Source organism: Hermetia illucens, chromosome 2 (genome assembly GCF_905115235.1).
Source record: "Hermetia illucens chromosome 2, iHerIll2.2.curated.20191125, whole genome shotgun sequence".
Classification (NCBI taxonomy): Eukaryota; Metazoa; Arthropoda; class Insecta; order Diptera; family Stratiomyidae; genus Hermetia; species Hermetia illucens.
Window position 1 is genome coordinate 27278650 of NC_051850.1, and position 144179 is coordinate 27422828.

A 144179-nucleotide genomic window follows, 5' to 3' on the forward strand; every position below is an offset into this window, starting at 1 on the left:
CCTTTCTTTCCGCCAATCGGAGTAGTACGGAAAAGCGAGCATCAATCACCAATCTTAACTTCACGAAATTTAATAACATTTCTTGGCTAGATTAAAGTCTTGATCGTTTTCTTCCGAACGGTTTCATCAAATGTTATACTAAAATTTTATTTTTTTATTTAAACACGTATTATATATTTGTTTTCATCTTTCTGTTTTTTTTCACAATTTGCTTTCACATCGCCATACTTAAACTATACAATTAAATAAAGATACCTAGACTATAGTTAAAATTAGAAGAAATAAACAGACGAACCTATGATAACGTTTTATTACAAAAGGAAACTAACTTTCACGCTTTCTGTTAAAGCTCGCAATGAATGACCTACTTATAAATTGTGATTGAATTATTTTTGTTACTTTGCTTTCCTTGCTTCGCTCCTTCTACGTCTTAAACTCGCTTCCTCTTTCGTTTCTAATTTCATCATCTAAATAGATATTTATATAAATAAAAATTACAAAATTACACGATAATTACGTGCCAATTACACTTTCATGTCTAGATGTAACAAGATGAGTGTTTAAAACAAGCGTAGCTTAAAAGGTATTTACTTTAAAAATTTAATTAAAATGTAAAATAGAACTGAAGCTACCAGAAATCATATAACTACTTTATGTTTATATATAATATATATATAAGAGAATTCATTAAATTGTCGTTATGATAATTTTCTGAATGTTGCATATACAATTGTTTAGCGAATCTTTCTCTGGTCTCTGCCTTTAGCTTACTAGAATTAGTTGATAGTTTAGCCGGTCGATGACGATGGTGAAGGTATCAACACGACCACGCTATATTATTTATTTACATCAGTCGCTGATCGTCGTCGCTTTTGATTGGCAGCCGCTATTGTGGCCAAATTTTGCGTTAGAGCGGTCTGGATGTGTTGCTGCTGCTGTTGGTTCGGCAACTGCTGCTGTTGTTGCGGGTGATGTGACGACTGGGTTTGCTGCTGCTGGGCGTGTTGTTGTTGCTGCTGTTGTAGGATTGCAGCGTTCTGTTTTTGTAATTTTAAATGGAGTTTTTGTGTTGACATCACGAGGGGAGTGGCAGTTAGATTAGCTGTAGTCGTTATCTGAGTTGGACCTGCAAGAAGGATATTTATTTAACATAAAGGATATAATCAAGGAAACAAAGATTAGAGTTGGTGAGTGGATGGAACTGAAAATATTAGGCCTACAAACAAGTTCTGTCGGTTTTCACAATAGATGGCGTAGCTTGTTTTTTATTCAATTGATCCACATTTCCAAACATTCATCGGAAAGCTACTGTCCATAGGCACAAACGTCAGTATAAATTATTTAATTGAAGTGTAAACAACAATATTTTTTTCATCAACGAAAATAGCCCATTTTGTACCAAATAATGTGTTTTTGCGGGGAGTTCTACTTCATTATTTCAATATGAAGAAAAAAGCAACCGAAAGTCATCGCATTTTGGTGGAAGTTTATGGTGACCATGCTCTATCTGAGTGAACGTGTCAGAGGTGATTTGGACGGTTTAAAAGTGGTAATTTTAACTTGGAAGACGAAGAGCGCGCCGGACGGCCAACAATTTTTGAAGATGAAGAATTAGAGGCATTGCTCGACCAAGATCCATCGCAAACGCAAGAAGAACTTGGAAAAACACTTGGAGTCACTCAGCAAGCCATTTCCCACCGTTTAAAAGCAATGGGAATGATCGGAGAGGTCGGAAATTGGGTTCCGTATGAACTGAAGCCAAGAGACATCGAACGCCGTTTTTTCACGTGCGTATAACTGCTTCAACGACAACAAAGGAAGGGTTTTCTGCATCGAATAGTTACTGGCGATGAAAAGTGGATACCCCGACTATGCCTCATCATCGACGGCCAAAGCGAATATTCATGGTGAGAAGATCATGCTGTGTATATGGTGGGATCAGCTGGGTGTGGTATACTATGAGCTGTTAAAACCGAACGAAACGGCCACGGGCAAACTCTACCGACGTCAAATGATGCGTTTGAGCCGCGAATTCAAGAAAAAACGGCCGAAATACCAGCAAAGGCATGATAAAGTTATTTTGCAACATGACAATGCTCGTCCACATGTTGCATAGCCCGTTAAAACATATCTGGAAACGTTGAAATGGGAACTCCTACCCCACCCGCCGTACTCTCCAGACATTGCTCCTTCTGATTACTATTTGTTCCGGTCGATGCAGCATGGCCTGGCTCACTAGCACTTCTCCAATTACGATGAACTCAAAAAATGGCTCGATGAGTGGATAGCCCCCAAGCTCGCCAATTCTTGGCGCGATGGTATCTATGAATTGCCAGAAAAATGGAAGAAAGTTGTGGCTAGCGATGGGCAATAGTTTGAACAATGAATGTATAACCAATTTTTCACAATAAAGCTTCAAATTTAAACAAAAAACCGACAGAACTTATTTGTAGGCCTTATACATTTTCAATTTTTGTTTCCTATTTGTTTTTAAAATCAATGAATGCTGCGTAAGGACGTTAAAGGTGACAATATTCAAATATTCAATACAATGTTCTATGTGCTGATTCCAATTTCAGATAAATGGAGCGTTCGAGGCATCATACTGCTATCAGTATAATTTGTTATCGGAAAAAGTGATGTTTTTTAGCCTTTCTCCCGATAGGTAGCGATGTCGGACCGTCTCGACCGTATTTGCCACTTTTTCCGACCAGAGGCTTGATCCAAGGGCACTCGGGAGGATTTCTTCATCATTTGGCCGTTTCCCATCGCCTTTGATGTTCAGGTCAATCTTAGATCGTAAGTTCTGGTCAGTGCAAATTGCATGATCATACCACATCGCTATTGCAACTACTCCACGATTGGTGTATGTTTTCATTTAGGATGAGACCATAGCGTGTTACACCACTAGTTTCAGTTTTGTCTCAACTATCACGAGGTGCCCCATTTATTGTCTTTAATAGGCGTTCGGCACTCATAACCATAGAGTGCAACAGAGAGACCACCGCCTTAGATTTTAGATTTGACGTGTTCATTGTGATGCACCGATCACAAAGAACCTCAGTTGTGGAGCGCCAATTCAATTAAGTAGTACTGATGCCTCGAGCAATTCGATAGCGCAGTGTACCATTGGCTGATTGCGATGATCTAAGATATTTCAATCCTCCAGTTCTCGGCGGGTGTTTCACTGGGCTCGATTGTCTAAAACTCTGTTTTATTCAGATTCAGTCAGAGACCGTGTGCGTGGGCCAATTCTTTCAACTTTTAGACTAGTTGTTGCAACTGTGAGGCGCTAGGAAAGTATCATTTGCATAGAGCAGTGGATAGGGTACTGGAAGGCAGAGTGTTTGAGACAAGAACAAAGAGGATTGAAGAGAAAGCGCTTCCTTGATGAACACCAGCAGAGACATGAAGTAACTTTGATATACCTGCCACACTTCGAACTTTACTTTTCGGATTGCAGTAGAGCAATTTTGGCAACCGCATGAGTTCCCCTGGCACTAGGTTTTGCCTTAACACATTGTGTTTTGTACGATCAAAACGCTTTCTCTAGGTCCATGAATGCAATGTAGAGGTTACGATGTTTGTCCACGAATCACCCCGCTTGTTTCATAACAAAATGAACAATATCGTGAATGCGGTTGTCCAGACTGAGGTATGGTACAATAATTTCTTTCCTGTTTAATGTTTTGATTAAAACAAAACCTTATTTTATATTGCAACGGCGGTGCATTCGTTCCAATCAGATGGATTTCTACAACATTTCAATAACGCGATTGAAGAACTCACTGAGCCAAAATATTGATTCCCAACTCTTTGCTTTCCAGAGTTCAGCCTTGCATCTTAAATTTCCGTGAGACTGTGGCAGCGGTGAATGAAATTTTTTCGTTGAAATATGACGGAAGGAACGTAGTTATTGACATAACCACAACAGAAGTGCTAGATATCTTTTTTGCGATTATGTTACCTTTCTTAAATCATTACAGGTCTCTTTCACCGTCCAAAGTGCCCAGGTTATCGTAAAGATCGTTGTAATGGGCTGCCCTTGTGACGGCGATCCCTTTTTCTGCTTCCCGGTTGTCGACCAGCTTTTTGTGAACGAGAAAGAAAAAGTTATAAAAAAAGTGTAGGTAGACGTCCAGCATTGGTAGATTGTTTCCATCATTATAAATCTTTTCTGCGTTAAAGGGGATGTAAATCAAATTGACCTGGTGCTATAGATGGGGGATTCACACTGGCAAGGTTCCATAAAAGAGATCTGGTTGGATGTAAAGTGCGACATCTGGTGGACCTAAGAGCAAAACAATCACGCATATAATTCCTGACGCTGAGGAAAATGATAGGTTCGATGAGGAATGCCAGCAAGCACTTAACAAGAAAAATGAGGCCAACAGGCAATATCTAGGGTGAAACAAAAGAATGAAGGGGAAGAACTATTAAAATCTCCGATGAGCAGCTAACAATATATTAAAATAAAAGAAAACTAAATAAAAATACAAGAAACGTAAAACATTGGAAAATCGTGAACTTTCCTTCTGTTTAGTGAAAATTAGTGCCATTACATGAGGCGACAAAGAAAAACATGAGTGGCGGGCGTCTTACTTTCTAACAGCTCAACTACTCGCATACAACTCAGTCACCCGAGCTGCTAAAAACCCAAGCAAGCCAAGCACGACGAGAGGCAAGACTTGAGTTCAGGATGGATCGTCGCGGGCCATAATGGCGGCTTTCAGCGTCCGGTGCCAGCGTTCTAGCATCCCATTGGATTGCGCGTGGTATGCCGTAGTCCGCTGGCGTTTGAATCCCAGGAGTTTGCCTAACTCCGAGAAAAGGGTGGACTCAAATTCCATTCCCTGGTCAGTGATGATCACTGCAGGGACATCAAAGCGAGGGATCCGCTCTCGACAGAGGGCTTCGGCACAAGATTGCATCGTAATGTCTTTCAGGCCACCGCGTAAACCGGTCGATGATTGTGAGGCAATACTTGAAACCGCGCGAGCCTCGCAAAGGACCTACTATGTCGAGGTGTATGGTGTGGAACCGCTTGGTAGAGCGGGGGAATGAGCCCACCTCCTTCCTTACATGCCTGGTGACCTTACACTTCTGGCATGTGATGCTCTCTCTGGCCCAGGAGTTGATGTCCTTATTCATGAAGGGCCAGAAGTATTTTTCGGTGACTAAGCGATTTGTCGTCCTGATGCCTGGATGCGCTAAGTGTTCCATTATTATTTTTTTTACATTTGGTTTCAAAGCCTACTCTGCTGCGGAGAACACCGATGGTGGCATCTCTCAGTCGAATTAACAACTGAACTGAACTGGCTGTTCAATAATCGTTCTTGGATTTTCAGAAGCTCAAATGCGACAATTTTGTTGGTTGAAACCGTCAGTGGAAATAAGATTTCTCTTGACAATTTTTTTTTTTAAAAAACCGGCACCCTGGTCAGTGATACAATTAGCAAATCTACAATGTTGAAAATTATTTGCGAACTCTAATTCCTGATAATGACTTCAGAGCCAAATACGTTTGAATCCGAAGCACGATATGTCAAAAACGTATGCGCGGTGTGCCAGACAGAATTCGTGGGGGTGGCAAAAGAACCTCAAAACCACGATAACGAAACGAAGTAACATTGAAGTGAATAGCGTTACATAAAGCTGTCTACCATTTCGATACAAAAAAACCATTCTTATTTTCTAAGGCCTTTATTATAAATGCAGAATCACTGTGCGTTGGCGTCTACCTATTGGTAGACACAATTGGATGACTGGTATTTTTTCTAGTTCTAGAGAATCATTCTCCTCCATACAATTGAATCTGTATAGTGCGTTTGTTGATTCGTTCTACCCGAGAAGGTTTCTTGTTTAGCTTGCATTTTGCCATTAATCAGTCGTTCTTTTATAGAGTCACTTTCAGAACCGAACACGCTTTATTTATGACATTGAAAGAGGTTACGTGTCTTTTCTTATTTATATAAACATTAACTAAATTATACAGCATTTGATTTCATTTTTAGTAGCACTTAGAAACAAAAAAATTAATAAACTTATAAAAGCCCAGCGTGATCAATTTTGTGACTAATCATTTGGAAACTTATTCACCATTAATACTTTCTGTATTCACTTTTTACTACAATTTTTCCCCGCTTCCCGTCGCTTCAGTCATCGACCTCTTTAAGACTCCCCGTGGATGCTCTATGTGGCGGCCACTTAAGAATTGTAATATTACTTGAAGCGGGGAATTTGGCTCTCAAAACCAACGCATCATACAACTCAAGACTATTATAAAACCTCCGCCGAAATAAAAGATTGGCTTTACATGTCATGGCTGCAATTTCCTGCTGGGAGTTTTCCACGGGCACTAGCGACCCCCTGATTGCAAACGATTGATTTCGGACTCGGCGGGCCTTCCGCCCCTTCCCTAATCATCGACAGTCAATTGCGAAATCGAGACATTGTTTCATATACCTTGCTGATAACGAGGGTTTTTAACATTGGCTCTTCCTTGAAAGAAAGCACTTCGCAAAGTTGGGTGAATTATTTAAATTGATATAATCATATTAAACGCTGAATTGATGGAGGGTTTAATATGAACTACATTTTTAAATTTTAGGCTTCGCAGATCACGGATAATTTTCCTTTCATCAACTTTAATAAGAACTTTTGGCTGATTTTTATTTGTGAGTGGAAGATTTACTATATTTTTACGAATTTTCAATTCATGAATACACTTTTCGTAGATAAGATTCACCGATGGGAAAAACCATTTCCTTAAGTCTTTAATTTTTCTGCAGACTTTTTAATGTACAGTGCTGAGCCAAAAAAATCCGATCAGTTAAGTGTCCCCTACTTAATCTCGGGTAAGTCCGTTATTTTAATTTGAATTGACAAGCAGTTTTTTTTGTTGTATAAATACAAATGTGAAGAAAGTATTTGTACCGTTAGATTATAGGTTCTTGCAGTGTAAGTTTTTGAAGTGCGTTAATTGAAAAAAATGGCAAAAACAGGTAAAATGAGTGATATCGACCAAGGAGAAATAATTACTTTATTTCATAAAAAATATAGCACACGACAAATACCTGTCGTTGTGGGCTTTATTCAGTCCTCTGTAGCTGACTTTTTAAAAAAAATTCCGGGCCGCTGGGTACACTGTCCGGAAACAGGGAAAAAGAGCTCAAGGATGCCATTGGGAAAAAAATTGTTGTATCAACGGTCCGTCGGAGGCTCTGATAGGGCGGATTTCATGACCGACGTCCGGCAAAGAACACTTTTTTAAATGGAAGAATGCGGAAGTAACGCTATTTATGGGCAAAGGACAACGAAAATTGGACCCTGAAATAATGGCAAACTGTAATATTCTCCGATGAATTCCAATTTAATATTTTTGGGTCGGATGGGATCCACCACGTATGATGGTGAGCAGGATGATTTGATTTTCTCTCCGAAATCTCAGTAAAGCAGCTGACTTGGCCCGGGAACAGCACGGATTTAAACCCCGTAGAAAACTTGTGGGCACTAATGGAGAAAAAGGTAGCTGCACAGAAGTCGAAAAGCGAACATGAGCTTGATTTAATCCTCTTCAGGACGTGGAATGACAAAGCTGACCTGCATATTCTGCAGAATCTTATTTCATCAATACCAGCAAGGATTAGAGCCGGAATTAAGGAAAAAGGAGATACAACGAAATACTAATTAAACATTTATGAGTTTATTGTTTAGTTATTAAGTAAACAAAAAAAAACAATATTGTGGTACGACGAGTTTTGTGATTGATATGAAACATAAACCAAATTTACCTATTTTTCGTAAAGTAGACTAATTTTGAAAAAAAGTCCCTCCTGAAAAATTTTACATAGTTTTTTTTCTCCAACAACTATTTTTAGTGCAAAATATCAATACGCAAAAACTTTCTTATTTATTTTTTTTATCAGCTCGATATTTTTTCTCAAAAATCAGATTTTCTTACTGATCGGGTTTTTTTGCCCAGTACTGTATTTGCTACTTGCTCGCTTCCATTTCGCCCCTAGGGACACATCATTTAACTTATTATTTCCACTACTTTCCTTTTTAGTTTTTATACAAAAAAAAACCGTTTTCAACTTAGCAGAAATTAATATTAGCTAAACTTTTTCCAAGCAGTTTGTTCTTTTCCTCATTTTCCCTTGCATCTCACAAAAGCGACCACGCTTGCTATCAACCCAAATTAGTGAAACAAAAATAGACTTATTTAAAGAATCTCATGATGGACTATTAGTGTTAATTCGATCGTTTTTAGCCAAATACTAATCGAATTTTACACTCAGCAAAAGAATGATTGATTTTAAGAGTAATTTCATCTAAGTTAGGACCAAGAGTGTGTTGCCTGACTTCAATGGGCTGTCATTCATGATAGAATGTTGATAGTAGCGATACCTATAAAATCACCTCTAAGAAGATGTTCAGGACGCATTTGAATTTCTCCCTGTACATTATCTTTGATTAGGCAAAGACCATAAGTAAGCATCTCCCGGTACGATATGCCATATGTGAAAGCATAAAATTTCGGAAACCTATCACCGGCAATGAAATCATACTTCATTAAGTTAAAATGTAGTCAATGCTAGATTATTTGGATGACGAAAGACTGTTGAGTTCAAAGTCTAGCCAGATCTGCTTCTTGGCCGCTCTCATGGCTTTTCGTGCAGCTCTCCAAATTCATCTTCTTAACAAATGTTGATGACTTCTCTAGCCTGGAAACTCTAGAAGAAATTCTACAACCTACACACATAACGTTCATATTTTTACCACGTTGGATAGGGAGAAGGAAAGCTTGACTAGATAATATTTCGTATTATAATACACTGTTGTCATGGGCTAGGTTGGAAAATTTAGTTTGATGTAGATATAGTGATTCTGTTTCATTTTTATTTATGAAGAAAATTATGCGAAACGTCGCAGTTAATTGTGTGGGAAGCGAAAATGACGAAGTGGCTAGCTGGCTCAATCGCCAGATGCAAATTTCTCTGGAATTGTTTAGGCCATTTATGAAAGTAAAGTTGGCTTCGAATTCCGATAACCATTGATAACAAAGAAATATTGATTCTATAAAATGTCAAATATGGTAACCTTAATATCATGAAAAATAATGTTCCACTTACAATCGCAAATGACTTTTCCTTGAACGAAAATGTCTGGGACCCGCACTAAGATTTCGAAACTGACAATGGAAAATCTATTTCTTACCTGCAGGTGCAGTTGTTAGCTTCAACGTTGTATTTGGAAGATTTCGTTGCGTTAATTGTCCACGATTTGCTATTGGCTTAGCCCCGACAACTTGTATACTTCGCGGCCTTTGTTGGAGTGTTCCTAACAGTTGAATTGAATTGCCAATGTTCACAGCGCCAGGTAACGATTGTCCACCAGCATTATTCATACTACCGTTGCCATTCGAGGTCTGAATTATATTCGCATTTATTACGTTATTCGACGTACCACCCGATACCGTTGCTGTCCGAAGCGTTTGTGAATTCAATCCTTTAACACCCGATGCAACTAGTTGAGCTGTAGGTGATATTTACCGTATTAAGACCATATGATAGTGTGAATGGAAATTATTACCAATTGGCAGTGATAACATAGAACCAGTCTGTGAGTTTCCGGCGTTTCCGGCATTTGTTAATACTACTGTTTGTGTTGCTGCTCCAGTTGCTGGCACGGCTGAGACAACGGTACCGCATCCACCAGGAACTGTTTGCATAGTGTTTACCTGCGTTGTACTTGTCACAGGCACAGAGACAAGAAGACTCGTCGCTTGTTGGCCAGCTCCTTGCGGATTTCCACTTACGTTCCCTGAAGCTGAAGCTAATTGCGTATTAGACAGTGGCAAGGAAATTGTCTGCGGAAGGCCGGGTATTTGCACTTGTACATTCTGTAGGCCGGGGAATGTTGCCATTGCACCTTGGAGCGACTGTAAGTTAATGCCTTGCAAAGTTAACGTCGTTGTTTGGCCAGCTTGCTGCACTTGCACCTGTTGCGGGGAAGGTTGTGGTGGTGGACTAGACATAGGTGATATCGAAGCTGCAGGCGATTGTACGTTAGATACGTGTTGAACTAGATTTTTGGTAACATTTGCAGGTTGCTGTGGCGACAGCCCAGAACTTGTATTTGTACCACTACCGCTATTCAGTCTTTCATAGAGGGCTTGATTGGTTAGTGTTGTCACGTTCCCCACATTTCCACTGGCGCCGTGTGACGTTACCTGCGACTGATCGCTGCCGGACGACGGCGAAGTAGCAAGCAGGGGATTCAAGCCGGGCATTGCAAATCCTAAGTTTGACGTTCCCGAAGTGTTTGAGGCATTGGAATCACTGCCGGGCGACGGGGCTGCCGTGGCTAGTGAATCCCGCCGCAATGCACTGGCACTAATTATTCGTTGACCGGCGTTATTGAGTATTTTTATATTATTATTACTTATAGTCACGTTGTTGTTGTTATTCGTTGACGCGTTGGTGAATCCGAAATTTGAATTCGTCATCAGTGCAGGTGGTGATGCCAACTGTGAAGCTAGCGCCGACATTGTGACTCTCACACTTTGATTTCCACTGCCATCGGATGGCAAACCAACGGCTATTAAATTCGTCGCACGATTTTGACCCGCAACAGCTTGGTTATTGTTGCCAGCCATATTGATCTTACGAATATTATTGCTAAGAAGGTTTTGTATCACCTCATTCGTTTTCCGTGGCGGTTGCTGCAAGAGTTGTTCGGCGGAAATTGATTGGTGCGGTTGCTGCTGTTGTTGCACAATTGTTTGCCCTTGCTGTACAGTTGTCGCATTGAATGTACTACTAATAGGCGTGCTGGTCATTGCCGCGGGAGCACTGTTCAGCAAACTTAAGATAGCGGCATTGTTTGCAGACTTATTTTGCGACGTGTGTTGTTGAACTGTTAAAAAGGCAGTGAAAACATTTTAAATAAAGAGCAAGAGTATTATTCCCTCTGAACACTCACCCTGAACTTGCTGCGTTTGTTGTTGCTGGGTTTGCTGTTGCTGTTGTTGCTGGAAGGCGTTTGAAACATTCATGAAACCCGTAACATATGTATTGGCATTTGGATTATTTGTCTGATTCAGATTTGCCACTTTCTGTTGAATAATTTGCTGCTGATGTTGGCCTGCTACAATCGGCCCTGCTTTCAACTGAGCTTGCTGTAAATTGGTCCCATTATTGTTTGTCAGGTATAGTAGGGGAAAAGAATCTTACCAAGATGGGAACGTTCGCTGCCAGTTGAGCCCTAATTGAATTGGCAGCAGTTATTTGTCCACCATTACTAACTATTTGAGCCTTTTGTTGATTGTTTGACGATGTTTGTATCGCTAAAGTGGCAGGCACACCGGAACTAGAGGGCTGTTGCTTCACCAACACCAAGGAACCATTATTTAAGCTTATCTGCTGACCAGGCTGTGTTTGTACATTCACTGAATTTCCGGACGTATCGAAGATTTGTTGTGTCGTTTGGCGTAATTGTTGAACGTTGCCGGCCGTTGTAATGCCAACTATATTTCCACTCTGAAGATTGATGTTGAGCTGTTGATTGCCAGGCAATTGATTGGGACTGGTGGCATTTAAGGTTGGCGTTATAATTTGGTTTGTTTGGAAGGTTTGTTGTATTTGCTGAGGCTGAGGTTGTGTCGATTGCTGAGATATTGACGCCACTGCTTGCACCTGTTGGTGATGTGATTGGTGCGGAATTTGAGTTTGCTGCTGTTGTTGATTTTGCGCCGCAGCATTCAGGTCGATTTGCTGTTGGGTTTGTTGAAGCTTCTGTTGGTCCTGGTAGTTTGCAGGACGATAGCCACTAGTCCAGGACACCTTAGCCGGCTGCCCAGGAACCCTGTGAATAATGCGAACAGATTTTCTTCCTTCCTCGGTGAAAATCTCCGTAAATTGTTGAATATAACGATTTGCGTAAGCGCGAGTACCTAGTGAAAATCTACATGATTCTCCCTTATGCTCACCACCCTGTTTATATATCCTGAAAACAAGTAAAACTTATTATTCCGCAACAAGTACAACTCGCATGCGAATATACCTATCAACGTACAATTCCCCTAAGTATTCCGCAGTCGCTGGCCTTTGATATATCGACAGTTTAATAAGATAAACATGTCCGTTTTCACGATCAGATTCTAACGTATACTCTTCGATTAGTACCGGCAAAAAATCCTCTTTGGCTTCGCGATTCTTATGCGGGTAGGCTTTTGCTAAGCTCAAAACATCGACGGTTCCCGGATCGGAAAGTGGTGGATAGTCGAGGTTTGGTGCGCGGATCGGACGCAATATCTCACTCGGTTTTTTCTGAAGTTTTGAAATCGATGCAAGCATATGTGTTGTGGTATTGCTATTTGTCGCGTTCCGACTAGCGCCTGCCACTCCAATCGGTACTGTGGGCAATGGTCGCGGCCGTTGCCTCAATCGTTGCAAATAATCACATAACTCTAGACCGTAATGATGAGTGAACTGATCTATTTTCCGTTTTCGGTTGATTGATATTTGGGAATATTTCTTCATTTGACGGCGCAACGGTGATGTGTTCCACATTTGCTTCCTGTGCTGGCTGTTTATAGCATGCCGACCGATTTTCGGATCGGGGTCCAAGCACAAGGGCTCCGAAGTCGCTAATATCAATTGACTCTCCAATATTAACTTATCGTCGCTACTAATATCAGAATCAATTGATAGTTGATTAATATCAGAATACAACACTTCATTGGTGGGTTTCAGCAAAACATGATAAATATCACAGCTATTTGATGAAATGGGAAAAGTTTGTCGATAATCACGCACTTGACAAATAACACAACCCGAATAGAAAACGTTTGGTATTCGAGTTTCTAGGAGATCGGAAATAAATATTGGCAATTCTTCTTTATCAATACTATTCAGCAGGTCATCCACTTCGTATGGCCAACTCATTACTTCCACTAAATTATCATCGTCGTCTTTATCAGGATTATTATCTACGGATGCGGCCGCTGTGCTGCTGCTCTGCACAAACATATTGTCCTCTGCGTTCAGAGTAGTAGCGTTCATATTATAATTATCGAAAATATTTGTAGATTTCAAATTGTCGCCGCCTCCTCCTAATATGATATCCAGGTCAACGATATCAGCTTTAGAGGATAACAAATTATTGCTATTTTTATTATTTAAACTATTATTACTAATTTGTGTTTGTTTCAATCGACTAGAGCTTGCGCCATTTGTTCCATGCTTCACACCACTATTGCCCGTTAGTGCCGTCGAGGATCCTACATTGCTTGCTAGTCCGCCGCTACCTTCGAATAATGCACCGCCACCACCACCTCCACCGCCGGGCCCGCCTCCTCCGTCTCCCAAAATTGTACTACTGCTTATGCAATCATTCGAAGCACTTGCACTATTCACGGCCGAATCGTTTAAAGCTTCAATTTGATTATCATCTTGATAAAATGCTAAGGAGTATCCCTTGTTGCCTGGGTACAAATTTAATACAATCGTGTTGAGTTTTTCTCTTTCCACAAGTCGCTCAAGAACAAATGAACGGCTGCGATGTCTTTTCTGTAATATAAGAATAAATTGAAGTGTTACGTTTTGTTCAAACGAATTATTTTTCAAAGAGTCATTTTTCGATTCCAAAAAATTGCAGACTGCTCTGACTGCTTCAGGAAGATTGTGAAAAACAATTTCTTCATTGCACTAACAAGAAAATGCAGATATTATATTTAGAAACGAAATTTATATTCAGATTCCTAGTCACGTGGGATTCACGCACGCTTTAAGTCGGGTTGGCCAATCATCAAAAGCCGCACGTTCCTCGTCCATTTGAAAATTGGCCACAGCACGAATCAAAGCTGTTTGAAGAGAATCAATGCTTAGGGTTCCTTTTATGGAAAACCATGTCCTCTAAAACTGTCCACAATTTGTAATCCACCGGATTCAAATCAGGACTGCCAGAGAGCCATTCTTCAGAGTAAATGAATGCTGGTAAATTGCTTTGGAGCCGGGTTTGGGTCGTTTCAATTTTATGAGTCTCCGCAGTCCACAACTGGTTTTGGAACATAGACTGGTTAAATGGTTTTACAAAAGTGTCTAAAACGGCTTTTTGGTAAGCTTTACCCGATGTTTTGGCCCCTTATTCGCAAAAATGGATACATTCAACTTTTCCATTGAAATGGGTGTTTAATTTTAAAACAGTATTTAGTAAGGACTAAGTAGTATAAAACCAGAAGGAAAGTATTTTGAACATGCATTGAATGGAGCAATAAAATTCAAACGTTAATAGTATAGAAGCAGGTTGGCTATTTTTGGCCAGATCAAGGGTGATGCTAATGGACAAAACTTGTCATATCTAAGAGAGATAATCCTCGACAGCAATGAGAAGAATCCCAACGCTAAACACCTCAATGTCTGAAACAAACTCGTGGGAAGCTTCGAAGAAAAATCATAGTTGCTACTGTTCCTATGTTATTCATGCTGTAATTGCAATACGTCATCAGGAAAATACTGGTCGACACCGGACCTACGCTGCTATCCAAGTCAAAAATCCTAACCCAAATCTGAGCTAATAGACCATTTAGGAAAAATTTGACTCCAGAACTTACAAAATGTCGATCACTTCATTTATTTAAGAAAGAAATTTTGAAAAGATAACAACATGTTGATTTCGACAAGTCATTTGTGGATAAGCAAGGAAACTACACAGTTTGCAGGACGCTATAATACGTCTATGTAAGAAACCATCGGTAGAGCTGTCAGATATGACGATGGATTCACAACAAAGGTATTCAGATTTTACCACCGTGGGTTGTGGCCGTTCAGGAGATGAGGAGAACAAAAAAGTCACTTTACTTTGTTTTACACCTTAAAAATGACATTACGTAATAATGTAAAATCTATGTTCTGCACCACAACTGAGTGTATTTAAACAACAAATACCAAGTCGTGCGTCTGTAATAAAACTCCGAATGAGCTTCCTAATTGGCCATTTATTAGATTTTTATGGACAAACACGTTTCAGGCATCTGGACAAAATTGCCTCGTAGAAATTTTGTTTATTTCTTTTTGCATGGAACCCGTGATACTATCGGCGTTATTTACTGGCATATTTATGTATGGATGTGGAGATCAAAGCTAGCTTAGACCTCGAGGCAAAATCAGTGCCCGATTACAGGTGAAGCAATGTCAACTCCGAGCCAAATTTTTGAATGCCCGGCTGATGTCCCAACTGAAGGGAATGCCGATGAAAATAAAGAGAAATTCTACGATAGTCTAGAAAGAATTAGATTTACTGCCACCAAAATTGACGAATTTAACGCAAAAGTTGAGAATGGGGAGAGTTACAGAGGAACAATCGGTCGCTGTTGCATCGAATGATAATGGTCAATGACTCATTGACTTCGCATTTAGCAGAAATCTAATCATAAAATCGACATACAAACACATTCATGAAAGGATTCTAGTATCCCCATATGGCACTAAATTCAACCTAATAGATCATACTCTCATCCAGAAGAAATGTTCCTCTAGTAACCTTGATGTTATATCATATCGAAAACATACGGAGTAAAAGACAGCCAACCCCCCAAATTCCAAATACAAAGAAGACAGTAGGCGAGATGTATATTGAGTGGATGATAGAAAGACACATACCAATACTACATCTCGAGTCAGTCCATAGACCACCCTTGGAGAGAACAGCTTCCAATAGGTTGTTTATCGGTGAAAACAAAAAAACACAGGCACAATAGGCGTCATATTTTAAAGAGTCCAAACACTTGAAGCTAAAAGACTAGTTAACAAACAGCACATTGATTCTCCAATGCCGGAAGATACAATCCAATATATAGTAAAATCAGCCATCAAGAGCCAAATCGATATTTCAGATTTTTCGATTACGAAGTTTCTAAGAATGGGTCCGTTAAAGAAATGATCACTTTCAACCCCAGGCACTCCCCAACTTTCCAACAAATGTCAAAACTAATACCGGCTTTGAAAAGTAATTTGATACCCCACATGACTATATTTGATGAAAAAAAAAATTTACACATCATTTTGCATGTATGGAGACCCCCCCTTAAATTCGACGTAAAAGGATGTAACTCACTATATGCGTGAGCGTTCACACGTACTAAATTTAGTGTCAATCACTACAACCGTCTCCGATAAAAATACGTGTGACGGACGGAGACTATCGAGTATATCTGCATCGATTTAGGCATGATGATTCGCCATATTGCCCAAAGCGCCCAAATATTGCAGAGGACGCAGATTGCCCCAAATTAGAAGCTACAACCGGGGAGCATTTTACACTCGAAAATATAATGGAACTTATGGTGAAAGCAAAGGGGATATGGACCGAAGTCCAAAAGGTGATTGCAGCCATCGGAAAGAAGTTTAGGCAGGAAGAAGTCATCTGAAAGAATGAACGCGAGAGAAACACGAACATTAACATGAGCGCAGAATAAATTCTGATCCAGCTCCGCGACGTAATACCAAGTGGAAGTCGCGCGGGGAGAGTGGAAGGAGAAGGAGGTCGTTTTAGTGGGTAAGAGTATAAAAAATAATGACGTAAGCCAGAAAAATGTCGAGCATTAGAGAACACATCATAATCGACGAATATAATGTAACAAACGCAGACAGCTTCATTTAGCGAGTCTGACGAGATTAGGAGCCAAATTCAGTTTAAAGATAGAGTGGTCTTTTCCGGTCTGTGCATTTTGAAAGTCAGTTGCATACACAGGATTAGAATCCTTCGCATCTACAAATCGATTGTAAAACCTACACAGGTGGGCATAATTATTTCAACATATGATATTTTCCACAAATATTAAATTCGCATTTGAAGAGGAAGAATGAAGAATGCTAGAAACGATTTTTGTTTAACACAGGAAAAAGTAAGTTCCTTGGTTGCGCGTTCAAAAGTTCAAAAAGTCTTTGAGCTAGCACAGGGATATGGATATTAACGAGATACCATCACCAACACTATCAGAGAAGAAAAAGATAAAATATCTGGGACGGTGGAAAATAGAGTCAGATTCTGAATACATTTGAAAGGAGGGTGCTGAGGAGGATTGTCTAGGCAAAGCGTGATGGACATCGATGATGAATCAGTTATCACCATGAGCTGTACGAAATATTTGGCGAACCACATATTTCCACAACAATCAAAGTCAAAAGTTACGATGGGTTGGTCGTCTCCAACGCATAGACAACATTCGAATACCTAGAAAGATATTTGAAGGAAAACCCGTAGTTCAAAGACCAGTTCAAAAACCCATGAAATGGTGCCATGATTCAATAGACTAAGATGGTGCCTTACTGCAAGTATTCATTTTTTTAGAATTTACTTTATTACTTTGTGTTAACGCAAAGCATTGATTTTCTTAAATTAAAATGGTTGAGGAACGGTGAAAGATGAACGAGAGGTATGTGAGGAATATAAGGGGTTTATCAGACAGAAAAATCTGCTACTGAAGATAAAGTGCCAAATCATTCGATAATGACCATTAAAATCTTCATATTTATTGGAAAATATGTTATTGATCAGAAAATCCCTAAACTTACAGAAACATTGGATATACACAAACCCTGGATTTGGGTAACAAACCATTGGAGACGAATACACCACGAAGTGAATCCGTATCTGAGTGTTCAATCGAATATAACAAAATTCACAATGCTTATAACCTTTTGATTTGGGCAAGGGTTAGAGAAATTTTTAAAAGCAGTCGTCATTATAACTTCAGACGATGGTAGGGATGAAAATGCACACTTCTGCAAAGTTTTAAACCACTATACATCATCTCGTTAAGTGAAATCTGTGATTGCACACATAGGCACGGCGTTTAACCAGAGTGGAGCGAGGAATGGCTAGTCATGAACTTACTGGAGGTATTATGCCGAGCGATTTGAATCGTGCGTGCAAGTGGCTAACTAACTGCTCACCATAGATATGCTGTTCAACGCTAAGATCTGGCATCATTGCATTACTCCCTAATGAAAATGGGTTTCTACTTGCTCCGTTTAGAGTAAACTCGTTGCCGACGTGACTATAGCCTTTCTGTATAAGACTGCCAATGCTTCTACTCCTTATGATTCGCTTAATATTCAGAAAAATCCGTGCATTTTCAGGTTTTGAATAAAAGAAAACCTTATTAAAATCGATTCACTGTCTGTCTGCCGCACTTCTCCAACACGGCTACACCGATTCAAACTAAATTTGGTAGACACATGACAACTATGAAAAATCTGAAAAATGCAGAGCCATGCGCTTATATGAAATCTAGGCTTCAAAATATGGCCCATTCCGATATCTACTCAAATAATATTAATACGTATATTACCAACTTTTTGAATTTGACCGGAAAACCCACTTTGAGTTTGTCCTAGGCAAGCAGCAGCAGGGAGGACAGTATCGCGCATAATACTGGCTATTAGTATCAAAGTTATAGCAGTTCAAAGTTATCAATTTTGCGCGAACTTACTGCATCTTAACCCATTCAAATAAGATGCTCACGTTAAAGTCCCATATATGAAAAAGTTACTTCGTCCCAGCCCTTTCGCCGCTATTAGGCGAACCCTTTTAAGGTTTTGTGTGAAACAAAACGCAAAAATATGTTTTAATCTTCCTAATCTAATCTCTAATTTTCAACGGTAGATTTGAAGGCACTATGCTAATCGTGTAGTAATTCCAAATTTTTTAAGATGAAAGCGTTAGCAGCGATTTAAAAAGGCGATAAGTTACCAAAAAAACTAGAACAGAGCAACAATTTCCGGTAAACATGTATCGTCATCATATTGATTTGATGATGTGATGACCAGTTGAATAGAGAATCAGCCGCGGAATCGAATTATTCTTTCGTATCTGTTATTAGTTGATGGTAAACAAAATTGTTGTACACAAAACCTTAAAAATGGATGCATCAAGTGGTGTATTTGATTTTAAGACCGATTTTTTTTTGCCAGTAAAAATGTATTTCGGAAAAAAAAATTGTCTTGAATCCATTAATTTACACAAGGATATAAAACCATTAGATACATTTATCATCATTCAAATCTAGTTTATTATCAGAAATCATGATGCCATACACGCGTGGTATAGTGAAATGGACTCATTACAATAAAATACTACACGGTCATTCAACTGTTAAGAAAAAACACCCATTTTGGATCAAGAATAATATCGGAACGACTGGTCCGAAAAAATTTAATCGTAGTACGACAAAAACCCTGTATAACATCTATGTAAATATAGCATTTGACGGTAAAGGTGTTCAAAGGTGAATCACTTCAAGAAGCACCTCCAGCTAAATAAATCTACATTGGGTTTTTTTTGCAATATATTATCATGGATCAGTTGTAAGTGGAGTGCATTGGATTTTTTGCCATAAGTCTTTGGAGAAAGAAAGAGAACAACCGGTTATATAAGACAATTTTTATCGTAACTATATGATAAGGTTGCAATGCTCTAAATAAACTGAAATCTAACCGATCAAAATGTTGGATTGTTGGGTGATTCATCGTACAGATTCAATGAGTTTTTTTTTAAATTTCGCGAGTAAAAAATAAACAATGCATCATCGTTCTCCAAATAGCACTTGTAAGGTTCAAATTCCATGTTTGGAAAATACTTAAATCAAAATAGAATCGATTATGTATGCAAAAATGTATTGATCAATCATCGCGGGAAAAGTCTCAAAAACAACAAAGTTGTTTTCAATGGTATATAATTGTTTAATTTTTTTATTGTCTTTCCATAAGTAACAACCACCATAAAAATTGAATTGGTCAAATTTGCAATCTATATAAAACGTGGCCAAAGAATTATACAGATATATGTAGATATTATTCATTCTGAAAAACGTTGCATTTGAAATAGCTGAAATAATAGATGCGTTTGCAACTAGATTAGCTGATGTCAGCTGATTTTTTTGAGCCAAATTGGTGTTGCTAATTTAGTGCCCTTTGAAATTGATACTACCTTGCTTAAATTTTTTCTGCTAATATTTTGTATAAACATACTGCCGAAGGCATGGCATTGACCAATTTAAGAGTCAATATTCTGTTGTAATGTAACAGAACCTGGAAATGCCCACAAGCTAGAGCCAAATTCACAGTCAGAAGAACTCTCATACTTTTTAAACCTGACTATTAATGTGTTTTATTGATTTTTACAATAGTTTCTTCAGACGTGTTAAATCGAGCAAACCACAATGAGTCCCGTGAGCATATCGATTCACTAATTGACGTTAGTTAGTTAGTGGTATACACTGAAAGTAACCACGTCGATCATTGATACCTCCCTGAATAATGATACTTGTGAAGGTGTGTTCCTATACCTAAAAACAGGTGTGGCACGAGTACACTCAGCTAAGGGTTTCTCTCTTGAAATTATATAAATTGTCTTTATTTTCCACCGAATATGTAGATACAAATCGATATATCCCCAAAACTTTTGTGGTGCAGCCAGATACAACCCTTGCCCATTACATAAACTAATTTTTGAAAAATTATTCTATTTCATTTTTCCGTTTATACCGGATAAAAATGAATTTGGAATACTTCGCTACATTTTGAAATAGTATTCTTGATTTGCCATCATCATGACCCCAAGTTAAATATTGCAGTGCATGCACAACAACCGGTATCAGGTCTAGGCCTGCTCCAGTAAGGAACTTCACGCGTCCGCGTTTTGCGCCGAGGTACACCAGAAGTTTGCAGCTTCGCAATATAGGCCCAAAAATTGTATAATATGTTAAATATAAAAAATGAACGCAGCCATTAAAAGTGAATTTATTCAATAAGTAAAGTTTACATCTAATGACGAAACGTCCTTTCGTCTGGGTGGCAACATTAACATGCGAAAGTGGTGAATCTGACAGACTTATCTTATGTTTATTAGAGATGTCGACATATGATCCTAATTTTTGTGACTTCCATATGTATAAGACGACATCCGGTGGCAGGATAGTAACACTACATATAACACAGTGGGTGGTGCAGGCAATTGTTATAGAGGAGGAGGCAATATCAATTGGTTCCCAGTCTAAATGATAAGCTGCGCTTGGTTTTTTTACGACAGTATTGAAGCAGTAATACTCGGCGAACAAAGTGGTGGTAGTGATATCTAACTCAAATAATCTTAAGTTGGAATACGGCTAATAGGGTTCTGTCTCAAGAAGATTGATTTCTTGTTTTTTCATAGAAGATTGAATTCTTGTTTTTTTATAAATTCGAAAAACGTTGAAGAAAAAAATATGCACATTTGCACGAAATGGATTCAATAATGTTGGCCCGGCGGTGGATTAATAAGAATGGGCCATATCTTTAGTTTTGGAAACTGACATGAAAGTTAAAATCTTGTTCCAGACTGCAACCACTTTCATCAATAATATTTTAAGCATTTCCTGCTTCTTCATAATTAGTACTAGTTGCTTTTTTATTCAATTTTGAATTATGCATCCCTTATCCTGCTTTAAACTTATCGAACAATTCTTGGCTTAAAAATAAAATTAATAAATTGCTACAAAAACGGCTTGACTCGAAGCATGTTCTTCAATTTTCCGCGAGTTGTAAGTATGCACTCATTTCTTTAGTTGCGCCATTCATTTGCTTCAGTCTCTGAACAATCCCCCCTTAATTGGAAAATAAGTTCAATGATATCATTAACAATGATAGGCCTCTATTTTGGCTTCAATTAAAGAATAAGGATAAAAGTTATCTAAGATTAGGTCGAAACTAATTGCAATAAATGACATCCTAAATTCGAAATATTTTGGAAATTCTGTTAATTATCAAAGTATTCTTTCGAATGAAAGTCTTATCGTTAATGATGGTAGTGTTCCGCGATGGTTCACTCTTTCTTGTCGTGTGTTTTATAGAGGCCAATTGTCAGTTGGATCCTTAGCAAGAAAATTTGCGAGTTCTTACCCGCGTTTGAGAGAAGAATCCTCCGAAGAATTTTTGGCGCCCTACATGAAGATAAACAGTTCCATAGCCTACATAACTACAATATTTATGAGCGAATCCACGACAGTCTAGTTGCGGACAAAATTTGGCTCAAGAAGTTGTGGTGGGGGAATCACTTAATCCGTATGGGTAAGGATAATTCAGCCCGGAAAGTCTATAAGGGCAATATCAATAACGTAAACCAGGGCGCCAGATAGCCTTTAGGGATACCGAATTGGTGGACTTCGAACCGGCCTGGATACCCGTTAATGCGCCGTTGTTGATGATCATGAATTGTCAGTTATATATTGATCCATTTAGAAGGATAGTTAACATCTTTTGTTTATTTGAGGAGTCGGCATCGACTTGATGGCGGACCGGACCACTGGGCAAGCAGCTCACTTCCACTCTTGTAGTCCATTTACCGCTCTTTTTGGGTTAAACACTCAATTTATTAAAAAAAACTGAAACAAAAAATTCATTTCGACCCAGTTTAGGTCTGAACAGGCAACGGATTTCACTTGAATATAATTCGCACTCATGTCGCCTCTTTCGGTCACGCCGCTTCCTGGACAGAGACGGTTGATTTCTTCTAATATCGCGTTTACCTGATCGAAAATGCGAGCATTATCTTTGGCTGTACGATTAGTTCTTCTAAACCTGCCATGAATATTTCACTGGTGAGTAGGCAAACAGGATTATCCATTGCTGAAGTAATTTTCGCTCATCCATAGCGCCGCTAATTTCGTTTACTGATCATTTTCCAACCTTTTCTTGGTCGTGGTTTCGGCGTTTTGTTGAACTATATTTCTAGATTATGCAAGGCATACTTTACCCCTAAGAAAATTGCCTTTATATCGAACGATATAAGGATTTCCTTAAGCCTGATCAAGAAGAATACATACAGGAAATTCTTCGCACGGAACATTGCTTGGATTTGTATAGTGGAAGGAGGTTCACGCGTGAAAAATTTCGCGTATATTTTTTGGATGTTCTGGATGTGTGTGATGCATGGGATTCAGGAACATACGCAAGAAAACCATCTAGATACCATCATCACATGCACCAGTTAGCTACCTCTTACCTAACCTGGCGTATATGCAATGATAGCATCCATTTCCTCCTAGTGAGCGGACCTCTTTTTTTCCAGTAAATATTTTTTTCAGAAATCAGTTAGTGGTTGCTGTCTAGGTTCACACGAGTTAAGGTTTAATTGAGGATGTTTCATTCAATACACGAAGATCAATCAAACATAAACGGAAGTTTTTTTTAATGATTTTTCTTAGTATGAAATAATTTCAAACACAATGTTCACAACGTTTTTGAAATTATCCTGATTCCGTCGTCATAAAAAGTTGAAAAATGAGTCGTGAATCAATTGCGCACACAGTGAAAGAATTTGTCTGCAACCAATCCGATTTCACTTTTATTGGTGCGGTCTCATGTGTTAACTCAGTTGTGTAGTGGTGAGAAAACTTTCTTCAGAATAGCAGGCTAATATCGTCTGGCAAATTTCCAAACCGGCGTTTTTTTTTAACAAGCCGAGAACTCATCAGGCTGAGATCTTTGAGAGTCCAGGTTCCTCCCTGGTTATGGAATGTACACTCCTGTGATGGGTACTGAAAAAACAATTTCGCCGACGATGAGATGCTGGTCTTCCTTTAAAAGCTCCCTAACTGAACAGATATTTTCATCTGTGATGAAGTTCGAGGATGCCGATTTTGACTCTGATTTCCCACCAGAGAGAGAGTTTCCGCCCTGAATTGCACCCGTAAACGTGGTAAAATTTGTAAAGGTTCCACTTCTTCTCGTGTCAAAAACTTTATAATAATCCGTTGCGCAACAGAAGTAGAAACCACTTGCTCACTCATTGCTCTAACATAGTCTGAATAAGAGTAATATTGGTAGTGGGTGCAGAGGTAAAGTAAAGAGTTCCAGACTGAATTCATGGATAAAATTCAGAGCCTTCCGATTCTCCAGCAACGCTTGATAACCAATGACCTGTTTATATTTGACTGACCCTCGTAATTCATACCCATGTTGGATTTTTGAATTAAGATATTCGGAGCCAGCAGCCACTTTTTAAATGGCAGTATCTGAAGAGTTACGATAAAACCGTTAGTAATTTTTGACCATCAATTTGTTTCCTTTGCCTGCTGCTTGTTTGCTGTTGGATTAAGCTCTTAACCATGTATCTAACATTACCTCGCTCATCCTTTTTCAGGTGTCTTATGGCTTTTTCAACGTCTGTTATCACATTCTCTATATTTGTCTTCCCTTCTGTTCCTTCCTTTATTCAGTAACGCCATTTTTTCATCCTTGAACACTTTCGATGATTTAGTTACCATAAATTTGAATTTCTTTCCCACTGACTCATTTTTGGTTACATCGTAATTATCACTATGAGGGACATTAGCTCAGCTAAAAGCATGCTGTTAGCATTCCTATGAATGATTATCATTAGGGAATTTGGGTTCCATCTGGGTATTTTGTAATGGAATCCCGTCCGCCAATTTTAAGTGGATGTGGTATGTCTAACGTGTGATTTTTTCATACGTTTGCCAAATTACTCAATCAATAACCATTGTTGCCACTTATTGCCACGGTCAAGAAGCAACCAACATCCAATTGCTACTTGCGTCCATATTGCAACCAGCGCAGAAGTGATGCACCGTCTGATGTTTCTACTTTGGACAAACCTGTCATGTTTGAAAAAATGCTGTATTTTATACTAAACACGAGAAACACTTTCCCCTTGGTGCGATCCGTCTTCAAGACACGCTCAATCAACAAAAGCAAATTATTCAAAATGTTAACCAACTTTTGTCACAGAGAAGAACCAACTAGATGGACAGGCCTTTCCTTAGTATAGTCAAGGGTGAACAAAACGTTCCATTTCCCGTTGCGCAACACATTATAATAAAGTTCTCAATTAAGAAAGGCATAGAATCTTTAAAAACTTCGACTCAGTCGGGGACGGTAATCTATCTTGCACCGGGCCATTCGATCCGGTTGAAAAAGTGAAAGCCACTTAAAAAACAAAATAAGTAATACCCTCAACAAACGCTAAGCGATTTTCCGAAGGAGACCCAACAGTAACGAGACTCCCACTCGTACGCGTTGTGGCTGCAGCTAAGGAGCATCGCTCGCTCTTCTATTACTACCACAGAGCTGGGAACAAGATAGGCTTCTATGGGTAATAGGTTTTCGTCTCCGTCCCTGTTCGAAGACTACATGCGTGCTATCCAGAAAAAATATTGAAGAATTAGAATGACTGATGCTATTTACCACCAAGATAAGGATACCTGAATTCCATCTACCACGGCTGAATGAACAAAGATTGATTCTTTCCTCCAATGTAAAGTATCAGCGTGTAATCCTGAATTCAAAGTTAAATTGGAGATTGAACATAGAACTGAGGGTTAAGAAGGCCTGCATAGCCTTCTATGCCTGCAAGAGAACCTTTGCACAGAAATGGGGCCTTCGGTTGAGGATGGTTCTCTGGATGTACACGGCTGTAGTGCGTCCGATTATAACGTACGGCTCAATTGTATGGTGGCAGGCTTTGAAGAAAAAATATAATAAGATGAAGCTTAATAGGATTCAAAGAACCAGGTGTGCAGATGCCACTGGGGCTCTGCAGTCCTGCCCGGCAGGACCTCCTCCTAGACCTCCACATTAAATATGTTCCAGCGTGCAGTGCCGTCAGACTACGTGAGTTCGGATGCTGGACAGCGAAGCCCTACGGCCACAGCAACATCCTAGATGAAATACCTCGGGAAATCTTGGCAACCCCCACGGAAAATGCCACACGCAAGCTGAATTTCACGCGAAACTTTGCTGTGGGCCTTCCAACCAGGGCAAAGTGCAAAACGGGCGGCGTGTTGCAAGATGATGACACAATATTCTTTACGGACGGGAGTTTTCCCGAATACACACAGTGTATCTAAGTCATATGGTCTCCCAGGTTTCGCCAGTGTATTCAAGGCGGAAGTACTGGCGATATTGGAAGTCTGTCGATGGCTTGAGCGAAGCCCCAAGCGTAACATAGCCATTCTGATCGACAGCCAAGCGGCCATCAAGGTCTTGTACTCAGCGGCGACATCTTCTAGGCTGGTGGGGCAATGCAGAGATGCGCTGAACCGTCTGGGCGGCACACTCAAGGTCACTCTCCTTTGAGTTCCCGGGCATACCCTACAATTCACATTGCCGAAGCTGCGGAGAAGGAAGGGAAACCCTCATGCAATTTCTCTCCGATTGCCCAGCTAGAGTCAGGCTGCGGACATTGGGTAAACCATTCTTTGGGGACCTAAGAGAGATTTCTAGCTGCAGGGTGGGAGAGCTGCTTTCTTTCGTGGATGCTACGGGCTGGCTCTGAAGATCCGAGCCGGCTGGAACCTGCCTCCCTGTTCCCATAACAACAGTCACGATCTTAGGAGTTTGTGGCATCAAAACGGCGCACCAAAGCACTAATTGGGCTCCTCGGAGCAGCCACTGATACCTACCTACCCTAGATGACTTTATTATGGTCATACATTACTAAAAAATCTCCTCGGAAACTAATCCAAATTGTGCTACAAAATAACATGGCCCCAAATACCCAGTTAAATTGAATCCGAACAATTCTGCAAGCTGCAATTGGCAAATGCACTAGCTAAATAATCCCAACCACCTACATGGCTGATGAACAACTATCCTAACGCTTTTCAGATTGGAAGAAATTGTTTAAAGGCAAGCCATCAGGAAACCAATTATTAAATAAATACAATGAATTGTAAATTGTACTAATCATCAGGCTAGATACGTTTCTCTGATGCGCAATATACAAGCATGAAACGGAAGAAAAATTCTCACTTACCCTGTTTTCTTTCAATGCTTTTTCATCGTGAATGAGTAGATACAAATACAACTCCCTAATTTTGTCATGAATATCAAAAAATGCTGTTGAACTCGAACTCGAAGATGCTGCTGTAGCTCCGCCGGTCGAAGCACTAGAAGATGCTAATGGATTCGCTGTGTGAGATTGCTGTGATGGGGATGGCGAGGACGAGGCCGCTCCTTGTGGACTCGATGACACAATATTTGCTTGATGAGCACCGATACCGCTGTTGCTACCGCCAGCAATCGGATGATTGAGTAAATTACTGTTGACCGAAGTCGAATACACAACTTTTGAGGACCTAAACTGATCGACGTTGCCTTTATTGTCGCCAATGGAACTCTGTGGCTGCTGCTGGCTTGACGGTGCCGATGTTGATAGAAATTTCGCATTGTTACTATTATTAGCTAATGAACTGGAAGAACTAAGCAACGGCTGCAGAATCGATGATGACGCCGACGTAGACGACGCCGTCCCCTCACCATATATCGAAAAATTGGTTAATTTTGGTTTTTTACTAGGTGATGATGAGTTGCTTAATTGATTGCTACTACTAAAATTATCAGAAGACGCTAACGACGTAAGAAGCGGACGTTTTTCAGGTTTCAGACTGTTTAGTGTCGGCGATGGTGGCGAAACGTTCAACAGACATTCCGGTACTACCGGCGATGGTGATATAATTGAAGCAATGTTCGAAAGTAACGATGGCGGGGACATCGATTGAATTTGTTGGTGCTGCTCGGCCACCGAATTAACTGACGACAACAGTTCATGGTCGCCGAGTTGCGAGATCGTGGGAAATTCTGTGGGTAAGTCGGGGGTATCGAACAGATACTGTGGCGGATGATATGACAACGTGTTGAGGCCTCCGATAGATCCAGTTTGGTGGATGTAGTTGTGATGAGGCTGCTGGGCCTCATGTGTTTGGTATTGGTGATTCTGCTGCGACTGCAGGAGATGCGGCTGCCGAAATGTATTCGAGGCGTTGGATTGAAGCGATGATCCTTTAAGTTTCAACAAAGCGTCATTTATTATAGTCTGAAACGAGAACGAGAGGAAGGTCAGGCCGGTTTACATTCTATCCACAGATAATACTTTTGGCGGGCCCGAAAAACAATTGGAATCCAATTTGCTCGATGGGTAATTGTTCATTTGGATCATTAAATACTAACAAAGTACAATCGAAAAAGGAAATTTAATTTTCACTTGTTTTTCGTAATCGGAAACTTAAAGGGAGGTCCTGGTATGTTCTCATACTAAATTCATTCACTAAATTATCATCGAACTTCACTTGTTTCAGTTATTGCATAAACAAAACTCACAGCATGCAAAAAGACTAGTTACTCCCGAATTCCATGCAAACCTGGCGAACGATAATAACTTTATAAAACTTACATCAGCTTCTTGACATGATGAATCCAAACTTTGCATTGTGCCTGAATGGTCGACATTCAACGATCGCCTATAGTTCTCCGGGTCGGCATTAAATGCAACAATACACAAGTGATTTTCCGATTACGAATGTCCTGCAACAGCTGATACTGCTAGGCTGGTCTGGCGTATAACAAATTACGATCCTGCAATCGCAAAAACACACAAAAATACAATATTAGTGGTCATAACCAGAAGCAGCAACTTAAGTACTAAACAAACTATCAAAATTTCATCCATTTCCCACAGTAGACATTGAAAAGGAGAAAAACTTTTTCTTTTCTTTACTTTTCTCAACTTCTGGACGACGACGACGATAGTGATTCGGTGCGTTCTCGGTCGCTATTCATGCTTTCACCGCGACAGTATTATGTCGTCGTCGTTTTTATGTTACTCCATTCAGTTATTTCGCACTGAAATGTTATCAGAACTTGATTGGGACTATCGGTACAATGGAAAACAAAGCACTTGTTTCGCTATTTCACACTGAAATTCGCGAATTTTGTGTGAAAGATGATAGTAGCCAGAGGAAGAAATTTCTCAAAATGACATGTTTTGACAGTTCAACTGTTCGACGCTCTACACTACTTAAGGTGAGCTGAATTGGGAAAGATACGTACACATTGAAATCACTTGTCAAATGTTCGGCGCTCAGCTGTTATACATGTTGTGCTCCAACAGTGTTAATAGAAAATATATGGATAACATTGCACCAGAGGATTTAGAATACTATTTGTGTACAAACAGTTGAAAGAAATTACGACAGACGTTTTGAATATGGGAATCTTTCGGGGTGATTACATTATCCATTTGTATTTTTATTTATAAAAATACTTCTCGATTTTTTTCTGATGGGTATACAATACGAGGAGCAGCATTCTAATCGTCTGGAAAAGACACGGGAATATGTCGAAGGGAGGCTGTGAGTTAACCCAATTAGCCCGTCTGAACCCTACTCAAATTGTGCTACCTATTTTTAAGATATCATAAGCAAAATATTGGAGAGGATAAAATAGACTACTCCTTTTTATTGAGGAACCGGGACGCCAATATAGCTGCTCCTCATTATGATATTATTCGTAGACCTGGTTACATATGCAATGGCTTAGTGATCCAGAAGTCGTCATGAAATGGATTGAATTTCGGCATCAGACACAAGAGAAGTTTCTTAGGGCTAACAGAGAGTTAAATTAGAGTCTTACGATTCATCCTATTTGCGGGAGGCCTATCCCTGTAACCAATTCCGTTAACTAAAAGAGAGTTGGTTTGACTCCGAACACCCCTAAAATATCATCCTCCAAATGATATAATATTAGGAGAGATCTAGAATAAATCCTGCCGATGTAACTGCGGTTTTCCAGGAATTCTATCATAAACCGTACCGGGCCAACTTGGAAAGGAAGGGTCACTATAGTTTGAATCGCTGTGTAAGCTTGTGTAAGGCTTAGGAAGCAGATGACATAAATTGCATTTGGTCTAATAGTATTTAAACCCACCTGTGGGCAAGGGATTTTGTCGTACAAGGCGAAAGATAGCGATTGTTCCTGGAGCCCACGCAATTTCTGCAAAATTGTTAATTCGACTCATCCGTAATTTTTAGGAATCTGAGATCTTTTCCAAGGAGTGAAAAGAGTGGTTGAACGTCAAGATTCTGAAAAAGGGCATCTATTTTGAAAGCGACGATTTGAAGAAAATTCGCACACTTCCTGCGTTCCTAAAGATAATATCTAAAATTACAAATTAACGCAAAAAAAAACACTTTGAAAGCTTGATTGTTTCTGTTCTGAGTCCTCAAGCCACAATAACCTTCGAAGAAAATGGAGGGGTTTAATGGACGATGACATCTTTCGCTACGGCTTTGGATTTAGATAACGAAACATGCGGAATCGGACTGAAGATAAATACAAACAAACAAAACCAAGGTCCTCAGTCTGGGTCATCGCCCTCTTCCCATTTGCCGATCAATTTGTATATTGTATTGATAGCATTGTTTCATCTGACAATGATACCTAACTCAATGTTACTCAATGCATCGAAAATGTTAAAACTGCCTTCACCAGTACGTTAATGTGTGGGCAAGGCACCGGTGTTGAATAAAAGGCAAAAATGCTGTCGATAGGTCACACTTCAAGAAAGAGCGATAACTCGTACCTTGCAATGGAATCCATTATCTCGGACTGATAAGTGGGTCGTTCTAGAACGGTTTAGGACTGCAGCTTCTCAGGTAGACCTGGAAGGGGTTGAGGTATATCTCCGCGCACTGGTAGCGATGATGCACGGATGTAATTGAAGCGCTATATCCACTTATGACATAAAGATAACCATGTACTAGTATGGATTTATATAGAATATGATAACAACGGTGAGATAGCTCTGAATGTGTATTAAAAAATTAGCTGCGTAAAGGTATTAGGAAATAAATTGCTACCAGTTGCATTTTCCAACAGGACAGTTAGTGCGATTTTGCGTCGCTTCTCGATGTCCTGAATGTGATGTTAGACTTAGAGGTTAGTTAGTTAGTTAGAGGTTCTAACGGTCGATAGAAGACCTTATAATCTGAACGAATAGGTCGTAGGTGTAAACAAAATCGAAATTACAATAAATGCCTCCAAAAGTGGGAAAATATTAACTGGATCGCGCTTAAAAGTGGTGCCATCTCACATAGCACAATTATTCCAATTTGGTATGATCGTTGTACACGACAAGTTGGCTCATAATCGATCGACCCATCACTAAACATCATAATCGAAGTAATAAACAAAAGAATGGGCTGAACCAGTGGGAGTGTATCAAAACTAAAACACTCAAATCATCGACTCTAACGGTTATCGACTCCGTTTCTTGGAATTCGCATCACATATTTTTAATCAACTGTCTGGAAAAGCAAAAACAATAACAGGGGAATATTATTTCCGTGTTTCAGCCAATGATGAACCCCGCCCTGGAATTACTTTGATACCATCTCTGGTGGGCAAATCATTCCAATGGAAATGATTTTAATACTGAAACTAAAGGCAAGGACAGAGGAACCTAGATTAAAAGCAAAGTACTACACTATATTGTAAGAGGAATTTGTTCAGAATAAAAAAACTATGAGCCTCCCAAAACAATGAACAATAACAGAATCATAGAATTCACAATATAATCCTTAGGAAAACCAGATATTAATAGACATCAAGTTAACATGCAACGATTTGGGCTAGACGGTATCGAACCAAGTAATGTTTCATGCATGGGGTCCATACCCCAAATTTTAGTGGATAATAAAGTAGAAATATAAATGCTGAAATTGTTTTATTTGCATATACTTTATATGTGGAGATCTGTTCCTTCAGAGCTAATACTGATTTTTCTTTGGAAACAAACCTCTCGTTTTTTATTCTATAAATTGAAATAAACAACACTAACTTCCTCATATGCATATATGAGTTGTAAAACTATTTCGTCGTGTTGCGCATTATGTTCGTACTCTTATTGCGAAGAGGGAGATGGGGGACCTAATGGCAAGGGGTTCCCAAAACTAACTGAACTATGAATTTTGCGATTAATTGAATGTATTACTAGACTGCAACTTCTAAAGTTGAAACTTATAGGGAAATTTTAGTGCTTGTGGCTTGAAAATGAGCTTGAGGCTGCAATTCGTCATGGAATTTACTGCCTCGATATTGTCCGAGTTTATAAGTAATCGGGTCGTCGGGTGAATTTGAACCAGAATTTTTTTAATCTAATTTATTTTTGGCGGCCATTTTTTGTATATTTCGTTTTTTTTATCTTAATTCAATAAATTGATATCATGTTCATTTCGGTGCCATAAGCCACTATGCTAACATCTTCGCGACAACAGAAAACTCGAAAACACTCCTCCAGTTGTCGCAATCGAAATGGGTTCCCTTCTTCGGAATCTTAACAATCATTTCCCTCTTCCAGTCAGTGGAAAACATCTCATATTCTTCTATTTACAAGAGAAGAAGTAACAACTTAGTAGAGACCGGAGGGACCGGAGGCGCAGTATTCGCTTGGTATGCCATATTATCTGCAAGAGGTAGAACTTTACTAGATGTTATTCGATTCCCTTATGAAGCGAGTGGTAGAATTTCTTTTGTCATAGGATACACTGCGTTACACTTCTTCGCCCTAGTGATGCTCCAGCTCATGGAGCTCACCATCGAGCGCAGCCATCAACAGAGCTTTCAGCTGTCTAAATTCCTCAATCCGCCTCCTCCGCAGTCAGCTAGGTATAGTAACGTTCTTTTGGGTCATTGCCAATAACTCACCCAACTTAGATGATGGCATTTGTGAATCCAGCCGAGTGCTAATCAATATTTTCGAAAGTATAAAAATTTGCAATACGATCCGTACCTTGCACATTTTCTTTCCAAACGATCCTTTAAATAATTCACTTTTGGAGTACCTGCATATGCACATATATTTTTCCTAAATTTAGATGAGTTCTATTGTTCTTCTGCCAGTAGACACACTAGCGATACATTCGCGAAGATAAGCGACCATCAGATGACAGTCATTAATATATTTATGATCCCGATAGAGTCGTTCTGATTAGACGTTCTTGCCAGCCGCTTTTGTAACGGTCACTATGCCTCCCATTACATGTCTGAGCACTGTTGTCAGCGTCACTTAATTCCATCTTTGGAAACCCTCCACATCTCCCCTCCCTTTCCTTCTCCGCTATACCGGAAATCCCCGTTGGTACGCAATACTGGAATTGTGATGTTTCTTTACCTGGACCAGAATCTTGCAGTCATGGCCCTATCAGAAACTGGCTTCCATGCGATGAGAGTACGCCTTATGGTGGCCGTTAGCAACAGTCTACCGCCGGATTGGAATCTAATAACACTAAACTGGGTTCCCATACATGCAAAAGGGGGGTGTAACATTTTCATCAAATATAGTCATGTGGGATATCAAATGAAAGGCCTCGATTAGTACTTTACGAAGCTGCTAGTTTTTACATTTGCTAGAAAAGTGGGGAGTGCGGAGGGTCGAAAGTAATCATTTCTTCAACGGACCCATTCTCAGAAACTACCCAACCGACAAATCTGAAAAAACAACCACGAGGCTGTGACTATATGGTGCCTAGGCTCCGAAATACCTTCCATACCGATAATTTCCCGCAATGTAGGCTATAGTATAGAGCATAACCGTGCCAATTTTGATGGAACTCGCACTATTACTAACAAAGTTATAACAGGTCAAAGTTGCTGTTTCTTTGCAAATTTAAGACTTTCAATGTCAATATCACGCGAAAGTGGATATTCTTACATAATACATATATGAATATATTATGTACTAGGTTCTAATGGGACAAATGCACACTCAAATGGCTTTATAAAAGAGATACACAAAACCTTTCATATCTGAGGAGTCTAGCTTCAGTCTATCTTTGCTTTGGAGTCTATCTAATAGTACGCGTAAGTAAAAATATTGGCTTTATTTGACGGGAAATGGACTAGAAAGGAGATCCTTTTTGAAAGAGGGAAGGTCAAGCTATGCAGCGAATGCCATAAATGTTGGTACTCCTAAATCATCAGTGGCTGAATTTGCATAGGAAAAAATCTTATTGGTCGTCATGAAGCAGAGGTTTTTCAGAGGTGTCAAAAAAAAACTGCAAAGGAAAATGGAAGACTATTAAAGGAGGAGCAAGAAATTTGGACAACTTTCTTCCATAAATGTTCTGCAGACGAAGTCCTCAACACTAACGCTTGTCCAGCAGGCGAGGAGAGTTGGTACAAATGGCACAAAGCTGAAGATGTAATCATTTTCAACGAAGGATTCAATGGTATTCGGAAAATCCCAGTGACAATGGGATGTCAAGTTGGTCACATATGTCAGGTTTATGTAGATCGCCGTAATGAAGCGCGAATTTGGCGGTCCGAACTATGCCCGACTGACCTCGCTAAAAGAGCCAGAATTGAAATCAGAGAGCAACAATCGGCATTATAGGACTTTTTTGAAGAAACGAAGGGTCCTGTTTATGGACCAGGTATAGCAGATTAATGGTGAGTTAAAATGTTGCTGTTAATAATCACATTTTAATTTTCAAATGCCTTTTTCCCGAAACTGAATCTTGAAAATCGGCTGCCACTATAGCTAAAAATGTATCCAACGAAAATTTTGTTCAAGGATCAGGGTCAGTTGGAAAGTAACATATTTTCTCGATTGTAGTCCACGGAACTCTCATCTTTGGGCAAGCAACCAAGTTGTAACATATATGACTTGTGGTTTTGTCCATCAGCAACTGCCTCACCTCTGCCCTGAGAGCAGCATGACCAAGGTGGTTACAAGTTAGCATTTGCTTCCTTATATTATTTCAAAAACAAGACATATGTATGAATTATAATGAAGACGAAACCGCGTTGTAAAATTTAGGCCTAAGCCAGCCGAGGCTAAACTAAAATTTTGATCGGTTCGTAAGCAATATACTTTCTCGATTGTGGTTCACGGGACCCTCATCCCTGGATAAGCACCCAAGTTGCTAAATATGACTTGCGGTTTCGTCCTGGGCAGAGGGGAGTGAGAGGGAATGGAGCAAATGCCAACTTGTAACCACCTCGGTCATGCCGCTCCTAGGAGAGAGGTGAAGCAGCATCTAATGCGTTGCCTTCGCCCCTGGACGAAACCGCAAGCCGTCTATTCAACGAAATTCATAACATATTTCTACGGTTCGGTTTTGGAGATGGGTGCATAAGTTGCCATGTACTCTGAAAACAAGCTACGATATCGAACTGAAAAAAAATTGTCACATATACGTAAGGTGTCAATAAATATATGGTGAAAAAATCACGTTTGCATCTTTATCCAGTGCGGCCTTCACACGGCCCTTAAACCTGAGACCGAATATTTTCTTAACGTTCAGCTTCATTCAATGGGCACATATTGGATATAAGTCCACGAGTTGCAATCTGAACATTGACAAGGACAAGGTGTCTGGAAATAAATAACTCTTAAGAAAATATATGATTCGGTGATCATATATTTTACAAATCCATAACGAACATTGATCAGTAAAGATTATACTAATCGGAGTAAAATTTGGCTAGATAAGCCAATCATCAAGAGGGTTCACAATAAATGCAGTGTAGCTTCTTTCAGATCAACAAATTATCGTCCGACTTACGGTCAAATACCCTCTTAAGCAAGGGTGCCTGACGCACATTTTTGTTATCATTATCAGTGAGGCGACAAACAAATGCAATTCCAACTTGTAAACAAAATCCCTGACAGTGTTTTTCTCGCCCCACTGTATACGAGTAGTAGCACTCAGCCCCTGTGCGTGTGTTGCGTGGTGTGTGCTACACGTGCAATTCATGCACGGCCGACCGACTGACCGCTGCGCAAGTGTGCGTGTATGAATGGGACTTTTTGACGGTCAAACGGCAATAAAACTGACCTATCACCAGATGGCCAACCCACGTTCGCTCTGATTTTTTCACGATCCGCCGGCGGCCTGCTGAAAAGAAGCGCTCGGCGACGCCGTAGACTCAACATAAAATTCTAACCTGTCAAAATCTTCACATATTCCGTAACTGTCATACACAAGTTTCGCTGGTATGCACCGACCACACATCCAACCGAATCGCATGTACGGCGTAATCCAAACACGATGCTGTACTTCCGTCTCGATCCGACAAACGGGAGTCTTACACGAAGTGCGGCTCTGTCTGTCTCTGTTACACCAGCCAACCACCAGCTTCGCGACGATACACTGGATCCTTCACTCACGCCGATTCAGCGTATGCCAGCGAGAAAAACAACTTGAATGTCATTTCACTCCGATCAGTCCGACTGTGCACATACACACACACCGCCGCCCTCAACATCAATGTATGACTTTAAGAAAATTGCACGCAACTCCTTATTTTGTTATTTGCTGCACTCTTCAACAGAAAATCCACTTTGCACGGCGCCTGGGCTACTGACCGACCCTCGGCAAACGCGACTTGGCTCTTTGCACGGCTGCAAGGGTGCACGCGAACGGGATTACGGCGAAAAGTCCGGGGAAAATGTGACACTCGACGTCGAAAATGACTTTTCTCGACAGCGACTGTGGATACGACAGCGGAACGGCTACGAAACCACTGCTGCGCTAGTAGTGGTGGATTTGTTGTGTTTTGATACGGTCGGTAATGGGGCTTTGGCGTGGTGTGCGGGTTTGTTTATGAACGCACACTAGCACAATCGATGACATTTCTTATGACATATGGCATTCGGGCTGGAAAGCATCTGGCGGTCGATAGTGTAGGTATTTTGGAGAAATTTTGCAGATGCATTTTAGGAAAAACCGTTTTTGTATGTGGGACTGCCTTCTCCACAAAGACCCATTTATGAACCTTCAAGGGAACATTGATATTGCCGTCGGTAAAATCCCCCGATTCCATTTTAGTATCCAGATTAAAATCAAAAGGCCCGGAATTGTGGAAATGTAAGTCTTCATTGTTTTCCTCTTTTACGGAAGGACACCAAATTGAAAGCCCTTTGTAGGTGGAAACTGAAAACTAATCGTAAATAACAAAACAACATCATATTCTAGACAATCACCAATGTTCAACTGTTCCTCGCTCCTTACACTGCAAAGCCAGGTTTGATGCCTCACTACCCACAATCCACAGGCTTTTGTAGTAACTGGCCAAATGTCAAACATCTGACAGATGTACTTTTACAATCTGACCAGAGCCAGAGTTGGTCTTCAAACAAGGAAATCAGTGGGTTAATTGTGTTTTTATTCTGAATCGGTCTACTAAGCAGAAGCAATAGCCCCCGACTCCCTATTTATGGCAGAATAACTATCGTAAAGTGTAAGTCTCCAGAATTTCCCTCACAGAAAACCGAGCCGAGAAGCTAAATTTCATCTTTTTTGTTATTGTGCTGATCCGCTCCATGGTTGCTTGATTCCAATTTAATATTGAATCAGACATCGATAGTCCGACACGACAAGCAGATTGCGGAGAACGAGGCGGAAGTGCTGCGAAACGAAAATGTCAATTACTGTGGGCCAAATCATATTGGATGCTCAACGCGTCGCGAACGGAGCCAAGGACCTGGAAGCGCGGACCAATGCCCTACTTGTCGAGGCCGAAGGGAATAACCGACAAATCGAGACCATGAAACAGGTATGAAAATTGCGCTAAACATACCGAAAGTATTGCTTGAAATCTTTCCATCCCAGCGGCCCGCATTTGCTCTCGTTCCATTTGATTTGATATTTCGAAAAAAAGAAGTTGCCACACATCTCCAATGGCTACGTAATTAGTTGGCTCGATTCAAGTACAGTTAGGTTGAAGTGCGTGGCGTAGTTTCTCACAAGAACGGCAGAGCGGGCATGTACGGCTTGTGGACGGGTGTTATGCACTCGTTGAACCATAATTGGTTCGATTAATTATGCAAATGTGAGGGCAATAAATATTCGATTGGAAAATGGAAGTTATGCTTTTTGGATTGGGAAGTAATTACGTGTTGACCACCGCAGGCGGGTCTATTGCGTCTTACTTTCATTCTCCGAACAGCTCGCAACGGTTATCATTCGCCCCGGCTCGGGGCGGGTGATGGCGGGCTAGAAATTAACCGAAATCGATATGTTTCACGTTCAGTCCGAATGAATAATTCATGCGGAGCAGATTTCTCCGGAAGTCTAGCTCACTGGACGGTGGACTATTTCATTGATTTCTAGCAGCTCATGTGGTCGTGAGAGTCTCCAGGAGAAGCTTGAGAAAGGGTTTGTTTGGAGTTCTGTTTTATTAGCAACCCTGGCAAGATCAACGCATTTCTAGGAAACAAATCGTAACATTCCCTACCCTACTATTGGTATTCTGTCGCCACCAAAAAGATATTTACCTTCCTAGACATATCGTTTTAAGTTTTCTTTTCATAGAAGGACCGAATAAACACATTTCTGTGTCTATCTGCATTTCCTTGGGTTCTCCAATTTTCAGACAAATCACGCTATCTTTGAAACTGGATGAAAAAATTAGTATTTGAGAAACTTTGTCGCTTCCGTATGCAAAATTTAGTCTGAGCTACCGCATTTGTAATTATTTTTTGACATAAATCAACTGAATTGGAAGGAAAGTTAGCTCAACGTAAAGGACTGCAAGCAATGTTCTTTGTAGCGTCACGGTCCGTTTGGGTCCTTGCCTTCTCGCCTGCAATTCCTCCAGTCTTTGCGGTTCAATGACAACCACTGTCATGAAAGATTGCCTTGGAAGATATTTTTGCGTCTTATTGGCTAAAAGAATCTAATTTAAACAAATACGTATTTCGGGGACCAACTGTCCCCATTTGGGTTTTTACAGCTGTTGTTGTGATTATAATATCTCAATTAGACTGAGCTGATTCCAGCTAACCCGTTGGGGAGTGCCGTCCCCACGTACTCAAGAGGGCGATCAGATCGGAGTCTGCAAGGGACTCATCTGAAGTGGCTCTTGCCACGAAGCCTCACCGGAGGTTATCTGAACCGGGGAACCGGGATGGCCTTCTGAGAGCATATGCTCCAGGAGAATCCCTGGAGGATGTGTTCTCAGCCCGGTTATTTGTGGTTGGTCCCCTAGTGGGAGTTTCATGGTGGTTGTGGTTATGCCTACATCGCGGGCAGAGCTCCTTGGAGCTCAAGCGTGGATTTGTGCTGTGCAACTCGGGTGCCGCATCCCTTGGTTGCGGCAGAGGTGCTAGATAGGCCTTGCATCCACTGGTATGAATGCTGAGCCTGCACTCAGTATAAGCCAGTACCACTGTGCCAGTCATGGCGGGGCTCTAATTGTGGTCCCAAAACCAATCCGTGTCCGAAGAGGACCGTGGGATTATGCCTACACGACAGATACTCACGTTAAACCCCCAGGACTTTCATCTCAATTAAGCTTCTATTCTACTTAAAATTGTTGGTCATGTCCGTGTTTAACCTTTTTTCGGGGGGAATTTTCGAGATGTGGAGACTCTGGTAGGAATCTAGTCTCCTAACGTCGTTCACCTCCTTCAAGATATTGGCGTTGTTCAACGACATATGATTCCCTGCCCTATTATATGTCCGGCAACCGCGGATCTTATGTGTGGGTTATTCTTATTTTTAGCGGATTCGGCCTTATTTAAGTGTTCTAACACCATAGTGTGGACTAGTCGTTTTGTTTGCCCTACGTAAATCTTGTCGAAGTCTGGGCAGGAGATCTTATAAAAGCCGCTTTTTTCCGTATACTCTTTTTTGTCCTTGACTGATTGTAACCGGGTCCTAAGTAGGTATCGTCTGCCGGTCGAGGCGACCTTTTGATATTCTGCGTCCGACCCGAGTAAGTTAGTGTTATCCATTGCTTAGGTTCTGTGGTCACCTCTTGGAAGAGTGTTAAGTTGCTGCCTTGAAGCCCGGCGTAGTTTCTTTTTGATTCGATTTTCGATGAGGTTCCTGTTGTATCCGTTTTTCTTGGGTGTCGCCAGGATGTTATTCATCTCTTTATTTCTTCTCTCCTCATTGAGCGATGTGACCATCCTGTGAATCATAAAGTTGTATCATCATCAACGGCGCAACAACCGGTATCCGGTCTAGGCCTGCCTTAATAAGGAACTCCAGATATCCCGGCTTAACGCCGAGGTCCACCAATTCGATATCCTTAAAAGCTGTCTGCCGTCCTGACCTACGCCATCGCTCCATCTTAGGCAGGGTCTGCCTCCTCTTCTCTTTCTACCATAGATATTGTCCTTATAGACTTTCCGGGTGGGATCATCCTCATCCATACGGATTAATTGACCCGCCCACCGTAACTTATTGAGCCGGATTTATCCACAACCGGACGATCATGGTATCGCTCATAGATTTCGTCATTGGGTGGGCTACGGAATCGTCCATCCTCATGTAGGGGGCCAAAATTTCTTCGGGGGATTCTTCTCTCGAACGCCGCCAAGAGTTCACAATTCTTCTTGCTAAGAACCCAAGTCTCCGAGGAATACATGAGGACTGGCAAGATCATTGTCTTGTACAGTAAGAGCTTTGACCCTATGGTGAGACGTTTCGAGCGGAACAGTTTTTGTAAGCTGAAATAGGCTTTGTTGGCTGACAACAACCGTGCGCGGATTTCATCATCGTAGCTGTTATCGGTTGTGATTTTCGACCCTTAATAGGAGAAATTGTCAACGGTCTCAAAGTTGTATTCTCCTATCTTTATTCTTCCCGTTAGACCAGTGCGGTTTGATGTTGTTGGTTGGTTGGATTTCGGTGCTGACGTTGCCACCATATATTTTGTCTTGCCTTCATTGATGTGCAGCCCAAGATCTCGCGCCGCCTGCTCGATCTGGATGAAGGCAGTTTGTACGTTTCGGGTCGTTCTTCTCATGATGTAGATATCGTGAGCATAGGCCAGTAGTTGGGTGGACTTACGATCGTACCTCTTGCATTTACATCAGCATCACGGATCACTTTCTCGAGGGCCAGGTTAAAGAGGATGCATGATAGAGCATCCCCTTGTCGTAGACCGTTGTTAATGTCGAATGGTTTTGAGAGTGATCCTGCTGCTTTTATCTGGCCTCGTACATTGGTCAGGGTCAGCCTAGTCAGTCTTATTAGTTTCGTCGGGATACTGAATTCTCTCATGGCCGTGTACAGTTTTACTCTGGCTATGCTATCATAGGCGGCTTTAAAGTCGATGAATAGATGTTGTCCATATTCCAACACTTTTTCCATCACGCCGCAGACAGAGATGCTTTTGCTTATTCCATATTTGCTGGATGAGTAGGTAGATCACCTTTATCATGCAAAATTATTGTTGCTTTTCAATAGCTTCGGGGATATATCATCGATTCCGGGCATTTTGATTGCTTTTAGGCAAGAATTTGTCGGTATTCGAATCTCACAGTCTTTGGCTTGCGGTTTTTTTTCAATAATTAATGGTGCTCCAAATTTTCTTTTCCCCTTTGCCTTTCGACTGCTAGGATATTTACTTTGTACAGTGCGACCTGTTGAAGGAGAGTGTTTAGTGCTCAAAGTGGGATCTTACATTCTCGGACCCAATAGAGTAGTTTGAAACTTGTTTGTGTGGTTATTCCCATTTGCGTTTCCTGACAAATGACTTACTGCTAGGAAGAGTTGGAAACCCTAGGCAATTAGGTGAGGATATATCACATATTAAGCCAATTGTACTGTTGCCTGAAACGCCAATTCGAACTGTCTCCCACCTGCAAGATTTGCAGATTTTTGCAAATTATGTCTCTCAGAGGAATAGAGTCGTTCCGAGGTGTCTTCATCCAGTGTGTGAAATCCTAGTGGCTGGTTATGAAATGAAGGGCCGTCTCCTCTGCCGAGTCCGCCACATCAAGTGAGGAGTGGGAATTGATCCCCTCTGAAAAATTTTTCGAGCGATCTCATGCATCCTCAGGAGGCAATAAGAATATTGCATTAGTTGGCTCATAAAGATTCTCATTTGCTGTGAATCCTTGCCATTTCACTCTTGCCGACTTAACAGTGGAAGACTTGACGGTTCTGCTCTCAATATGAAGAAAGTCTATTGGTCTTCTCATTGACAGCAACGTTTCGGGCCTAATACAATCGTCTGTTGGCCAAGTTTAAGTAGCAACAATGATTTGATGTGGCAGGACTACTCAGTGCTGATCACGTTGCTTAACTGCTGGACCAGACCCGAATGGTTAGACCTCGTAATGTTTTTCGAAGATATTCTCCGTCATTTTTCGGAGAACTTAGAATAGAACGTCTAAAAAGATTATTATGCTCGCTGTCCCAAAGGGCCGATGGTTATCCTTCTCTTTTGGTGAGTGTGTATTTTCAAAGAAAAATATGAAAACCATAAAACCGCATGCATCAAAGTCTCATGATTCTTGCCCAGGGACGCATGACTGTACAATTGGTTGTCTTTCTCCGCGCCAATTGTATCAAGCCTATATCCTGATTTCCGCTTCACTTCTAAGTGAATAAGTGGTAAATTTAGAACAGCTTCGAGTGCCGCAGGCGGCGTAATTTTAACTGTTAACAAAGTTAGCCTCGACATTGTGTGTGGGTGTGTCTGTTTAAGGTGGGGAGAGGCAAAGCCTCTGAGCACTCAGACGTTAGTGGTCCATCGTACTCGATTCTCCCGCCTAACGAAATATCCCGGATTCGTTTATGTATGGACATGTATCATCTTGGATAATTCCTATTCTGAACACATGCCCAGCTAGTGAATTATAACCAGTCAGAATGCCCACAATACTTCAACAAGTCTTCCTGCTTTTCGACAGGAATCTAGAAACAGATTTCAATCGGTTTCTACATTCCTGAACTGTTTTTGAAGTCATCAAAGTACTGCTCAACGCCCTCAGCGCAGCTTGACTATCGTTACAGATTGCGATGCGCCTGCCCTTCAACCGTTCATCAATCATCCAGATTTCTGCCCTTAGGATCACATACACTTCAGCATGAAAGACTATTGTGTATTTTCCCAAAAGAAAAGCCCACTTTTCGTTTTTATTCAGGAGGTCGACTCCAGCTCCAAAGCCATTTTCTGTTTTTGAGCCATCGATGTAGAAGACGTCAGTATATCCTGACATACATCGGCCTATTGATAGCAACATATAAGTCCCTATGTCGAGGCAAAGGTCCGCCTGCGCAGCCCATAAGCTGTGAGAGCTCGTTTCATCTTTACATGTTTGTTATCTAGAATAACTCTCAGATATTTCACTTTTTCGGAGAGATGAATGGTTGTACCACTCATCTCTGGAAGCAAAGACCATTCAGTTTCCTCCTTTTTCTGAATAATACCATTATGGTTTTATTTGGATTTACTGAAAGTTCATGCCTGAGACACCAACTGTCAATCAAATCAACGGTGCGTTGTATATTTCTACACTCCATTCAGAGATCTCGACCAACAGCCAGTACAGCCACGTCATCCGCATAATCCTGAACGTCTATTGGCAGATTTTGCTGTTCGCATAGTAATGAGTTGATCAGCATATTCCACAGAAGTGGCGATAGCACACCTCCTTGAGGGCAGACTTTTGTCGCTTCCGTTTTTAAGTAGCGATCAACACCCACTTCAACACACAGCAATCTCTGCGTTAGCATAGCGTTTAGGCGACACCATGCTCTCTGGCGGCATCACAGAGCTTTTGGAAGGGCGCACAGTCAAAAGCCCCTTCAATGTCCACGAACAACCCCATCGCGTACTCACCCTTCAGAGTTGCATCCTCTAACTTTGAAACCAAACGAATGACGGACATTACCGACATTAGTATAGATATACATAGTCAGTGAACCTGTATCGTGTCCATGACACCACATTTGAAGTCGAAATGAATTTTTAGATACTTAACCTTATTAAACTTATTATTATTATTATTAGTTACTCCCTTCCTCAGTGCTTACAATATGATTGTCCCTAAGCAAAAAATAATATTTTCATTTCATTGAAACAAAGGACAACCAAAAATTTTCCTGCTCCTGCTCCTATTTCGTTACCTTTCGCTCATATATCTATATATATCTCATATATCATACAGATATCCTGCCTTGCTGCCATGAAGATATTTGAGAGAATATCCGTCTCCGGCCAAGAATTGTATTAGATAATAGTTCACCTCATCGAAATCTTTTTAGACCTATAATCTTACATCGAAAGCGAGCTTTGTAGATTATGTGCCTTCACTATTCTTCTACTACATCTCCCGCCACATCAGGAAGGTCCCATTTTATGTTTCACTTATCCCAGTTCTGTGTTTCTTTTATTTTACATTTCAGACCTTCTGACACAGCTGATAACTAGAGTTGTCGGTTCGGATACTGTCCAATATGTTTTCGACTAGAATGCATTGTTGGTTCTCTGCCATTTGTCATCAGGTTACTCATCGCGTTTCATGTTTTGATAGCTGCATAATTTACTTGTCTCAGAGTCTCAGTCTGCGGTCAATTATTAAGCCTAGATATTTAAGTTCCCTTTTTGTTAAGAATGTGCTATCGTATATCTGCATTTCAACTTCCAACGATATGCGTTGTTTCGCGGGCCTCCAAAGTAGTATTACTAATTCAGTATTCGCTTATCGTCTGCCGACGTAGAATTTTGTTGCACATAATATTCCAAATTCCTAAAATGAATCCCAAGCACCAGACGTTGTTTGTTTTCTTTGGAAGTCATCACTTGCCTCTAGTATAAATTCACAATCTTGCAGATAACTCTGCAGCATCATTAGCAATCTCCGGGGACTTCGAAAATGCACTTTAGCGCCTCTTTGACATCAGTACATTTTGAAGGCTTTGCGTTGAAGATGTACAGCGCTGGCCACTATGTTTTCAATTGCTCCCAGAGTTGATTTACTGAATCTGAAACTATGTTGATATTCAGAGAATCCGCGTCCACCAATTTTTTGATGCAGTTTGTCAGCTACGCCTAACAAATAGAGGAATTTATATGCAGATGGTTAGATAGACTCCCCTTTGTCTTTGCTAAGCAGCACTATCTGTTGCTTTTTGTTGGTTTTTCGGAAAATTCTTTTGAATAAATAAGCATTAAGATATCCAGCAGCATTCGCGCGACAGGTTTGAATACAGTAGTGATTTCATTGTTGACATCTGTTTTTCTTCTGCGAGGAAGAAGGAGGGCATCAATTGTATTTTCTGGTTTTTCTCTGCATCTAGTTTGTGCATTACAATTTTCCAGCTTTATTCCCAGAGGATGCTGTTTAGATCAATGCAAAGTTTTTCGATTTTCATCTATATTTCAGAATAGCCAACCGAAAGTTGTTTATGACTTGCTTTAGCTTTTTCACTTTTGTAATCGTCTCGCCAAGGTCAGTCCTGTTCTTTTTTGCAAATAGCTTTTAAGGTTTTATGTAAAACAAAACTCTATTAAAATCGATTCACTGTCTCTCTGTCTGTCGCATACAGCGAGTGGCATAAATTTAGGTGGAGTTTAAAGGAGGGCTACCCATATATGCAAAGGGGGGATTCAACATTTTTTTTCACTGGATATAGTCGTGTAGGGTATCAAATCAAAGGTCTCGATTACTACTTTCCGTAACTGATATTAGTTTAGCTGTGGATTGCAAAGTGCGCAAGTGAGGAGTCAACATATGCGCACTTAAAGTTAGACGGGACTCATTTTCGGGAACTACCCAATCTAAAAATCCGACCAACGTTTATGAATTGACTAATCAACGTTTAGGAATTGACTAAAAACCGCCTTAAATTCATCTTAGCACTTCCAAATTTTGCACCCTAGAATGCAATATTTCGTATACATGTACCAAATTTCATGGAAATCTGGCCTGGGGGGGAATGATTGACATTCGCGTGAAATATTAAAGTCGCATGAAGAATCTACTTCTCTGCAGCCCTTTTTAAGGCTTTGTTTACAATACTTATGATCGGTTTCGCTATTTTATTTCATCAAATGCCTGATCAGGATATAATCGCGAAACCTTTAAATTCCCATCCATCATATCAATCCACCGTTGTTTCGGACGGCTTTTTCGATGTTCAGATCAATATTGGTAAGTGAATTCTCGTTAGCGTGAATTAAGTGACCACACCATCGAAAATGCTTCACTCGCAGTTTTCCTACGATCGTGATCAAAACGTGTCACGCCACCAGTGCAATGCAATCTTCGTCTCCATTACCGCAAGACGCCGTTTGCCATTGGCTGATAGCATTGACCAGAGATATTTAAATCGCTCAGATCTGGGCAGGTTACTGCCATTGGCAAAATTGAGCGATTTAAATATCTCGAGTCAACGCTCACAGTCAATGGAGAACTGCGTTATGCTCCTCACATAGGGAAACACAAAACCTTTTATACCTGAAGCGTCAAGCTTCCGGTTTCCCGACTTGTTTCTTATTTATTCGATTTCCTCTGTATCACCAATACCTGGCTGATTTTTTTCTTATTTGCTCCAATCTTGGACTTCAACGCATTGCAACCTATAATGATTCTCTGCATGTGCGTGCTGGCTAGCATCTTAGCATTAGCACTTCGAGTGAACTCTGGGTTCTCTCTATTTCTGCTAATATAAATTCTCATTCTAGCATTGAAAGATTTTATTTTCCTATGCCTCACTTCTTACCTCTTGGTTACGAAGTTTGTCTGGAAAGATACGCTAGATGATATATTCTGAAAAAAAATTTGCAAAACATTTCACATCTGAAGTGCATAAGCTTCAATTTGCTTCTACATACGATTAAAAGCTAAAACTTTTTACAGCACATAATATAATCGAGGCTACGAAATTCTTTATTTATAAATGGTCTTGTGAAATATATGTTCTTCTTTTTAACACCAAATATAATTCTAATAAACGTTTTCCTTATTTATAGTTTCGGGATGATCTCGATTCTCTGAACAAGCTTTGTCGTGACAAATCAAATGCCGACATGGTGAACCGAATCAATCAACAAAACCCCAGTATTCGTGAAATACGCCAAGAAAATCGTGAATTGAAAGCATCATTAGAAGATCATCAACGTGCCCTCGAGCTCATCATGCATAAATATCGTGAACATATGCACCACAAGATTTTGAATAGCAAAGTCAACCTTAAAGATACTTATAACGCTAAGCTGTCGGAGGTAGTGCGGCAACAAGAGGAGAAAATCAGTGAAATGGCGGCTGTCATGCAAAAAGCAGCTTCGATGGATGACGAGGCACTAAATCGGGAACTAGAAATGATGCAACGTCTACGAATTGAAAATCAAGGACTACGTGAAATGCTACAAATATCCCAACAATTCGGCTCGGCGTCATGTCGTTTCAACGTAGATGAAAAAGCAATACAAACGGAAGCCGATGTATCTAGTGTACAACAAACGCAGCATCAACTCGACAACCGAAAAGGTCTTCTTAATGATAGTAATGCTATTGAGAGTAAGAAAAAGCAACTCCACCGAGATGGGGAAGGAGACGGAATTTTAGTGAATGGACAAGATGATACGCTAATTGAGAAAAAAATGTCTTGATAAACTGACACGCTATTGTGTGTGAAATGAACAATAGATGGCAATTCATTGTAAGCGTTAACCTTATTAAAATTTTTTCTACACTATATTTAAAATTCAAAAGAATTCGAGGCATTTCTTATACCTCTTTCTACAAAAAAAGGAAGTCTAGTGAAAAAAATTGGTGTTTCTCTCTTGCTTTCGTCATGACTAGCAAAGAAAGGGGACTTGTGTTTATTTTCTGAAGTGTACCTCCCAATCAAACGTCTCAAGTCGAAAAAAAAATTACGGGAAAAGAGTGAAAACCGCAAATAACTCTCAAAATAGTATTAAAGTTTATTAGTTTTAATTGTATGATATTTAGTTCAATGTCTTTCTGAGAATTTTTCTAAAACGGTATCATCATTTCGTTTGCTCTTATTCACTTTAATAAGATACAAATGTTATTTAGATTTTTAGATACATTTACTTTTTTGTTATAATACAAGAAAAATATCAAAAGAATTAAATTTGTTTCATTTAATAGTTTCCAATGGCCCAATTGCATCAAGTATTAAAAAATTGCAATATCCAAGCGATTAGTTGTGTAATCCACTGAATACGCTGGCTAAAAACTCTGGTTAGTAAAAGAAGTGTGGAAGTGCTGCAGTGATCTCAAATATATGCGATTGATAATTCAAGAATGTTTCAGATCATGGTGCCTCTATATGCGCCAGTCCCGGTTCTTACTAATCCGACCGGCAATAGTAACCTTCCTGATGCTGGTATTACTTTCAAGCAGTTTACCTTATGGATTCAGGTTCATATTATTTCGTATCTCTAAATATTAGCACTTGTTGATTTTACAAAAGGGCAGCGCACAGTTTTTTATTGCTTTAGAAGAGGATTATTTACTGAATGAATGTCGAAAGAACACTTCAGGTAAGGGTATCACCTAGGAAGCGGCTTCTCTGAGCATTCGACTTAGTTTGAAATGGAAGACGTGTGGATGCCTGATGTGGTCCTGCGGCTAGTGCGCAGAGTTGTTGTCAGTAAACTTGTTGACACAGTGCTGATGATGTATAGATTTTCTAGGTGCTCCAGAAGGGAAATGGACGAAGTTGACAAGTCCTCCGAAACAAAAAATTTTTCTGGTATGTACTCTTATAGAAGCTCGCAGTAAGATTTCTGGCGGAGATGCCTTGGTGTCCCTTATTCTCAAAAGCATATTTCAAAGAATGTCCAGGGCGAGTATTGTTTTTAATGTGTAGTATCTGCGATGGGACATGTTATTTTTTTGTGGTTGGTATGACGTATCAAAGAGCGTGTCTAAAGCCGTCACCTGGTAAACCTGTTGATTTTTGTTGGCAAATACCTGTACTGATTTACCAACGGCATCCTGACGAGGTCTAAGTCGACGTGGTTGTAATATGCCTTCGAAATTTTGATGTTGTTGGCATGATTTTGACTATTCGGCACTGAATTTTTTCCGACGCCTGGTAAGATAAATTTTGCTTAAGTGTGATGGCCCACGGACGGACGTGAAATTTGTCCTTCATAGCAATAGTAGGATATAAGGGCGTAGACTCTGTAGTATGGTAAGGCCAAACTTGCTGGCTGAGGCGACCAGGCATCAGCGAGGTTTCGTTCGAATAGTTATCCCCGAATGCAAACTATCTAATGGGCACGATTCGCATAACATCCTGGATTTGGGAAAGTGTTTTCGACTCCTCTGTCTAGATGCGTAGCGTTTTGTTAATAGTTGGGTAATCTCGTACAGAGTGCGACTACCGGCACCTTCTACCGGTCTTTGCAGATGAGAGGCTTGGCTCTCTTGGTGCATTAGCCCTAGAGTGAGGTAGGTTGGTTCCCAGAAGGCTGTATCAGTTTATCCTGCATTCCACTGCTTGACCCCAACGTTGATGTTGTTGGGGTGATTTCGATTATACCTGTAGATCTTGGTTTTTTGGCATTGAATCTTTTCCGATGCCTGGCAAGATAAATTTTGCTCTGGTGCGATGTCCCATGGACGAACGTCAAGTTTCCTCCGTAGCAATGGTGGCAAATAAAGGCATGTTATGCTTGAAAAACAAACTCTGCAATGAGTAAGTTTGCATTGGGCTTAGCGACATGGTGATTGCACAAACGCATCTAGCATGGAGAAGCTGTTACTTTTTTAATGTTTTAGCCAGGTGCTTCTGATCTGGATGAACAAGCTCCTCCCCCTTCCGAAAATATGTGAATATCGCCCAAATTCCCGGCATACGCATTGCGTATCTGCTCTGTGGGCGACAATTTTTTAAAGAGAAAACTAAGAGGGTGGCATTTCCATCGATTCATTTACTTCAACGAATGAGTTTGGTTTCTGGGTGAAGGAAACTCGACGTTGTGGGGTCGGTGAGAGCTTTTCTCGTTGTTTTGAAAGCTTATATGACCTGTCGAATCACTCAGTTCCTTGACGCCCATTGTTGTAAACAAAACCTTATTCAAATTGGTTCACTGTCACCTATTGACACGAAATTCGGTAGAAAGGTCCGAATTGTGAACCCCCATGCATTCGGTGAATTACATTGTTGCCTACTGAACTCAACCTAAAGCTATATAGATAAAATATATAGACATGTGGAGTATCAAACGGAAGGTCTCGATTAGTACTTTTCGGCGAAGATATTAGTTTTAATATTGGTGACAAAAGGTAGGAATATTCGTTACGATATCTGCTCAAAAAAAGTTATTTTGAAAATTTACTGCGAAGTTGGCTCTGTCTTTGCAAGCCTAGTTACGAAGTAGTTGTTTATATACCTCTGGAAGGTCCAAATTGCATTTTTCAAACCTACAGACATCCCTGCGGATTCACCAGGTCTAAACTAGGAGTCTGAAAACATGTTTTTTTTTTTCAAGTTTACTGTAAAAAAGAATGCTTTACCATTCAGTTGGAGAAGATAGTCGCACCTGTTGCAGCATATTGAAGTCTGAAAAAAAGAAAATGAAAACGACTATACGGACATGTGGTGAATACTTACACTTTGTGTGTGGCCATGCTTATGAAGTTAAACGTTCCCTTTTCTATGATCTAGCTGGATCTGCTGATTCGCTTTGGCGCCGACTGTTGTAGATGATGTGGTAGAACCTGGAATGTGTTAAAATACTAAGTTTTTTATAACTATGTATATTTACGATGTTTCTAGCGACTAAATAAATAAATAAAGCAAAAAGGCGTGTTTTTACCTTTCGTCAGTGTCTTAATAACCTTGAGGATGCCCACATTAAGGACCCCTTATCTTCTTTTACTATTGTGGTTACGGTTACCAAGACCATACCTCTTCATAACCTACCAACATTCCAGAAAACAATTATAAACCGTTTTCGATAACCAAAGGTTATGTTACCCGTTAGGTCAGCTCCTATCCGATGCGTTGTTAAAGTTTCTGTGGCAGTAAAATTTCGAAATTTGCGGATTGCTAGGCTATAAATTTGAATTCGTTTTAGCCTCCTTTTACGAGGAGCAGGGAATACTTTATGTGAGCAAACATGAGCAGTTGCCAGTTTCCAAAATGAATCTGGTGTTTACAGCTTGCCTGATAACCCATAGGCTCTCATATGCCTAGTGAATTGATGTTTCGCATTTGCTTCAGCATCTGCAAGATTTTAGTGTGCATTCATGCCTCTACCTGCTTGGCCACTACGGATTTAATAGCCTCTCTACTATTTTTCCTCGGATTTTTGGACACTCAAAGCAAGAACCTTATAAACCACGAACATTTCTACTACATCTTTTGAATCTTTCTTGATTGATACGTTGATTTTCAGCTGTGTGAAACACATTTAAGTAGGTTTTCTTGCTCCAGAGGCTACTAATTCATAGGCGACTGAAGCACAAAGCCGGTTCTACGAGCAGCTAATGATTCTAGATAGTGGTTGAGGAAACTGCCTGGATCAGTTTCTATGTTGTTGGGCGTCGTGTCTACGGCTGCCTTCGTAAGGAACTCTAGACATCCCAATTTTGCAACGAGGTCCACCAATTCGATATTAATAAAAGCTGCTCTGACCTACACTATCGTTCCATTTCAGACAGGGTCTGCCTCGTCTTCTTTTCCTACTATATTGCTCTTATAGACTTTCCGAGCTGGATCATCCTCATCCATACAGATACAAATTGATACGCCCATTGCAACCTATTGCGAAGGATTTTTTTCCATAAACAGTATCTCTCACAGATTTTGTCATTATACCGTCTTGTACCAGACCAAAAGTTTTTCGGAGGATTCTTCTCTGGAATTCGGCTTGTTTTCGCTAAGAACCTAAGTCTCCGAGAAATATATGGGGATTGACGAGATTATTGTCTTGTTCAGTTAGAAGTATGCTGAAATAGGCTCTGTTGCCAATCAAAAACCGTGCGCGGATTTCATTGCCATAGCTGTTATTGGCTTTCGAAAGTGGTAGTCTTCTATCTTTATTGTTCTCCTTTGACCAGTGCCATTTGTTGCTGTTGGTTCTTTAGTTTTTGCTGCTGACGTTGTCACCATGTACTTCGTCTTGGCTTCATTAATGTACAGCCCAAGATCTCCCGCAGCCTACTCGATCTAGATGAAGGTAAACTGTACATCTCGGGTTGCTCTTCGGATAATGTCAATATCGTCAGTTCAGGGCAGTAGTTGGGTGGACTTGAAGAGGATGATGCATCTTGCATTAATATCAGCATCGTGGATCACTTTTCCTGGGGCCAGGTTAAAGAGGACGCATGGTAGGGCATCCTCTTGTCTTAGACCGTTATTGATGGTGAATGGTCTCGAGAGTAATCTTTTTTTCTTCAGCCTTTGTTCCGTTCACAAGTGAGGCCGGCTCCTCGTGAGCGGTTTCGCCATTTGGCTCTATCTCCCGAGAGTAATCCTGCTGCTTTTATCTGGCCTTGCACATTGGTTAGGGTCAGGCCAATCAGTCATATCAATTTCGTCGGGATACCAAATTCTCTCATGACCGTGTACAGTTTTACCCTGGCTATGAATATCTTATAGATGGTACTCAGTAACGTAATACCTCTATAATTGCTATACTGGGTGATATCTCCCTTTTTATGTATGGGATAGATAGTGCTTCGCTGCCAGCCTTCCACCTTGAGTGTTAGTTAATAAACCACTTGATGTATTTGGTCGCCTCCATATCTAACCAGTTCGTTTGTAATTCCACCTGCTCCTGGCGATTTCTGATTTTTAAGCAGATAAATTGCAGGGACTGTTTCTTCCATGCGTGGTGGTGGCAACATTTGTATGTCGTCTTTAGTTGGCGGAACCTCCACCTCACCGATGTTCTGATTGTTCAGCAGTTCATGAAAATACTCAATCCATCGTTCCGATATGTCCGTTCCGCCACAAATCAGTTTTCCCTCTTTGTCTCGGTAAGATGAGCATCGAGGTGTATAAGGAATCATCCTGCTGACTTGTTGGTAAAATTTCTGCGCCTGGTGCGGTTGCTCCCTATACTTCTCGAGGTCACAGACCTGCTGGTACCCGCAGGCTCCCTTTTTATGACTAAGAAGTCGCTTCTCCATTCGATGGAGTTCATAATAGATCTCTGCGATATGCAACATTTTTCAGTTTGGTTGTGAGCTTACATTCATCGTCGAACCAATCGTAGTATGTTTGTGGTCGTATCAATGATAACGTTTTTCAGGACGCTGTGAAGATCATTTGTCGATGCTTCATTTCCAGGACTTCTGTTAGCTGCATTTATTGCGGCATCTATTTCCCCCTTATAGGTGTTTCAGAGAGCCATGTTGTGGATGGCTTCGGTATTCACACTCATCTGATTGTCAGGGGGTGTTTTAATTCCAGCCCGGAGCACAATGCCAACGAGATAGTGACTGGAATCTATATTGGCCCTCCTATATGTGCTGATATTTATCAATGTTGAGAGGTGGTGGCGTTCAATTAACACATGGTCACTTGGTCGTCTGGAAAGGCCTACGTATGTTTGTGGAACGCTTTTCGCGCAAATCAGGTACTTCCAATAACCATTGCCTGAGACACTGCTAACTGAATCATCCGTAGTCCGTTATCATTGGCGGTTTTATATAAGCTATAGGAGCTGACTTATCGACTGAATACGGGATCCATCCCTACTTGACTGTTGAAATCTTCAAGTATGATTTTGATGTCATAATTGTATGCCTCGTAGACGGTATCCTTCTCTGACTCTGCAGTCTCCTCTGTTGGGGCTAATCAGGCTTATATTTCGGAATTTGCCCTACGTTTCCCTAGGACCTATACTAGCCTTTGACCGCCAAAACAAAACAACGATCTATAATGGACTCGAAAAGCTGAGGTCTGCCACGACTTTCAAGCGCGAATTAGAATTAGAAGTGCACATCCATACCATTATAGTTGCCTTACTACCCAATTCTCGATTTAATTATTTTCACCTACACTATTGTCGAGTCCTTTTTCAGCTCTTCTATCTTCTAAATTCTTATTCATATCAGTCTTTACAAATCCATTTCAATATCGTTGAACTGCTTTCAAAAAAATTCAGCGGAGGCAACTGCTTTATTCGTAGCTCTACAGTCCTAAGATAAGATACTTGTAGCTTACTTTACTTCCGCTTCCCGTAACCGTCACTCATTCATAACTAGACACAACATTGTCCATGCGTCTAAGTCCGACACGGCTGGCAACATCATCCGAATCGTCTCGTTGACATGCCCGTTGAATTGTCACTTGTGGCAGTTTGTGTTATTTTACCTGTGGGGCTGCGTAAACCCGCCGAACTTACGTGTTGATCGCCACCTTCCAAGTCCCGGTACCGGGGACAAAACGCACAAATAGTCTAACCGGCAATCAGCTCCATTTCAGCCATTTCTTTCTTCCAACTCAAGGGCAAGAGTTCGTCCAGGTGGTTAATAAACGCGAAGCGAAGAACTCTGGTGAATATTAGCGGAACATTTTCAGATAAAAGCTACACAGAGCAGGAAGACGATAAGAAAGTGTAGATAGAGTCGAGGGAAAATAACATGGGACGTTCAGATTAGTTAGGTTCCAATTCTTTGCAGGAACCAATTGAGCGGAATGTTTGGTTGTACGCGATACTTGAGCGAATTTTGAATGCATTGTGTGTAAGACGTTACTCGGTGCTGATTCCGAGGTTTTTACTTCCTGTTCCAACAGCTTCGAGTGAGTAGCGTCGCTGGTATTATTTACTCAATTGTGAAGCATTCGAATGCTTGCTATGTACATTTGCCGATGAGGCTTTTCTTCAGTGCCAAATCATCTTTCCAAGATTCGCATTGTGTGTTGGAGGGCGGATTCCAATTCATCTTTCACGTTGAGTCCTCTCATAGCCAGTGTCCTGTCACTTGTTGCGCACAAGGTGAGTATATTACACAATAGATTTCCAGACCCTTGATAAAGAACACGGTCTTCCTACTCCCTAGCGCTTTCACGTCTAGTTGGGTGCATTCCTATCTAATCGCGTTCGAATTTTTAAATTTTATGCCGAGATAGTAGCGAATCGATAAGAACGGAGAATTTTGATTTCTCAAATCACTTCCTCCAATAAAATGCTCAATAGCAAATAGAAATTAAGAACTAGCACCTCAACAGCGTTAAAACGTTCGCGCGGAATTTTACGAAAACTGACCTTATTTGCATAGCAAGTATTCTTAACTGTTTTGGTAAAACCTTTGACGAAGAATTTGAACCTTTTTTACTAAGTTTACTAAGTGGAACGCACTTTTGAAATTGTTTTGCAGATAGAGTGTAGCGTCGTAGGGAGAAAATTCGAGACCTTAGTGAAAATTGTGCGTGTTACCATCGAAATTCCACAATCAATCTAAATTTCTTGAAGTGCTACTTCGAGGTCCACGAGTAAACTTCAGGCTCGGGGATACTCTCCTTCTTCCTCTCTTTCAATGGACCTAAGTTCGATGCAATGCGTCCAAATTTCACGCATAGATCGACGACTTGCCACAGTTGGTTTTCGTGGAGGCGCTAACCTGTGTCTTTCAGATCGTTGCGAGGTCACTTTAATGTTTCGCTTAATTGAAGTGAGACCGTTTACAAATATATCTGATATCAAGCTTAATTGACAGAGAGAATTTTGACTGAACTCCTGGACATGGTACGTGATTTTCACGTCGCTTATAATTGTCGAGCTGGTAAAGGGGAGAGCAGAAAGAAACTTCAGCCGCAAAGGTGAGGGGGCTACAAGTTGAGCCCTGCCTGTCAGAATCTTTTCTTCCGCCTCTAGCAGTAAAAGCGGAAGAAAGGAAAGCTGGTGACGTGGACGGAACTGGCCTTATACCGGTATCTGGAAACAGATCTTTGCAGCCCGGACACCGTGAACTTGGGCAGGATCCTAGTTATGACCATAGAAGGCACTGTAAAACAAGGCAGAGTTTCTTGGGAATGAGGACATGGGCGTTCCTACACCACCAACCGTTGCGATATCCAGGGAAATCAAACGCAAGAAAGTGGAAGGTGAGAACAAAGTGGTAATCCCGATAAGATCCTTATTGGACGCAGCATACTCTTCAGTTAGCTGCGGTTTTCATATTAGACTACATTTATATCTACAAATATAGTGGTTAGCCCAATTAACCTACAGCATGCCAAAACCTCTTTTTATCTGCTGGCAGCAAGCCAGGATTGGACAAAGGGGACTAGGATCTTCTTCAATGAGAAATCCTCGGGACCGTTGAATGGCGAGAGAAAAAACGTCATAGTTACCTTCGCTTACTTACCCTACGATTCTTTTTGTTCTCCAACGACGGAAGAACTAAGGGATCTGGTAGTGTAGGCAGAATCAAGTGGCGTTGAACTCTTAATCGGCTGTGCTGCGAACGCTCAGCATATTTGCTGGGGCAGTAGTAAATGCAATCCTAGAAGAGAGAAGCTGTTTCATTTTATCACCAGCTGGTCTGATGATTCCGAATGTAAGATCACCGTTACTTAGCATTTGATCAGACTATTCCAGGCGAACAGTCTATAATGTAAAACAGTCTATAATGTAAAACGGATCGGACAAATTGCAATGAACTTCTGGGTAACAACGTGGAGCTCCCTAGGTGGCTAGGGACACCTTCGGCGATAGAAGATCAATTAGAAACTCTGAATTGAGCACTATTAGAGTGCTTTGAAGAGGCTTGTCCTATTTCTTAAGGCCAAAGCGGTAAAACGGTTCCATGGTGGAATCGGGAACTACAAAATCTTAGGGAATCAATCAGACGACTACGATTGCAATAAGAATGAAGACTGGTTAAACTTCCAGAACTCACAGCTTGAATATGAGACGTTTGTAAACATTCTCCTTCAGAGCATACTCTGAGGAACTGGAAGGAGAAAGGAAGAATTCCGGGCTGTACAGAGTCCTTAAAAAGGATGAGTCGGCAAGGTTGGACTTTCTTAGAATACCGAATATGTGTTTCACGCATTTGTTACGTCGATATAATTTTTCTGGCCGCTTTCAAGGTTTGGATATTCCACTTTGAAATTTCAAATTTGAATCTGCTGGCTTCAGACATGGAAGGGAAATTTGTCGTCGTGGCTGCCTTCCTCTGCTTTGCCGCTCTACATGGCTAGCGAACTTGGTTTCTGAAAAAGCAGAAGAGCGGTCGCGTCAATGGAACAACCATGTCCAGAGTGAATTTGCAAAACATGTGAAAGTTATCGTAAAAGCGTAAGAGAATGGCAGATAAGAAACAAAGTCTGCTTGAGATCCTGGGCTTCAATGGCAGTTGATGTGGGCAGTTCCTGCAGGTCGTGAAATATTTGATTGCATGCAGCGGAAAATACAAACGCAAACTAGAGACCGGAATTGCACAAAGGTCGGTCACCCGGTATTTCCTTTTGGATATTGAAGTTAAATATATGCAAATGTGTATATATATGCTACAGGCTGTGTAGATATATGCTCAATACAAAGTGAATATAAATTACGTTCATTTTTTTAGTTATTTTTCACAAACCAAGAAACTAGATCATGTTGAACTGCTAGCGATAGAAAACCCCTTAAAAGGCTCAATATTGACATTTTTAGTTGAAATCGGGATTCGTGATCAATGTTATTAATGGTGAGTCCTAAAGCTTGCTTTTGAACAAAAGAAATATAAGAGCAAATACATTATATACCGAAAAAATATTAAAGTATAAATATAAAAATTAAACTTAAATGAAAATAAAATAAAATTTCCTATTTACAGCACCAAAACTATTAAAAAGGAAAAAGTTGTTAATGAAACATTTAATTATGGACCGCATTTAATTTATAACAAGAAGATTAGAAATTTCGAGGAGAATTCTGAATAACTATTTAAAATTAGCGAGAAGAAAATTAGATGCAAGCTTGACGAGTTTATTTTATTAATTGTGTGGAGAAAACATAAACAGATACAAATATCTTAAGAAAATGGATATATGATTAAAATGAAATATTTCAAAATGATAACAGTTAAGAAAAATATCAGTGAAATCGAACAAAGCATATAATGTGGAGGTTTAGTTGAGTTATTTGTTTAGTGTTCGTTTATTTTCAATTTAATTTTATATTATTTCGGTTATTGTTACAAAACAAATCACTTTGAAATGAATGAAATGAAATGAATTAATTAAGTTGTTTGTGCTCTAACTTCCCCAGGAGGGCGTCAGTTCCCCCCATTATGTTTAAAGCGGCAGGGGGCGAACTATTAGGTTAGAATGGGCCGCCACAGGGCTACCATATCATCTCTCTTCGAATCGGCTCAGAGCTGATCCTTCCCCGTACATTCCTTGCGCGTTAGGTTTTTGTGAGTTCGTCCTATCCTCTCCTTTGCGATTGAAATCATCGGTGGTATCACTCCGCCTCGAGGCTCCACGTCTCTATTAGAGTAGTTTACCCCGGGTGGGTTTTATTTTGTTGACTCCTGAGTCAAAGGACGTGATTAAATGTCTTGGAACTGTGATGAATCTGGAGCTGGTGTTCGACACCTTTGCTCCCCTTTTCGCTGTGGACATTGTTGTCCATCTTTACTCTGGTTGGTTATTGTTCCTCTTTTTTTTTTTTTTTTTTTTTTTTTTTTTTTTTTTTTTTTCAACAACGTTATAAAACTTATATCTTATACTAGTTATAAATTACTTACAATACTAATAATAATAATTTTTTCCTTAACTAACTTTTACTTAACTAATTTTATCTTAACTAAAAATATTAACAATATTACTTTGTAATACTAATTACCTTAAAATACTCTACATTCTTATAATACTAATGCCCTTAAGCTAGGATAAGTTTCTTTTTTCTTTTTGTCTGTTTTTAAGATATTTAAAGTTTTATTCTTATGTGAATCAATTTTTTGGAACAATTTCAGGGCTTTATCTTTAATGTACTTATCTATGGTTTCTAATCTTAGATCGCTATGTATATCTAGGTTTCTTATATAATGCGGGACATTGAAAATTTTTCTTATAGCTATATTCTGACATATTTGCAGTTGCTTTTTATATGTCTTACATGTTTGGTAGAAAATACTGCTCCCGTATAGCAGAGATGGGCGAATTAATTGTTTATAAATTAAAAGACGATTCTTAATGTTTAGTTTCTTAGATCTAATTAAAGGGTAAAGGGATTTCAGGGTACCTGTGCATGCATCTCTTTTCAACTTTATGTGTTTTCTCCAATTTAGTCTGCTGTCGAAAGTCAGTCCTAAATATTTCGCGGTTGGTTTCCAATCGATGGGCTGATTTTCGATTTGGATTTTTCCCGGTTTCTGTTCTCTCTTTCTTGTGATGAAGATTGCCTGGGTCTTCTCCGGGTTTATTTTTATCTTCCACTTTTTGAAGTATTCCAACATTGTGTTGGTTGCCTTCTGAAGATTGCTAGTGATGAGGCGTGCCTGTTTCGATGTGTGGAAGAGGCATGTGTCGTCCGCGAATAAGGAGATCCCTGTGAAGCGGTTAAATTTTCTTGGAATGTCCGCCGTGTATACTGTGTATAACAGCGGGGAAAGCGGCGATCCTTGGGGTACTCCTGCCTCAATTCTTTTTTCCGTTGAATGGTGCCCCTCCAGTGCCACCCTAAAACTTCGATCTGCAATAAAGGATTGGATCAGTCTTATCATAGAATCAGAAATTTTAAATTTCTTTAGTTTGGCTACGAGCCCTGCGTGCCAGACTTTATCGAAAGCTTTCGATATATCGAACATTAATAGTCCGGTCGATTTCCGCTTATTCAAACCACTGCGAATGTGCTGGACTACTCTGGCCAGTTGAAGTTCGCATGAATGATCTCGTTGGAATCCGTATTGTTCCTCTGGGATGATGTTGAGCTCGTTGAGTTGATCCTGCAGTCTGCTCCGTATTACCCTTTCTGCAATTTTTCCAATTGTTGGAAGTAGGCTGATGGGTCTCCAGTTCTGTGGGAAGGTTGGGTTCTTTCCCGGTTTCGGCAGAAGGATGATGATGGATTTTTTCCATGCTTTTGGATATGTTCTAAGACGGAGTACTGCATTTATTACTGCAGTGATTGATTCGGCGATGTTATTCGGTGCATTCTTGATGCATTCGTTTGTAAGCATATCCCATCCTGGGGCTTTTTTGCTGCTTAGTCCATGAATGATGGTTTGGACTTCCACCTGATCTGTTTGCAGTTCCCAGTCTTCTCTTTGTGTTGAGTCATCTTGTGTCTCTGTTTCTGACTCGTACTCTTCTTCAGATTCGTCGTCCGATGCGGTGTTCTCCCTGAACTGGAGTTCGAGTGAGTCCGCGAACGCTTCGGCCTTTCCCTCTTTATAAAATTCAAGGCCATTGGGACCATGAATTGTAGGCATTTGCCTTCTCGAGCCTCTTTTAAAATATTTGCTGAGCCGCCAGAAGTTGTTGCTTCCCGGCTCAAGATTTTGGATAAAGTATTCCCACTGTTCGTTTCTGAATCGGTCAATGTCATCTCTGATAACATTAGTGAGCCGATTCGCTTCTCTTTTCAGGTTGGGATCTCCTGTCATTCTTCCTCTTTTTCTGATGCGATTTCTCTCCCTTATTCTATCTTTAATATTTCTTGGGAGCCGGAAGTATTGTTGGTCGTTTACTTCTCTCTCCGTTGAGCTCTCCTGCTTGGCTGAAGTTAGTTGGGCGGTTAGGTTTTTAATCTCTATCTCTATCTGCTCCGAAGTTTCTAGTTTTGAGGTTGTGGTGTATTGTCTTAGAATATGGCGGTAGGTGTCCCAGTTGGTGGTTTTTATCATTTTCGGTGGATTTTCAATATACATGTTGTATATTGAAAATAACACCGGTTTGTGGTCCGACGAGAGGTCGTCCAACACGTTGATTGTGATGTGGTTGCTGTAATTCTTTGTAATAGCCACATCGATTATGGTGCCGGTTGTGCTGCGTCCATAATGTGTTGGTTCCTCTGGTGCGTGAATAGTTGCTTCGTTTCCGTTTAGGAAAGCGAGCAGATCTCTCCCCGCTTTGTTGTTTCGGGTTGCTCCCCAGTCTCGATGACGCGCATTCAGATCCCCGGCGAGAAAAGTCGGTCTGTCCCCGTTGAGTAGCAGTTGAAGGTCCTCTGAAAAATTATCTGCTGATGGAGGACGGTAGGCTGATATGATTTTTATATCAGCTGGTCCTGTCCTTGCCTCTATGACTGTCGCTTCCATTCCAGTGATGAGTGGTGTTTCCAGGCGGTGATGCTGGATGCTTCTCTTAATGAGGACTGCGGTTCCTCCTCCACGGCCAGTAAGTCGGTCGTTTCTATATATGTTGTAGTTGGGTACTTTAAGTGGGTCTGTTGGTTTGAGGAACGTTTCCTGGATGAGTAGTATATCTACTTCTGCCTCGTAAAGGAATTCTTTCAATTCTCCCATTTTTCCTTTTACGGAATTTGCGTTCCATGTGATAATGTTAAGCTTAATGCTTACCATGGTGGATCTTAGTTGGGTTGCCTAGAGGGAACTGAGAGCTAAACAGGTTTTGGATCATTTTAGTCATCATTGACTCCATCATGTTTTGTATCTGTGCTTGCATGCTGCTCAGCACTTGATCCATTTGCACAGGCTTCGGGTTCGCTGAGGAAGAGGGAGTTTTTGGTGCTGTTGGAGTTTTTCCTGTCGGCTTATTGATTGGTTGTGATACCTGTGGAGAAGAATTCGATTTCGCCATCTGGGCGAAGGTTTTTTTAATGTTTTTAGGGTTTTTGGGACATCCGCCGTAGCTGGCTGGATGATCTCCTTTGCAGTTGGTGCAGGTTGCCTTCTGCTCCTGCTTCCTCTCGCATTTGGAAAAGTGGTGCGATCCCTCGCATTTAACGCAACGTGCGTCTGCGAAACAGTTATTTGCAGAGTGTCCAAACTGCTGACAGTTATGGCACTGCGATTGGGAAGTCCTCGGCTTTTGGGACTCGATTTTCACGATCAGGTGGCAGATCGATTTTACATTGTATATGCCGGTTTCGTTTTTCGGCATTAACACCTTCAGTAGTCTGGAGGGCCCGTTCTTCATTTTTATGAAGAAGCACTCTATGGGATGGAAGCCCTGATCCTCAAGGTCTTCCTTTACATCTTCGGGCGCTATACCCTCGAGCCCCCGGATTATAATATTTATGTTCTTCTCTTCTGGGAGAAGATATGTGTGGAATTGAATTCCACTTTCTCTAAAGAATTTAGTGATCTTCCGATGGTCGCTCGGCTGCTCTGGGGTTATTCTCACTCCCAGGTGAATCCTCCTCGCGTGAAGGATATTAATTTTCTTTTTCCGCAATTCCTTCTCAATGGCTGGCCATTTTGATGGCTGCCTTAAGATCACGGGTACCGTGCCCTTTTCGGCTTCTTTAGCCTTAGGACTTTCTTGTCCTGAAGGCTTTGCCTTTTCCGGCGACTTCACTACAGTTTTTTTAAAAAAAATGGGCGGAAGAGTTGGCACTGGTTTCGGTGGCGGCAGAGGTGGAAAGTCTACATATTCCTCCTCCTCGGTGGCGGTGTTGTCCGTGTTGTCGGTGGACATTTCCTCTTCCGATGACGAGTTGCTTTCCGAGTCCGACACTTGTGGACTCTCGATTCTCAAACGCTTGCCGTTTTCTTTTTTTTCCCTGTTCTGCAGGTCTATTGACTCCTGCAAACTTTTAATGAGGGCTGTCAGACCCTCGTTCTGCTTCCGCTGTTCCTCTATCTCCATTTTCGCAGCGGCTAGCTGTTTATTGATTTCATCCAGACTGCGTTGCAGACTGGCGATTAGTTTCTCCTGGGATTGGTCCGATATTAATCGGACCTCTGGGGCTTTCTGGGCCCTCGTCTCCATAGCGATTTCTGCTGAAAATTTTTCAAAAAACAAAAACTACTTTCTACCCACAAAAACTTATCACTATCCACGCTTATCACTAAAGGGTACATAAAAGATAATCACTGCTGAAAAAAGAAAAAATCTTGTAATTTATAAATTCTCAAAAAACTTTTACCTCTGCTGCTGTCCAAGGACGTCTGCTGCGTTCGGCTGAACTCTCAAGAATGATTAAATGTCTGTGTGCTGACAGGGAGATAATATGTGAAAACCAAGAGACCACATCTTGCCGAACTGGTAGCATTCGGGTTAGCTTAAGCTCGTGCCGGCGGGTTCCACATATTATCTCGCGCAGTCGATATTCACGACTGGCAAACCTGGCAGGCGAGTTTGGTTGGTTGACACCCTTGGCGACCGTGTTGGTTCCAAGGTAATGCAACGCTAGACTCTCATCGTAACAAATTTCAAAGTTGAGTCTGTACAGACTCTCTTGGAAGTATATCACCCGGAAGAATAGGTGACAAAAATTGGAAGGTAGAGAATTGGAGGTTTCTGCAAAAATTTCAACACGAAATTGTTGCAAAGGGAATTGGAGCACAGCGAGAGCGGTTGTTACCAATAAAAAGGCGAGAGCTGCTATACAGTCCTTTGATCACTTCAAAGCACCTGGTATGGATGTCATCTAAACAGCAATGTTTAAGGAGGTTCTAGAGTCCTTAGAGAAACTTCTAAGAAATAATTTTCGAAAATACCTTTCTCTGGACTACGTGCTCATCCCTTGCCAGAAGGTTAAGGTAATCGTCATACCCAAGCCTGGAAAAGGTAACTATCTAAATCCAAAGAGCTTCAGACAAATCAGCTTGAGATCATTTTCGCTTAAATGTCTGGAGAGATTGGTTGAGCGTTATATTCGCGAGAAAGCGCTAACGTCGCACCCATAAATGGAAACCAACACGTTTACCAACTCGGAAAATCCTCTTCACTTTTTAGTTTCTAAAGTAAACGAAGCAACTCTGAAAGGCTAGTACGCGAACATTGAAGTGGTGTTTGACTGTGCACCTCTCCAAAAGCTCTGTGATGCCGCTAGAAAGCATGGTGTTCATGAAACTTTAATTAAGTGAATCTATGGTATGCTAACGCAGACATTGCTGTGGGCTGAAGTGGGTGTTGATCGCTACTAACAACGGAAGCGACGAAAGGCAGCCCTCACGGAGGTTTGTTATCGCCACCTCTGTAGAGCATGTTAATCGACTCACTACTATGCGAACTGCAAAATCTGCCAATACACTCTCGAGTTTATGCGGATAACGAGACTGTTCTAGTTGGTTGAGATCTCGAAACGGTGTGTAGAAATACACAATGCGCCGTTGATTTGATTGATAGTTGGTGCCTTAGGCACGGACTTTCAGTAAATCCAAATAAAACCGCAATGGTATTGTTTACAAAAAGGTGTTCAGTCATTCAACTCCCCGAAGGAGTAAAATATATGGGAGTTATTCTAAATAGATGAAACAAGCTCTCACAGCCCATGGGCTAGCCACACTGCAAAGAAGTGTGGGTCTGGATATTACCGATGCTTTGAGCATGACATCCCGCCTATTTCTAAATGCATTACTCAATTTGCAGATCTTAGGTTTTTGTTTGTTCAGAGCACTGCAATGAGAGCGGGTCATAGAGTAATTCGATTAGATTTAGGGAGAAACAATGGAGGTGTGAGGCATAGAGCATTGGAAGAGGTAATGAACAATTCTCACAATACCTTTTGATTCTCGGGTCCCCATTCAATTGTTTGGTAGAAGATACGAAGTTATTTGAAAATGTAGAGAAATTTATGACGAAGAATAGGTGGCAAGATATACTGGTTCTCTACACCAATGGCTCAAAAACTGAACAGAGTTCTGGTGCAAGCGTTTACCTCTCGAAAAAAAAAGAAGTGGCCTTTTTCCTTTGGACAATATGCAATGATCTATCAGGCTGAGGGCAGCAACTGGGGTGACAGTAGCATTGGCTAATGCTGCTATCAAATACTGAGAAGAAACGTGCGATAATGGCAGATGGCAGAGCTTCAATGCTGCTAAACACAACAAACTTTTCTTGGACTGTGGACGCATTAGACATCAGATTTTTGGTGCAACTGCAGCGGTTCGTATCACATTCACTAACAGGAATCCTGCGATACATAAACGAATCCGGAATATTCCGGTAGGCGGGGAAATCTCTGATGAGAGTAACTTTTCTCTGTGCAAGTAGTACAATTGTTTGAAAGAAACTTTTACTGTCGAACGAACGCGATGATGCTTTCAAAACAAAGCTCGAACTTTTAAAGGGTCTATTTAATCCATGATATAATTGAAGGCAAGCAGCGTCATCTCTATACCAACATATATCCGATTCAAAGGATTGTGAGCATCAAGTCCAGTTTAAAATCTCATCATTGGAAAGGAACTTTTGTTTTCTGTTATAAACGGGTTTGATGTCTTTTGGAGGCTGAAAAGTAACTTTAAAACAATGCTCTAAATTAAGGATAGTAGTATTTTGAGTGAGTTATTGAGCAAGATCGATGTAGATCTCTTCCTCCGCTCAGCAATTGGCCTCTGGGGAAGAAAGTGTATTAAAAGCTAGAATTTTATTGATTTTATTATAAAAGCGCGGAATTTCTGGTTTTTGCTGAGATGTATTTGAAGTGATGCATGTTAAAATCCTCAGGGTGAAAATGTTTGTTTTAGACGTGATCTTTCGTTGATGAGAGCTTCTGTCGTAGCAATTCTTGGGGATCATGTTTATTGTATTAAATTTAATTTTAGAAGCCCGTTCCTCGTCGACGTCGATTATTCTAAACTTTACAACATGTGGGTTGAAAGTGTTGTCTGCTTTTGAATGTAATTCTAATAAAACTTCTACTAAAGAAAGATGGTATAAAATAAGCAACTAAATGCACATTTTCCATATGTTTTTATAAAAGATAAAAAAGAAATGAAATTCACTTCGACAAGTAGAGCATTACCTCCGCCAGAGCTTGTTCTGTTCTAATTGTTAGAGATAAGGTTACGCTTATCTGTCTTATGTAAGTTGTTCTAAGAAAGCATGTAACGATCGTACCTATATTGTCAGAGTTCCTAATAATATTACTTCAGAAATGAATTTACAAATATGTCACTACTAAAATAGTATATATAGTTCGAACCATTCAGAGTTTCCGCTTTGCACTTTTAAACTGTAGACAACCCATGCCTTTTAAAGGTTTAGATCTCGAGCAAGTAATATCAGCTCCGTGTAAAATTTCTGTTGATTTGAAATGGAGAGTTTTTTTCGAGTAGTTCTGTCCTTGCAGTGAATCTGTAAACCTTTGAGGGGTTTTGCTAAATTGAGGTTTTCTGTTAAAGATGTTTCGTAGCTCTTCACACACATTAGGTTTCCGACAACTTTAATTTAACTGGGTTTAATGAAGTGAAGCCCTAACCACTTCCAACTGAACACAATAAATTATACTGAAAATTTTGCACTTGTTCGGAACTAGAATGATGCGTTGTGAAAAACCAGAACAATACTAGACTAAAAAAATAATATATGCATGTATGCATGTGTATTGTCTATAAATGAATTTATTACCGCACTTAATTTTTTAGATTTTACGACTACAGCTTCGTATCAAATTAGCTTGCATTAAAGTTACATGTTATTGACATTGCTGCCAATTTTCACTTAATGATAAATTATCTTTAATATCAAATAAACATTCGATTAATGATCATTAAGTACTAATTAGAACTAAAAATGGATGTAATTATCTATCATGTCGTTTCCAATCGTTCTGATCATATCTAAGTGCTTATCATTTGCCCAGGAAGTACTTTATTTTCTTTAGTTTAAAACTTCTTTCTTGTCGAATGGATACTGTTTGCGTTATCTAGAGTGTTGTTGCTTTTGTCATTCTGATTTGCATAACAGGTCGGGCACAGTCTGACCTTGATCAGCGTAGTTGTCCTCCCATATCCCTTCATTTATAGTTTCTTTAGTAGCTGATGATGTTCTTCTTCGATAATATAGTGCACTTTGCACCCTGTCTTTAGTTTGGGTTATAAGAATCATCTTCCTGCCATGCCATATTTGATTTAATTAGTACTACCGCATCCAGCTTTAAAGTTCAACGTTCCTTGCCATGTTACTTAAGAGTACTTGTCAGAGTACGGCGCTTTGGCACCAACACGGTGATCGAGGCTGTCAGCCAACCAAACTCCCCTAACAGGCTTGCCAGTCGTGAACACCGATTGGGCGAGATAATATATGGAACCGGACGGCGCGTGCTGGATTAAATCCGCATGCTAGCAGTTTGGCGAGGTGATAGCCGGGGTTCTCGATTTGCAAATATCGTCTCCCTGTCAGGACGCAGAGATTTTATTCATGCGCCTAGACTCAATACAAAAAAAAACTAAACCCACCCGGGGTAGACTACTCTTATGTGTAGTCTCGAGGCGGATTGATACCATCGAAAATTTCTTCACAAAAGGAAATAAGTTACCAAACGGCCTAATAAGGGAGAGGACAAACTCATAAAGAAAACTAACACACGTGGGATAGACGGGGAAGGGGGGCTAAATAATCGGGTAGACTGACGTCTTCCTGGGAAGGGTTAGGACAAAACAATGTAACTTCTATTCATGATACTACTTTATATGTAATATGTATTCATATGTAAATCTGGTAAGGCTTTTAATTCCAAGTTTTCTTTTAGTTTTTAGATATTCAATAAGATGCCATGATTACATATTTTTTCTGTTCTTTCTTAAGGGGGTCATCTCGTGTGTCGGATTCGTGGAATCGGATTTTTTTTTTGGGCATCAATTGTATCTAGATATAGTGTAGAATATATGGGAAAAGTGATTTTTTGATATTTGGTGTTGTTCGGAAATTATAGTGTTAAACAGGTGATAAGTCACATGCCAGATTTATGTCGATCGTCGCAATAAGGCGCGTATTTATCGGCCTGAATGACGTTTGAATGCTCTACATGTGTTTCTTGAAGAAACCTAAGGTTTATGGATTAGGTATAGCAGATTAATGGTCAGTTAAGGTTTTATGGCTAAAAATCGCATTCTATTTTTTAAATGCATTTTTATCGAAACTGGATGTTGAAAATCTGCTGCCACCATAGCCCAAAATCTATTCAACGAAATGCTTTGAAATTTTCACTACTTATTCAGAACATATTTCTACGGTCCGCAAATTAGGACAATTGCGATTCATTCGATACTTTTTTTATTCATTAAAGAAGCCATGAAAAAACACCAAACTTTACAAGAAGAAGTTTAACAACGCACTAAAACTTTAATTTTTAATATTATTTAATAATTATAGTTTGCGAACTGTTGAGTCCGCACGTTAAAATGCCGTTTATGTTTTTTCTTTAAGATTATCAAAGCGCCCTCTAGCGTGGCGGCAGAAAACCTTTTTTTGGAGATGGGTGTATAAGTTGCTCTGTATTTTAATAATGAACTAAACTATTGGGCATGCTCAAGATTTTAATAAAAATATAGTGAAAAATTCGTATTTGTATCTTCATCCAGTTCTTCACAAAAAAAACGGCCTTCACGTGGGATGACCCCTTAATTTAATTTTCATAAATCGTTGCTAGCTAATCTTTTTTTGTGGAAAAAAATGCAGGGGCTGGTACATTTAGTTGCCTTACCACGAACTTTCGGTGATATCAGCATGAACTGGTACTTGACGAGGGTACTGAAGGCCTGTGTGTGTGTGTGGTGGGGGAGAAGCTACAGCTTTCGAGGATTTAAATGTTAAATTTTCGTTTAGTACTTACAAAATAATGAAAAGGAACCTGATTTGTGATCTTGAGATCTGAGGGTATCAGCGCCTGAGAGCAAGTTTATAGCCTGTGATTTGATGATGACGAAAAGGGGGGACAAGTATAATCTTGAGTAATTCCTATTCTGAACATATGCCCAGCTAGTGATTTATGGCCTGTCAGAATGCCCACAATACACCTGCAGGTCCTTCTGCTTTTCGACAGGATAAATTCTGTGGTACGCATGTTCGGTTCTGGCAGGAAAAGTTTGGTGCGTCGAGCAACATTTAGGCTCTGCCACCTGTCATTGTGGAAGCTTGTTCCCAGTTTTTTGAAAACAGACTTAGTCAATGCTACTGACACTCCAATTGGTGGTTCCGGTCCCGGCATAGGGGAGATTGACCCCTCTTTCACTAAAGCATCCGAGATTTCATTTCCCTCTACGCTACAGTGACCAGGTGCCCAGAATAGTTCCGCTGTATTGAATCTAGAGGGGACTACTCAACGCCTTCAATGCAGCTTGGCTATCACTGCAGATTGCAATGCGCCTGCCCTTCAACCGCTCGTCAATCACCCAGTTTGCATATTGTCCTAAAGGAAAACCCGACTCGTTTTTATTCGAGAGGTAGACTCCGGCTCCAGAACTCTCTTCTGTTTTTAAGCCATCGGTGTCGGAAGACTTCCATATATCTCGCCACGCATTCCTTTGGGACTTCCCAGTTCTCTCTACGCTTCAGGGTGACTTCATATCTTCTACCAAATAGATGTATGGGTACACCAGAATCGGAAGGCATTGTAAGAACTGGATTCAGTCCTCACCGTGACTCTTCCAATGCTCTGTGCCCCCGCATCCGTTGTTTCCCCATAGATCTAATGAAATTAGTCTATGAGCTGCTCTCATTGCAGTGCTTTGAATAAATATATCCAGGGGCTGCAAATTGAGCAGTGCATTCAGAGTTGGGCCGGATGTCGTGCTCATGGCACCAGTGATACCCAGACACACAGTTTTTTGCAGTGTGGCTAGTTTACGGTGAAAACCTTTTTGTCCCGCCTTAACCAATCACCCTACGGAACATCGACATTACCACATAAGGCCTGAGTCCCCATGTCGAGGCAAAGGTCCATCTGCACAGCCCATACGCTGTGAAAGCTCGTTTCATCTTTACCTTTGCATGTTTATTCCAAAGAAGAATGACTCCCAGATATTTCACTTCTTCGGAGAGCTGAAGGGTAATACCCCTCATCTCAGGGAGGCAAAGTCCATCCAGTTTTCTCCTTTTTGTGAGTAATACCATTGCGGTTTTATTTGGATTAACTGAAAGACCATGACTGAGGCACCAATTGTCTATCAAATCAACGGCACGTTGTATATTCCTACACACCGTGCCAAGATCAGCATGAGCTTGAGCGTGTATTGACAAATTTTGCAGTTCGCATAGTAGTGAGTCGATCAGCATACACCACAGAAGTGCCGAAAGTATACCACCTTGGGGGGATCACTTCGTTGCTGCAGTCAGATAGCGGTCGACACCCGCCTCAGCGCACAGTAATCTCTGCGTTAGCATAGCATGGATTCACTTAATTATAGCATCATGAACACTATGCTCTCTGGCGGCATCACAAAGTTTTTGAAAAGAGTCACAGTCAAAAGTCCCTTCAATGTCCACGAACACACCCATCGCGTACTCAGCATTCAAAGTTGCATCCTCTATCTTTGTGACCAAAGAATGAAGAGCAGACCCACAGGACTTTCCACGCTGGTAAGCATGTTGGTTTTCATTAAGTGGGTGCGACCTAAGTACGTTTCCACGAATGTGACACTCCACCAGTCTCTCCAAACCTTTCAGCAAAAATGAAGTCAAGCTGATCTGTCTCAAGTTTTCTAGATTAGAACATTCATCTTTCTCAGGTTTCGGTATGAGGAATATCTTAACCTTTTGCCAAGAGGAAGGCATGTAGCCCAGACCAAAACATCCTCGAAAAATATTTTTTAGAAGTCGCTCTAAGTGCTCCATACCCTCCTTTAGCATTGTCGGATAGATGCCATCCATGCCAGGTGCTTTGAAATGTTCAAAGGACAATATGGAAGCTCTCACCTTTTCATGGATAACAACAGCTTTCGCAGTGTTCCAGTTCCCCTTGCAGTACTTGCGTGTTGAAGGGGTTGCAAGAACCGTCAACTCCCCCCTGCCACTCCTCTTACCCGTTCTCCCGGGTGGTGTACTTCCAGGAGGGTCTGTACTGAATCCAGTCTGGAGCTCGTGAAGGCCTACTACCAGATCGTACTTTTCGCGAGGCGGATATAAACTGTGATCTACCTCCCGAAGGCAAAGTACCAACCACCCATGTTACCTTCTACTGTAGCTGGTCTGATTTGTCACTTGGCACCTCGTCAACCACGGGTAGTGCGTGGACCTTTTGCATCTTATCGCGGTGGCAGTCGATTTGTCTACAGACCCCGAGTCCGTATACGCCCGCATGGCCTGTTATCTCTCCGGGTGACTCTGCAGCCACCCTTTTTTTGGTTCGCGAGATAACGTCTGAAGGGTTTCTACCTTGATTCGTCATCACTTGAACATTTTTTGTTCTGACTTTGATACGCCATTTTAACAGTTTCGTGTTCAATATCTTTAATTTAAGATTAGTATACGTGAACGGTAATTTTGGAAAATTGAACCTAGAAATAATATAGAAAAATGGACTTAGTAAAGACGTGAAGGCGCTACGAAAACGGTCCAGATTGTAGGTCTGGTTCTTTGTATGACATTTCCTTCTTTTCCGAAGATAGAACTCTCGCTCATTAAGTCTTTATAATTTCAGATATTGATAAATATTCCTGAAAATGCGGAGAAGAAGTCGTCTTTGTTGTGTGAAATCAGCCATAGCAGTATTTGCCTTATTAACGATCATTCTCTTCACATCAAAATGGATAGCTGGGCCAGATTTCACAAATCCAGACTTTTATCGAAGTCAAAACTTAGTTAATCTGCCTCAATTTGCTGCTCAAGTGTTCAACAGACATCCTAAAAAGTTTGAATTTGATCCGAACGATCTTAAAGACTGGCATGACGAAGAAGCATATCAAAAGGCATTGGCTCGGAAGGGCCTTGGTGAACAAGGCCAACCCGCCGAACTCGTGAATCCAGACAAGGAAAAAGAACGCACCATGTTCAGAGCAAATGGGTACAATGCAATGCTGAGTGATCAGATTTCGCTGAATAGATCTGTCCCCGACATCCGGAATCCAGGGTAACTTTGAAATGAATTCATATAAGGGTCCCGGACTACAGAGAATTTTACTTTCAGATGTATACATAAGAAATATTTGAGTAAATTGCCTCAGGTTAGTATTGTCATTCCTTTCTATGATGAACATTGGAGTCCTTTGCTGCGCTCATGCTTCGCAATATTAAACCGCACACCACCTGAATTGCTCAAAGAAATCATTCTCGTTGATGACGCCAGCACAAAGGAATTTCTAGGCGAGAAACTGGAGAAATACGTTTCGCAATATGTTCCGAAAACACGAATAGTACGATTACCCGAGAGATCAGGCCTTATCGTGGCACGATTGGCCGGCGCTAAAGTGGCGACTGCTGATATTTTAATTTTCTTCGATTCGCACGTTGAACCTAACTACAATTGGCTCCCGCCTCTCATCGATCCCATCGCAAGAAATCCGAGAGCATGCGTTTGTCCTTTCATCGATGTTATTGCTTACAATACATTCGAATATAGATCACAAGATGAGGGAGCTCGTGGGGCGTTCGACTGGCGCTTCTATTATAAACGTCTCCCGTTACTGAAGGAAGATCTAGAGGATAAGACAAAACCCTTCAGAAGCCCAATAATGGCAGGTGGATTGTTTGCAATTGGACGGGACTTCTTCTGGGAACTCGGGGGCTACGACGAAGGGCTGGATATCTGGGGAGGCGAACAGTACGAATTGAGCTTTAAAATTTGGATGTGTGGAGGTGAAATGTTAGATGCTCCTTGCTCAAGAGTTGGCCATATATATCGAGGTCCAGGTGGACATTTGAGTAATCCAAGAACAAACGACTTTTTGCATAAGGTAACATTGAATATGCCACAAAATAGTTTCTTTTTTCTCAAAACCCTTCTCGTTCTTTAGAACTACAAACGAGTGGCTGAAGTTTGGATGGATGAGTATAAGGAGTACTTATATATGCGGGAGCCCAACCGATATGCGAAACTAGATGCCGGCGACTTAACGAAACAGAAAGCTTTGCGAGAAAAATTGCAATGTAAATCGTTCAAATGGTTTATGGAGGAAATTGCGTTCGACCTGCCCAAGAAATACCCACCAATCGAGCCGCCAGACTATGCTTCTGGTGCTATACGTAGCGATACTTCCAACAACTTATGTATTGATACCTTAAACGTCGGTCATCGTCAAGAGGTGGGACTTTATCCTTGCGCGAGTGATTTAGTGTATCCGCAGAGCAATCAATATTGGGCCTTGAGTTGGCATAAAGATCTGCGCTTAAAAATGAAAGCAGATTGTCTGGATGTGTCTGAATCCTACCGAAATGCTCCTGTTGTTCTTTATGAGTGTCATTTGCAAGGCGGCAATCAACTTTGGCAATACGATGTGGAAAATAAGTGGTTAGTGCACGGTTCGGGTAAAAGTTGTTTAGAGGCGGATCTTAAAAACCATAAAGTTTACGTGAATCGCTGTGATCCGGCAAACTTGAAAATGAAATGGTCGTTTGGACATGTTAACAGGACTGCTCTGGCTGAGCTGAAAATTAATAAACATCAAGTGTCCGAGGAGGAGGGTCTGTAGTGGTGGGGGATCTTAGCATTTACCGTAAACATTTTTGTACTTAATATTTTTTATGATAAAAGTTTCAAGTGAAAATAGACTTTCTATTTAAGTGATTAAAGTGATTTTTCACAGAACTCCGTTCACTGCATTCCATCGTATAATTATCCAATGCCAGAAATGTGTGCCTTCAATTGATTATTTGACGTGTAGTTGTAGAGAGAACTTTATTTACTATTTTTCTTTATATTTTATTGTGCAATTATTTGATTTACCTACGTACCATATCTTTATATGTGATAATATTAAACTAGAAAGTTAATGTGAGAGGTTTGCGTTTTTATTTTAACCTTGCATACGGTAAACCCAATGCTGACCACATTGCCTCCTACAGTGTGTTACTAGAGTGTATCGTTACGGTCTTGAATGAACTGCTCTAACACACTTCAAGGCCCTGATTCAATATGGATTGTTGCGCCAACGATTATAATTTCCGAGTTATCACAATCTCGGCAAATGCCGAATTTTAGCGCAGGAGCAATAGTATCTGACTAGCCGGAGAACTTCACATTCCACGAGTGAATGATTGATTGATCGGTTTACAGTGTACTTCGGAAACGAACTGGTTGGCAATTTTGCAGAAGACTTGATATAAATGGGTTTACCTTTGCGATAAAAAGCGACTCAGCAAAGGGAGAAAAGTGGAGAGGAGCTGGTAGGTGGAAATTCTTATTAACGAACAGTTGTCGAAAATGGACAAAAGCAGCGGCCGCATTTTGCATTTTCACCCCGGGTGATTTCAAATTTAAATTTTGGTAGCCTTTAAGAGCAACCCTACCATAAACCTCGAAAAACGCATGAAGCACCGCATGTTGGACAAATGCCTGCCCATTTCATCGGATGTCTCACACAGGTTTTATGCAGACCATGTCTTCAAGAAAAAGCATACGGCTCAACAGCAACGTGTGCGGGCTCTTGACAACTCAGGCATATTTCCCCTTCTGGCATCTAAATGTGACTGAAAGAAAGGCTGTTTCAACCCCAAAATTTGTTGGCAAGCTGTGTGCAGGAATAAGAAACCTCTGATGAGTGAGGGCGTAGAGAGAAAATTCGGGACGAGGTGAAAATTATGCGAAACCCCCTCTTATCTCCATTTTTTATTGAAATTTCTATTTTGTGCTCCCAAAAAACATACAGACCCTCTTTTCCACTCCTTTCTAGTTCGGCCTAGTTGTTTTCTGTCATAGAGTATAAAATAAACAGATGCAGAAAAAAAGTATCATGAAATTCCAATGTTCCTCGTTTGCGAACAAAGTGAGGATGAAACATTATCGTAAAGTACGTAAATTAAGAAACTTCTAGAAGGCAATCATCTACGAGGCGACAAGTTCTAGGATGAACATAAGAAGGCTTTGGGGATACTATCAAGAGGAAAGGATAAAAAACTCTAATCTGCAAGATGCGATGGAGAATGAAACTTACGAACACTTGCTTCAGAGGAAAAGGGGTGTAACCCAAAGTTAAAGGAATGAAGACAAGTGCACGTGGAACTTACTCGGAAACAAAGTTGGCTAAAACTTAATGAATGCAGGACCCCACATTGGCCGCCGTTTTTAACTGATATTGGGAGTCACCAGAATGACCACTCGGATTGTCTATATCCGATCCCGAAGGCAAAGCTATCTTGAAAACCTGATGCAAAATGACGAAGTTCACTGTGTCGGTAATCACTACCTAAGTACAGCTTAACTGAAGTGTCTTGCCCTTGCCAGCTTCTGTGTTAAACAAGCTCGGGAATAGGGGAGGGGGGTGTTCGGTTGTGAACAACTACGTTCACGTCGTTTACAAGGGTTTCTATATCTTCTTAATTCGGTGTGTTCAGACCGCACGACTACCTGAATAGTAAAAGAGTAATATCATGAGAAGTTAAAGAAACGCACGCGAAGCTAAAAATTGAAGCAGAAGATTCAACAGGTGATTCTGGCCATCCGTAAAATACATCACGGAGACCTGGCTGGAGAGTGTGAGTGAATGGTGGGGGAGTTTCCGAAAAAGAAGAGACTTTGGAGGAAATTCAAACACGGGTAGATTGAGGGGAGAAAAGAGCTTGAAAAATGGTATATCAGTCGAGAGGGTTGAATAGGTATAGAAGCTGCCGAATATGCAGGTAAAAATTTTACGCACCATGCACCCAACGCCTCACCAAATCACACTTTTGGTTCGAACGTGCTAAAGTTTAGTCTGGAGCTGTAGGTGGTTTATCACTGCTGACATCCATTCCTCACGGTTTGCTGATTGATGCCAAAGGAAAAAAAATGGTTGGCTAGCTACCGGCATCGTTTAAAAGCGCAATTTACTCCGGCAATTGTTCACTGCACCTCCATCGTTTCATAGGCCGATACACCGCTAGGCAAACTAAACGTCCGATACTCAATTTTGATGAACGAATTCAACGACATATTCCGCCACCCAGCACTGCTATTTCATTGCTTGATCTTTCCGTTCAGCAAGATATCGAACCGCTGATGTTCGAGTGTCCGACCAACCAAACCAAAGAAAGCTCGTTTCACGTGGACAATGGAAGCAGAGACCACATTTCAGCGCTTTCCGTACCCGCCACGACCGGTACTGTTGGTACTAGTTGCACCGTTATCTTTGAGGACTGAATCTTCAAACACGGCCATCTGTGTGACACTTAAGCATGCATTTCGTTCAGGCACTTGAAGGCTATGATGTTTCTTTTCGAAAAAATTGACAGATACTAAAAGGCAATATAGCACATACGATCGTGAGCTCCTTGCCATATATTCTGTGATTAAACAGTGTTTCCGTTTCATCGGAGGACATCCTTTCACGGCCTACACGGGTCATCATCATCATCAACGGCGCAACAACCGGTATCCGGTCTACGCCTGCCTCAATAAGGAACTGCAGACACCCCCCGTTTTGCGACGAGGTCCACCAATTCGATATCCCTAAAAAGCTGTCTGGCGTCCTGACTTACGCCATCGCTCCATCTCAGGCAGGGTTTGCTTCTACTTATTTTTCTACCATAGATATTGCCCTTATAAACTTTCCGGGCTGAATCATCCTCATCCATACGGAATAAGTGACCCGCCCACCACAATCTGTTGAACCGGATTTTATCCACAACCAGACGGTCGTGGTATCGCTCATAGATTTCGTCGTTATGAAGGCTACGAAATCCATCCATCCATCCTCATGTAGGGGCAAAAAATTCTTCGGAGGATTCTTCTCTCGAACGCGGCCAAGGGTTCGCAGTTGGGCATGATAGGGCATCCCCTTGTCTTAGACCGTTGTTGATGTTGAATAGTCTCGAAAGTGATCCTGCTGCTTTTATCTGGCCTCGCACATTGGCCAGGGTCAGCCTAGTCAGTCTTATCAACTTCGCCGGGATACCGTGTACAGTCGATGAAAAGATGATGCAACTGATGGCCCTATTCCAACAGTTTTTCCATCAATTGCCACAGAAAGAAAATCTGGCCTGTTGCTGATTTGCCTGGAGTGAAGCCTCTTTGGTATGGGCCAATGATTCTCTGGGCATATGAGGCTATCCGGCCTAGCAAGATAGAGGAGAATATCTCATAGATAGTACTCAGCAACGTGATCCCTCTATAATTGATGCACTGCATGATATCCCCCTTTTTATGTATGAGACAGATAATGCCTCAATGGCAGTCATCAGGTATTGATTCACTGTCCCATACTTTGGGCATCAGTTTATGAACCGCTTGGTGTAATTGGTCGCCTCCATAGTTAACAAATTCGGCTGTAATTCCACCGGCTTCTGGCGACTTAGGGTTTCTAAGCCGATGAATTGCACGGATTCTTTTTTCTATGCTTGGTGGTGGCAGTATTTGTCCGTCGTCTTCAGTTGGCGGGACGTGCAACCATTCATTTACGCAGCATAACAACGAACGGATTAGGCTTCGAAAGGCCAAGTTCGCCAGTTGGATTTCATCTTACGGTAGCAAGTCTTTCGAGCACGTGCGTCGTTGTAACTCCTTCAATAATTAGCCCCCACGCAGTCGCTAAGGGACAGGCGGATTATGGAGAGATGGCTTCTCTTTTCGGCCATTCCATTTTGTGTGAAACATCAGCAGATACTGTCAGACTATACCACCCCGCCCCCTGCCACACTCCCCTAAAGGAGCGTTCAATGTACTGTATGTTGAAGCTATGATTTGCCTTATGACGCCGAGATTCCCCTGGATGCGTATTAAGAAGGATATCACACGATGGTCAAAACAATGTTAGCCCTGTCAGCGCACCAAGGTACACCGGCATAATCGCCAGACGCACATTTTGACCATTTACACATAGACTTTATAAAGTTTACCCTAAGTGCAGGGATATCAATATTGTCTCATAGACAGATTCTCCAGATGGCCGGCAGCCATTGAAATACCCAACCAACAAGCTTCAACAGTTTTTGAGGCTATATACAAACAATGGACCTGCGTTTTTGTCTCACCAATTACTTTTATCTTGGACCAGGGCGCGCTGTTTGAATCACAGTGTTTACTGGTTCGCCAAACTCCAGGGTGCTAGTCAGGCACGGACGACCCTATACCACCCACAATCAAATGGCATGGTCGAGAGATTCCATTCCATTCCATTGAAAGCGGTTCACATGTGCAATCCAGACGTGCCATAGTCAGCACTTTTCCTTGGCCTCCAAATGGCGTTCACGAATGATTTACAGGATTTCCCAACCGAAATGCTCTTCGGTATTATACCAAGAGTACCGGAGGATTTCTCTGCAACGCATAGTCGTCCGCTCGACAACTCAAAACCGGTCGTCAAGAGATGTCTCAATATCTCACTCGGGCCATCAAACCGGTCCCGGTTTTCAGACAATTTACTTCATAGAACCTTTTTATATTTAAAGACATGCAGAATTCCCATGTGTTTAAACGGGTTGATGCTGTAAAAAAATTGACTTGTTAAAGTCAGCATACTTAAGGCCGCCAACCACGCTCAGTTCGGCCTGTCAGCTACGCGGGAAAAGCCTGCAGTGCACTCGGCCGTCAGTTGAACTGAAAGTATCATCTACGTACCGACAAGCCAAGCGGCAGTCGGGAAGAGTCCCAAAAATGGGGAAGGTTTTTAAACCGCTTGAAAGGATCTACAGGAAACGGAGGAATGGGGATATGAGTTTTGGGGCTCAAAAATATGTTCAGCCATCGAGGTATTCCTGGTGTACACTGAGATTCACTTTTCTGTTGACTTAGAACAGCTACCAATTAGTACAATTAGCATGCTTTACGGGTCTGTAATTAATTCTATGTTAACTTCCTCATATGATAGGAGGTAGGAATTGACTCAGCAGTCTTTTGATTAAAAATGAGGGACAGTCGTTTGCACCCTTTGGAATCCGTCGGAACGGTCTTGTTCTAAGTTTGCCTAGCATTTACATCAGTTGTTATCCCTTCTAAACTCTCTTGAAAAGAAGATCAATGCGATGTCCCAGCTTATTTGAAATCTAAAAATTCAGTGTTATGATCTTTGATACTGTGACCGATTTATGTGATCAAGTACTAAGAGGTCATAAGGTTCATGGCTCTGCCATAAAATAGGAATTAACAATGCGACGTAGCGGTCTATGTTGTGCTAAGATAACTACAATCGCAATCGTTCCGATCGTGCTTACTTTGATTATGTGGAAGTTTTCCCAGGATCCAGTTAGACACAAACATTCACATTTTAAGAAACTCTTTCGCGACATTCGAGCATTAAATCAAGGCGGTCTATTTCCCCACGATGAAACCGTATCTTGGGAGGATGAGGTTGTGTACAAGGCTGATATGTTACGCAAAGGACCCGGTGAGCAGGGTAAGCCATTGAAGCTGAATTTGAGCGATACTGAAAAGGAAAAGGCATATGGCATCTATCGGTATAACACTCTGACAAGTATGCAAATATCTTTAAATAGATCTTTGCCGGATATTCGGGATCCAAGGTTAGTGGAAGGTCTCCCAAGACGCATCTACTAATAAATTCAATTTCAGATGCAGAAAAATAAAGTACTTGCGGCGGCTGACCCCTGTTAGCATCATTATTCCGTTCCACAATGAGCATTGGAGTATATTATTCCGAACCTGCTATGCGATCCTGAACCGCAGTCCCCCGGAGTTGATTCACGAGATACTCTTAGTGGACGATGCTAGTACGGATGAGTTGCTGAGAGACAAACTAGACGAGTTCATTTCTAAACATATTCCCAAAACTAGGGTTCTGCGCTTAAAAGAACGCTCAGGACTCATAATCGCTCGACTGGCGGGGGCCAGGGTCGCAACTAGTGAAATTTTCATTTTTCTTGATGCTCATGTAGAAACCTCCTACAATTGGCTCCCACCTCTCATAGAACCGATAGAACTAAATCCCAAGACGTGTGTTTGTCCACAAGTCGATATTGTTAATTACGAAACATTTGAGTATTATGCCTGGGATAATGGAGCTCGAGGCATCTTCAATTGGCAGATGGGTTACGCGCGTTTGCCACTGTTAGAAGAAGATCGAAAATCCTACCCGAAACCCTTTAAGAGCCCCATCATGATTGGGGGGCTATTTGCAATAAGAAAGGATTTCTTCTGGGAACTTGGTGGATATGATGAAGGTCTCGACATATGGGGCGGAGAGCAATATGAGCTCAGTTTCAAGATTTGGATGTGTGGTGGTCAAATGGTTGATGCCCCTTGCTCTCGGGTAGGACATGTTTTCCCAGCACCTGGAAAGGGGATGGCTAATCCACGGGATCGAGACTATCTTCATAGGGTAATTTACATATGTATTCCGCATTTTAGCTTTCCTTAAAGTCTCACAATTTTTTTCATTGACAGAACTTTAAACGTGTAGCTGAGGTTTGGATGGACGAATACAAGGAATTTGTCTATCTTCGGGACCCAAGACTGTTCGCCGCAATAGATGCTGGTAATTTAACAAAACAAAAAGAGTTAAGAGAGAAATTACAATGCAAGTCATTCAAATGGTACATGGAAACCATTGCTTTTGACCTTCCCAAGTATTTTCCTTTTCGTGGACCACCTGACTTTGCATCAGGGATAATTCGAAGCGACGACTCCCACAACTTATGCTTGGATGCCTTCGGTTTCTCACCCAAGCAACCCATAGGGTTATTCGAATGTGCAGTAGATCCTGAATGGCCTCAATATCCTCAAAGGTGGTCACTAACTATTGCTAATGAACTTCGAATGAAATACTTCGATGATTGCGCTGATGTACTTCGAAAGGGTCGAAACGCTCGAGTGTTTTTGCGCCATTGCCATGGTCAAGGTGGCAATCAAAAGTGGCGTTACGATCTGAAGAGAAAATGGCTTAGGCATGATATTGGAAGGAAATGTCTGGAGGCAGATCTTTTAAACAGAACAGTTTATGTGAATATTTGCAATTCGAGAAATAGGCGTATGCGATGGACTTTTGGTGTTGTGAATGAGACAGCATTCCGAGCAATGGAGGAAAGAAAAGTTCCAGCAACTATTGTTCCGCAGCTTAAGCCTCCCCGCTGACACCGGAATATATCAAATTGAGTCCCCAGAAAAGAACTAAGTAAATTCTATATTTTCTAAAATACAAATCGTTTTATTTTTTTTATATTTTCAATACGCTGGCTTCATTTTGAGCTTACGCCAAATAGTAATACGGCAATAAGGGTCGAACTTAAGATAGCTCAAGCGACGACGGCTTTACGGTTTCTTACCAGGGCAGAGGCAAATCGTCAGACGCTGCCTCACCTCTGCCCTGGGAGCAGCGTGACCGTAGCGGCTCGCAGATGTTGAATGCTCCTTTATATAATTCGTAGAACACGACATGCCTACGAATTATATTGAGCGAATTATATAAAGGAGCATTCAACATCTGCGAGCCGCTACGGTCACGCTGCTCCCAGGGCAGAGGTGAGGCAGCGTCTGACGATTTGCCTCTGCCCTGGTAAGAAACCGTAAAGCCGTCGTCGCTTGACTTTTTTTAGAAGTTTGGGTGCAAGCCCTAAGCGAGGGGTCCGTGGACCAGAAAAGAGGGAATAAGTTGCTCCCCAGTTGGTCCGGTCCTGCATTAAGTTGATGCGGACTTAGGACCCCCTTCATTCTCAAAACGAATAATTAAGACAGCTATTATGCAGCAGGCTTATGTGCAAGAACCTGCTAAAGGTGGGGTGTTGCACGTATTTTCTACATAAACAGAATTTTGACTACTGAATTTGGTTTTAATTAACTTATCGAAATGGTCATACATGGGACCCCCATGGGGATTGAACTCTCAAACGTCTTCTCCCCCGCCTTGCGCACGAGACTGCTCTTCAATTTAGAAACGGCCTCCCGTAGCAGACGCAACAATCTGACCTATCCAAATCCGTCTCTCTTGTCGAGGACTAGATCGCCGCGAAGTCGTCAGTTCTCCCCATAAACCAGATTAGCAGGGTGGTACCAAGTTCCGCGTCTATCGCAACTTACGACTACAGCCAAGAAAACGCGAGTCTTGGCTTGCGTCGGACCTTTATGTGCTACTTCATTTTGGTTGTGACTTGACGTCGGATACCAGTCGACTCAGCTGTGAATGAGTACCTGAGTGAAATCAGGGTAATAATCTCGGGCGAGCGCAATGCTGACCACATTGCCTCCTACAGTGTACTGTAATGCACCGTTACGGTCTTAAATGAAGTGCTATAACACACTTCAAGGCCCTGATCCAATATGGATTGTTGTGCCAACGATTATTATTATTATTCATTTTGGCTAACATTGGTGTCCTAATATTAGACGCAGATTTCCTGTCACAAGAGGTCATCAGGGAAATTTTCAACTTGCCAGAACAACACATATGTTTTCGAGGACTTTTGCGATCCACGCACACTCCTCTAAAAATATCGCAGCATTACTAGCCGAAGTAGTATCTTTCAGCTAAGTATGATGTCCAGTACCACATCAACCTCACTGATTCCCAAATCTTCTCGAAGGTCCGTCTTCTACCAGCCAAAAGCTGGCTTCGGCGCGAAAAGAATTCCAACAGCAGCTGGTCATCTTCACTTCATTTGGTCACCAAACCCAATGGCGAATTGCATCTTGTGGAGATTATGAACGCCTGAATGCTCAGATAATTTCGGACCAGTACCCCATTCTACTCATCCAAGACTTTGCGCCATTATGGCGCGCGACAAGCCGTCCTAGTGGCAGGTCTTGTCTCTCGTTTTCCTTGGCTTCCGTACAGCCGTCCGTGAGGAGTTTGTTGCCAGCCCTGCTGATCTGGGGTACAGGAAGAACTTACGACTCCCCGGCGACCTGGTTCTCGATCTTGTCGAGGACGAGCTTGGAGAGGCCGTTTTCAAACTGAAGCCGCCTTCGCCATCTCGTCTCGCATAATCAGCAATTCACGCCGCCTAGGGAACTTGAAATCTGCACCCACGTTCTGGTGGGGACTGATGCCACCCGGAATTCATCACGAAGCGAAGTAAGTCTCACATTGTCAGAAAATCTTGAGAGAATCAAGTTCGAAATCAGACGACGATCTGGATCCAATCGATACCGCTGACGAGAAGTGGGAGAATAAGAAAATCTTCGTTTTAACCACAAAGCTCACAACTACGTAAGCAAGCAATGCCAAAGGTAAGGCACCTCAGCTAACTAACTGATTTTCCCTAGCAAAGAAGTCATCAACGTCACCTTACTATAGGAACCCTGGATTAGAAGAAATATGCAAATGAGAGGACTTCGGGATAGGCAGTACAACATATTCTATAACCGAAAAGATGTCGATCAGGAGAAGTTCAAAGACTATGTCCTTGGCAGAAAAGACGTGTTGTTGTACAGCAGAGCAGCTCGGAAGACAATGAAAGGAGTGCCTACATTATTAATTTTATTATTAACACTAAATAATCCGTGTGTAACAAGTGCAGTACGTCAACCTTTTGTTTTCCAAATTTAAGGAATTATGAAGGTTCAGTGTCTTTGTGGTTTGCTCAAGTGGAGGCACAATTCGCCACCAGCCCTATCGTTATGGACATAAGCAAACTCCACGTCTCACTTGATTCTTCGATGCTAGATCATGTGGCCGAGGGCAAGTACAATGATTTGTAATGATTTGATGATGATGATTTGTAGCTTATAGCACATTTCGCGGGGACTAACGAGAATAGGTTAACCAAAGTGTTGGCTGAATTCGAATTAGGCGACAAAATGCCCTCGGTCCTACTCCATGAGATGACATCTTTGACAGAAGATTAACTCTTTATTGACATCATTAAGCCTCTTTGGCTTCGGAGACTGCCCGTTCGAGTTCGACGTGATCGACATGGCAACAAAATAATTGCGGAATGCAACTCCTAACCCACAGTTTCAACCGTTACTAGTAAAGAACGGCCACAGAATAGCGAAGCAAGTGCAGTTATACATTGCACAGAAGCAAAAGTAGCGACAAACGAAAAATTTGTTTCTATCATGAGCGGTTCCGAAGTAAGGCTCAAAAATGACAACCTCCTTACCACCTTCAAAATCAGTCGGAAAACTAGAGTCGTCGTCGTCTAGTAGTGCAATAACTGGCGAAGATACAGAACTGCACGGGTATTGAGTTCTTAATCGACACCGGAGCAGGTGTTTCCTTTATTTCGAACCCAAATGCTATTATAGTAAATCGCCGCCAGCAATGCCATAATAAAAACATATGGTAAAAAACGTATAAACATGGATTTCGGCCTATGCAGGAACATGCCCTGGTACTTCCGTATGCCGATGTTTTACGGCAGACTTCTCAAAAGGAAACGCCTGGTCGATGGTACTACCCAACTTTGTACAATGGTAAAGGATTACAAGGACAATACTCGACGGTGTTCGTTCTATAGAACAAGAAATTCTCCCAGTTATTGACACAGTTCCCGCAAATAATCGCTTCTGCCAACTTTTGGGAAGCGCAACCACATAATATAGTCCACCGTGTTATCACGGTATGCAACCCGACGATTGTCACTTAAGAAATACGCTCTGGCAAAAGCGGAATTTGACTATATAGTGCAACAGGGAATTTGTAGACCATCCTGCAACCCTTGGCCTAGCTCACTCCATCTGACCTTAAAAACAGACGAGAAATGGAGGCCAAGTGGCGTTTATCACCGCCTAAGCGCAGCAGCTCAGCAAGTACTTGATTGGCTATATACTAGACTTTAAACACATGTTAAATGGGAGTGTGGAGTTGCCAAATCTCCCATCAGGCGCGTCCCTTCGTGCGGATAAGGGAATGCTCGGCGAATGTGTCATGGCCATGCACATGCACGCATCCGGAGATGTGCGTGTATGGGCATGTTTATGCGCAGGCCGGGTAGGTGGGAAGTAAACGCCCACCCGTGGATAAAACTTGGCTATGGGAAGGATACCCAGAAATAAAACCAAACATGGAGGAGGAGAAGAAGAATGAAGTTACGGTGCAGGCCTTCGGAAACCCAGTGCCGGCGGTTTTTGGGAGTGAGCAAGCGGCCTCCCGGCCGTTGATATCCAACGACCGCAGTGCCTCAGTAGTGGGAACCTTGGCTACTGTGGCATCTAATGTTACAAGCGTACGGGAGGAACTTGAACTGGCTCCAGTGATGGATCCGTTCAGAAGGAGCTCGATTTTTCGCAGATCCCCTCACACACGGGCACAAGCCCCCACGATCGCTACCCCCAGTGGGAAGCGTATAGCGGGAGTCTTCGATGAGGAAGAATTACTGACGCCGATTCACCCGAGCGATGTTTTGGGCAATGATCAGTCTGGAGCTGCCTTTACTGTCCTCGGTAAAAAGATCATGGAGCTGTGTGAGTTTATAAAGGAGCGCAGGAACATTCACCAAAATATAAGGGCCATGATAAGAGGCATCCGTTTGACGTACGGCAAGGCCCAGGATGAACGAGTGAACCAGGCAACTCAAGTAACGCCGGTTCATAACACAAATGGGGAGAAACCGGGGAAGAGGCTACGCGAGAAGCTGAATGACTCAACAGGCCAGCAAACCCCGAAAAGAAAAAAGGACTCAACTCCCAAAAAGGCGGAGTTCATGAAAAGTATGGCTGAAGCTACCAGTGAAAATACTGCAGTGGCTACCTCGAGGAATGGGATCGAACCTTCAAAGGCGGATGCGGAAGCTTGGAGGAAGGTAGAACCGCGGAAAAGAAATTATCGGAGGAAGATTAGACCGGAGGTGATTTTCATTTCCAAACGGGGCGAAGGGTCATACGCCAACATTCTCAGGAAAGGGAAGGCAGACCCCGAACTCACCAATTTGGGAGACAACGTCAGCCGTATTAGACGGTCGCAGAAGGGAGATCCTATGTTGGAACTTAAGAAATCCAAGGATGTAACCGCGAACAAATTCTTAAGCCAAATCGAGAAGACTTTAGGGCAGGAAGCCGACATAAGAGCTAGAAGGCCGGAGATCACTATAATCTGCAAAGATATAGATGAAATCACGACGAAGGAGGAGGTTCGCGAAGCGTTGGAGAAACAGTTCGATCTTGCCGGACTACAAGAGTCAGTGGTGAAAACGCTAAGGAAAGCCTATGGGGGAACACAAATCGCCATCATCAGCCTACCAGTGGAGAACGCACTCAAACTGTTAACAGCAGGGAGAGAGAGAATAGGCTGGGTTATGTGTCGCCTTAGGGAACAGGTGGCGTTAAAACGGTGCTTTAGATGCCTTGGCTTTGGTCACATTGCGAAGTCATGCACTAACCCAAATGACAGGTCAAAGCAATGCAGGAGATGCGGAGTGGAAGGCCACATCAGCAAGGACTGCGGAGCTGACCCAAATTGTCTACTGTGCAAAGGAAAGGAGGGTGTGGACCATCGGCACATTGCGGGCAGCAGCAGGTGCCCGGAATACAGGAGAGCCCTTAGCACAAATCGCAGATGAGGTTGATACAAATCAACCTCAACCACTGCGAGGCGGCGCAGGATCTACTCGCGCAAACCATCCGCGAGAAAAACATCGATGTGGCCATACTAAGTGAACCATACCGAAACCGCGGTGGTAGCGTTTGGGTCAAAGACCAAACGGGCCAAGCAGCGCTGTGGACTTGTGGAGAACAAGCCTTCCAGGAAATAATGGAGCACCCGGACAGCTCTACAGCTGCTATGCTCCACCCAGCGCTACACTCGTCGAGTATGAGCGGATGCTTGCTGCTCTTATTTTGGATGCAAGAGGACGTTGGCCGATCATAATAGGAGGCGATTTCAATGCGTGGGCTCTTGAATGGGGCAGCCGGATAACTAATGTCAGGGGACGTGTTCTCCTCGAAGCATTCGCGGAGCTGGATGTGGTACTGGCGAATGTTGGGTCTTCGTACACTTTCCGGGGAAGGGGCCTGGGGTCTATAGTGGACCTGACATACGTGAGTGCCAGTTTAGCCAGTAGAATCGCTTGGCATGTCAGTGAGGATTATACTCACAGCGACCACCATGCAATCTGCATAGAGATCAAGGGCGGATCGAGCTCGAAAAAGAGTTTTCGCAGAATGCCGAGTGGTATGCTTGGCTGGACAGTGAAAGCTTTCGAGGGGGACACGTTTTCTGCGGTGCTTAAATCCGACATATCCCTGAGTGGTACGGCTGGAGAGAAAGTCACCCAGATCACTCGATGGGTGACGGAAGCATGTGATGCTACTATGCCCAGAAGGCGATTGCTCCCCAGTAGGCAACCCAACTGCTGATGGAACAACGAAATCGCAAGTTTGCGAGCCGCATGTTTTCGGGCAAGGAGGCTTTGCCAGAGGCTCAGGGGAAAACCCGGTGGCGACGGTCGAGAGGAGGCACACAAGCAATTGCGTGGCCGCCTAAAGGAAGCCATTCGGAGGAGCAAAAAGAACTGCTTCAAACAGCTGTGCGACCACGCCGACATAAATCCTTGGGGCGAGGCTTACAGAGTGGTGATGAAAAGGCTGCGGAAATCACCCCAGGTGACCTGTCCGCGCCTCCTGAAACAGATTGTTACCACTCTGTTCCCTCACCACGAAAATAGGGGAAGGCAAATTTTTGTCCAGCTAAATGACGGCATAATACCGCCTGTAACTGTGGAGGAGCTGCGGGAAATATGTGGTAGATTCGGTGACAACAAGGCCCCAGGTTTGGATGGCATCCCCAACCGAGCTTTGAAACTGGCAGTGAAGACTAGGCCCGACCTTTTCGCCAACACCTTCGAGGCGTGCCCAAAAGAAGGAATATTCCCTGCCCAGTGGAAAAAGCAAAAGTTGGTGTTGCTTCCGAAGCCTGGCAAGCCACCTGGAAACCCAGCGTCGTATCGTCCTATCTGCCTGTTGGATACAATGGGAAAGATGATGGAGAGAGTCATCTACAACAGACTCCTACCCATCGTCGAAGCCAGCAATGGTTTGCTGGAACGCCAGTTTGGTTTCCGACGCGCCCACTCTACGGTGGACGCAATTGGCATGGTGGTAAACCTGGCAAAAGGTACACTGATTTCTGGCGGCTGCTGTGCCGTGGTGGCGTTGGATGTCAAAAACGCATTCAACTTGGTCAACTGGAATAGAATTAAACGGGCGTTGGCTGACATAGGTGTCCCCGGATACTTAGCGAATTTGGTGGAAAACTACCTCTCAGAGAGGACTCTCTGGTACGGGACGGATGATGGCCCCAAAGAGTACATTGTCACAGCCGGGGTACCACAGGGATCGGTACTTGGTCCCCTGTTGTGGAATCTCATGTATAATGGGGTGCTTGCTCTTCCCGTCCCAGAGGGGACTACGGTTGTCGGCTTTGCTGATGACCTAGCTGTGGTTGTTGCAGCAAAACACCCAGAAGATGTGGAGGTTTACGCAACGGAAACAGTGAGAGCGGTAAAGTCCTGGCTAGAAAAGACCGGGCTGATCTTGGCGGACGCGAAAACGGAAGCGGTCTTAATAACGAAACGCAGGAAAAATAACACTGTAAAAGTGGAGGTCGGTGGATGATGTATCATCGTATCAAAGCCGACTATCAAATACCTGGGGGTAATAATTGACACCAAATTGAGTTTTAGGGAACACCTAGAGTATGCATGCCAAAAGGCAGCCAGTGCCACCACGGCACTTGCAAAAATGTTGCTAAATATTGGTGGGCCGAAACATTGCCGGAGGTTGGTGCTAGCCGGAGTGGTGCGCTCCATCCTGCTCTACTCGTCGCCTGTGTGGGCAGAGGCGCTTGCAAGCTCTCAGAGACGGAAGCAGGTGAACTCGGTTTACCGGCGGATCGCTTTGAGGGTTTGCAGTGCTTTTAGAACCACATCAGATGAGGCAGTATTGGTGGTGGCAGGCATGATCCCGGTTGACATTCTGGCCAAAGAAATGAGTGTCCTGTACAATGCAAGACATATGGAGGGGCATGCACAGCGTAGAAATGCGGCAAGGTCAGAGTCGCTTGATCTCTGGCAACGCAGATGGGACGAGTATGCGAAAGGTCGGTGGACGCACAGGCTCATTCCCAACATTAGGGTGTGGCTTGAGCGAAAACATGGGGAGACCAACTACCACATTACCCAGTTCCTCACGGGACACGGTGGTTGCTACAGGCAGTATTTGCACCGCTTTGGGTTGGATGATTTTCCGAACTGTCCCAGATGCGATGGCATACCGGAAGATCCAGAGCATGTGATGTTTCACTGCCCACGATTTGCGATGGAGAGAAGGAGCTTAAACCAGGTGCTGGGCAGGAGCGGGACCCCGGAGAGCTTGGTTACTGAGATGCTGGAGTCCGAGGGGAAGTGGCTTGCGGTTGGCTCCGCAATCATCCAAATGCAGGAGGAGTTGCTGAAGGAACAAAGAAGGAGGCAAGCTGCAAATAGGAGAAGGATGAGTGCCTAAGGGCAAACCTACCCCGCGAAGTAATATAATATAATAATAATAATAATAATAATGGTGGTCCCGCGGGGCTGGGGCTGGAGAGACCGGGGGTGGTTTTTAGTGGGTGTGAATCCCACACGCGCCCGCTGTAGTTCCGCCGTTCGGGCGGCGGAGCTGCGGCGGACGTGTCTTTCTAAGGTAGGACTTTTACGATCCGAACAGATCACAAACCGCTTACTTTCGCTTTCAATCAGCGTGCGGACAAAGCTGCCTCCAAAGAAACGCGGCAGCGGAAATATATTGCCCAATTTTTCGCAAGCATCATCCACCTCGATGGCACACGAAACATCATAGAAGACACCTTATCGCGATCGGATGATATCAATGCCATCGCTAGGCCTATTACCATTCGCCGATGCACAACACACCGAACCGGGATTACAACAAATCCTTCGACAAGAAACATATCTGCATTTATTTAAAACCGGCGGAAACAAGATGTTGAAGCAAGCAATATCAGACCATATATCCCTTCTACACTTAGGCACGAAATTTTCAACCAGTTCCAGACTCTCAAATCCAGACAGGTTAAAAACACCCCTCGCCAAGTTCTTAATACCTGACACACGCTTCCAGCATATCCATCTTGACATCGTGGGGCCACTCCCTTCTTCCCATGGGTTTATCTACGGGCTCACAATCATTGACCGTTTTACACGTTGGCCAGAAGTCATTCCATTGATCGACGCAATCACCGAAACGATAGCTACAGAATTTTATACACACTGGGTCAGCCGTTTCGGAGCACCGGTCACCATCACTACGGATCATGGTTCATAGCTAAAATCGGGACTGCTAAAATCTTTACTGTATTTCGTGCTTACCAACCGCCAGCAAATTGTATGGTAGAACATCTCCACCGAATGCTCAAAGCGGCCCTAATGTGCCACAAAAACAAGCATTAGACAGAGGCAGTCCCCCTGGCACGATAGTCAAGGAGTATGTTAATTGTTCAGCAGCTGGGTTGGTCTACTGAACTACACTTCGCAGCAGATTCCCACATTGTCGTCGAACAACTTAGGGAGAGAATGCAGAAACTTCGGCGAACGCCTGTCAATCACCATCGCACCGACATCTCATTCGTGGACAAAGGCTTGTTTAGTTGCACTCATGCATTGGTACGCCAGGACGGAATCAAGAAGTCCTTGCAACGTCCCTATTTCGGTCCATACGCAATCATAGATCGCCGGGAAAGGATGCCTTAACCCGGCGCACTTCATCAACCCAGAGTTACCTGAATCGTTAGACCCGTCAACATTCAGAAAACAAAATCCGTATACACCTGCATCTGGAGGAATCATCAAAACATACTCCGGTCCACGAAGGAAAACAGTTTCTCAAAAATCAGTGTCATTCGACAGGATGAATGTCACTTACGCGGGAGTATTGTGGGAAACCAACTCGAACTAAGACTTTTGAGTTTAATCACTGCATCCTTGCAACGATACCATCGACAGGAATTCACAAAGTCGATCTACATTTCAATGTTGACGCTAGTTGATTTTACATAACAATTAGTGAAAAATGATGGATGAAGTCCTAAGAAAACATGAATGACGATGGTATGATGAAAAAAGTGAACATATAGGCCCAGGATGCGGACTGGGCATAAATCAAAATAAATCTGATCTGACGCTATTTACGACTAAGACGAAGATACTCAAGTCCTACCTGCTGCACTGAATGGGCAAATCCGGTCACTTTCTTCCCATGTAAAGTATCTTGATGTCATCCGCAATGCGGAGTTAAACCGGCCTAACTAGAGCGGTGTAGAGACCGTCAGCGCGTGCAATGTTATGATGCCGTGTTTTTCAAGGATAGATAAAAAATGCAGTCCGAGCTGGATTTTTTTTTAGATTCCCACAGCATATTTGAATACTAATGCCAAGGTATGCTAGTGAGTTCGAGGCAGAGACTTGTCCACGCATGAGGTCTGATTCTACTCCAAAAAGAAATGAAGTTATCTTGACAAACAATCAAGCCGTAATCAAAGTTTTAAAGTCAACAGTGTTATCTTCTAAATGGTGAGCCTGGGCGACTCTCTCGAAATCTCTTCTCCTTGGTTTCCCGGACATAGGAGTATACAGGGGAATGCACGGGTTAACCTACTCGTCATAAGGGGTTCACTTCTTGAGTAGGTACAGTTTGCAGGCTGTGCCGAATCTGCTAAGACTGCTTATTAGTTGCTGACTCCAGATAACGTATGCTCAATACCCGCGTTAATTGGAAAAAAGTTGGCTTTCCTGTGATAAAACCTAGGCGCGGCAGCTTATGAGCCTGACACCTGCAATTACATACAAAATCACAGTCAGACTCGGTACACCATATAATACGTACTGATGAAGTTGCAGTGAAGAAGGGACAACTCTCTTGCAACTCCGTTGCGATAGTACAGCTCTAGCTAGAGCTAGGCAATGCACATAAATAAACTATTCTTCGGTGGTCTACAAGAAAACTGTAAGGTGTTATCTTTCGTATACGCCACTGCTGATTCTAAGATTCAGAACCTGTCAAGGTTTCTGATATCCAAACGGCAACCCACAACCATATTTATGCTGCCCTTGCGAGGCAACCACTTTTGCTTACTTAATAAGGAACAATAGGAAAAAACGCAATCAGCCAAAAGAGAATTGCGTTATGAAATTGCTTCACGCATTAACGCAACCTGGATGAAGTGGCGTTCCACAACTGGTGTTTTTTGTGATCGACGTATCAACGAAAGTCTCAAATCTAAAATCTACCGCAATGTCGTCCGTCCTGTCGCTCTCTATGGTTCTGAGTGTTGGCCGACTACAAAAGACAATGAACGGCATCTTGCGATAATGGAGACGAACATGATGCGTTGGACTAGTGGCGTGACACGGTTTGATCACATCCGAAATGAGGATATCCGCGATTGTTATGAGGTTGCACCGATCGTGGAAAAATTGCAAGAAAGGCGTATTCGATGGTATGGTTACGCAATTCGTGCTAACGAGAATTCACTTGTCAAGATTGGTCTGAACTTTGAAGTCGATGGTAAAAACCCAAAAGGCAGGCCGAAACAACGGTGGCTTGATACGCTGGATGGGGATTTTAAAGCCTCGAGATTGCACTCAGATCAGGCATTCGATAGAGCTAAATGGCGAAACCGATAACGACGAGCCGACAAAGGCTGAAGAAAAAGAAAAAGATGCTTAGGGAGCCATAAGTACTATGGCATAAGTTGATTACCCAAAACTTTGGAGCTCGTCGGCCACCGTTTTCCACAGAAGCAACTAATATGAACGAAATCATGCAGGCCCTTTTTTCTGTCCACCCTATCCGTGCCAACGTTACCGATGCACCCACTCTTCATTGTAATGAGAAGAAAAGGGTAAACTTAAAAAACACCGGTAAGGAGGAGTACGCGCATCGTTAATTTGGAGTATAGTAGTTGACGAACTTTTAATAAAGCTAACTAATACTGAAATGAAAGTCTGTAGGGACAAATATGATGACTCCTTATATGATAGGATCCAAAAAGGATTTGAGAAGAGAAGAGAGAGAGAAAGAGGGTAGGGCTTAGCATCAGTCCAGCGGAGACCACCATAGTAGCATTTACTAGGAAGCATAAGCTTGATCAATCAAAATACATTACCATATTTGTGAAAGAAGTTTAACAGCGGAGAGAGGTTAAATATTTGAGAACTACACTAGCACTCCGAAAATTCCACTTTGGTTATACGCTGCACTAGGATGACCAATGATTATTTACAGGCCGACAATTTGGGTGGACAGAACCAAATTTGGCACTACAGTCGGGGAATGACAAAAATTTCAAAGACTGGTTTGTGTGTGCATCCCGAGGGGTTCTCTTGGAATTAACTTCGCTTCAAGTTCATTTACAAATTCCCCTGAGGGGTATCGGCGAGGTGGAAAACTGCCTAAACGGAAAAAAGATAGACAAGAAAGATAATAGCCGAAACTGTCCACCAAGTAATTACAGAAATCGTATCAGGACGTTATTGTAGATGAGGGAGATTAAGAGTACGGGGCCTTACAGGAAAAATTCTTTTTGCATTGTGCAGTTTCAAAAACGAGGCAATTACAGTAATGGAAGGGAGTCCAAATTACTGACCAATATTTAAGAATGTTTAATGAGGGAGTGGGGAGGATTGGATTGAGGTAGAGTAGGAACGTAGAATAATACCAGACATTTTAGAAGCGCGATTGATGATGTCGACGAAGTGAGAATTAGAACGAAACTTATCGTTGAAGGTGGGAGGAACTCAGAAGTATCCACCAAGAGAGTAGGAGAAGGGTGTTGTGGAGGATTTAAACGAATAACACATCGAACGGCGTTTGCTGACACTAATTAACAACGGTCGCGGATTTGGGTTGGCTGCCCCCGGTTGCTTAGTTCGAATGAAAAAGAGTTATCCATCGGAGGAACTTTTTTGGTACGAGACAGATGTTGGGTCGAAGAAATATAGTGTGACAAAAGTTGTTTCCCAAGGCTTCGTATTGGAGTCCCTGCATGCATGATGGAGTGCTTGGCCTTCGGCAGCCAGACGAGTCAACGTTAACTAGTCTTGCAGACGACCTGGCGGTAGTTGTGAGGTACCCCAAGGACCTGAAACGAGTTGGTAATCACAAGGTCGTTTCAAAATCTATCATTAGATGACAAGTTAAGCTTCTAGGGACGCTTGGACTATGTGCAAGAACAGTCAGCAAAGGCTAGTTAAACTCTACCAAGGATGATGCCTTGTATTGTGAAAAAAAAAGTGAAAAGTGTTGCCGACTGCTTATCACAGAGGTGGTGAAACTCATCCTGCTATATGCGACTGTCTGTCTGTCTGGAAAACACCGATTATATGACTGATCGATATAATATAATTGGTAGGTAAGCTATAATCATCAAAGGGGCACGATAGTTATCTAGGGAGCAGTACAATTCCCTTGATATTATTATTTTTATTAATTATTTCTCGTGGCCTTTTGGGGGTAGGGACAAAGGGAGATAGAAGTTTCTATAGTCGTTGTGAATTTCACACGCTGTTGCAACCTAATACGGTAATGTCTTTCTAGCATTTCCAGCTTCATTCATTAAAGAAAATAAGTACGTTTCCAATTTGCAGTTTTCCCTTTCATAGCCATTATTCGCCAGCTTTTCCTATAGCCTTGTCAATGCAAATTAACCAACTATTCACTTCCTCATAATTAAATGATTTTTATTGCACCACTTCTGCACTAATTACCTGACTGTTCGCTGAGGCGGTTGTGGAGCTGAAAGCAGCTAGTCTATATTCCCTGGAATCTAAGAGTCTTGATCAGACAAACAATGCTGCTTAATCTCGATCCAATACAGTAATCCTCATCCAAATCCAGGCCGAGGCTGCCGGTAAGAACCTCAAACTTCAAGGCCATATGAAACTAAATACTCCTCCAACTTTCAGATGACAAATATTGAAATGGTGCGCCCAAGTATTTTGTGCTTTCTGAAAACCATAATAGGAATATTTGCCACAACATTCATAATTTTCTCCGCATTCATATCAGTCCTTGATTCGTACACGACCCTCTTTCCAAATATACCCAACAGATTTGCTCTAATTGAAAGGACATTGACCCAAACTACAACAGAAACCACAGCGCAAACGACACCCACAAAAAAGATAATGAAGCGGTTCATACCATTGAAGGACTGGAATGACGACCAAGCATATAAGGAGGCATTGGGTCGAAGAGGATTGGGAGAACTGGGCCAACCAGCTCGTCTGAAGAATGTTGACAAAAAACTAGAAGAGAAATTATCCCGCGAATATGGATATAATGCTATGCTGAGCGACCGAATCTCATTAAATAGGTCGGTTCCGGATATAAGACATGTCAGGTAAAACTCCTTTTTAGGTAGACCAATATTTTGGTATAACCCAAGAAGCGCAGCATAAAATGGATCTATTTTTTTCGCTTTCAGATGCAGAAGACAAAAGTACCTAAGTCAACTACCAGATGTAAGCATCATATTACCGTTCTTTGATGAACACTTGAGTGTTATCCTACGCTCCTGTTTCACGATACTAAGTCGCAGCCCGCCTGAGTTGATCAAAGAAATTATACTCGTCGATGATGCCAGCACAAAAGTCGACCTGGGAGATAAGCTGGAAGAATACATCGCAGACCACGTACCAAAAACTCGGATTATAAGATTAAAGCGTCGTTCAGGCCTCATAGTTGCTCGACTAGTTGGCGCCAAACAAGCAACAGGAGAGGTTTTGATATTTTTCGATGCACATATAGAGCCCAATTACAACTGGCTACCACCGCTCATAGAACCGATCGCCAAGAACCCTAAGACCTGCGTCTGTCCTCTTATTGATGTAATCTCGCACGAAGACTTTGCATACTCAGCCCAGGATGAGGGAGGTCGAGGTGCATTTGATTGGAATTTTAAATACACAAGGTTACCACTGCTGCCAGAGGACCTGAAGGACCCAATCAAGCCATTTAGGAGCCCCATAATGACGGGTGGACTTTTCGCAATAGGAAGAGAGTTCTTCTGGGACTTTGAGGGTTACGACGAAATGCTCGATATATGGGGTGGTGAACAATTCGAAATCAGTTTTAAAATTTGGATGTGTGGTGGGGAGATGCTCGATGCACCTTGTTCCAGAGTGGCTCACATTTTTCGAGGCCCTAGAGACTCATCGAGCCCAAGAGGCCATGATTTCCTGCATGTGGTAAGTAAATGATCGATGTTAACCAATATCATTTTATATATATCCCTTTCAGAACCTCAAACGTGTAGCTGAAGTTTGGATGGATGAATACAAAGAATACATATACATGAGAGACCCAGAGCTGTACGCTTCCATCGATCCTGGCGACCTGACTAAACAAAAAGCTATCCGCGAGAGATTGCAGTGTAAATCCTTCAAATGGTTCATGGAGACAGTGGCTTTCGATATTCCCCAATACTACCCACTAGTTGATCCACCAGATTATGCAAGTGGAGCTTTACGGAGTCTAGCGGGTGCAAATCTTTGTCTGGACACGCTCAATCATGGCTTGAACGAAGAAGTCGGGCTATTTCCATGTTCTCCAAATTTGGTTCGCCCTCATGAGACCCAATATTGGTTTCTAAGTTGGCATAAGGACCTGCGGTGGAAATATATGCAATACTGCTTGGACGTAGCAGACAAAGGGCGAAATTCGCCTGTGGTATTATTCATGTGCCATGGACAAGGTGGAAATCAGTATTGGGAATACAATATGGAGAGAAAATGGTTAATCCATGGCAACGAACGAAGGTGTCTAGAGGCGGATATAGTGAATTTCAAAGTGTTCGTGAATAGATGCGATGTAAAAAATAAACGGATGCAGTGGTCGTTTGGTTTTACAAACCAAACGGCTCTGTTAGACTTTGAGAGCAATAAAAAATTTGGGATCCGACTTCATACTGATGAACAGGATCGAAGAGTCAATTTCCCGGTGAATTGATATTACTTAATACAAAACGGTGAAAATAAACATCTCTTGATATCTCTTCATTGTGTTTACATATATGTACATCCGGACTGAATGTATTCAGTGTTGGAAATATTCCTCGTCACCGGTTACACTCGATGAGATTGTGGTCGAACACCTCGAGCTCTGATGGATATGCGTATTTGTAGTCTTCTCTGACCAAAACTACGATAGCTAAATGAAAACATCTAAGCCCTTAAGGGCTGTATCCTGAGTGTATACTAGAAACAGAACCCCCATCGGTACAAGTCTCCGCGCTCTTTGTAGTTTTTGGACCAGTTCCGGCTCCCATGGTCGACGTTCCAATCAGACTCCCCGCCATCTAGCTTTGCTTAAACACAGAATGTCTAACGAGCATTTTGAGAAGTCGCTACCGTTGTCGAAGAGCGCACACATATTCCAGAAACCAATTATTATCCGTTTTCGATAGCCAAAGGTCTTCGGCGTAAGACCAGTCCCTAGCTGATGCCTTGTTGACGTTTCGGTAGCAGTAAAGAAGAGAGTTTTCCTCAGCACTTCGGACCACGCTCATCTGCACAAAGTCGCCGCTTTTAACCTCATGGTATGCTAACCCTTCTCATTCCTCGGAGGATGTGATGAAAGAAACGAAGCACATTTTTGTGGCCGCCAGACTGAACGGATACACCGACCGAATCATCAGCAGCTTGACAAATAAACGAAAAAGGACTCGCAAGCACTCACCGAGCTGACTCCGTATAATAACATTGGAATTGAAATAAATCTCCCTTTAGTTGAAATAAAAACTGGGGAAATATGGTTTGGACGTGGTTTTTAGCCGCAGGAATAACTAGCTCAAAGCCCTTCTCGGGTCGACCAAGTCCGGGATATAGGAAATTTCTTGCGCAGATTGCAAAAAAGTATACAAGAAAGCGATTGTCCGGAGGTAACTAATGCCTGGATTGGTATCACCTCTGCGAACTCCCGGGGCCAAAAACAACATGCCGTAAATGCTGTCAGTGAAGCCATAAAGCGAATATCTGCAATGAAAAGGAAAGCTGCATCCTATGCAGGGACCGTGGTGCGTCTGATGAGAAAGTTGCGCAGACTGCGGGCTCGGGGCGGTGTCTAGTCTTCAGAGGAGAATTGGAAAGAGCTAGGACGTGGTCAACATGATTCGCATCCTAAAAATCAATATGCACCGGAGTGCAACCGCTCACGAGTTGCTGGCGCAGTTCGTTGCGGAGACCAAAGTTGATTTAGTACTCATCAATGAGCAGTACCAAAAGAAGGATGTATGGGTTCGGTACGGGTCCTCCATTTTTCTCTGATCCTCTAGCGTTTCATAGAGCAGGGAGCGGCACCCTCTTTAGTTCTTACCCAAGGCCGAGGCTTTGTCTGGATTCGATGTTCAAGGCTAACGTTTTATAGTGGACTTTCGACGCAGGCTTGATGATTTGGAGGACACTTTCTTAGGCACAGATGCGCGGACCCTGGTCTGACTTCCATGCCAGGGCACTTGAATGGGGCGTGCCCCACACACACTCCAGAGGAAAACGAATTCTGGAAATGGCGGCGAGAATAGGACTGGTAGTTCTAAACACCAGATCCACCCCAATGTTCCAGCGCCCAGGCTGCGAGGGTAGCATTGTATCCTTCGCCTCGGAGTGACTGAAATCGCTAATGGACGGGCGGCGAGTTCTGGAAGACTTCTTGGCAAGCGACCATAAATACATTGCCTTGGAAGTAATGGACAGAAACTCCCGGGGTGCGCCACCCCGGCGCTCGTTCTGTGCATGCAACGTTGCGAAAGGGAACACCGGTAGGTTTGTCGAAACTCTTGGAACAGGTGGGGCCGCGCTGGAGGGTACTCCTGGGGGCGGTGGCGCTGCAGCCGATACTGTCGTAAATTCAGTTATGAACCTTATAACGACGGCCTGAAGAGCCTCTGGCAAGCCTTCTAAGTATTAGTGGACAGTGGAAATCGAGCTTCAGAAGGGGTGTCACAGGCTCCGCCGCTTAACACAGCGTCTAAGCGACCGAGAGGAGGTATGTACCATAATGACGGAGTACAAATCAGCAAAAGGAAACTTCGCAGCGCAATAAACTGCTGCTAGCAGGATCTGGTCGACGAGGTGAAAGGAGACCCATGGAGACTCGGTTACAAACTGGTAAAACGAAAAATCGGGGCTCTGTGGAAACCCTGGTCACTTACGTATGAGCAGATGGACCACATGGTAAGGGCACTATTCCCTGCGCACCCTGTATGGTATGAGGACGTCGGCGCTGAGAGCTCGGTGGACTGTCCACTTTTCTTTATAAAAGAGTTGGAACAGACAGTCCTCTCTATGAAAAGCAAGAAGGCGTTAGGACCCGATGGTATTCCAAAAGAGGTTTACAAACTGGCATTCCAACACCGGGCAGACCTACTGCTCGGCGCATTCAACGCTTTCCTGAAAGAGGGCACTTTCCCTGCTCGTTGGAACGTGGCGGGACTTGCGCTGATCAAAAAACGGAAAGGCGACCTCGAGTTGCCGTGTTCATACCACCCACTATGTATGCTTGATACTGCTGGAAAAGTGCTCGAACAGCTCATCAGAGGTAAACTCGCTGAAGCGATATGCGTTGCGGGAGATTTATCTCACCGGCAGTTCGCTTTTAGAGCAAGGAGAATCACAGTTGATGTTGTCATGCAAGTCGTGGATGCCGTTCGACGAGCGGAGGCACATAGCCGCCGAACGGATGGTGCTCCTCGTAACGTTTGACATCAGAAACGCCTTTAATTCGATAAGATGAAACGACATCCTAGGCACACTAGACAATACTTTCCACGTTCCAAACTATCTCTTACGGATATTGAGGGACTATCTGAGGAAACGCTCCCTGTTCTCTAGACTCTAGCACTAGAGGGTCATAGAAGGATGGAGGTCGGAGGTAGCACAGGGATCCATCCTAGGGCCGGATCTCTGGAACGCTACCTATGATAGTCTACTTAAACTGGATATACCAGAAGAGACGCGGCTGGTCGGTTATGCAGATGATTTCGTAGCGCTTGTTGCTGGACGCACCGTCAAACAGGCGCAAAGCAGACTCGGCATATTGATGCGACGGGTAAGCGGATGGGTGACTCTCATGATTTCAACCTTGCACTGGAAAGTACTCATCCTGACTATAAAGAGAATTCCGACCCTGCATCCCATATCGTTCGGCGAGTCGATAATCGAGTCAAAACAGCTTTAATCCGCTGTTTTTTTTTTTTCAAAAAAAAACAATTTTTTTATAGGAAAAAAAATTTTATTCGAAGTAACTTCCATCTTTTGGGTAATTTAAGGATACCTTGCCAATAAAAGTGTTGATTTTTCGAGGCAAACCACCCATCAAGCTATTTTCGGACGTCTGTGTAAGAATCGAAGCGCTGCTCAGCGAGCGAGTGGCCCATCGATGAAAACAGATGATTCCGTCCGAAGCGATTTGGTCTTGCAGAAGATGTCGCTGGTTGGCCGCATCAAATCACGATTTTTTTCGTTCAGGATTCTCCAAATAAATCCACTTTTCGTCGCCAATCACATCCCAATGCAAAAACATCTTTCTTTTGTGTCTGGCAAGCAAGATTTCGCATGTGTTTTGGCGCCGCTCCATTTGCCTATCGTTCAGTTCATGCGGCACCCATTTTCCGATCTTTTGAGCCTTACTCATTGCACGTAGGCGCATGGAAACGGCTTGTTGAGAAACACCTAATTTCTTGGAGAGCATTTTCTGCATGTATCGTCCTCGTTCAAAAGAGCCTGCAATTCCTGGTCCTGAACTTTCCTAGCCCAAATTTTACGCTCCTCGTTGCTCAGATCGAAATCGCCAACCGACGGAAACAGTCTCGGCACGTTGTTTCCGATAGAGCATTGTCGCAGTAGGCCTCCACAAGCATTCGATGCGATGCAGCGACTGATTTCTTCAAATTGAGGCAAAAAAGTAGAGCTTCCCGCTTCGGGAACAAAACTGGACATAATTATTGAAGAGAAAAAGTATGTTTTTGCAAGAAATTGCTGATGATATGGACTGACAATTGTACTAAAAAAATATATAACGCCATCTGTGAGCAAACGACGGATTTAACCTTGTACACCTAGTAGCTCGGGCTGACTCTTGACTCAAAGATGAGCTTTTTTGAGCAAATCAAAGCAGCAGCGAACAAGGCTGCAGCTGAAGTTTCAACGTTAAGCGGGCAAATGAACTACGCGGCTCATCGGCAACTTAGGTGCGTGACTGAATCGGAAGCATGGTGAGACTGACTATTTCCTCACCCAATTTTTAAGTGGGCGTGGAGTTTTTCAGTCTTACCTGCACAAGATTGGAAAGGTGCGATCTTCGGATTGTGTGTTTTGCAATGGAGTTGTGGACGACGTCCACACACTTTTTTTCTTGTGGAAGGTGGGTTAGGATTCGTCAGCAGCTCTATTTAAACACAGAGGATCTGTCTCCAAACAACATTGTCGAGGAGACGCTGTGGAGTGTTGACAGGTGGAGCCCTGTTGTCCATTACGTTCGGGCCCTTCTCGTTGCTAAAAAGATAGAACTCGACCGGTGGAGGAGTCGGATGGCAGGGGGTTCCTTGAACTGACAGTTCCCTTCCTCCTCTTCCTTCCCGTTGGTGAAAGGAATTCCCTGATGTGAAGACTCCGCAAGGCGGGAGAGTTCGGGGACTAACCCGAAGTAATGTGACAAATGGTTCCAGGCTAGCTCCCTGACGATGGGGAGGTGTTTAGTTGGTAGTCTGACGACGTACCGAATGGGGAGTCAAACACTTTGTGCGTAAAAAAATAGTCAATTCGCTCGTCATTCCCCTATATTTTCAGCTAAAGGCGTGAATTTTAAAATCTTTTCAATACAAGAATAACCTTTTGAATACATGGAGGAAATTACTCACCTCTTACATTCGAACCTATTCGTTCGCTGATGATCGTTTTGTGTTTTCTTCTTAATTCGAGTAACGCCGTCCTGTAGTGGATGCAAACCGCAAACGGGGGGACTAACGGGTTTAGTTTTTTGACAAAACGTATGAAATCTGCAAAGCTGCCAAACTGCAAAACTTCACTTTGTGTCTTTCGGTTCAGGAATTTGATCCTTTTCTTCTGAGATACAAATATCACGTTGATGAGGGTCCGAAATTGAGAGCCAGGAGATTTTTTTATGTATTCTCAACTACATATATTTATTAAGTGTTTTCTTTCTATTTGAGTTTTCAGTTTTGTTTTAATTTTTTCGCATTTTGCATTTCTACTTTTAGACTGATTCGTACAACACACGCTTTTCATTTTTTCTATAGGAATATTATTTAAAATAAGATTTTTTTCCAATCCGTAGTAGATACATAGCAATATAATAATTCTTATATTATGTACTTGGCTAGTTTATATATAATAATAAATATAAATAGGATTTTTCGCTATCAAAGAGTTATCTGTACACATTTAAATGCGCATAACTTATCCTGCTTGAACATTTTCATTCACTAATGCTATGCTTCAGTTTTTGTGGTTTATTTCACTACAATTTTCACCCTACATATTTACATTAGAACGGAAAACTTTGAACGGTAAATATGCATGTACTTGTCGAGCAAATACCGTGAAAAGCGGGTTAAGATGTGAGAAGGAATGGAAATAATTAAGAGTTTTTTCTTGTAGATGTGTCTGAATAAATAAATAGATTAATTGTAAAAATATAAACAAAATAACATTGGCTTAGAGTGCTATTCAGAGTATAACTACAAATATGCACATACATTTTCTATATACAACGATTTTATATATGTATAAACACACTGGGCATCGCGAATTACTGTTATTTGTTCACAACAAAGGCTGTTGTGATTCTGCAGTTCTGTTTAGCTGCCGCTGGAAGTTTGCTTTCTTTTGGTATTTTTTGTTCGAAAGAGCTTCCGAAAACTACGGAGCATTTTGAATTTGCAACTACTTCTCTTTGCAGCAACCAGCCGATCTGCTGAGGGTTGATCGTCGATCGAAGCCGAATCATTCAGGGGCAAAGTGGCTGCTTCAGCAGTAGTTAAACGAGAACCAATGTCTTTAACGGAATACTGATCATTTGTTGTTGAAATTTGTTGGCACTAGGAACGTTGATAAAGTGATTCGTCGAGTGGCGTCTCGCGAACTTTGTATTTGTAATGGTATTCTTTGAGATACGCTTTCAAACTGCTGGGCAGCTGGAGTTCATTGATGCCATCGTATTTGATATGACTGACGATCGTAGCACGGCAAAGCTGCTGCAGTGAGAATGAAAAGTTACGATGTAGCGGGATAGTTAGCATGGGCTCGAAGAACATCACGCAGGAGGGATCTTTGTAGTGTTCCAAAAGTCCTGTAACAGTGCTGGCTGTGAATACGCCGGGGTCGTGACAGTCAAAACTGTAGAGAAGAGGGTTTGTTAGTACTTGAAACGGGTTTTATTGTCAAAATTATATGTACCTGAATTTGTGACCCATTTGTTCGATGCGTGCATGTAACGAACGACCATACTTTCTGAATGTGACCGAGAACAGGTATTCTTCTTGTGCTGAATCGCGGAGTAGGAAGGTTCCTTCTGGTTTGCCCTCCAGTAGCCGTTCTGCCTCATACCTGTCCATTTTGCCCCAGTAAAAGCTACAATTTATGATCCTTTCTAGATCAGGAACCAAGCAATGACTGTAATCAGCCTGTAAAGGAAAAAATATCTGACGTGAGGATGCAGGCAATTTTAAATTAAATGCAGATCGAAATTCTACTTTCATCAGATTTTGGACCAAAAACAAAAATCAAAACAAAATCACTCACCTGAGAGTGAACCATTGGTCCAGCAACGGATCCCACTCCCAAAACACTTCCTGTTGATAAGAACCAACCGATTTCCTGGGGGAAACCTGGCGCTAATGCCTGGGGATGACACAGGAAATCTGGTCCAACTGATAGCACCAGAATTTGATGTGGTGGTGGTGGGGTATCAGCGGGCCTAATTGATGACACAGCTGCAGTATTATTCGGGCGACTGACATTCGGTACAAAACTATTTCTATAGTGATTTCCACGGGCTTCTACATGCCGTGATGTTGATGGTTGGTTATTAATTACGCTGATATTTGGAGATTCACGACCGGCACACCGGCAACATCGCAGCGCTGATGGGTAGGCCCTGGAAAACTTTTTTGGAGTGCGGCAACAATGTCGTCGATCACCTGTAAAATATAATGGGGTATATTAATATGGTGAGGATTTTGAAAAACAGAATAGCTTTTAGTTAGTAAAAATATTGAAGTCTCAAGGATATCTGCTGGTCTATGGGGTCATCTATATACATTTTGAAATGTCATCAGAATTTCCATAACTACAGAAAGTCACGATGACAAACACGGATTCCTAAGTCAAGTCGAAAATACACTCGAGGAATGTATTGAAATAATAATCAAGGTATCTGTATCCTTCAAATTAACATGCAGCACAGTGCAACCGTCCACGACCTACTGGGTAAAAGCTGATCTAGTGCTAATCCGCGAGCAATGCCGGAACAAGGATCCGACTTCATGTAATCTCGAGTTACCGTGTATCGCTTCCCTGCGGATTCGGGACGGCACTCGACCCCGGGATCTTGTCTAAGACCGAGAGAATTGCCGGACTTTCAACGCAGGCTCGATGCTCTGGGGGACACCATTTTGAGCACGAAGAGACGAATCCTGGTAATTTTAATGCTAGGGTATGCTGAGGTATGCCTCACCTAGACTCCAGAGGAGTTGGACGGGTGACGAGCTGTAAGTGACCACTATTACATCGCGTTCGAATTGTTTGACGTTATTTGTCAGCGGGCACTATCCCAGTGTTCGCCATGCGTGTGGAACTTTGCGAGGGCGAACATCGAAAGATTCGTCGAAGCTCTCGGAGTAACCAGATTCGTTCCAGTGGGCACTTCGGAGGGTGGTAGCGTAGCAGCTGACAGTGCCGTAAATTCAATGATGAATCTGATGACGACAGTCTGCGGGGCTTTATGCCTCAGAGGGGCGTCAGCCGTGACAAGCCTTCTGTGTACTAATGGACGATAGAAATTGCCGACCTACGGAAGGAGTGTCATTAGTTCTAGCGTTTGACACAATGTTTACACACCCGTAAAGCTGAAAGGAGACGCAGCGCGATAAATAAAAGCAAGGCTCGCGGCTAGGCAGAACCTAGTCTATGGACCGCATTATACGGGCATTATTCCCCAGACCCCCATACGGATTGATGTCAAAAGCGCGCAAGACGTCAGGGACTGTCCCCTTTTCGATATAATAGCGCCCGAAGAGACAGTTCTCACCATGAAAAATTAGAAGGTCCCGAGTCCTGATGGTGTCCCGATGGAAGTTTACAGACTGGTATTCCTCCAACGGCCAGAAAAGCTGCTCGGGGCGTTCCACGCTTGTCTGAAGGAGAGCATTTTTCCTTGTTGGTGGAAGGTGATGAGGTTCGTGCTAATCAGCAAAGGAAAACGAGAGCCTACGCTGCCGTCTGCATACCGACCGCTGTGTATGCTTCAAACGGCTGGGAAAGTGTTGGAAAAGCTCATCAGGATTAGATTGCTGAAGCGATACACCCCAAGGCTGTTCGGGTTTAGAGCAGAAGGATCCACGGTGGATACTGTTATGGAAGTCGTGGATATGGTTCATCGAGGCTAGGCACACAGCCACCGATCTCGACTAATAGTGCTCGTTATAACGCTTGGTGTTACAAATATCTTCAATTCCGTAAGATGGACAGATATGCTAGGTATATTCGAAAATTCATTCTACGTCCCGAGCTATTTGTTGCAGATAGTGAGAGATTATGATTAGAGATCTCTTCCTGCTCTATGAGACGCTAAAAGACGAGAGGAGGATGGAGATCACGCCAGGGGTAACCGGATCGATTTCTCATCCTAAGGCTGGACCTCTGGAGCACTTCCTACGATAGTCTGGTTAAGACTCGACATCCCAGAAAAGTCAGTGATTCCCGTTGCTCTTCTTATTAAGAAAAGTAAAGGTGGTTGCCCTTGAAAAACGCCAACTCACACTTATCGAGGGCAAATCTCTTTTGCAAAATGAGTCAAGAGGAATATGGACCGCGCGGCTTATCGGCAATTTAGATCCGTTGCTGAACCGAAAGCATGGTGAGTTTGACTATTTCCTTATCCAACTTCTAAGTGGGCATGGAGGTTTTCAGTCTTACCTGGCCAACATTTGGAAGGCACGATCTCCTGATTGTGTGTTCTGCAATGGAGTGGCGGACGATGCCGAACGCTCCTTTTTCTTTGAGGGGGAAGGTGGGATGGGTTTCGTCATCAACACAGGGAGGCTCTCATCACACAACATTGTCAAAGAGTGGCTGAGGAACGCTGGCAGATGAAGTCGCATTACTTATTACGTTCTAGTTCTTCTAATTGTGAAGAAGATTGAGCTCGACCGATGGAGAGACCGAATTCCATCCCATTCCATCCAAAGGGTTCCTTGGACGCACAACTTTGTTCCTCTTCTCCTGTTCCGTTTGTGAAAGGAATACCCTGAGTTGAAAGGGAGCAGGAGGGCTAGCCCGAAGTAAGGTGTTAAATGATTCCAGGCACTTTGTCTGATGATGAGGAGGTGTTTAGTTGCTGCGTTTTAATGTGGCTAGTTTTGCAGAGCAAAGAGTTTCTTTGAAATTTGGTGTTTCTAAGTAGATTTTTTATGCTGACGCATTGAAAATGTTGCAAAAAGCCCTTGGGGCATCTGCCCTGTCGAAAATTCGAGCATACGAGGCTTATGACGACTTTGAAAGTGGACGTATGATGGTAGAGGGTTTGCTACGTTCTAGATGCCCATCCACATCAAAAACAGACAAAACCCTGAAAAAAAGTAAGAGAAACCATTTCTCTCAAAAATTTGTCATAATAGCGGGGGAGGGATTTCTAGTGAAGTAAGCACTGCATATGGTGGTGGAAATTTTGGGTATGAGACATATTAAATCCCGGCTCGTCCCAAAAGATCTGAGTTTCGTGCAAAAGCAACACCGAAAGACAATTGCTGAAGACATGATTTCTGAATAATGACCCGAATTTTATGAAATGCGTAATTACTGGTCATGCGACTTGGATCTACGAGTTGCCAGGAGAGACAAGCCAACAATCGTCACTTCAAGGAAAGTATTGAGGTCTCGGCCTTAAGTCTGCTAAAGGTACATGTTTGGGGTCCCATGTCTACCAGTCTATATATATCTTCTGGGTACAGTGCAGCCTGTTCTGATGTGGATACTCTGTGTTGCAGGCCATATTGGGTTTGAAGGCAACGGACGAGCTGACCAAGAAATGAACAATGACACTAGCACATGGACCACATTCTGTGACATCGAAAATAGCTACGACACTAAAAAACAAAGAGGAACGGCTGAGGGAACTGTACTGGCCGAACCAACTAGGCATGAAACAGTCCATGGTGCTTATGGGGGATAGGAACCCAAGCACTAGAAAGATTTAAAGTATGGATCTGACAGATACTGACATCGTAGATGTATCTGCGATTTCAGTCCGTAGATGACATCAAGCAGAATACGACGAGAGAAATAAGGGCCATCTCTTTGGAGGCTTAGCAGCGATGCATAAACGAGTGTGTGAAACGCTGGTACACCTGTGTTGCTTCAGATCGATGTTATTTTGAAGGGGATGATCATAGGATCCTCATTTCATTTGTCTGCGGGCAAACTTTCATAGAGATGGGAATGAATAGTTTTGTGTTGGTGTATGAAGAATCCAAGGATCAACAAAGGAGAGCCCATGGTGATATGCACAGTACAGTGTACAGGTACAGTCCTGAAATTAAAATAATTGCTGTGGCATGGCTATGTGCATCGCATGGTGCAGATGGTCAAAATATGGAAGGACTAATTTGACACCATTGAACTGAAAAGATGGGAAGCAAACTATCCTAAGGGCCGCCAAAGTATATTTGGTCCGCCGAACCATTAAAGGAAATTATCTTATTTAATTTTTCATTTAACGAGAGTCATATTTACCTTCACGATTTGATTCCGCACATAACGAATTGTGCCCAGAGTTGCAATTGTGTTCCACATGTTCATTACAATTACACGACGTGCCATTGGCATTAGCAGCACAACACGTTGTCGATGCAGCCGGCTGATCAGCAGCTACCATTGACATGTTTGAACTATTATTTGGTAAAATATTCGCCCTGAAACTAGCATTACTACTGCTCACATTGTGACTCGTCCTATTATCATTTCCAGGAACTGAATTATTAGTCTGCCTTCTCTCCACCCTGTTTTCAGGTTGATTCAAATTGTTTTCCAATGAAGCTGTCTCCACAGGGCTGTGGTCTTCGACAATATTTAAACTGTGGATATTGCTGGGTTTTTCTTGGTTGCAATTTCTGTCGTTTAGATTGTTTGATAGCGAATTTGGGGCATCACAGGCAATGTTATTACTAACTGTTACGTTTATTATAGAATGTGCACTACATGTTATATTCAAGTTATTGTCGTAGATCCCAGTTGCCATGTCATCGAGATTTTCAGTGCTGTTATTGTTGTTCTCCATTTTTGTCAGTTGAATTCGTATTATCACTTGATTCGGTGAAGAGGACTCCAATGATTGACCCTCAGTGAGGGATAGGGTCCTGGTTCTATCTCCGGAACTTTCTTCAGTCCTTTCAACTTTGGCTGGAATCAACTTTACAGGCGTTGAAGAGCTTCTTACTGATCCTTGATCAGAATGTGTTTGATTTGAATTTGAAGGATTGGTGTTTTCGCCTTGATTTTGGGCTGTTTCCCGCGAAGGTATTTTATTAAGGCGTTGCCCCATGAGTACGTAAATAACGTGAATTAATTCACCGCTCGTTCACGTTCGCGTATAGTAGAGTCAAGTTTATTGTGTAGTAATGATTATCATTTTATTTTGGGAATTTTCCGGATGCAGCGCACAGATGCTTGTAGAGAGTTCACCTAAAAAACACAAATAGGAATCATCAGCGATTGCATACTAAATTATATCACATTCACAAGTTATTAAAAATTTTCTATTTGAGCTTGGATTACCCCGGCTTTTTGTTCAGTGCTGATATTCTTTCTAAGGGAAAACTCAGCAATTTCTGCCACTAAGACGCACAAGACACAATATAAAACCTTCAATCTTATTTCCGCTCTAGACTTAAAGTAAAACGATCTGAATATCAAGACGCCGTGATCATAACTGAGCTCTCGCCAGACATTACGCAAAGTTTTTTATATAGATCTTTCATCTTACGGCGAAATATAAACAATAAAATATGTTCAAATAGTCATAGTACATCCAAACAGATATCGTCACTAGAATTTCGTAGGATTTTACGAGAATAACAAAAACGACGACGGGGGCATGTTATATTAGTTCACCATACCACATGTATCCCCGCCGATGGGTACAGCGAAATAAACGACGGAAAATATAACATTTAGCTATGAATTTCTCGAAAATCTGTATATTTCGCGGAATAGGTGGAAAATTTGTGCAGTGTGTGTTGTTGTTACAGATTTGAATTATGATTTTCCACAGCATGAATTGATCTAGATACTGAGTTAATCTCCTTCGTTAGATAGTACCCAAGTATATCTGTTTTGTTTGGATTGAATAAACAATTCATTGGAAAGAGAATTCTCCTGTTTACAGGAAAAACAACGGAGACATAATCGTGAATACACTTAGCAGAGAATAGATATCTTATCTGGTTTCACAACAACCATCTATTTTTCAATAAATTCAATGAATTAGATGATAATGATTGGAAATTCTCAGTATTTCGGAAAACAAATAAGCGTCAGAAAGATGGACTGGAGTTGGAGTATGTGTAAAAGAATATGGCACTTGTCCCTACTTTTTGCCCCCTGTCTCTTCTCTCATGTTCCCATTTTTTCAATGTTTCTATTGGAATGAAACTGCACTTTAATCTTATTATTAACGTGCCTAATCATATATAAGTGATAAGCCTACAATCGGGAGGCAAGCACAAAGCTGTACATGTACATCTAAGACGAACAAAGTCTCGCAATTGGCGCAAGGAGATCGAGAGGTTAACGTTTAACCAACTCAGTCAATGCACCGTGAATAATAGGTACAATGTCGGGCTTTTTCCTGCGCAGATAATGTATTTTGGGAACCAGTTGTCTCCCTTTTCTGCATATTTGACTTAAAAAAACTAGCCCATACGTCAATTTTTAAGTAATGGGACACATTCATTTGCTCCTTGCAGACATCAATTTTTGTGATTTCACCAGATTGGGCGTTTATACCAGAATCCATTTCTACAGCTGGAAATTTTCACAAACCTAGTTCAATCTTAAGAATCTCATCTTCTGTTGACGGGGAACAACGACCCTAATTATATGCCGTTTCTGCCCTCCTAACTTAAGCAATTTATTCTACGTACGTGTGAAAAAATGTTCTAAATTGCATTTAAACTGTTCGAATAAGTGTAAACCTGCAAGCTAGAACATCGGTTTGATATCTCCTGGTGCCTACTTCGAACTGAAATTCTGAGGTCTCCTAAATCAAAACTCTAATTCTGGGAGTCATCAGATTACTAACTCGGGGGAATTGTGGGTCCTAAGTCCGCATCAACTTAATGCCGGACCGGACCAAATGGAGAGCAACTTACTCCCTCTTTTTTGGTCAACGGACCCCTCGTTTAGGGCTTAGCGCTCAATATAATTCGTAGTCATGTTGTGTTCTGCGAATTATATAAAGGAGCACATAACATCTGCGAGCCGCTTCGGTCACGCTGCTCCCAGGGCAGAAGTGAGGCAGTGTCTGACGATTTGCCTCCGCCCTGGTAAGAAACCGTAAAGCCGTCATCGCCTGACATTTTTTTAACAGATTGTCTGCTCTGTTTTTGACCAGAAGAATTTTATTACTTGCGTATGCTGTATTAAGGGAACAAATTGCTATCTGCCTCCATCTATTAACGTAGCACTAGGTTGCATCGCATGTTTAATGACCACCGATTTTGTTCTAGGGAACAAAAAAAAGTCACAAGGTGACATATCGGGCAAATAAAGCGGCTGTTGCAACACGGCGATCCCTTTAGAGACTAAATACTAGGACACGTTGAGGGCAGTGTGGCACGGCGCGTTGTCGTGATGAAGTATATATGATAGTTACGAGCGATGTCTGAGCGCACCCTGTTGACTCGTTTTCGCAATCTTTCGAGTACTTGCCGATAGTAGACTTGATTTACGGTTTGCCTCGGTGGAACAAATTCCACGGTTATCAAAAGAGGTAATAATCATCGTTTTCACCTTCGACTTGCTCATGTGAGCTTTTTTCGGGCTGGGGGCGTGTGGGGACAACCATTGCGAGTTTTGGCGTTTGGTTTTCGGGTCATATTGAAAAAACCAGCTCTCATTGCCTGTAATAACTCGATCAAGCAGCGTGGGATCGTTTTCCAGTTATTGCAAACAATCTTCTGCGACGGTCATTCGACGCCGCTTTTGCTCCTCAGAAAGGTTCTTTGGAACCATCTTCGTGCACAACTTTTTCATCCTGAAATTGTCTGTTAAAATTTGTCTGGCAGTTCCAAGGCCAACATTCGAACTGCTAAACGCCGATCTTCACGGATTAGTGCACGCACACCCTGCGCATTCGTGTCAGTCCGCACCTCGATTGGTCTCCCACTCCGCGCCTCGTCTTCCACGCTTTCAGGCCCCTCCTTGAACTCTTTATGCCATCGAAACACCTGGGCACGACTAAGAGCTTCACCATGCACTTTTACAATTTTAGCGTGCGTTTCCGAAACTGTTTCGACCAATCTGGGGCAAAATTTTATCGCAACGCGTTGTTCTAGATTTCGTTTCTCCATTTTCGTGACGAGCACCACCAACACACGCCTACTGAACACGACACAGAAGGCGAACTAAACAAGCTAGAGCGATGAATATATCAATGAAGAGGGGAAGGATGCCGGGGAAGGAGAAGGGAATTTGGAGGTTGCAGGTTTCCCGCAAACGCGGCAATAAAATCAGTCTCAATAATTAATTGTCTAATCTCGCAGTATATGAGATGGGTCCTAAACAATTTTCTCTAAATATGGTGTAGATAGAAAAAATATCCTCGTCCGTAAAATTGTCTCTCTGATGCAATTTTACAGGCAATTGGAATTGGCTTAATTACTCATCCAATGTGCTTAAGGATGAGCCTGTCGATTTCGTTTCCTCGGGTTCAGATTTCATTGTTTACGGATATTCGTATTTGCTTTTGCGACGCAACCTCATATGTTATGATAATTGAATTGAGCACAGTCTTGTTCAAAATGAAAACCTCGCTTGCCGGTAATTAGAGCCTGTTTAGAGATGCTTAGCAGGACCTACAGACGAATAGCTAACCAAAGCATAAACAAATTAATCAGGGATCAACTAGACTTCCCTAGACAATGTAATGAACGCAAATAACCAGGCCTAGTCCGTGCTAGTCCAAGTCGAAGAGTCCAATTTCTTCAACACGATAGTCTGGCTGGGGCATGTTGTATTTATGGGTTAGCTGCGAGTTGCGCTTTCCGCACTCCGCCTCCCGGTATTCCTGATGGTTTTATCTCTCAGCTTTTGATAGTGAACATGAGGACTTTAGGTGCATCACATTCATAACAGAATAGATGGCGCTTCTCCAGACTTACTTGCCGCGTCACAATTTCAGCAAACCCACTGATTAATGGCTTCAATGTTGACCTGCGATTTCCGCTCTCTCGGGAGTCTAGCATCAACCTCAGAATTCAGCTTTTCCAGATAAGATCGTGGAGTCCAAAAGGGGCACTATACCTAAGTCACAAACGGTCCCCAACCCAGTTTTCTTGTCGTTGCTTGAATTGCCTAAACTCGTCGAGAGTTGTTGTTAGAAAATGAAGAATGAACCATTGAGGCATCTCCGCAACGTTTCGGCGAGCTGTCCCCTCCCCGTAAGAGGATTCTCTAGAAACTGTACGATTTTTTGGAGACCTTCGTAAATTTTCTCCCTCTGGTTTCGCTATTGAATTTCCTCCAGAGATCCAAATCCAAAATTGGATCTCGGAAATATGACCGCAAAGCTATTTTTAGATCTTCCCAATTCATGTTGCCTATAAACTGATGAAGCTTTCAATACCAGTCTTAAGCTTTGTGGGCAAAGAACATGTCCGGTACAATAACACGAATTTGCTACTTAGTAATAAGGTCTCGAGTCACAAGAGGGAAACGTTCTATTGTTATGGAGTTCGTTTCTCACAAAAATTTCACATTTCAAGAATGCACTACATGCACCAAACGGTCTGCAAATCGAGGTTAAGTAGGTGAGTCTGGTAAAGACGCCATCTGAACCAGGGATGTTAGTGATAGGTGCCCACCATTTGTTATTTAGGGTACTGAACAACTGTCAGGTATTGTTGTACTACTTATACGCACTAGAACCATTTCGTTGGCAGAGACGCGTGTAGCTGTCGAAATATCTACACTGAAGCGTTAAATGTGCTGCCCAGGACGGCCCAGAATCAAACAAGGCCTGCTTTCTGCGCTTTGATGGAAAGACTGACAATGTTACTTTGGGATTAGTATCCGGGCAGTAGCACACCTTCTTTGGACTTGGAAAACAGGTATCTCACTCCCATGATCCAAAGTATCATATATTTTAAAAATACTGAAACGTGAAAATTATGATAATCCTTACTCCCCTTTTACTTCATCACTTGACTATTGGTTGAGTTTGAGAAAGGGGTTGCATCTGATGGAGTCAGTAAGTAATTTATGATTGTGGATAACTCAACCGCGCTATGAAGGCAGCAATTTGCGCCCCAAACTGAAAGTAAACTTGAGATTAGGGTTGAGCTCAAGAATGTCTATCACATGAGGGCATCCGAGGCTATGAGTGTTGGTTAACTCGCAACCAGAAGGCTCAGGATTCCCAGGGAAATACAATACGATTTTCTATCCAAAGGAGGGGTTGGAAAACTGAGAAAGATATTGATGTTTGTTGTGTTTCCCCATATACCAACTCCCAAAATTTGACGATGGTATAGTTAAAATCCGCATCCAAGCAAGAACCAGAATGAAATCCAGCAATTATTGGTTGATAATAGAGAGAAGAATAAATAGAAATAGAATTACCTCACTGGATAAGAATTTGGACTACCAGAGCCAACTTTACGCAGAATCATTACTAATTAGAAGTGACTCCTTTGCTTATCACTACAGCGTGAATTTCATCAATCATTGCAAACGTATTCTTACATAAAAGACATCACACGATCAACAATGATAACAGCGAAATTCCCACAAAACCAACTCACTGCATTTTTAACGGGGATCTCACCCCCTATAACCACTTTGTTGCCTGATTAAATTGCACCTTGACCTCAATTATGTCATATCGAATATGTTTCAACCATATTGGCGCATCATATCGATTACATTATTGATAAGATTATTTCACAACGCCACAGTGTGCAAACTTGTTGTCATATGTGCTCTAATGACATACATTTGTGGAGCCTTCGTTTTACTGAATGAACTTTATTTGCAATATTTTGTCTCAAATCCTTATCAAGTTATGCACATATCATACTGTTTTTTTAACAAACAAGTTGTAAAGATATCGAGGGCCTTTCCCAACACGCATTTTGTGACGTAAGACTTTTGATTATATTAATTGGTTGATTGGAAAAGAATCAGGGAACATTCATTGAATAACAGGGAATTTCCATGGAACTTCAACAGATTCTAAGGTAACAACTCTCAGTTAAGTTACCAAGAAAAATAGGAATATGGATTTATTTTACTTTTTTCAAATGGAAATGAAGTTTTTTGTCTGATTTGCATTTATTGGTGCTGATATTTACCATCATCTAAACCAGAAAAAAAAAGAATTGAAAAAATTAACAATTCCAGTTGTCATTCTGAACTGTGCAAGCGTTCAATTGACAGAATTTGTTTAGATAAAAACAAACCATGTCCAAATGGTCCCCCATCTAAGTACCAACCCTTCCCAATAACGCTTAACTTTTGTCCGTAATCAGACCGTTTACTGCAGTCTTGGGCAGTTATTTGAACATTTTTGTAGTCATGTCATACTCTGGAACTTCTTTTACATTTATTTGGATAATAGTTTTTTTAATACAGAAGTAAGTTTTTCTATCAGACTGGAAATTGTTTTTAAGGAGGAATGTGAAAATGAATTTTCTGCTTAACAGATGGCACAGCCAAATTGAACAAATCAGCGAAGTGCACAATCAAGACAAAGGACTCCTTTTTGCGACAGTAATTGTGGAAGCAATATGTATAGTGGCAGCAATAGATCATTCAACCTTCTGACTGAAAAAAACCCAAAGGTTCATCTATGACACCAAGCAGTGACCATTTTTTTGTAAGGATCGAGAACAACTTAGGCAAGTTACCTGACTCCAAAAACAAATGAGTTCCTTTACAGTACACCATTGGGGATAGAAAATACCAGTGCCTGACAAATCAATTGCTGTAGAAAACACCAGCAGAATTAGACAATACAACATTCCCCAAACCATGTATTTGAAATTGTAATTTTTCAATTTGACACTTTTTAGCGATGAATTAAAGCCTTCCCTTACAAATCTAAGGTCTACAGCTACATCACAATATTGTGCAAGGCGTGCCAGAAAAGTAGTGAAACTGATTTTTTATTTACTCATGTTTTTTTCAACCGTCAATGTTATCTTTTTCAACGTAGTTCCCTTGGGTAGCTACACAATGGAGACATTGTTCCCACTTTTGGTAGCAGCACTAGAAGTCTTCAACCGGTATGGTCTTCAGTATGTCTGCTACATTCTTTTGGATGTTTTGTAAAGTTCCGAAATTAGTCTTTTTGGGACATTTTCCAGTTTAAGAAAAAGGAAAAAGTCGCAGGCACTGAGGTCAGGTGAATAGAGGGCTGGGCAACCACAGGAATGCCTTTTAAAGTGAAAAGTTCTGTGATGGAAAGAATAGTGTGACGTGGGACATTCTCATGATGGAGTATCCATTTGTCTGCAATGTCTATCGCGAATGATCCTTTTTCTGACCCCTTTAAGGACGTTTTTATAAAAAACTTGGTTGACATTTTGTCATGTAGGAACAAGTTCTTTATGGACGATTCCCCTTCTGTCAAAAACAAATCAGCATTGGTTTGATCTTCGATTTGTTCATTCGTGCTTTTTTTGGTTGAAGAGAGCTTGCAGTGTGCCACTGCTCACTTTGCTTCTTGCTTTCAGAATCATATTCACAAATCCATAATTCATCAGCTGTGCTCACACGACTAAAGAAACTTAGCTCATTAGCCATTCTGCCTAGGAGATCAAGATACTTGTTTTTTCGATTTGTGAGGTTTTTGGGCACCATTTTGTTACAGAGCTTCCGTTTGTGGAAATTTATAACCTTAATGCTAGCACAGGTTTTGCATGCCAGTGAATACCAATACCAATTTTCATCAAAATCAATCGATTGGTCCAAATCCAAACCAGCTTCAACTAATGCAACAAGCTGATCTAACTGCGATTGTGCAACATAACAGGGAGGAGCCATACAAAGAGCGTAGATGGCGGCATCATGACAACCGGCATAAATTTATGTTAAAAGGTCCACTGACTAACAGTAGAACAAATGATGTATGGCAACAGAAAAGAAGTAAAATCAATCGAAGCCTGTTTCAAGGGCACGTTGATCTAGACTAGGGAAAATGCCTGAACTGAGGAAAGAAGGTATTTTCGTGCAACTACTTCCCCAATCGGCAGTGAACGAAGTAGTTGAACGTCTGATTAAAACTGACAATACCCAGCCGAAGGGCATTGTTGAATGATCAACACAGATTATGTTCGCAAAAAAGAGAAACAACGGGATTCACATATGTGTAGGCTTTTTGACGGGACTTACCGAAGTGTCAGATGAATACCAGCGACGATCCTTGAGCTACGCCATTTATTCGACCCTTACTTTCAATTGGAGATGACCAGACTTTCTAAACATTCGGCAATAAGAATGTATAGGTTCCCGTTTGATATCAAAAGAGCTCCAACCAAGTTTCAATGTGTCATTGTGCTCTTCCAAACGAATTGACGGACTAAGGCGACATATTCATCGTAGTGCCAAAGAATATGAACACCACAAAAATTTATCATGACTAAAAAAGTAGAGTTTGGGACAATTTGTTCCAATTCCACATGGAGTCAATTCTTGGTTTCATCATCGATGTTCAGAATATCAAGTGTGATGCAGTCCATACCAGCGTCATAGCACAACTCCAAAACCAAAAGTGTTGCTGAGCCAGGACGAGTAGTCTACAGCCAACACAGTCTGATTCGAATAAGATAAACTAGTCACTGAGACGATCACGACGAAACCAAAACTACCAGCCTTCGAATAAAGGAGGAAGCAGATCATGTCAATGCTTTCTGTCAGATTGCGAAGTGGGGTTGTTCCTGAACAATGCACTCTTCAGACATCACAGAATATTAAATTATCGCTAAATTATGTTTACTACGCTTCTTGAACTCAGTATTCCAACCAAATAACAAGAAAATAAAACGAAAATAGCAAATATCTTTTTTTTTAGAAATATTACAAATTCTACAGATATTTCCTCTGATAAAGCAGCTTTTCACCCCTTCATTGGTGCTTCCGGGTAATTCGAATGATATATCGGCGCCATCGAAAACTCCTACTTCAGGACTCTTCAAAAAACACATTCATTCATCTATAAACAAATTTCACAATTCATCTTCCTACCTCTCGTAAAAAAAAGTGAAATCATTCGCCAAAAATAATTGATTGCTTAGACGGCAAAAAAAGATTCTATTCAAATACGAGTGCCATTTGCTTTTCCCTCGATTTCCAGTAATATTATTGATGATGATGACTAATATATCTGTGTTTAGTTTATTTGGAAAAAGGCGATTATAATTGGAGAAGATCAAACAGTATTCCATCATTCTTAACATTTTTTTGTTCAAACACTTTTTTCTGTTTGCTGAAGGAGTGAAACTTACTAGAAGGCGGCGGCCAAAAAGTGCTTCTCAAGGTTTATTAATAAAATAGTCGTAACTATTATCACAGTGAAGTAGTTATTGCTCCGGCATGAGTTGCATAGATAAGACAAAATAAAATACGAACACAGACACCACGGCATGCGCCAATATTTCCATCTAGATTAGCTCCTAATGTCGTTTGACGGCGCTTGAATTGAGCCACTCACTAATCAGCTATTCTCGCAGATAACAGCGTATGACACCATGTAAAGTGGAAAAATTGAATGAATAGCAATGTTGACTCTATATTTTATCACGAGATATATTTGTTATCACACAAAATACCACTTCTACGAAATTTATCGATATTTTTCTTGGATAATGAATCTTTCATTCATAAGTGCAGAGTGGGGCTTGTCGTTTTGGTCTATTGAAAGAATCCATGAATCAAATGGACTTTCAGGACGATTCTTTGAATTTCGTGATACGCACATATACCTGTTTACATAATGCGTATATGGATATCTATGGCGCAGCAGATTGATGCTATCAATTCAATGGCAATTTGGTAAATATTTAATCCTTGACGATAGATAAGATACAAGATAAATTTCAATTTGAACATTTCAATAGAATTAGGTATCATTTACCACACCCTCCAGCAACAACGATCATTACCAAATTATAATTTTCGTTGAAAAGCCCACACTTTTCCATTCCTTCCTTCATACATTAACTCACAAAAGATATTTGAATCTTTCTGCATATTTTCAAACTATTTTTAGAATTCAAGGTCTCAAGGTTTTAATGGCTTCTATGTAATTTGAAAATCGTCTTGGGTTATTCACAATCCCATAACTCCTCCAATCCCAGACTTTTTCCCAAATTCGGAATACCTAATGGGTCATTGTCTGGAATTGCCAGGGCGCGGGTTGATGATGATTCACATTCAGACACAGATTTTCAGTTGACAGATTAAATGGTGAATCACAGTTCCTGGCTTGCTGTACGATCATCGATTTTATCGGAATATGCAGGAAATACCTTTTGTGGCTCAATCTAATCTGATAAATGCAAGATACTTATGCGCAAGCCTTTTTGGTAAAAAATGAGAAATCTCCGGTCTCTCTCGCCGATAGAACCCGTCAATCAAATTAAATCAAGACAACGAGGAGATAGTCACAAATTTAAATAAAAAAAGATGCAGGAAGTGGTGACCTTTGATTGAATCGTTTGGTAACAACTGAGCGTCTCAAGTTGGGCCCTGGAATATCGTGTATTATATAAGCGATTGTTCTAATTGATAAGACATGAACACACAAAAAGTCGCCAATTGTTCATCAAAACAGAGAAAATCTTAAAATTTATTGCGCAAAATTCATTAGCTCTGCTTTGTTAGTTATGTGCCCGCCAGGATGAACAGGATGAAATGTTTGTGATGGCCCTATAACATGTCCTTTTACCCAAGTGACATTTTCCTCCCCCTCACATTAAATGGTCAATTCCAGGCGCTGTGACCAGCTCATCAACGAGTCCGTGCTTGGACCATTTGAGAATAACTCGATTTCCTGGAAGGCGATCAAAGAAGAGCTAAACCCACGCCCTGAGAAGGCGAACGCAATCCCCTAACCAAAAATACAATCACCAACTTCGCAGAACTACGGTTAACGATGCATATCACATAAAAAGCAAATAATGGCTTACTCAGAAGATTCTACTGGAGGAAGTCCTGTGTACCAAAAGTTTTCGCGCTCAGACATCTGCGAGCAGCAGCATAGGCAGGATCTTTTTGCCCATGAAGTGTTTTGATGACCAGTCAAAATTCAGCTGCAGTACGCGAGCAAGTTTTGTGTCAAACTTTGAAAATCGGTTATTGACATGAGGGTCATGATTATGGAATCTTACGGAGAGAATGGCATGTCTTAGGCAGAATTTTACAATTTTAGGATGCAATCGAAACCTTTGATCTCCGCCGATCGTGGTTTAGGTATTCGAATAATAGTGGAAGAAAGTGATACGTCAAAACCATGGTTAACCTAATTTTGACAGAACTTCACTGATAACCACAATGAAAATCATCTACTGAACTGCCGTCTGTTGTTGGAAAGCACCGATAATAACAACTATTTTCTGAACGAACCTGCAGTCTGTGACCTGTTTGGTGACTGAAAATTAATTTTCAGATATAATTCTGAATCAAAAGGATAAAACAGCAGGTGGCACACGAAGGCATTCCGGCAACCAAAGAAAGCGCACATGCGCAAACCCAGAGAAAATTGTTTTTTTTTACTGAATAAGTGTCTGTATAGCGAAATTGTATCTCAAGGACAAAAATTGAATAGTTAGTATTAGGATCAAGTCCTTACTTGGTTGCAAGACGGTTTGAAATGCGTCAGAAAAGAAATCAGAAACAACTACATAGATTTTGCCCTCTGCCCCAACCGGTGTACAATTTTGACAATCTGATTTAAACAGATTCCCGTGGATGCCTTCCTGGGAGGCTATAATACTGACAATGCTATTTCGATGCAGAAGGATTATTATTTTGAAGAATTATTTTCAGTTTGTACGTTAAAATCCAATGAAACTTTGAGAAAGATACTTCTGCCTTGAAAAAAAAATTAACTTAGATGCTCCAGACGATTTATGAACGATTGGCGCGTTCTTCGTACCAAACTTCCACTATCATGGTATGTGGGTACTCTTAAGAGAAATTATGCAGACGATTCGATAGACGCGGTTTTTTGACATTCGTTAATTCGACCTAGCAGATCACTTGTTGCGTTTTTGATTTTTGAAACTGTTTCAGTGCTACCAATTCGCCTATTTATGCAGACTTATGAACCAGTTCCTGCGTCTGCAAGTACCAATAAATAAAACTTTCATGAAGTAATATTGACTTTAACTTGGCAAACATGATCATCCGATCGGAAATCTGTTAGGATCACCAATCCACCGATGCTAAGCAACTGAAAAGAGTTATCTAACAAACCTGAGATCAAATGACAGAACATCATCTCAAACAATTGACCTTCAAATTAAATGAAAGATCATAGACAAGGCACTAAGGCGCCGTAATCACGTTAAAAATGACTATCGCCTTAGACCACCTAGCTCAGTAATAAGCGACTGAAACGCCGAGTAATTAACCAGAAGGATTCGAGAAATTAATTTGAGCCACTACCTCTCTGATTTCTGACTATTCCGCCAAGTCTTTGATTCTTGCCAAGCATTTTCCAGGTGATTTAGGCAAAGCCTGCTAGGAAATTGAAAAAGTTCGTCCGAAAATATAATCGCATGGACAAATAAGTGTATCCTGCTTGATTAGATCAGCGACAATCTCGAAGTTCTTGAAATGGTCATAACAGAAGGCAAAACATAGATCTTGTATGACTATGACATCGAATCCAGAACCCAAATGTACCAAGGGAAATTGATCGCAAAAAATTGACAAGTTCGACCAAATGTGAAGGTTTTAGATTTTAATTTCAATAGCTTAGCGTAACGTAAATTCTTGCCATGTGGTCAACGGTCAGTAAGGAATACTGCATGGAAGTTATACACTTGTTAAAGCTGACGTAATCCGGCAAAAATGCTTACAATTGAGATAAAATCGCTCGTGGAAATCCCGTCTCGTGAACAAGCTGATTGACGTCTCACCTTAACAAAAGGCTTATTTTGCCCAAGTCACTAGATTACCTGGGACATACTCCTTTAAGATTACTTTTTATTCTCGAAGTTTGGAGAGCCATGAAACAGAAGTGAATGCCATATCGAAACGCGAATTACAGAAAGGCTTCCCATATTGGAAAAAGCATAGGTATGACAGCAGGAAGAAGTATAAGGTATATATTTGGGGAAGGTTACTTTAAAAGCGATGATGTATTTCATTCTGGTTACCTCAGATTACAGCAGAAGGTCTTTACATGAGTGTAGCTAGAAGCTCAATTGAAAGGGTAATATTGGTTATATCGGAGTTTAGGGAGACCAATTAGATCCTCTTTTTCATTCAGCCATTGGCAACAGACTAGCTTCAATTAGCTTAACAATGTCTTCTGCTAAATATTCGGGACGAAGGCGCAAATCGAATTCCGATGGTCAGGGTTGTAAGGCGAAAATGTTGACGCGGGGTGAATATTATGAACCCCCATCCTCTCAAAAAGCATTATTAACCCAATTTTGTTCAAGGCTCCATCCTTAGTCTGGATATCAAGTCTTTTTCCCCAATTTCGATGTGCCTGTGGATGGTACCAATCGAATCAACAATTTCGTAAGGAAGTACATAAAACACCTGCGCCTGCTTGCTCAAAAAACTGACATAGAATTTCTTAAAATATTAAATGGAGCCTGGACAAATGAGGTTATTGGAAAAATTGAAGGGTTTGGGTGATTTTCCTAAATTCTTTGTCCTTCTGAAAAATACGTTGAAAAAATTCATAAAATTAGCTGAGAAAACCGACAGACTTGATAATGTAGGGGAGAAGCCACTTGAAGTTTAGTTCCACGATGTTGAAACGACGTTTTAGAGGTGATGAAAGTGAATGTCAAATTTGTGCTTCGGGTGTGATTTCCGAGGAAAAAAGGCGAGTGGAAGCACGATATGCTCTATAAGAACAGTGTCAAACGAATATATAAGAGTACTATTACTGGCAAACCATGGTGTTCGATTTTGAAACGAAGCAATAATCACATCAATGAAAGAATGCAAACTTGTCTTGCCTCTAAAAAGGCGTATAAGGAGGACGCTAGAACAGTGTCAATTTTTTTTATATGCGTGGGGAGTTCCACAGGGTCTGACAGTTAAACAGGAAAATTGGTGATCAAAATGCTTGACCTGTAATTGAGCCCTCTCTCCCCTCCCTGTGCGGCCATTCTAAACACAAACCCCAAAAGATGAACATAAAACCGAAGCGTCCAGTTTCTGGCATTCCCACTTGTTTTTCGAATAATATTCACTTCCGGCCCAGGTTTCTTCTCTCTGGCGACCTAAACCTAAAATTATTTTTGTCATGGAAATTTCTACCCCTAACCCTGGAAAAATTTGATCCTGAAAGGAATCCCCCCCCCCCCCCCCTGTTCAAGCCTGGTGAAATGTTACACAAAATTCTCTGAGATCAGGAACATCAACCAAACCTGAGGATTCCCAATATATACAGAGGATTTTTAAGGATACTATGCATTGTTTGTGGAAACTTTATCACGAATGGCTAATTCAATGAAAGATTACTGATTCCAAAAACATGAATCATTCATAATTAAGAAACCTCTGGTTCCTCTCCTTTGCTTATTTGATGGTAATTGCATTTTATATCTATCTTATATACTTCCTCTCTCGTTTTAACTTAAAGAGTGGAATCGTAGTTGCAGCGCTTAAGCCTTTAGATAATCTCAAACAACTATGAGCATAGCTGAGGTTCACATCCTAAGTCCAGTTGAACCAAGCCGAGTTGGTAAAGCTGATACCTAAATATCTTGACCGTTGCATCACCGATTTGCTCTTAAAATAATGTAATTCACTACAGTTATTTAAATGAAATTAACACATTTTTTAAGGTTTTGTGTAAATACAAATCCTTTTACGTTGAATTTAAGGGGGGTGCAAATTTTTTTACTTCAAATATAGTCATGTCGGGTATCAAATTAAGGGTCTCGGTTAGTACTTTTCGAAGCCGGTCTTAGTTATGAACTTTGTTGGAAAGGTAGAGAGTATGGGGTGTTGAAAATGATCATTTCTTTAACGGACCCATTCTCAGAAACTACTTAACGGAAAAATCTGAAAAAAAATCAAGAGGCTGCCACTGTATTTTGCCTAGGCTCCCAAATACCCTTCATACCGATACCTGTTCAAAGAAAGTTAATAATAGTACCTTACTATAATTTTTAGTAATTGACGGGAAAACCCTCCTGAAGTTCACGCTTGAATCACAAAATTTTGCAGCAATGTAGACTACAGCATAGAGCATGATTGTGTCAAATTTGGTGTCACTATTACTATAGCAGGTCTAAGCTGTCGCTTCTCTGCAATTTCAAGACTATGAATGTCAATATGACTTGAAAGTGGATATTTTCACATAATATATGCATATATTACGTGCTACATACTAATAGGACAAATGCACACCCAAATCTCTTCAAAAAAGAAATACACAAAACCTTTCATACTTGAAGCGTCTAGCTTCCGGTTTTCCGACTTGTTTTCTTGCTTATTTCAAACTATGAGATATTGAAAGGATAAAAGGGGAAGGAGTCAAGGATTCGGGTTCATCTCCTCAACAATTTAGATCAATTCTTTCTTCATTTTCAGATCGGTCAGCTAGCGGCTGCTATTTTCACTTTAGTGACATCTTTTACTGTTGTCCACTAAATTCTTTAACGAGGATTTTCAGTTCCAACTACCTTGAAAGTAAGGTCAAGTGATCAAGGCCCAGTTTGTCTTAGTCCATAATAATAAGTTTCCTAGAAACTTGACCGTAAATAACGCATGTGGTTCTTACCATATTTGGTTCCAATAGATATTTTTCAGAAGAAAAAAGATGCAGATTGCAGTCAAATTAAATGGTCGATCATTTATCTAAATATATTCTCTTATTAACAGTAGCCTTGTAAAATATTTTTAGAGGAACATTTTTCTAAAAAAAAAATGAGCAGAAATTGCTACTTAGATTTCTAAGAAATTTACGACTTCAGCTAAATTTTGAACGTCATTCATTCATGCAAAACATCTCAAAATGCCTGATTGATAAATGTTTAGTATTTTCAAGAATTTTGAAAAATAAACTCAAACATTTTTCCGCTTCCAATTCCACAAAATTCAACTGTAAATACTACCTAAAAATTTCATGACACTGCCATTTTCTTTGGGGAAAGAAAGCAAAAAATCAAGACTAGCCAGGAGACAAGGCAAAACATCAAAGTGATATAAATACATGGAAGAAACGACAAAGAGACAGGCGGAATTCATGCGAAGAAACCTCAAGTGTGGGCACAAAAAGATGCATGATCTCCACTCTGGCTATGTATGGGTGATGAGCGGCTTGAACTGAGGACCGAGGTGGTTTTAACGTCATAGCGAATTCTACGAATTTATGAATGGAATAAAACATGGTCAGGGAAGCAGCCAGCGGCATACTCAACCAGAACTATAAGACTAAAAACCTGATTTCTGTATGTTAACACTATGCATGTGTTCGTTGCTGAAGACCTCGCATGCTGTGCAGACACTATGTGGACTTTATTTTTCTCTTGAAATCTATAATGAGTTCATGTAGTAGGACAAAAACCTATTTTTTTAGGAATTTAACGGGTTCATGATGTATTTTTTTCTAGTGCAAGTTGAGTGGATTATGTTCATGGATAATTTTATGATCATTCTTTGTGGGAGATAAACCGATTTAGAGGCGAATTCAAAGAAAGGATTTGAATTACTTAGTGAATTCAGCACTGAGTACTTGTGAAAACATGGCAGGAGGTAATCAAATTAACTTTTCAAACTTACCTCTTGGATTTTATTGGAATTGCACGATCGCTGAGTTACTGGAAATAATAAGAAAATACCAATTAGTCTATTTTTAAATAAATTTGGTTTTGGATTCATAAAGATATCAAAAAATACAGAAAAATACTTTTTTTTTCAGGAAATATAAAAATAAATTTAGGGGGAGCGGCTTGTTTATTTTTGAAGTAAGTAATGACATCAGAATATATTTTCCTGGTATCTTTGTTTACTATATAAAAATATTGAAAATTCCTGGTACCTAAACTATGGATTTAGATAGATAGAGTTAAAATTTATATCGACATTTCCTTGTCTAACGCACTAACTCAGGGGTATAGAAAGGAAGTGGAGACTCTTCCCGGGTCCCGGGTTCAGTGCAAAAAAGGCATAATAGAGGCCATCGCACAATTTTCGCCCCGGGTTCAGTTTTTCCGTAAAATGTTTACCCTGGTCTCGGATTTTCTCTCTACGGCCCTGCACCTAGGAAGCCATTAATTGAATACATAATTACATTTAATTATAAATTCAAATTTCAACACAGTTTTCCTGCCCAAGTGCAAGCAGTAAACAGGCTTGAAAATATTTTTCAATTCTCTTCTGCAATGTGACATAAGGGGACAAAGTCCGAGTAAACTACCCTCGTGTTCCTCTCTGATGGTTTACTCAGTACCAAATTTTATTTTATATTTACTGTTTAAAAAGATTGTTTCACCTTCCATACACCTTCGCGACAATTCAGTGCTAATATTTTATTTGTTATGTAAAATTAATATTTACTCAATGTAGTGGAAAGTCTGCACTCCAGAGTCCTCCGTAACAAAAAAAAAGCCAATTCCTAGGAACATACACCCTCAGATTATAATCATTCTACGGAAATCTTTATTTGCTTTCTTTGTATCTTTTATTTAAATACACATCGCTCTGAATATATTGTTTTCCTGGTTCCGTTTGGAATAAAATGCCATAAATTGTAAATATGGAAAGGTTGGGTGCCATGTCGTGTTGCTTTCTCCGAATTGCATACGTGGCAAAGGTAAATATAAAAATGTGAGTTTATTAATTGTGTGGAGAAGGTAGATGTGCAGAAATAACATGATAGGACGAAAATTTTACCTGGGAATTTCAGAACGATTTAGCTCTGTTTGAATTTATTTTCTTACAGTTTCCCTGGGGTAATTTGATGATAGAATTTTTGGAAATGAAGCCAGATCCGTTGATACTTTTCTCTTTTACTTTGTAAAATGTGTTGGTGGAAATACAAGGAATCACTTATTCATAATGGTGGGCGTGAAAAATTGAGGGAAAAATGGTTTCAGCAGACTAATTTTATCTTTCAACACTTAAAGTCCGTGAATTATTTTTTTCTACGAATTAAATCAATAATGTTCGAGTATCTATCATTCTTTAGTTATTATCAAGAAGAGGTCCGTTAAACTAGTCCGCCAAGTAACGTGGTAGCTTGGTCAGGGATCAAGTAGTACTTGAATATGCGATTGTGGTTGGGAGCTCGATAGAATGAACAACAATGAGCCTTATCATCCATACGAACATACCTATCTGCAAAATTATAAGCAATTTTGAGTAAGAACACCGATAGGCTTCTATCGAGCTATTTAGAAATTTATGGGTCTATTGACTTCTATCCTGACAATTGAATGTGGTCATAGGTAGGTAGGCATCAGAGGCATCCGAGGAGCCCAATTAGCGCTTTGGTGCGACGTTTTGATGCCACAAACTCCTAAGAGCGTGACTGTTGTTATGGGAGTAGGGATACAGAGTCCAGTAGCATTCACGAAAGAAAGCAGCTCTCCCACCCTGCAGCTAGAAATTCTCTGAGGTCCCCAAATAATAGTTTACCCAGTGTCCGCAGCCTATGTCTAGCTAGAACTGGGCAATCGCAGAGGAAGTGCATCAGGGTTTCCCTTCCTTTTCCGCAGCTTCGGAATGCGAATTGTAGGGTATGCCGAGCCCAGCGGCAAGGTCCCCTATGGGCCAGTGCCCCGTGCAAACCGCCGTAATCTTGAATGCATTTGCACGTATCTGACACAGGAGCTCTCGTGATCGTGATGTTATAAGCGGGCCAAATTTTCCTTGACTCGGCACAGCTCGTAAGCCTTCGCCATCTTAGGCCCACAACTTTAAAAGGATTTGGATATGATAATTTTACCAGTACTACATCCCATCCAATCGTATTGCTGTTAATTTCATGTTGAAGCATCAGTTTGTTTCTTTAGCTTTTAATGCTTGTGATTTTACGAAAATATCAGTGCCCTTTGAAGTATTGAATATGTTGTATTTTGTGTGGATAATACGCAATTTGTAGAAACCTATTTCTACAATAATTTTAAGTATAGCGTCCTATGTTATAAGACTGCATTATAATTAATTAAAATAAAATTTCTCCGGGGCCCCCATCCAAAACCTAACTACCCTATAAAACGCTTAACCTCGATAGCCACTGATCGAGGTCGGCTATTCAGAGTCAGAGCCCCCAAATTTCAAATTTCATTTATTAACATGATCCGGCTGATTAGAGCTCCTTTAGTATGTATTGGTAAATGTGTAATGTGATTGATAATTTCGATAATTTTAATATTGCTTAACAAAGCAATCTTGCAAGAACGGGGTCTATCTAGAATGTTAGGTACATACAATACTTTGCAGCTATTGAGAATAGTTTCGTCAAATATGTGTATTTGTCGAACCTTCCACTTTAGTTTGGTGTTTAAGTCTTATGATGTCTTATCGTGTGGTAATTTCACACACAAAGGACATATGACCTATTAAAACTTTCCTAACTCCTAGGATGAACTCATGCAGAATTTCCTGTTTCCAAAATCTAGTAACAAATTTAAGAAAAAAGATTAATCTTTCCGACTTTGTGCTTTTCATCGGTGAATTTTAGTCTTAAATCAGCCGTACCCATTTCGGCAGTCAGTTACGCTTGAATAGTCGACATCCTATTCAACTAAAAACTTCATACATGTACCGGCAAGTCGGACGACACCATCAGTTGAACCCTAGCCGTGAAAAGCGTTGAACATAAAATTCATATGAATAGAATGCTTACTACCGACAAGTGTCGGCCTAGAGGCTCATCCCATTCACTACTTCTAGGTTAGCCGGCTGACAGAATCGATTTTCAATCGATCGCGTCGATGGTCAATTCCAACTGTACGAGAACTGGTAGTCGCAATGGTTTCCTGGCCGTGATGCAGTAGGTGAATGTCTTGAGGCCTGGCATGTCGGCTGACAGCAGCCTGGTACAACGCTGTTGATAAAGTTGTCAAGTGCTAGATTAATGTACTTTTACTGGGGAACTGATGATATGAACATTTTGGACCAATAGCGTAATTAAACTGAGAGAAAGGTTCGAGGGAGAAAAGTGAATTTTGACAAGTCGTGGGTATCGTGGTGTGTCCTACCAACACATGTGCCTATCTAAGCATGCCACGAGGACCCAGTTCCCCGGGGACAACATAAAGTGTTGGAGCTTGGAATGCGATCAGAATCCTAAAGGGATCGAACAGACGATTGCATCGGCTTAGGAGGAATCTTTAGCGAACGCATATCTCGGGGTTGAGCAATGGTCCAAGCATGCTTCGAATGCGCTCAACGGTGGAGTTGGACTCGAGGTGGCTGTGGTGCTACAATAAGTAAAGGCGCACCCTTCGAGAAATTTTTTTCCATCTGGCTTGCCAGAAAAACGCCGCATCTTCGGAGGGGAAATTTGGCCGGAAGGCTTAGATATTCTCAAGGCGAGTGCAGTAGACACAGTTACCCTATAACTGGCCAACATTGCCGTTTCTATTAGTGCTTGACAGCGTCCATTGTCCCTGATAGTCGGCCAGCACTCAGAACCATAAACCGAGCGGATGGCACTTTGCTAATTTTTTGGATTTGAATTTGTTGATGTGTTGATGACAAAGAATGGGAGTTCATCAGGAACGCCCTGATACATGATGCAATTTTATAGCGCAGTTTACCGTGACTAATAGCATCGATCGGCGATGTTTAAATCGCCTCGTTTTCGGCAGGTCACTGCCATCTTATTCTTCGGATCGCGTTAGGGTAACTTAAGCCAGTGTTTCTTCAGTTTCTAATAACTAACTGAAAAAACCACTAAATCTGATGCGAACTTACTATTTATCGATGTTTTCGTTTCTCCTAACAAAATAATGTGAAATCTGGTATATATCGCCTTTCTCGCAAATATCATTTTCGTCAGTCATTGGGCTAAACCCAATCTCTTCTTAAGCTGATTTCTGGTGCTTCTTGAAGCGACTTCCAATCCTACTTTACGAAAATTCTTCCTTAGTTTATGGATTGCTTTCGAACTAGTGAAGGCAACTCTCTATTTCAAATCCAAATTCTTGGTCCAATCTATAGCTTTTGTCTGATGAGTGGGAGGGTCAGTCCCATTTTATGAGCGAAACAATAATTCGAATCAGGATAGTTCTCTTAGGGAGCTTGTGCCGTCCGGAAACGTTAAATTCTAGCGACCTCCCTTTGTTGTTAATGATAGGAAGATCCAAGATACGCGACTGGTCTTCCTTCAATGTCATTGTGATCGTTTTCAGGACTAAGTTTCGTCTTTCCAGATTGTCTCCCAGTTGACCACAGCGAAAATGTCATCAACAGAATTTCTTAGCAAGTCACCTCACGTCGGTTTTCAATCAGACCCTCCATTACTAAGAAAAATCAGGGAGATTTGGATATCTTCGGCTTGGACTCTTCTATGCCGAACTAAATTGTTTAACGGAGCTAGAGCTAGTTTTTTCAACCGAGAACTTGAGGATGCTTTGAAAGATAAACTAGAAGATGGTTTAAAGTGCAATCGAATAGTTGAAGTACTACCAATCTTTGGTAGTCTCAAAATTTGCTAGTAGGATAAGAAGATGTCACGAAATGGAGTCCGCTCTTGCGTTCCGGGTTTGAATCCTAGTCATGGTTGTTTGTGATACTTTACCTTTAATAAACCTGCCAAAGGTCTGAATGCTTGAGCTACGATTCTCCCTTTTTGCAATACCAAACTTTAACGAGATGCTATTTCTAACAAAAAGTTATAAAGAACAGATTTTTGGAAGGATTAAATACTGTTTTTGTTTTCTCTGTGAAAAATTCAGCAATTCTTCGAACGAAGGAAGGCGTTTTTCATAGGCGTGTGTCCGATCTGAACTCAGATGGTTTTATGTTTTAAGGACTTTAGGCTCCTCCTAACATATTTCCAGTTTTGGCTCGTCCAAACTTCGTCCCGAGTTTGCCTCACAATTCTATCATGATGACTTTTATAAAAATTCACCGAACTATGTGTACGTTGGGGGTATGGATAGAGTAGAAAGCATGGCTTTGCAATAATATACAAACGATTTCTGTCCATTTTGCGTTTGGTTTCGAATCATTGACCATAGATCCCTGATCGAAAGATAGTTCCGAAAATAATATTTTAGAATGCATTTTAACTCCTGCCACTAGCGATCACCCATTGCTTGATGATAGCCCCAGCTTTGAAGGACTTAAAATTCTCACTTTTTCCCCTGGAAATCAGGAGAAGAGAGAGAGAAGAGAGATTGGATATTTTAAGAATCGTGGTGTTGCTAAACGCCTGCCAAATTGATGACATTCGGACTAACAACGGCTTGAAGACCTTCGGTTTTCTTCGAAGCATTCATGGATAAGTAAATTTAGCATAAATATGAAGCGTTTCTCTAAGAAGGAAATACTACTGTACTGGTACTAGCAAGGGGTAGTACTCGGTAAAATGTCATCGTGAATGGTTGCACAGATAGGATGATGGGAGAAGGGGAGGGTTCAACCTTCACTCTTTTTCTTGTTCGAATATTTAACACTATAAAAAATTTTTATACTGGGTGACAATTTCGTGGTTTGAATTAGGAGGTAGCTTGTTAGCTGAGTCTTAAAATGAAAGATTGCCTTGGAAGATATTTTTTCTTTTTATTGACTAAAAATATCTAATCTATACAATACGTATTTCGGGGACCAACTGTCCCCTTCTTCAGTGATTTGTCGAGATGTGGAGGCTCTCGTAGTAATCTAGTCTCCTAAGCTCGTTCACTTTTTTCAAAATATTGGCGTTGTCCAAAGACAAATGGTGTCCCTGCTTTATTATATGTTTGACAGGGGGGCTGACTGTCGTTTTGACAGAACAAGTTATTATTGTGCGCCCCATTTCTGTTGCTGTTTTAGGTGTTAATACTTACTTCCAAAGAGAAATAAGATAAGAAAAGATAGTTTACTAAAGTAAAGAGCTAGATCCTTCTGATAAGGGTCTGTTTTGAAAAGTGTTTTTTTTGGACCCAAATGCATCACTGTGTTTCAGCAATAATTAGAAATCTAGTGCGCCAATGTCTTTGGATTGAATTCATAACAATCTTGCGAACAAAATGACTACGTCCTTGCATAATTTGTGAAATGTCTCAAAAAGTTTTTCGAGTTTTACCAAAGAGTTCCTAACAATACACAATCGCTCACTTCATCCAAATGGATGCATTTTTGCAAATGACGCAATAATTTGACACTTGGCAAAAACGGCCGGTTCGCATTTCAATTATGAAAACGACAGGAGATTTGAATTGAGAACAAGTGGCGATGCATTTCCAAATCTAGTTTATCAACAGACGATTTCGAGCCACGCAAATTAAAATGCGCCATCATTGACTCATTTTCTTTTGTATCTTTCGTCTCGGCTTTCTGCTTTAACTACTTTCTAAAAATATCTTCCAGTCGATCATGATATTCAGATTATTATGCAAATCCAGGGTTCAGATGTTTTGTTTTCCTATTGTGATTTACAGTACAAAAGCATTAGGAAAGACTAAAAAATATACACCTAAAGAGCCATTGAGTCACCTTTGAAGGTAACCGACTAGTTGTATTACGCGACCATAAATACAATCTACCAAACAAAAAGACGGAGCCAACTCAAAATATTTATATTTTGCTTTATCAACAGACTCCATGACTTGCTCAACTTATCCGCCGTTTTTTTCGTCCCCAGTAGATACGATTTCTTGGAAAGAAGTAAGACATCTAATGCAGAGTATGAGCTCGTACTACTGCTGGAATCAAATTGAAATCTCCATAATCTCCAATTCCAAGTGAAAGCCAAACATATAAGAGCTAGTACGGCGGCTTTAAAAGTTTTCCATATACACTCGTACAATCTCCAACTAGTTTTATAGATGCAAGATACATTATTGAAGCCATACAAGACCGTGTGACGAGAAGTAACTTCGAAAATGTTACTTCATGTTTGATTTTGATGATTTTTCCTAAACTGGCTCCACGTTGCCCCCTTCTCCATCCATGATATTTTCATACAACCGTTTATCGTTTGGGTTTTCATTTGAAATTCTGTTTCTCTCGATTCCAAGAAAATGCCATTATACAACTCGTTTAAGTGTTGAATTTTAGTTGGAATGTTTTTTTTTCACCTATGCAAAGTGAAGACAAGAAACACTTTTATTATTATGTAGGAAATAGTCAGGGGGATGTGGGCGGAATACTCAGCGAAACAGTTACAATAGGGGATAATTGCAAAGTTAGGACAGAAGATATTGCAATGAAACTCGAAAGATACAACGAACGGAAGACGCTGGACCGACCAATAAGGACAGAAACATATGTCTACGAACTTAGTAATTGGAGTGTTTATGGATCTATAGATAGTACTTCCTGTGCGGAAACCACAGTAGAAATTTTCTGTATGATTTGCAGAATCAGTGCGCTGTGACTAATATCTTGGAGTAGGTGGCAGTCCCAAATCCACACTGATACAGAATTTAACGCTTTCGAAAGAAATGACTCGAAAAACCAACAGTTCACGATGCATAAATGGAGGCATTCATGGAATCCCTAGAATCTAATTAAATGTTTTTTTTCAGACATCTATCTCCTATCTCTTCGGGAAAAAATCCCCTAAGTAGACTGTACTTTTTAAGTATTTGGTTCAGTTTAAGGCCTTTAAGCAGTTTTCGGGGAAGTATCTATGTCAAAGATCAAGCAATCAAAAAAAAGAAAAGAAAAGAAGTGGATTTTATTGGTGTTTTCCTACAACCCGCTATCCGTTCTGGGTCTGCCTTAGTAAGAAGCTCCAGATATCCCGGTTTTGCGCCGAGGTCCACCAATTCGATATCCCTAAGAGGTGTCTAATGTCCTTGCCTACGCCATCACTCCATTTGAGGCAAGGACTGCTACGTCTTTGTTTTCTACCATAGATATCGCGCTTATAAACGTACCGAGTCGGATCATCCTCATCCATACTCCGTCGCAACTTATTGAGCCAGAACCAGGTGGTCCTAGTATCGCTCACTAACTTTGTCGTCATTGATCCTGCCATTGCCAAGGGGTTGAAGGTATGAATGACGGTTGACTTATAAGACGGATGACTTTTAAAGGCTGGTTTCACCGCTTCACAAAATTTATTAGGCGTATGAATTATTTTTTATGGATTTTACAAAAGATGCCGTTCATGTTGTTAAATCGCATCAAGCTATACTGCAGCCAACTTCATGACGAAGCGTCAACATCAGACTTCGGATCGAAGTCTAAGGCATTTCATATTTGTTTGGACTTCAATCATGTTCAAAAGGCAAATTTGCGGGAAGTTTTACTTTTTAGTTTAATTGGAAGAAAAAGGCAGCTGAAAGTTATCGGTTGCTGTGTGAAGTTTATGGCAAACATGCTCTATCGCAAAAACGTGTGAGTACTGGTTTTGACATTCTATAAATGGCGATTTGGACGTTCAAAACAAGGAACATCCTAGGCCGTCGAAAAAATTTGAAGACACCAGGCGAAGGCCTATTGGAGAAAGATTGGTACCAAACCGAAAAAAAGGAATTTGCGGAATCACTAGAGGTGACCCAATAAGTCATTTCCGTACGTTTGAAAACATTCGAAATAATTCAAAAAGAAGGAAATTGATTACCATACGAACTGAAGCCGAGAGACTTAAAAAGGCGTTTTTACATGTGAACAGTTGCTTCAACGACCAAAAGGCCGGCCAGAACAACGGTGGCTTGATACGCTAGATGGGGATTTAAAAGCCTCAAGATTGCATCCAGATCAGAGCCAAGTGGCAAAACCGATTACGACGAGCCGACCCCGCTTGTGAACGGGACAAAGGCTGAAGAAGAAGAGGAAGTGCGTAAAAAATCCAATAGATGCAAAGTCCACCACATCCACGGATTCTTCTTTGTTCTATTTCTATAATAGGGTGATGACATATCCAACCCCAGAAATAAAAATTTGTATCAGCGAATGGACGGCATCGTGAAAGGACAGAATTTTGCTCCAATAACATTTATCTTCGAAGAGTCACAAACATGGCTCCAAAATGCACGTACACTCAGAACACAATAGATTGGCTGCCCACTTCGATGGCCAGTTCGATGGAATTTGAACTTAATAGTACTAAGTTTGGATCAAAAATTCTAAAAAAATTCATGATTTCAGGCAAAATTCTGCAATTTTTACGTAGTATCATTGCTCCACATATTTCAAAAATCTTTACTAAAAGCACTCAACTGATTCCCCCCAATAAAAGGAAATCGTTTCCCATGACCGAGAAAGTATTCCTTCCTCCAAACTGAAACCAAGGGAAATTAATTTAAAGTTTATAACATAGGAATTTCCTCAGTCATTCAACTTACACCTATTCCTTTAACTAAGGGAAAAATTCTTGTTACAACACCCATGCCTCTAATGAGTTCATTATATCATAATCAATCATAAACATCCATGACCATTGGCCGGGATTCGTACCAGAGGTATGAAGGGACATTGCAAAGCTGACAGCTCAACTTCGGCTGTCGTACAGGCTATTTACCCCCTTAAATCTAACCTGACTAACCTAGGAATAGCCCAATATGTCTCCGAGGTAAAATGAGTTTACATGAGGACCATCTTTATTTCAAAATAAGAACATAGTTATTACGTTAGAACAGTTTTTTTTGTACTCCAAGACGCTTCTTTTCATTTCCCCTACTCCTTATAAAGATATTTTCAGTTCCTGCAAAGAACAGATACTATTGCGCAGACAAACTTTCTCTATAGATAACATGCATGCTTTGCCTTAAGACAATCAATTCACACAATTATCAACCAATACAAATCATCTAAAAATAGAAGAATTTTCCGAGAATATTCACGTAAGCTTTTCAAATTTCTCGTTGGGAATAATAAGCAAAATAAATATTGCTAGATGCTTCTGCGATGTGATACTCTCCACAGTCTCAGTAGTCTCTTTTCATAGCAAAAAAAGTGATTATCATCATTCCACCATATCTGAACCATTATTTAAGGTTTCTTAGAAATGAAAGATGTGAAGCTGGATCATGTGTATTTTAGAAAATTCCTGGTAAAAGATTCCAATGCAAAAAAATAAGAAATGTAGGTGATAATCTGCTTTCGTTTGGTGTTGTGGCGATAATCGTTTTGGTGCGTATTTTGTTCGGTTTCTTTGTGTAAAGCACATGTGATGTGTCATGCGTGTCTATGGTGAATGATTGCGTCACGTGTTTTAGACGGTGTGAGAATGGGGAGATCTCTTTTTTTCATCAGATACAGTGTGGATTGCGAAAGAGTGACAATGAAAATGTGAAAAAATAGTAACTTGTGATAATAATTTAACACAAAGATCCAGCTAGCAGCTGAAAGCCCTTTGTCGCAAATTGCGTTCCAACCCAATCAATCTGAGTTCAAAATGACGCCATTTCTAAGACGTTAGCTAGAAACTGTACCTAGGGGAAAAACAGATTCGTTAGCCCCGGATAATATCCGTATCGATCACTCGTCAGCTTCCGGAATAGGTTCTCGAAAAGTACGTCAATGAACAACCCATCAAATACGCTTTCAAGTGAAAAAGGTCCAATAATGCCAAGCAAATTAATAGAAAATGGATATTACTTTAATTGGCAAATATTGGTTAATGATGTCAATATCGATGTGATATCACATCACCGAGTCAAATTCTAATGGGTTCAACACAGCACACCGTCCTTAGTACAGAAGTATATTACAAAAATTTAGGCGCCGGCTCGCTCTTAAGAGTCATGATTTCCTGTTTTTTTTGCATATGAAAATATCATTTTTCATCCATTACCTACTTGACGCTGCCGTACATTTTATGCAACAAATGTGAAAAACGCAGGCAAATGCCAATTTGCTGTTGGTGGTATACTACGGTTACGATAGGTGGTGTTTGTGAATTTACATTGTGGTATCAATTTTTTCAAAAAGTGATCTGATATCACATCGCCTTTTAAAGTGATGTTTTGTGCGTCGCTACTACCGACGCAAACTATGATCATCGGGTTTGAGTTTCTGAACCATATGAGGCGTCTCTTTTGTAGCAGACCCCGGCGCTATGATGTACCACCTCGGACATGAAACCGTAGAATACGATCAGTAAACATGAAAACAGGATCACTTGACCTTCAAAATAAGTTTCCAAATTTGTATCACAAACAGAAAGCGACAACTTTATGATGGTCAGCCATCTAGATCCAAAGTTTACATAGACAAACAATCCTTCATAAATTCGTAGCTTTCTTTTAGTTTGACTTGAAGAGAATTTCATACCACATAAACCAGTTAGCTAATTTTTGCTTACCTTGCTGGAAATTAAATTTGATGATAATATAAGTACATAGTTTTCATGTGACTACCTAGGCATTGTACCAACCATTGGATAGAAGCTTCTTTGGACCACTTGAAGTATAGGGGTAGGGACCGAAAACGTCAAGTCCTACTGTTTGAATCACCCGTGGGGTTCTTCATCTTTGACTTTGACTGCCCAGTATTCGTTGCGAAGCTTTTTTGACCACCTCCACATTATCAAAATGCTTCCCGTTCAGATTTTTGTTTATTATCGGAAACAGGAAAAAGTTGCACGGAGCTAGGTCTGTTGAATGCGAAGCGTAAGGAAGGCATCACCACTCTGAAGATGCCCAATTGCCCACTCGCGATGCAGTTTGTGCAGGTACATTAACGTGATGAGAAAATCAATCGCCTGATTGTCAAAGTTCTAGACGTTTTTTCAGCATATCCTCTCATAGACGACTTCACGCTTCCTAATAAAAGAGCTGATTACCAGTCTGGCAAGAGGGAACAATTTCCCAATGCACAATTCCACGAACATGGAAAAAGCTAATGACCATCACTTGTCTTGTCTTTTTTGGACAAGGAGAGTTGATTGTCTTCCACTGGTTTGACGCTTGCTTGGTTTCTGCATCATACCCATAACACCAACTCTCATCATTTGTACCGAGTTTGGATAAAAAGTTTGGATCACTTTGACTCGTTTTTTTAAGTTCTTTAAGTGTTGAGCTAATCGATTTTTTTATCTTGGCCAAAAAGGCGGTGAACAAATTATGCGGCAGGACGTTTGATTTAAAAAACCCCACTCAAAATCCACTGCCATAAGCTCTCTTTGAACTTTTGTCCTTCGCAAAACGACTGTCTTTGTTGATCTTTTTTTGGGATTTTCCTCAATGTTTTCAACATTTTGAGATGACAAAAGACTCCCAGAACCAACATTGTCTTAAACTCTCATCTCACCATGTTTAAAGCTATTTTTTCAAAATTTGTGTCTGGCTTATAATAACCTATTGAAACATTTGGTAAGCTTTCTTTGCCGAATTCTCAAGTAGGGAACAAAATTTGAAGTACATCTTTTGTTTTTGTGAATTTCGGGTGGAACAATAGTGGAAGAAACGCTAACTACGTCTTCACGATAGCCTACAAACTGACGCCGCGTGACGGTCTCTGTTGACGAGACTTATGGTCAAAACTGAGTGCAACGCGCTTTCAGTCCTATTATTTTTGGATCCTGCCTGGTATTTGAATCAGGAAGCACAAACATGGATGTGGAATCATAGTTATCGAAACTTTACCGAATATTAAGCTGGTGAAGTAATTGACAAGGGGTGGTCCAAAGTTCCATGTGTTAGGGATGCTGAAAGTGACTTGAGAACTACCGAAATTTTCCTGTTTGACCCGAATTCACTACAATAACGTCGGAAAGTGGAAGATTTGTTTCATCACTTCCGGTTTTTCAACGTTTGACAACTTCTATATCGGTTGCTTCTGAAGGAGAGCCAGATTGCTCATATGCAAGCAATAAAATTACATACACGAGATGTCCGTAGCCAACGGCTTCAGTGCACCCCTATCAAATATTTGAAGCGTTCTTACGAAAATTCTCCTCGTGAAATCAAAAAGAGGAAAGCAATGACAAAAAAGGAGCTATCTATGTGTCCGAGAAAATAAGAGAGAACTCTAAGAGAGCAGGTCTTCCTCTTTTTCAACTATAATTTAGTTTATTCAAACAAATAATGTAGTTCAGGAATCAGTTGTTCAGTGTCGGTTTCCTTCCTGAAAAAGAGAACAACTGATTACCGAAATAAACTAAATTGTAGCCAAAAAAAGAAGAACCGCCTTTTTTGCACATGAAATGCTGGCTGGCAAAGACGCGATGGAAATTGAAGTGATAGTGATGACCTTTCTCCACGTTTAGTTCAAAAGCGTGGAGAAACTGGTGGCGGTTGCTCCTGCGAATAATGCTTTGAACGAAACACAAAAAAAAACAAAACATGTTGGTTGGTTCCATTCTGTGAAGTGCAAACAATGGTCTGCATGAAACTTCGTAATATGCAGTCTTTGAAAAGAAAGAAAAAATTGACTGACGGTTGCGTCAACAAAAAATGCAATCTTTGTTCCAGAAAAGACCTCGCCGAAAAACGCAAAGGATCTTCAAAGAAATAAACACGCAATCCCTCCCATTATGGCGAGGCATTTGTACTAGGGGCCTGGTAGAGACGCCAACCACTCACCATCATAACAAGCAAAGTGGCTGTCAATCGGCAACTAGGGTTGATTATTCGATTTCCCCCCAACCCCAAGAGGTTCATTACAAATCGGCACTCAACGTGGAGTCCAAGGACATTAAGTTTTATTAAAGGAACTCTTGAAAGTAACTTATTCGAAGTTGTAACTCAACTTTCGAATTTCGACATATGTAAGGGTCCCCAACACATTTCTGCATATCCTGCCCTGTAGAGCTTCTTATCTATTCTTGCGGTAACTTACTACAGAAATTTGTCATTTGTATGTTGTCTGGAGGTCTTACGCCTTGTAGATGCACGTCTTTCAGAATAATCTTGAAATACAAATCATTGGGGTTATACTCGTAAGCCGGAAGCAATTTTCAAACTTACTGCGAGTGTCAGTCCTTGTCTTGAGCAAGTGCGTCGACAGGAATTACATTGGGATTGCGCTTAGGTGTCTGTGGATTTGAATGGTCAAAATGCGAATGCATTTTCGCAATAACCCGCGGATCAACTTTTGTTTCAAATTTTCGAAAGGAACGAGGTGATGCTCAGATAGGTCCAGTTATCAATCGAAATAAGCCATGTTTAGAAGGAGCAATGTGTAGACAATACAGCGGTATGGACAGAACACTCCGTGTTTCTCAGTAGAGTTGACAGTTTGGCGACCTAGTATGTGGTTTTGTCAAGCCTTCCAAGAGTGGATGAGAAAGAGTGTGGTTCCCTTGGGCCCGGAGTTTTCTCAGGGACCCGACATATAAAATTAGACTAACTGCAATTTCGCGGGAATGGGCGGGTGGCGTTGATGTTGATGGTTGGCCGAACTTGCATCATAGGTATCATACTGGATTCATTCCTCCCCCCCTGGTTATTAATCACATTGTACAAAAACCCTCATACAAACGTCGTAAACACTTGAGGAAACGCCCTTTAACTTCGGTCGACCTTAAACAGAAAGAAATCAACTTCCTTGGTCTTGAGCACTTTTCGATGAATCTAAATATTTAGAGGTGGTTCATTGGGTCACTCTAAACCTTCGGACGATCTCAACTGCGACTTCGCGAAGTAGAGCTTCCTGGGCTCACCTGAAAGGTTCCTTTTTTTCAAGCGTAAATTTTACATACACTAGTAAGTATTTTTTTTGTTAAGGATGCTAGGAGTCCTGAGTCCGCACCCACTTGGCAACGGACCGGACCACTTGGGAAGCAACTTACTTCCTCATTTATAGCCCACGGACTCTTCTTTTTTGAATGAGTGAATGAGTTTTCAAAAAAGAACGAAAAGTTGACTGACGATTTCGTCTAGGGCAGAGATGGATGGACGGTCTGTCGTTACTTTCGGTCACGCTGCTCCCAGGGCAGAGGTGAGGTAGCGTCTGATGAGTTGCCTCTGCCCTGGACGAAACCGTCAGTCAACTTTTTCGTTATTTTTTGATACACTAATACTTCGATCCTAAGATGAAAGAGAACAACTGAACGTTTCTTTTCCCGTCATTTGAAACCAAGAGGCTATATCAACCTTGAATTCTGGTATATCTGTGCCAACTTTGCCGCTGAAGTTGATATATTATCAGGTGATATTAATTCAGACACATAATCAATGCTAACTGCTCCATGATTTATCAATATGTTTACTTCCAAGCTCTAAACACCTGCACCATTTCATAACTTACTGAAATCAAACCCGTCTCTCCAAAAAGGGAAACATGCTTCCCATTGCGTAGAAAATAAATTGAAAGTATCTTAAAAAATAAACAAAGTCATGTAAATTTATTCGTTTTTCATTATCCAAAATGAATCGAAGTCGTTTCAGCTGTTAACAAACAACTTGCATTTCACACGAATTGAATCTATCTTTGATTTACCCAGTTCCATGCTTCCATATTGATGCATACATTATGAATATCTCAGATACTATTTTTTCCGAGTTTAAACAAATCTCACGAGATCTTACTTTGGACTTTGGTTGTGTATTGGAAGTTTTCCAGGAATTTTCATATTTCTTTGATTAATAAGTAAACAATGCCGAGCGCAAATGCATGACCCAGAACATCTTGAGCTTTTCATCTGCATAATAAATACCCGTCGAAGATAGGTTAATTATGCCTTTATTACAAAATTATGTTGATTTTTTCATATTGACAAAATAAACATGATCTCCATCAGCAACACCATCAATACCATCTTCTGGCTAATGACGGTTCATAGTGTGCTAGTGGCTGAGACCAGATACACATTCATAAATTAGCCGCGCCCGCTTGCTGTTAAATAATAGACATAGGCGTGTTCAATTCTGAGATACTTTTCCATATCAAGGTCACAGAATCTTATTTACATTCTATATCTACTTTGGATAGGATTTTCTGTGGTTTGGTAGATACTTCATTGTACTTAGTGTATTTGTTTTTTCTTGGAAAATAAACAAGTGAATATTAGATGCGAGGTCAGTTCACTTCCTCAAACTATTCTGTAATCTCAATTGCTCGTTGAAAATCAAGATTTACATTTAAATTTTATGTGTATATAACAGATACGCTGATAAACAGATATTGTACATCTCAGGCTTTGTTATTTCGAGTTAGCTCTGAAAGCACTATTTTACGTTGGAACTCATTTGAAAATATTAATTGTTTGCCTTTGAAAGCCTACGTCATTATTAGGTTCTGAAAAATAAATCTAAACAGAAGCTATTGAACACACTTTAAACAATATGGTTGCTGTTTGCTGTAGATCTCTTTGTGCTGCATATCACGTCAACAGATGGAATAATTATTAACCAATTTACGTAGTAATCGTTTTCAGAATTATGAGATTCAAATCTTCTCAATCTTCAGATTTTTTTAAAAGTAAAACATTTTCGAATTAAACTGATATGATTTTGACAGTTCATGGCGTCCATATTTAAAATTCAAAATATGGCGTTTCCTGTCATCTGTCACCATTAATATTTGCCATTTCACCATGGCCAGGTTTATGCTCCTACAAGGTTTCGAAATTGTGCAAATATTTTATCAAAATCTGAATTTTGTTGCTATTCAAAGCATTTTGCGTGCAAAACATCGTCATTCCACAATATCTGAGCTCACTATTCGACAAATAATTGCAAAGTTGGGAAATGATTTTACTGTATACACTTGTGAGTCAATACCGCTACGACGTATTGGGCGTAGTAAGGAAATATGGGAGCTGTTCAAACAAATGTTGCAATAAACCATATGTCCGGATGAATACCTAGCGCGTTTTGTGTTTATTATTTAAATAATAAAACAATGAAAGATGTTTTTTTTTCAATGTGGTATTCATTCAGCAAATATCGATATTTCGGGGAAAACTGACCAATTACGGGGTTTATTCCATGGAAATTTCGATAGGGTGTATAAACCTCAATGATTGACCATCGGGATTCTCTGATTTAACTAAATTGGACTATTAAACTAAACGTACAGATAAGACTAGGTAGTTTGTTATGATAATTTTGTCCAAAATATGGAAAATTACTGTGAACGAATAAGCATCGGAACAGCGCAGCTCTCTGTTCACTTAGATAACAGAGGAATTATTCCAATAATAAATGGTAAAATGTACCATCACTATTATTGGGAATTCCCGTATTTTGAGATCAGTGGTGAGAGTATCTTTTTGCGGTTGCAGTACTTTCTTCGGCTATTATTCTGGCTTTGAAACCTATATTGCGGTCTGCAAGGACCCAAGCCTGTTCCGCAGATAATTGCAATTTGAGGGACGCAATGTGTACCCCAAAAGCAGTAGTTGACTTGAATTTCAGTCCACATTGTTTACTTTCCAGGAGTGGATTTCATTGAGCTTCATCACTCCACATATCATGTCAATTGCGACGAATACTTTGTTGATTTTTTCTTGTGGACTGCCTTTTTAGTGTTGATCAAGGGGGGCCTAAACAGCACTCCAAATTCAATTAGTCTAAACAATTTCTGAATCTACAAACCACACGTGCTATAACACTTGTGGTTTTTTCGTATTTATTAGTTGAGCCCTAATATTTTGAGATAATTCTTAGAGGGGTCCAAATGACTTAACGTGAACCCAGCATAGAGAAGACCTAATAGGTTGAACATCTGAGAACAGATCGTGTCCAATTTTCTTCTCTCCTCTTGCTCGAAAATCCTGGAAAGATACGTCAACGACTGGTTGACCGTGCACTTCGGTCACCTCATTGTAAAAGAGCAGCACGGTTTCGTGAAACATTGATCTACCGCTTCAAACTTTCTGGTCTTTATCAACTTTGTTACTAAATGCTTGAATTCACGACAAGAGGTGCATGCTTTCTGCACCGATTTCTCCAAAGCCTTTGATACCGTTGACGATAATATTCTCCTCTCTAAACTTTCATTACTGGACTTCCTTCCCTCAGTCATCTCCTGACTTTCTTTCTACCTCTCATACCGTTCCTGCAAAGCTTCTTTTCATGATTTCTCATGTCGTTCCTTCTCCCCTTCCTCTGGTGTTCCCCAAGGCTCTATACTTGGCCCGCTTTTCTTCCTGTTTTTTATCAATGACCTTGGCTCCATTCTCACCTGCCCGTATTTGCTTTACGCAGACGACCTTAAGTTGTTTGCCTCAGTTGTGCTCTCTTACAGTACAACCTTGATTATTTAGTCGGTTGGTGTTCGGTAAACACGCTAACACTAAATGTTAACAAATGCCACTGGATGTGCTATCCGCTTAAACCCTCCCCAAAATCCTTTTCCTATTCTCTCAGTGGACAACCCCTTTCACTACTGAACTCCTTCAAAGACCTGGGTGTAATATTCGACGACAAACTTCGTTTCAATTCCTATTTCGTTGACATCATCAATAGAGCTTCCAAAATGTCTGGTCTTATCCTACGTTCCTCCTCCGACTTTGCCTCAATCCAGCTCTCCGTAACACTCTTCAATTCCCTTGACAGAAACATCCTTGAATATTGCTGTGTAGTCTGGTCCCCCTTTCGCATTCGCAACTGCCCCACTCTTGAAGTTGTACAACGCAAATTCACCCGGACCCTCTTTTACAAAAAGAATCTTCCACGGGTTGATTATCCGTCACGACTCCGCACCCTCAATCTCCCCTCCCTACAGCAACGTCGTATCTTTCTTGATATCTGTACCCTTTTCAAACTCTGCAATTGTCTGATGGACTGCTCCGCCAACTCGGATATTACTTTCCATATCGCCTCGTTTCATAACACACCTAGTGCGAACATTTTTGATGTACCCTTCACGGAGCTCGAGATTTACTTCCACTCTCCAATCCCGACGCTATGCCGGTCCTACAACGCCCTACAGCTTAGGTCCTTTGACTCTATTTCCTTCTTTAATTTTAAGCGTCAAATAAGCCATTCACTTGCCCCTCCCTCTGAGGACAATATGTAATAAAGAATTTATTTTCTGTATATTGTTCTCATTAAATAAATAAATAGAGCAAGTCTTCGACTGGAAGAGGTCTCTGGGGTACTCAAAGAATGGTTTACCTAGTGTCCGTAGCCTAGCTTTAGCTAGA

General features: G+C 41.3%; 6 protein-coding genes across 11 annotated transcripts in view; 4 read left to right on the top strand and 2 right to left on the bottom strand.

Annotated features, from left to right (window-relative positions):
- Positions 1-292: 292 nt before the first annotated feature.
- Positions 293-36369, bottom strand: LOC119648065. Of its 3 annotated transcripts, none has more exons than XM_038049534.1 (9): positions 35790-36369; positions 28237-28418; positions 26821-27879; positions 12067-13574; positions 11238-12009; positions 10987-11182; positions 9595-10920; positions 9220-9537; positions 293-1126 (listed from the first exon to the last, which is right to left on the bottom strand). In XM_038049534.1, the coding sequence occupies exons 2-9, from the start codon at positions 28270-28272 to the stop codon at positions 837-839; spliced, it is 5505 nt and encodes a 1834-aa protein (XP_037905462.1). In that variant the 5' UTR covers positions 28273-28418; positions 35790-36369; the 3' UTR covers positions 293-836. The 3 variants fall into 3 exon arrangements, with proteins under 3 accessions (XP_037905462.1, XP_037905465.1, XP_037905463.1); XM_038049537.1 differs by having other exon boundaries at positions 35681-35790; XM_038049535.1 differs by lacking the exon at positions 35790-36369 and adding an exon at positions 28561-28831.
- A 555-nt stretch (positions 36370-36924) lies between these two features.
- Positions 36925-47678, top strand: LOC119649815 (FGFR1 oncogene partner 2 homolog). The gene is made up of 3 exons (XM_038052146.1): positions 36925-37085; positions 37202-37400; positions 46563-47678. Exons 2-3 carry the CDS (start codon positions 37266-37268, stop codon positions 47199-47201), a joined length of 774 nt encoding a protein of 257 aa, XP_037908074.1. The 5' UTR covers positions 36925-37085; positions 37202-37265; the 3' UTR covers positions 47202-47678.
- A 6170-nt stretch (positions 47679-53848) lies between these two features.
- Positions 53849-73308, top strand: LOC119648187 (N-acetylgalactosaminyltransferase 6-like). Of its 3 annotated transcripts, none has more exons than XM_038049775.1 (5): positions 53849-54521; positions 71016-71444; positions 71502-72267; positions 72328-72965; positions 73003-73308. In XM_038049775.1, exons 2-5 carry the CDS (start codon positions 71038-71040, stop codon positions 73016-73018), a joined length of 1827 nt encoding a protein of 608 aa, XP_037905703.1. In that variant the 5' UTR covers positions 53849-54521; positions 71016-71037; the 3' UTR covers positions 73019-73308. The 3 variants fall into 3 exon arrangements, with proteins under 3 accessions (XP_037905703.1, XP_037905702.1, XP_037905701.1); XM_038049774.1 differs by having other exon boundaries at positions 53849-54078; positions 54205-54521; positions 72328-73308; XM_038049773.1 differs by having other exon boundaries at positions 72328-73308.
- Positions 73309-78387: 5079 nt separating this feature from the next.
- On the top strand, positions 78388-80531 carry LOC119647730 (N-acetylgalactosaminyltransferase 6-like). Its single transcript, XM_038048831.1, has 3 exons — positions 78388-78964; positions 79014-79779; positions 79845-80531. Exons 1-3 carry the CDS (start codon positions 78591-78593, stop codon positions 80529-80531), a joined length of 1827 nt encoding a protein of 608 aa, XP_037904759.1. The 5' UTR covers positions 78388-78590.
- A 13568-nt stretch (positions 80532-94099) lies between these two features.
- Positions 94100-96335, top strand: LOC119647731 (N-acetylgalactosaminyltransferase 6-like). The gene is made up of 4 exons (XM_038048832.1): positions 94100-94236; positions 94292-94728; positions 94813-95575; positions 95628-96335. Exons 2-4 carry the CDS (start codon positions 94292-94294, stop codon positions 96333-96335), a joined length of 1908 nt encoding a protein of 635 aa, XP_037904760.1. The 5' UTR covers positions 94100-94236.
- Positions 96336-101497: 5162 nt separating this feature from the next.
- Positions 101498-144179, bottom strand: part of LOC119648034 (hybrid signal transduction histidine kinase A) — a 52838-nt gene continuing 10156 nt past the window's right edge. Inside the window, exons 2-6 of one of the 2 annotated variants that reach the window (XM_038049460.1) lie at positions 124817-124854; positions 107354-108301; positions 103145-103542; positions 102800-103026; positions 101498-102739 (exon numbers count right to left, since the gene is read on the bottom strand). In XM_038049460.1, the coding sequence (XP_037905388.1) occupies positions 102442-102739; positions 102800-103026; positions 103145-103542; positions 107354-108161 (1731 nt within the window). In that variant the 5' untranslated portion in view covers positions 108162-108301; positions 124817-124854 and the 3' untranslated portion in view covers positions 101498-102441. Of the gene's footprint in view, positions 102740-102799; positions 103027-103144; positions 103543-107353; positions 108302-108394; positions 108555-124816; positions 124855-144179 lie in introns of those variants that run through there. The other variant, XM_038049461.1, reaches the window with a different exon arrangement.

What these genes read in the sequence shown, in the direction of transcription:
- LOC119648065 (XM_038049534.1), bottom strand. Translation starts at nt 28,272, where the DNA reads ATGCAAAGTTTGGATTCATCATGTCAAGAAGCTGAT. An exon ending in CAGCGAACGTTCCCATCTTG is followed by an intron (nt 11,183 to 11,237) that starts GTAAGATTCTTT and finishes ACCAATTTACAG; the next exon opens with CAAGCTCAGTTGAAAGCAGG. An exon ending in GCTAACAACTGCACCTGCAG is followed by an intron (nt 1,127 to 9,219) that starts GTAAGAAATAGA and finishes TCCTTCTTGCAG; the next exon opens with GTCCAACTCAGATAACGACT.
- LOC119649815 (XM_038052146.1), top strand. Translation starts at nt 37,266, where the DNA reads ATGTCAATTACTGTGGGCCAAATCATATTGGATGCTCAACGCGTCGCG. An exon ending in AAATCGAGACCATGAAACAG is followed by an intron (nt 37,401 to 46,562) that starts GTATGAAAATTG and finishes CCTTATTTATAG; the next exon opens with TTTCGGGATGATCTCGATTC.
- LOC119648187 (XM_038049773.1), top strand. Translation starts at nt 71,038, where the DNA reads ATGCGGAGAAGAAGTCGTCTTTGTTGTGTGAAATCAGCCATAGCAGTA. An exon ending in CCCGACATCCGGAATCCAGG is followed by an intron (nt 71,445 to 71,501) that starts GTAACTTTGAAA and finishes TTTTACTTTCAG; the next exon opens with ATGTATACATAAGAAATATT. An exon ending in CAAACGACTTTTTGCATAAG is followed by an intron (nt 72,268 to 72,327) that starts GTAACATTGAAT and finishes CTCGTTCTTTAG; the next exon opens with AACTACAAACGAGTGGCTGA.
- LOC119647730 (XM_038048831.1), top strand. Translation starts at nt 78,591, where the DNA reads ATGCGACGTAGCGGTCTATGTTGTGCTAAGATAACTACAATCGCAATC. An exon ending in CCGGATATTCGGGATCCAAG is followed by an intron (nt 78,965 to 79,013) that starts GTTAGTGGAAGG and finishes ATTCAATTTCAG; the next exon opens with ATGCAGAAAAATAAAGTACT. An exon ending in ATCGAGACTATCTTCATAGG is followed by an intron (nt 79,780 to 79,844) that starts GTAATTTACATA and finishes TTTCATTGACAG; the next exon opens with AACTTTAAACGTGTAGCTGA.
- LOC119647731 (XM_038048832.1), top strand. Translation starts at nt 94,292, where the DNA reads ATGACAAATATTGAAATGGTGCGCCCAAGTATTTTGTGCTTTCTGAAA. An exon ending in CCGGATATAAGACATGTCAG is followed by an intron (nt 94,729 to 94,812) that starts GTAAAACTCCTT and finishes TTTCGCTTTCAG; the next exon opens with ATGCAGAAGACAAAAGTACC. An exon ending in GCCATGATTTCCTGCATGTG is followed by an intron (nt 95,576 to 95,627) that starts GTAAGTAAATGA and finishes TATCCCTTTCAG; the next exon opens with AACCTCAAACGTGTAGCTGA.